General features: G+C 43.6%; 2 protein-coding genes, 2 long non-coding RNA genes and 1 pseudogene across 12 annotated transcripts; 3 read left to right on the forward strand and 2 right to left on the reverse strand.

Annotated features, from left to right (window-relative positions):
• Positions 1-4206: 4206 nt before the first annotated feature.
• Positions 4207-6459, reverse strand: LOC139563586 (uncharacterized). Of its 3 annotated transcripts, XR_011672592.1 has the most exons (5): positions 6176-6459; positions 5763-5905; positions 5535-5569; positions 4380-4418; positions 4207-4269 (listed from the first exon to the last, which is right to left on the reverse strand). It is a non-coding gene; the product is annotated as an uncharacterized lncRNA (long non-coding RNA). The 3 variants fall into 3 exon arrangements; XR_011672593.1 differs by lacking the exon at positions 4207-4269 and having other exon boundaries at positions 4549-5569; XR_011672591.1 differs by lacking the exon at positions 4207-4269 and having other exon boundaries at positions 4381-5569.
• Positions 6460-14488: 8029 nt separating this feature from the next.
• LOC139563759 (D-aminoacyl-tRNA deacylase 2-like) lies at positions 14489-17024 on the forward strand (annotated as a pseudogene).
• A 40601-nt stretch (positions 17025-57625) lies between these two features.
• LOC139563686 (E3 ubiquitin-protein ligase HECTD1-like) lies at positions 57626-97687 on the forward strand. 7 transcript variants are annotated; one of them, XM_071382541.1, is made up of 41 exons: positions 57626-57874; positions 61467-61750; positions 62002-62236; positions 65553-65780; positions 66018-66299; positions 66804-67074; positions 67328-67404; positions 69103-69201; positions 69458-69572; positions 69707-69878; positions 70810-70948; positions 71155-71325; positions 71488-71710; positions 71934-72197; positions 76218-76294; positions 77448-77582; positions 77913-78059; positions 78266-78360; positions 78462-78564; positions 82764-82898; positions 83025-83164; positions 83288-83611; positions 83736-83902; positions 84161-84337; positions 87735-88559; positions 89392-89613; positions 89859-90037; positions 90311-90467; positions 90626-90848; positions 90986-91040; positions 91736-91918; positions 92309-92525; positions 92690-92894; positions 93091-93292; positions 93641-93778; positions 93931-94562; positions 94808-94886; positions 94982-95075; positions 95191-95341; positions 95662-95806; positions 96641-97687. In XM_071382541.1, exons 2-41 carry the CDS (start codon positions 61611-61613, stop codon positions 96776-96778), a joined length of 7761 nt encoding a protein of 2586 aa, XP_071238642.1. In that variant the 5' UTR covers positions 57626-57874; positions 61467-61610; the 3' UTR covers positions 96779-97687. The 7 variants fall into 7 exon arrangements, with proteins under 7 accessions (XP_071238642.1, XP_071238641.1, XP_071238644.1 ...); XM_071382540.1 differs by having other exon boundaries at positions 57627-57874; positions 78459-78564; XM_071382543.1 differs by having other exon boundaries at positions 57627-57874; positions 78459-78564; positions 89859-89992.
• A 432-nt stretch (positions 97688-98119) lies between these two features.
• LOC139563688 (uncharacterized) lies at positions 98120-100117 on the reverse strand. The gene is made up of 5 exons (XR_011672618.1): positions 99778-100117; positions 99524-99600; positions 99207-99285; positions 99044-99090; positions 98120-98655 (listed from the first exon to the last, which is right to left on the reverse strand). It is a non-coding gene; the product is annotated as an uncharacterized lncRNA (long non-coding RNA).
• Positions 100118-100127: 10 nt separating this feature from the next.
• Positions 100128-120133, forward strand: LOC139563687 (striatin-3-like). Its single transcript, XM_071382548.1, has 16 exons — positions 100128-100612; positions 107494-107597; positions 107785-107858; positions 107967-108048; positions 108327-108503; positions 108783-108918; positions 109363-109504; positions 113956-114092; positions 116398-116573; positions 116707-116754; positions 116906-117027; positions 117249-117416; positions 117582-117722; positions 117994-118101; positions 118221-118307; positions 118451-120133. The coding sequence occupies exons 1-16, from the start codon at positions 100364-100366 to the stop codon at positions 118618-118620; spliced, it is 2121 nt and encodes a 706-aa protein (XP_071238649.1). The 5' UTR covers positions 100128-100363; the 3' UTR covers positions 118621-120133.
• Positions 120134-128908: the final 8775 nt, after the last annotated feature.

The raw sequence follows: 128908 nt of genomic DNA on the forward strand, positions 1-128908 counted from the left end.
GGGGACCATCTAAGCAGAAGTGCATCCTATCAACAACCAGTCTCAACCTCAGCCAGTGTCTCCAGACACAGGACAGGCCTCAGCAGTGGTGTAAAGTACTTAACAAAAAATACTTTAAAGTACTACTTAATACTGTATAAGACATTTGAAATGATTAATACTTTAACTTTTGATACTTAAGTATATTCTAGCAATTACATTTCCTTTTTAAACTTAAGCATATTTAAAACCAAATACTTTAAACTTTTACTCAAGTAGTATTTTACTACGTTAAATGCACTTTTACTTGTCATTTTGTCATCAAGAACTAGTCTGAAGGGGTTTGGTAGGACCTCTCAGGCTGCTTTCACGGGCAGCCCAATTCTGATATTTTCTTCCACTAATTGGTCTTTTGACCAATCACATCAGAGCTTTTTCAGAGTTGATCTGATTGGTAAAATGACCAATTAGTGAAACAAATATCAGAATGGGCTGCCTATATAAACGCAGTCATACTCTGTTCTTAAAATATAGAACAGCATGCAAATGAATAACCACAGCTACACAGGAACAGCAGTAAATGTTCAATGCTCATTGACCTGATAAGACACTGAGCTGTCTGGCTTGACTTTCATGGCGGTTGGTTTGGTTGAAAGTGAAACAGCTGCTGTAGTTAGATGAGTCTAGGGAGTGACAGAAATATGCGGGAAGTAGTCCTGTTGACGCACGTCACAGAGCGCTCATCCCACTCAGGCCGAGGAAATAAATATCACTATCACCATGGACTCATGGGTAGACATAACATAGTAAATGTAAATCCGAGAAAGTCCAATTAGTTTGATATGTTACGATTTGTATGGTATGTATACATTTGTGGATGTCCATAATCCATTTAGTATATTTAACAAATTGTAAATTCGTATATGTTACGAATTACAATTAATACAATATGTTTTTCCAAAAACCAATTCTTACAACATTTTTCAAATTTGCAAAACGAGATGTTATGAATTTCTATTTGTTGTCGCTAACATTTGCTAAGTGGCTAAGGTTAGCTAGGCTAGGGGTAGCTAACATGCTAATTACTTGCAAAGTAGCTAAACAGTAAGTAGTTGCAAAGTTGCTAAAATGCTGATGTCGTCCATGATGAGATTCGAACATGCAATCTTTGGGTTGCTAGATGTTCACGTTATACGCCTGACCAGCCACCCTACTTTAGTTTTTGCCTTAAGTAACCTTCTGTCATATGTAACCATACCAAATGTAACTTATCACACTAATTTCAGCGTTCCAGATTTACATTCAATATGTTACATCTAGTCTATGAGACCAGGCTGATATGACTGTTGGTTGGGGATGTTTGATTGGATATGCAGTGCCACAAGGTGTTTATAGAGAGTAACTGCAACTCTTGTTAGGCTTCCAAGTCAAGTGGTTAATAGTAGGTTGTTTATTTTCATCTCTGACTTAGTAACATGTTGCGTTTCATGAAGATGGAAGATTGTGTAAATATTATTAAAAAAGAAAAGCACAACTCACCAGCCATCAAGTAAAAAAACAACAACATACAACCAAAGCATTCCTTTATTTTCACCTTATGCTTTAGGACAAAAATAACAACCAATGAGTTTACTGTGGACTGTACATTGTGGTCTCAAGGTTTAAATTAAACTTGTTGTATTTGAACATCAGACTGAACACAATCTATAGATTTCAAAACGGTGAGTATTCAGAGACAGATTGAAACTGAACATAATGTTATCACTGTCACAACAATGAAAGCCCAATATACTGTACATCATTCAATAGAGTTAGCATGTAATATATACATGTAACCGGATCAGATAACATGGATTTCTGCAGACTCTGCGGCAACAGTGGGGGATAAGGAGAAGTGCAGTGTTGTGGTATATTTTCTGTAGATTACTAGTTGTCCAGTTGTCCTACACAGTAGATGGCAGTCACTCAACCAGAGAGTTCTTCTAGACGCTGGACCACGGCAGACGCCACTTTTCTGTAGGCCTCAGCCTAACACAATAGGCATTGGCAGATATATACACTGCTCAAAAAAATAAAGGGAACACTAAAATAACACATCCTAGATCTGAATGAATGAACTATTCTTATTAAATACTTTTTTCTTTACATAGTTGAATGTGCTGACAACAAAATCACACAAAAATTAATAATGGAAATCAAATTTATCAACCCATGGAGGTCTGGATTTGGAGTCACACTCAAAATTAAAGTGGAAAACCACACTACAGGCTGATCCAACTTTGATGTAATGTCCTTAAAACAAGTCAAAATGAGGCTCAGTAGTGTGTGTGGCCTCCACGTGCCTGTATGACCTCCCTACAACGCCTGGGCATGCTCCTGATGAGGTGGCGGACCTGGACTAAAGCATCCGCCAACTCCTGGACAGTCTGTGGTGCAACGTGGCGTTGGTGGATGGAGCGAGACATTTACATTTACATTTTTTGTCATTTAGCAGACGCTCTTATCCAGAGCGACTTACAGTAGAGTGCATACATTTTATTACATTTTTACATACTGAGACAAGGATATCCCTACCGGCCAAACCCTCCCTACCGGCCAAACCCTCCCTAACCCGGACGACGCTATGCCAATTGTGCGTCGCCCCACGGATCTCCCGGTTGCGGCCGGCTGCGACAGAGCCTGGGCGCGAACCCAGAGACTCTGGTGGCGCAGCTAGCACTGCGATGCAGTGCCCTAGACCACTGCGCCACCCGGGAGATCGACATGATGTCCCAGATGTGCTCAATTGGATTCAGGTCTGGGGAACGGGCGGGCCAGTCCATAGCATCAATGCCTTCCTCTTGCAGGAACTGCTGACACACTCCAGCCACATGAGGTCTGGCATTGTCTTGCATTAGGAGGAACCCAGTGCCAACTGCACCAGCATATGGTCTCACAAGGGGTCTGAGGATCTCATCTCGGTACCTAATGGCAGTCAGGCTACCTCTGGCGAGCCCATGGAGGGCTGTGCGGCCCCCCAAAGAAATGCCACCCCACACCATGACTGACCCACCGCCAAACTGGTCATGCTGGAGGATGTTGCAGGCAGCAGAACGTTCTCCACGGCGTCTCCAGACTGTCACGTCTGTCACGTGTGCTCAGTGTGAACCTGCTTTCATCTGTGAAGAGCACAGGGCACCAGTGGCGAATTTGCCAATCTTGGTGTTCTCTGGCAAATGCCAAACGTCCTGCACGGTGTTGGGCTGTAAGCACAACGTGTCTCCTTCTTGAGCGGTATGATGGCTGCGTGGTCCCATGGTGTTTATACTTGCGTACTATTGTTTGTACAGATGAATGTGGTACCTTCAGGCATTTGGAAATTGCTCCCAAGGATGAACCAGACTTGTGGAGGTCTACAATATTTTTCTGAGGTCTTGGCTGATTTCTTTAGATTTCCCATGATGTCAAGCAAAGAGGCACTGAGTTTGAAGGTAGGCCTTGAAATACATCCACAGGTACACCTCCAATTGACTCAAATTATGTCAATTAGCCTATCAGAAGCTTCTAAAGCCATGACATCATTTTCTGGAATTTTCCAAGCTGTTTAAAGGCACAGTCAACTTAGTGTATGTAAACTTCTGACCCACTGGAATTGTGATACACTGAATTATAAGTGAAATAATCTGTCTGTAAACAATTGTAAACAACGTGCTTCTACACCTGCATTGCTTGCTGTTTGGGGTTTTAGGCTGGGTTTCTGTACAGCACTTTGAGATATCAGCTGATGTAAGAAGGGCTATATAAATAAATTTGATTTGGAAAGATTACTTGTGTCATGCACAAGTAGATGTCCTAACCGACTTGCCTAAACTATAGTTTGTTAACAAGAATTTTGTGGAGTGGTTGAAAAACGAGTTTTAATGACTCCAACCTAAGTGTATGTAAACCTCCGACTTCAAATGTAGCTCAATCTCACAAATGTGTATTTTGTCCTTACCAAGGTCATTTGACAATAATTTAAGTAAGACCTTTTTCATAACTATGTGGAGTTGATACAAAGTGGCATTTAGCATCCAATGCTCTTACTGGTATATTGACTTTTCTGAACATTTCTGCTCCTCTGCGTGCATCCAGCAAGGCAATATCCTGAGGAGTGGAAACAATCACTGCTCCTGCTATTGGGATATTCTGAGTGATTGATAACTGAACATATCCAGTTCCAGGTGGCATGTCAATAGCCAGGTAGTCCAGCAGTCCCCAATCTACCAGACAATGGGTGCTACATCCTCTACCAGAAACTCCATGGACATACTGAGAACAGAAGGATGAGAGCCATGTAGAGGACAGTCAATGATTCAATTAATGATTTGGTTGCTCACTTCCCTCCCCTGTCACTTGCAATTATAGATAAATATACTCACCAAGGAATCCCAAAATTCACAAGTGGTCTCAGAGATTGTCTGAAAGCACAAATAAAGTAAACATCACAACTTTGTAGGTACTCTTTTCAATGTGATCTCTATAATGAATGTACAAAGCTAATACATCACTGTTATTCCTCAAGCTAGACTACATGCAGAAGTCTCCTACTGTCAGTTAGTTCTGGGTTCCCCTTCCGGTTCATCAGCTTAGGAACTGAGGGACCGTAAACATCAGCATCTAAGATGCCCACTGTTTTACTCTGAGTGCAGAAAAGATACATGAAGAGCAATTGAGTGGACAATGGGTAGTACAGCAGTAGTAAAATGGAGAGAGAGATATTGTCATGGTTCTGCACAACTATTTGGGCAGAAATTGGTATGTGTAACAGGGTTATATTGGTGATTCCCCTTGCCACTTTATTGTTAAGCCAATGGGTTTTTGGTTTTAGTCTTGTCTTGCCTTCACCTACTCAACATGGCATCTTATTGGCTGGTTTGCGTAGCTTGCTTACGAGGGAGGATGTTTCCGTTAGAATCGTCCCAGTAAACAAGCACCAAACCAGCGGTAAGTTGTTGGTTGCAAAGCACTGTACGTCAAAAGGGATTTTTATACTCCCAAGTGATGATTTAAATGTACAATTTATATCAATTTGTTTGTAAATGTTATTCGAAAATCACACATAAGATGCAGCGTTTTTTTGTGAATATTTGTTGTGCATTTTGTTATAGAGAATTCCAGCTAATACTAGCTAGCAACTTACTGTGTCTGGTGGGGGGGGGGGGGGTACGTATATTTTGTACAGTGCGTGAGTGCAGAGTTGGATGGTGAGCCGTGCATGACGTGCAATTTTGTGCTGTTCCTATCAGGTACATAGTTAAAGATATATGGTATATTGTAATTGTATTATTTTGGTAACTACATGCCCAGTGAACAAGCACCAAACCAGCGTGCGTGAGTGCAGAGTTGGATGGTGAGCCGTGCATTGCATGACGTGCAATTTTGTGCTGTTCCTATCAGAATAAAGCGCCATGACTGGTGCTACAGGTTGGAGTTCATGTCGATGATTGATTGTACACAACGCAAGAAGAGTACTGTTACATATGCAACAGTTATAACAAAATGTGCAAATGAATAATGATGCATGCATTCCTTACTGGATCATTAGCTGCGAATCCAACGGCCAAATTCACTGTTGAGGGGAAGAAATGCAAAAATAGTAGGTAAGCGAATGATTACACTATATATAAATATATAGTACATGCAGTACAAAAAGATAAGGCCAAACCACTGTCTGTTGAAATGTTTGCAAATTGTAGCCTACATATTTGTGTAAATGTTTCATGAATGAGCAGCGCAGAGAGCCCAATAAGAACCTGCTTAACCTGAAGTGGTTGATTTCCCAACACACCCCTTCCCTGAGGCCACCACTAACTTGTTTCACTCCAGCAATGGGCTTTTGTTTGGGAAAGCCGCGTGCCATGTGCTGCTTCTGTCTCTCCTGCAACGCCCTCTCAGGACCTGAGGTCTGGTAAATACAGAGACACCATCATGGAATGAGCAACTGAGTTTTACATGATGTAACTTGTAATGCAACTCTTATAGTGAAGAGGTGGTAGCAAGTAGTTACACAGATAAGTTTAAAAAAACATGCAACATTATTGGCCTCAATGGCTTGCTATGATTACTGACTAGCTAGCTTTGTAAACAGTAAACCAGAGTTAACTTGGTAGCATGTAGCAAGCTAGCCAGCTAACATTAGTTTTAAACAATTTGAGCAATAGAGCTGGAATCTTACCTTATGAAAACGTATGACATATTTGCAGCGTAGTGGTGGATGTTGAATATCCTGTCCGTAACAATGTAGGTTTATTTAGGATAGCGGTGGTTAACTTTAATAAATGTGAGAGTTTATTGTAGCTACAGTGAGCCATATTGTGTTATTTTCCAAGTGAATGTCGATGTTTGATGACGTTTTCATCGCGTCATGAGGAGCCTGCCTCACCTGGAAGCGAGTGTCAGAAAGAGTTAAGTTTTCCGATGCTTTCCGCGTCTTTCTTTTTCCCAAGGTAGTTAAGCCAAAACCACGCCCCGTTATTCAGAGGGGCGTTCTACAACGCTTTGAGCGCTCTCCAAGTCCGGAAGTGACGTGAGGCGACATTTCAGCCACTGATTATAACGTTTGCCCTTCAAGGTTGTCCTATCTCTCCGTACCTGTTTTTATTTATCACCCAACTTCTTGCAAATTCTTTAAATAATAGTCCTGTACAAGGGATTTCCATAGCTGGTAAAGAAATGATTATAAGCCAGCTGGCTGACGATACTACACTTTTTCTGAAAGATGCTAACCAAATTCCCATATGATCAATGTGATACAATCCTTTTCCAAAGCGTCTGGTCTATATCTTAACATTAATAAATGTGAACTCATGGCTGTCAAAGATTGTGTCACACCTTCATATTATGGTATTCTTGTAAAAGAAGAACTTACATATTGCATAACCATTACAAAGGATCAGAAGTCTAGAGGTTTACTAAATTTTAACCCTCTTATTAAAAAAAAACAGAAGAGGCTAAATCAATGGCTACAGAGGGACTTATCTTTAAAAAGGAAGAGTCCTAATCGCCAAGGCTGAAGGCATCTCTAGACTAACATATGGTGCTCTATCTTTATATCTTGACAGTAAAATAAGCAAGGAGATAGACCAGATGCCTTTCAACTTTCTGTGGAGAAACCGTACCCATTACATTAGGGAAACTGTTGTAATGAACACTTATGAGAATGGTGGGCTGAATTTTCTGGACTTTACTACCTTAAATAATACTTCTAAGATCAATTGGATAAAACAATTCCTAAGAAGACCCACTTCTATCTGGAATTTTATTCCTCATCATGTCTTCTCTACTTTTGGTGGCCTTAACTTCATGTTGTTTTGCAATTATAATATTGACAAAGTTCCAGTGAAACTTTCTGCTTTTCATCGGTAGGTTTTCTTGTCATGGTCCTTAATTTATAAACATAATTTTTCTCCACACAGATATTATATATGGAATAATTCTTTGTTTTTAGAATATTGGTTCCGAAATAATATCCTATTGGTGAGCCAACTGGTAAATGCAGAGGGTCTTTTACTCAGTTATAAGGAATTCTTATCACTTTACAAGGTCCCTGTAACACCTAAAGATTTTGCAATTGTTTTAGATGCCATTCCCTCTGGTGTTGCTTATTATTCAGGAACGTGTCAAGACCTGACCCTCAGAGCCTACCTTCTTTTGACCCTGTTGACTCATCAGTAGGTAAGATTTGTTTATCTTTTGGTCCATTCAACAACAGAGCGATACAAACCTTGTTCATGCCTTATTGGAATGGATTTATTGATAATGTCTTCTGGAAAAAAGTTTGGATGTTGCCACACACATACCTACTTGTTAACAAAATTAAGGAAGTTTCCTTTGAAATTATTCATAAGTATTATGCTGCCAACCACTTGATAGAAGAATTTGTATGTGTAAGATAATGACTAAAATATTCCACCATGAAACCTTATAACTGTGTGAAATGTGTTAGAATCTTAAGAATATAATCTGATGATATGTGTAGCTTGGTTAGAATTATAACTAGGGCATTGTTTTATTTTGTAGCTATGCAAGCAGGGTGCAACTGTGAGACGAGATAACTGTAATTAATGTAATTAATTTCATTATTCTTTTGGCCAAATTTCATATTCACAAAGTGTCCAAAGAAGGGCCAAATGTAAACAGAATGTTGTTGTCGGCTTCGAGGTGGATCAGGGAATCACCCGCAGCAAGAGCGACATCTTTGATATATACAGAGAAAAGAGTCAGCCCGAGAATTGAGCCCTGTGGTACACCCATAGAGACTGACAGAGGGCTGGACAACAGGCCCTCCGATTTGACACACTGAACTCTGAGAAGTAGTTGGTGAACCAGGCGAGGCAGTCATTTGAGAAACCAAGGCTGTTGAGTCTGCCGATAAGAAGACGGTGATTGACAGAGTCGAAAGCCTTGGCCAGTTCGATGAAGACGGCTGCACAGTATTGTCTTTTATCGATGGCGGTGGGATTCGAAATGGTCAGTGATCTGTTTATTAACTTGGCTTTCGAAAGACTTTAGAAAGGCAGGGCAGGATGGATATAGGTCTATAACAGTTTGGGTCTAGAGTGTCACCCCCTTTGAAGAAGGGGATGACCGCGGCAGCTGTCCAATCTTTAGGGATCTCGGACGATACGAAAGAGAGGTTGAACAGACTGGTAATAGGCGTTGCAACAGGTTCTTCTGGTCCTTCGAGCTGGATGATGACTGAACCAAAGACAGATGAAATGGAGGAGGAGAGGGAAGAATTGTCTCCACTGGAGGAAGAAGAGAGGAGGAGAGAGCAGCTGAGGGAAAGGTCTTGGAACAAAGGAAATATCCAGGAGCTAAGCCTAAAGCAACAAAGGCTTCATCCTCAACCACCAGCAGCACCAGAAGAACCAGGCAAGCACCTGGTTATCTTAAGGATTATGTGGTCGAGTTTCCGACATCAAAGGGCAAGCCCACCAGAGCTCAAAGTGGTGATGGATCAACTGTACGTTTCAGCAATCAACCATCCCCTCTGAGCCAAGGACCGGAAACTGCTTTGGAGCAGGAAAGTGGTCTACAGGAAGAACCCATGGAGGTGACTCCCACAGCACAGGTCGACCAGCTTCCTGAGGCAGGCTCCGCTCACCCCTTAACTAATGGGAAGTCGTCGAGGCACTCTAGATGGAGTGGGAGTTCGACCAGTGGATACCCCTTTGGAAGTGGCCATGGCAGCCGCCATTCACTAGCCCTCAGCGATTCACAAACCGCTGTCCTACAAGAGAGGATGAAACTATTGGCTCTGGAGGAAATTGAGCGTCAGATTGAGGAGGAACGACAGGCTGACGAACGATGTCACCTATTGGATGTGCAGGCCCGTAGTGCTCTACAGGAACGGGAATTCATTGCCAAGGACCTGGCACGGCACCGTCAAGCCAGAAGGGAATTGGAGGAGGCACGGATGGTCTCATCCTTCCTGGAGAGGAATGAACAGGGAGTTGACCTGACCACCCCTCCACATGTACCTGACCTGTCTGCCTTTCTTTCCCAATCTGCCCCTCTGGTACAGCATGGCACACAGTCCCCGGAGGCGCCGGGGTCAACAGCCAACATGGAGCACGGGGGACAGGCCGCTCCACCAACGCCCTCTATGCCAGTGACACAAGTTAGCATTCCTCCATCTGGACAAAGCATCACAACTTCGCCTTTCCGCCAATTACCAACCACGGCAAATCATTCCTCTCGTCCAGGGCCAGGCCAGTCCTCAAACATCAGGTGGGAGGGCTCTCACCCAATTCCGGCTGCCACCAATGGAGGGTCTGGGACAGTAGGGGAGCGGCCCAATGAGGCCACAGTGGGCTCATCAGAAGTCCCGGGTTTATCCTTCACGCAACCAGAAGAGGGAGCCAACATTATGAAACTTCTAGTAGCCTCAGCCTATGGAATTCCCAGACCCAAACTGCCATACTTTGAGAGCGGAAAGGAGAGTGAATTTGTCCTTTTGGAAATGGCATTGGAGAGCCTACTGGGTATTCACAGTCATCTGTCAGAATGCTACAAATACCAAGTGCTAATGGATCATTTGCGGTTTCCCAGTGCATACAGGCTGGCCCAATCCTTTATGCACTCCGCAACACCATACACTGCCGCTCTCCAGGCGAGCTATGGTGAGCCACGCCAGCTAGTCCAGAATGAACTAAACATCCTGAACACGTCTCCAATTAAAATGGGAGACCATGCTGCCTTCCAAGAGTTCTCCCTGGCTGTCCTATCCCTGACCTCGATGCTCCAATCCGTTGAAGGAGAAGATGGGAACCAGCTGAAATGTTGCTCCCACGTGGACAGGCTTCTTAGCAAGCTTCCAGTGTACCTCAGAGACAGTTTCATTGAACATTGTTTGAACAAGGGCATCCTGAAAGAGGGCTCGAGAAGCACCTATGCTCTCAGAGACCTGGCCGCATGGTTGGAGGTGAAGGCAAAGGCGAAGAGCATCGCTCACCAGGCCACAATCTCAGCCATAGCCACCGGGGGAAGGAAGGAGTTTGAACGCCAGGGGGGACAGAAAAGGCCAAATCCCACTACCATGTACTTAAATAGTGAAGCCGGGGAGGAACCCGGGAAGAAGACCCCTCTCAAGAGCAAGAACATCAAATTCCAGCCTTACTGCCCATATTGCAATAGTAAGGGGCACTTCCTTGGCTCATGCCCCAGGGTAAAAAAGCTCACTCAAACTCAATTGAAGGCCTGGATCACTTCAGGCGAGCGATGCTACAAGTGTGCCCGAAGCCATAAGGCGGAGACCTGCACATTGAGGAAACCCTGCAATCGCTGTAAGGAAATCCATCTCGCCGTGTTGCATGATGTAATTCCCCAAGCACAGAAGGAGCAGAGTATGCTCATGGTAGGAGCTGCAAAGGAGCTGTACCTCGACCAGCAGAACCGGTCTCCAAGGGTCATGTTGAAGGTGGTCAAGGTCACTCTGCAAAGTGAAGGGAGAAGCATTGATACATTCGCCGTTCTAGATGATGGGTCAGAAAAAAACGATCATTCTCACGGCGGCCACCCATCAGCTTAACCTGGAGGGGACCCCTGAGACCCTTAATCTCAGAACGGTGCGACATGTTGTTATCCAAATGAAAGGCTCTGCTGTGACCTTTAGCATTTCACCTTCAGGAAACAGGGACGTGACCTATAACATCACCAATGCCTTCACGGCAGATGGCTTGAATCTCGCGGAGCACTCCTGCCCGGTAAGTGTTCTACAGAAACAATATCCTCATCTATGAGGATTGCCTCTTCCTAACCTGGCCAGAGTAGCGCCACTTATCCTGATTGGGTCAGACCACCCACATCTCGTGACCCCGACTGAGCCTATACGACCTGGACCAGAAGGAGGGCCCATTGCTGTCCATACATCCTTGGGTTGGGCTGTGCAAGGTCCAGCCCATCTACTTCTCTCCACCCAAGCTGTACAGTCACAGCAAGTCCTCTTCACCAGAAGCAATCCAGCTCCATCCCCCTGTGCAGCCACTGACCTCCTTCGGAATGTAGAGATGCTCTGGAAGATGGACACCTTCTCCAACCGGAAGCTACAGGAGGTCACCCGCTCGAAACCTGACTCCTATGCATTAGACCTCCTGGAGAAGCGCACCACCACCACTGAACTGGATGGCGTTCAGAGGTACGCGACCCCACTGCTACGGGTACCCAACCATCCTCCTCTGGCAACCACAACACGGGCTGTTTTCCCACTACTGCGTGGAATGGAGCGACTCCTGGTGAAGAATCCTGAGCTTGCTGTAGTTCATAACCGGGAGATTCATAACCTTGTGAAGGCAGGCTATGTCACAAAAGTGACCGCTCATGAAGAGGGAAACCCACTCAGCGAATCCTGGTATCTCCCTCACCATGTTATCCAGCAACACGGTGGGAAGTACCGACTTGTCTTCAACTGTTCATTCCAAGCTGCTGGTCAAAGCCTGAATGACTGTCTACTCCCCGGACCAACCTTAGGTCATTCCTTGCTCGGTGTACTTCTCCGGTTCCGGCAGCACTCTACAGCCATCAGTGGAGACATCAAAACCATGTTTTATCAGATTCGTCTACTGCCTTCCCGACACCACACTGCTCCGGTTCATATGGCGAGATATGGAACGAGACGCAGAGCCCACCATCTATGAATGGCAAGTACTCCCATTTGGCACCACCTGCAGTCCTTGCTGTGCCATATACGCTCTGCAGAGACACGCACGGGAGCACCCAGACAGTGACCCAGAAGTATGGGATTCAGTGGAAAATGCCTTCTATGTGGATAACTGCTTACAGAGCATCCCATCCACGGCTGAAGCGAAAGCACTCCTTGATAAAGTACGGAATCTCCTGTCCAAAGGGGGATTTGAGGTCCGACAGTGGGCGAGTAACAGAGCGGAGGTTATCCAGCACCTCCCGCCACAAGCCAGGTCCAGTAGCAGTGAACTATGGCTATCGCAGTCTAGCGCTAACCCACAAGAGCCCACTCTAGGACTGAGATGGAGCTGCATACCGGATACCCTTGGGTACAAGCAACGCTTAGCCCTGAGTACCGAAACCCCCACTCTGCGCACCATCTATCAGACACTGGCCAGTCAATACGATCCCCTTGGGTATATCCTGCCATACACAACCCGGGCCAAAGTCTTAGTCCAGGACCTGTGGCAGACCAAGAGGGACTGGGATGAACCGATCCACCCGGCTGACCTAGTGGAACGATGGATCTGTTGGGAAACAGAGTTATCGGAGCTCTCTGAAGTCCAAATGCCAAGATGTTATGTACCACCCTGTGCTGGCCAACTGGGATCGTGCCTGGAACTGCATGTGTTCTGTGACGCTTCAGAGCGAGCTTATGGGGCGGTTTCCTATCTAAGAGTGGAGGATAAGGCAGGACACACCCATGTCTCCTTTGTCATGGCCAGGTCCAGGGTCGCACCCAAGAAGCAGTTGTCAATGCTCAGTGCTGCCCTTTCCGGAGCCCAGTTGGCCTCTACCTTGCGAGCCGAGCTCACCTTGCCAATCCAAAGGGTCATCTACTGGAATGATTCGACCACTGTATTGACCTGGCTCACATCGGAGTCCTGCAGGTATAATGTGTTCGTCGGAACTCGCATTGCGGAAATCCAAGACCTAACAGAAGTCCAGGACTGGAGGTATGTTGATAGCATAAACAATCCTGCTGATGACGTTACTCGCGGTAAACCCCTTAAGGAACTGGCTCAACCCCATCGCTGGAGCTTGGGACCACCATTCTTGTCCCAACCAGAGAACGAGTGGCCAACAGCCCCCAGGCGTGCGGCTCCTCCGCAACCAACTGAAGCTCATGAGTTAAGGAAGTCCGCCCAATGCTACAGCATCTCTACGGAACCAACAACAGCTCTCCCTGACCTAGCACAATCCTAAACACTGCCGGATCTGATCGCCGCCACAAACCAGACCTCAGATGGGGTGGCTTCTATACCCACCTCCCTCGCGGCAGAGACACTACTCCTCCAGCATGCATAAGCAGTTAGCTTCCACCCAATTATCCTTGACTCCAGACACCCTCTTACCAGGCTCCTCATCAAGAGTTATGATGAGAGGCTTCTCCACCCAGGGCCAGAGAGGGTCTATGGGGAGATGAGGCGGAAGTACTGGATACTTGGAGGACGAGGAGCCATTCGTAAGCACCAATACGCCTGCGTAGAATGTCAGAGATGGCGGGCCGGAGCCACTGTGCCCAAAATGGCAGATTTACCCCCTGCTTGCTTGCGCCTCCTCAAACCACCCTTCTGGTCAACAGGAGTAGATTGCTTTGGCCCCTTGACGATCAAGCTAGGTCGTCGAGTGGAAAAGCGCTGGGGCATTCTATTCAAGTGTTTGACGACTAGGTGTGTCCACCTGGACCTACTGGAGAGTTTGGATACTGAAGCCTTCCTCATGGCCCTACGGCGGTTTATCTCCCGACGGGGGAAACCCTACGAGATCCTGGCTGACAGATGCACAAACTTCAAGGCAGGAGAAGCCAGGTTGGAGGAAGCCTTCCAAGCCATGGAACCCAGCCTCCAGGATCAGCTGATGGACCAACAAATCTTATTCAAATTTAACCCTCCAGGAGCTCCTCATTTTGGAGGAACATGGGAGCGAGAGATCAAATCTGTAAAGACGGCCTTACGAGTCGTCCTGGGGGACCAAACTGTCACTGAAACTGTCTTGCGGACCGCCCTGATAGAGGTGGAAGGGATATTGAACTCCAAACCCTTGGGATATCTCTCTGCAGACATCGCTGACCCTGATCCAGTTACACAGAATATGCTCTTGATGGGACGCCGAGATGCGTCCCATCCCATCTGCGTCCTCGTATGCTGATACCAACCTCGTTGGCAGACGCCGGTGGCGACACAGCCAGATCTTGGCTGACCATTTCTGGGTCCGATTCATTCGGGATTACCTACCAAGACTACAGCACAGAGGGAAATGGCGGAGAGAAATGGCCAGCCTGGAAACTGGCCAAGTAGTAATGATGGTGGACCCTCAGCTGCCTCAAGCCTCCTGGCCGGTGGGACGTATCACTAAGACCATGCCTGGGACCGATGGTCGCGTTAGATCAGTGGAGATCCAGGTAAAGAACCGGACATATATCCGGCCAGTTGCTCGACTAATTCCTCTCCCTGAGATGACGGAGGACGGGGAGCAATGAGCCTTTTTGAGGAGTGTGGAATTTAATAAATGTCCAGGGTGGCTGTAGAAAAGGCCCATGGAGTTGTTGGAATAATCCTTTAATTCATGGCCACTTACTCAGCTGGGCCAGGGGCCCTTTAATTAGCTCAGGTGGCAATGACCGACAGATCTCATCCACATAAAAGGAGGAAAACGCCATCGCCTGATCTCGCTGCTTTCTCTTCCTTAACTCTGTCTGCTCCAGAAGTTCTGTGCGTCCATGAATCCACGTAAGTCCACCGACTCAGTTCAGATGAAAGGTAACAATCTGTTGCGATCGGGAGAGTGGGCCATCAGTTATTGTTTATAGTTATTACCGCGGAGCGCGGATTCGAGCGCACGCTTCAAACATATGGTGTAATGTGATTTGTCAATGATCGCGGCCCTACGGATCCTCATAGGCCAATTATGCAATCAATATGGTTAATATGTAATTAAATTAATTGGCCTATGAGGATCCATAGCGCCGCGATAATTTTAAAAAGAGGGTCCAGCTGATTTGTACGGGTTCAGGTTTTGCAGCTCTTTCAGAACATCTGCTATCTGGATTTGGGTGAAGGAGAAGCTGGGGTGGCTTGGGCAAGTAGCTGCGGGGGGTGCGGTGCTGTTGACCGGGGTTCGGGTAGCCAGGAGGAAAGCATGGCCAGCCGTAGAGAAATGCTTCTTGAAATTCTCGATTATCGTGGATTTATCAGTGGTGACAGTGTTTCCTAGCCTCAGTGCAGTGGGCAGCTGGGAGGAGGTGCTCTTGTTCTCCATGGACTTTACAGTGTCCCAAAACTTTTTGGAGTTAGAGCTACAGGATGCGAATTTCTGCTTGAAAAAGCTATCCTTTGCTTTCCTGACTGACTGCGTGTATTGGTTCCTGACTTCCCTGAAAAGTTGCATATCGCGGGGACTATTCGATGCTAGCGCAGTCCGCCACAGGATTTTTGTACTAGTCGAGGGCAGTCAGGTCTGGAGTGAACCAAGTGCTGTTCTTAGTTCTACATTTTTTGAAAGGGGCATGCTTATTTTAGATGGTGAGGAAATTACGGTGGCAGCTACTCGGTGGCAGCTAGCTAGCTGTGATGATCAGGAGTAATGGTCCAGGGCTTACGGCAGGAATCCGGTGTTGTAGTGGAGAAAACTGTCCGATACTGGCAGGCTGGCAGGTATTATACAGGCTAAAAGAGGCTGGTGTCTGTGCAAAAGGTAAAGGAGTGCAGTGGCTAACAATGACTAAATAGCTAGTAGCTAATTAGCTGGTTAGCTCCTGATGGCTAGCTTCTGATGGAGGTTCTGGCTATTGCCGGAAGGTATATTTAATTTAAAAATGTAAAAAGAGATTGAAAATAATTTGAAATATATACAAAAAAGATGAAAAATACAAAATGTACACGGGAGAATGACAAACAACGTCTGCACTGCTACGCCATCTTGGAACCAAAAAAGATGCAAGTTTTCCACGTTTATGTTTCTTCTCTGTAGTTTTGCCTGACTGTCACTTTTTCATGTTATGATTCCTTTTGTGCTTTATCATCTGAAACAGGCAGACATTGTTTGACATCGTTTTAGAGTGACTGAAAAGACAGGTTCTCCACAAGCAAGATCTGTTCTTCAGCAGTGTCTCTATGCAATGCTTCAAGTCAAACGTGCAGATGATCAGTCTGAGGCTGAATGGGTGGAAGTACTACTGAATTATGTTCTACTCCTTTTTCAAATGCAAATATGGTCTATACAGTGAGAGTGCATGCTAATAATAAGAATTGCACCTTGCCTAAGATAATAATTTGGAGTTTTCAGATTGACAGAGGGATGATGGTATATATCTGCTTTTTCAAAGAGGACAGAGGACATTATCCCCAAAATGGGTAGGTGTTCAGCTTTTCCAGTTTTGGACAATAATGCAATAATGCACCTACCTAGGCTTCGCAAGACTGTGAACAGTAAATGTTACTGTTCTTCAATGAATCGTAAAGCAGTATTGCTACTGAGTGGTTATTAATCACTTTGCTATACTATACTCTACAGCGAACACTCTGCTCAACTTGAAACTGTGTGAGGCTGACTCTGGGAATTATGTGTCAGTGCTGGACCTGCCTGGGAGCGTTCTCATCGTGCCTCAGGCTACACTGGGAGGCAAGGCCAAAGGGAAGGGCATGCAGTACTACAATAACATTGGGAAAGAAGAGGGCCTGCAGCTGTATTCTAACTTTGTCTCCTTCTTTGAGAAGGAACTGGCTTTGACCAGTAAGAGTAGTGAGACTGCAACCATCATCAAACATGGAACTTATGGGAACAGACAAGTGCTGAAGCTGGATACCAACGGACCATACACACACCTGATGGAGTTTTGAAACTTCCAATATTAATTACATTTCACATTGAATGACCAATTGCACTCTTGTACCTGAAATGGTGGTACTGTATGCGTAGATCTAATAGTTTTTATTATAAGGTGTGTGTTTGTATCAAGTTCTTTTGTTAAATTATAAAAATTTAATACGATAATGAAGTCAAAAGAAAGTCTGAACTCAACTGAAATATTTGTTTTGACATCCATGTTGCAATTTGTGAATTGGTTTATGAATGGAAACTTGGGACATCTAGTGGGAATTTATAAGCACTGCACCAGCAACACAAAAATATAAATGCAACAGTTACAGTTCATATAAGGAAATCAGTCAATTGAAATGAATTCACTAGGCCCTAATTTATGGATTTCACATGACTGGGAATACATATATGCATCTGTTGGTCACAGATCCCTTAAAAAAAGGGAAGGGGCGTGGATCAGAAACCAGTCAGTATCTGGTGTGACCACCATTTGCCTCATGCAGCGTGACACATCCCCTTCACATAGAGTTGATCAGGCTGTTGATTGTGGCCTGTGGAATGTTGTCCCACTCTTCTTCAATGGCTGTTGCTGGATATTGGCGGGAACTGGAACAATCTGTCGTACACGTCAATACAGAGCATCCCAAACATGCTCAATCGATGGTGACATGTCTGGTTACATTAAATTCTCTGGCAACAGCTCTGGTGGACATTGCTGCAGTCAGCATGCCCATTACAGCCTCCTTCAACTTGAGACATCTGTGGCATTGTGTTGTGTGACAGTGGACAAAGACACGGTGGTTGGAACCAAACATCGTAAATTTGGACTCGAAGACCAAAGGACAGATTTCCACTGGTCTGTCCATTGCTCGTGATTCTTGGCCCAAGCAAGTCTCTTATTATTATTAATGTCCTTTAGTAGGGTTTTTTTTGCAGAAATTTGAACATGAAGGTCTGATTCACGCAGTCTCCTCTGAACAGTTGATGTTGAGATGTGTCTGTTACTTGAACTCTGTGAAGCATTTATTTGGGCTGCAATCTGAGGTGCAGTTAATTGACGATTTCTGAGGCTGGTAACTCTAATGAACTTATTCTCTGCAGCAGAGGTACCTCTGGGTCTTCCTTTCCTGTGGCGGTCCTCATGAGAGCCAGTTTCATCATAGCGCATGATGGTTTTTGCGACTGCACTTGAAGAAACGTTCAAAGTTCTTGAAATTCTCCGTATTGACTGACCTTCATGTCTTAAAGTAATGATGGACTGTTGTTTCTCTTTGCTTATTTGAGCTGTTCTTGTCATAATATGGACTTGGTCTTTCACCAAATAGGGCTATCTGAATACCTACCCTACCTTGTCACAACACAACTGATTGTCTCAAACGCATTAAGAAGGAAAGAAATTCCACAAATTAACTTTTAACAAGGCACACCTGTTAATTGTTAAATAACACCTGTTAACACCTGTTAAATAATAATGTCCAGTTTCTTCTACTTCTTTGAGACTTGTGCTGTACAGTTTATAACTGTGGCAATGAACGCAACAAAATACACATTTTTAACACACAGGGTATCTTTTGTCTGGTAGCAAACATTTACTACAGGCTGTGGTGTATCCACTACCATCTCTTCACTAGCATCTCTTGTTTTCTAAATGATTTTAATCGCCTCCTAAAAAGAAAATTCAATTGTCCGCTCTTACTTTTGCCACCTCAATTTCCTTCACCCTTACAGGGCACTCCAGGAACTCAGGATCATGATCCCCACCACAATTACAACACCGTCATCCTTCTACACACCGTTCTTCAGTATACTCTGTTCGTCTGCACACACTTGAAACATGGCCAAATCCTTTACAATTCTTACAATGCAGTGGTTTGGGGAAGAAAGCTCTTACAGTGTATCTTACATAACCAAGCTTCACATGTGTAGGTATTTGCTCTTTATCAAAAAACAACAGGACCGACAGACTTTCTTCTTTTTCTCTATTCACCCAGCGAGTCAGACGCCAGGCACCAAACACACCAGGAATTATCTTCAGGTATTCAACCTGAACATCTGTCTTCACCCCTGAGATGACTCCTTTCACAGGTTTTCTACTCCGAAGTAAAAAACACAAAACTTCTGTTGTCCGGATTAGAGCTGTGGCGTTCACAACATTTCGTCAGCATATGATTGTCAAGCAAATAACAAACACATTTACACATGACTGGGAAGGCGCACTTGAGGGAGAGTGCGAGAAGCAGGCACAGGACGTACCTGACTGGGAAGGTGCACTTGAGGGAGAATGCGAGGAGCAGGCACAGGATGCTGTGCCTGGACTGGGCACCAACACAGAAGAAGGCTCTGGCCTAGGAGCTGGACTGGACGCCGTGCTCAGACTAGGCATTGGCGCAGGGAAAGGCTCCGGCCATGGAGCTGGAGGTTCCGGACCGTTGACCGTCTCAGGAGGTTCCGGACCGTTGACCGTCTCAGGAGGTTCCGGACCGTTGACCGTCTCAGGAGGTTCCGGACCGTTGACCGTCTCAGGAGGTTCCGGACTGTGAAACATTGCCGGAAGCTCTGGACTGGGAACTGTCGCCGGAAGCTCTGGACTGGGAACTGGCGCCGGAAGCTCTGGACTGGGAACTGTCGCAGGAAGCCTGGTGCGTGGGGCCGGCACTGGTGGTACCGGACTGGTGACATGCACCTCAGGGCGAGCGCGAGGAGCAGGCACAGGATGCACCGGACTGGGAAGGCGCACTGGAGGCCTAGTGCGTGGAGCCGGGACAGGTGGCGCCCGACTGGTGACACGCACTTCAGGGCGAGTGCGGGGAGCAGGCACAGGACGTACCTGACTGGGGACACGCACTTCAGGGAGAGTGCGAGGAGCAGGCACAGGACGTACCTGACTGGGGACACGCACTTCAGGGAGAGTGCGAGGAGCAGGCACAGGACGTACCTGACTGGGAACACGCACTTCAGGGAGAGTGTGAGGAGCAGGCACAGGACGTACCGGACTGGGGACACGCACTTCAGGGAGAGTGCGAGGAACAGGCACAGGACGCACCGGACTGGGGACGCGCACTTCAGGGAGAGTGCGAGGAGGAGACACATGACGTACCGGACTGGAGAGGCGCACTTGAGGCCAGAAGTGTGGAACCGTCACAGGTTGCACCAGACTGCTAACCAGATCCTCTGGTCAGATGTTGAGCAGAACACACTTGCACAACATCTCTCTCATCTCTCTCTCTCCCAACTTCACCATTGCCTCCCTGACAGTCTCTGGCTCTTCTCTCTTCTGCTCAGTCGCCAGCTCCATGTGCTCCCCCACCCAAAAAAACTTGGGGTTGTCCTTGGGCTTTCTGTAGCCTTGAACCCTGTCGTCGTCGCTGTCCTCCATTATCTCCTTCCGATGTCCAGAAATCCTTCACCTGGTGAACACGCTGCTTGGTCCTGGTTTGATGGGATATTCTGTCACGTTCGCTGGAATAAATGTTGGACCAAGGCGCAGCGGATGTTGAGTTCCACATTATTTATTAGAAAGTGAAACTAAGCAAAGACAAAAACAAATAAACAATAAACTAACAACGAACTGTGACTACAGCGATGCTACGTGCACTAACTCAAAACACAATATCCCCTCAACACAGGTAGGAAAAACAGCTACTTAAATATGATCCCCAATTAGAGACAAAGATTACCAGCTGCCTCTAATTTGGAATCATACAAATCACTAACATAGAAAATAAACTAGAACACCACATAGAAATAAATAAACTAGATCACCCCCAGTCACGCCCTGACCCACTTCACCATAGAGAAACAATGGTTCTCTATGGTCAGGGCGTGACAATTTGCTTAGAATTCTGTGGCATTATTTTCCATTATTTTATAGTATGAAGAATACTATTGAATAAAGCTGAATAAAATAAAAAAAATTCTCCAAATGATTTGAGGGAGAGCGCACATGTGGCTATTCTGTGTTGAGCGTTTAACAAAGAAATTAACGTTTCTTCTAAAAAGGTTGGGCTATATGTTATGATTTTGAATACATTGTAAGGTTGCATGATGCAACTCTAATGATGATTTGAAAAAGGTTGCTTGAAAGGCATGAGCTCTACTTTGTTTTTTCCCAGGCTGTACACACTTCATTAGTCTCTCATTCCCAATTTGACAAGCACTTGATCATGTTTAGAATTTCATGGCGAGCATCCCCTTTGTGGCCGTAATGCACCCTAAAAATATCCATGCCTTTTGCGGCCAGCGACATTTGTGCCCTTCCCCATCATGTGATCGGGTCTTTCTCACAGGTTACAAGTGAAGACAGACACATCTGGGACGCAACTGCGTCCTTATCCAATTCCGAGGTGCATATTGAAGATATTGGAAGAACTGTCAACAAATACTTTTTGTCAGCAAACATGATGAATAGGCCTAACGAACAGCAAAAGCACTAGCCTATGTCAATCTACCATCCCCCATAGTACAAAAGTAGACCTATTCTGTGCAAGAAATAAATATTCCAAACACAGTCTGGGACAGTTGTGGGATGCAATAGATCCCAAGTTAATACAACCACTAGCATCAAAAAACTATTTTTGCGCAACGTGGCTGATGCAACAGATCAGAACATTTAGCTTAAACTGTTGATAAACTATTAGGCTATTTCTTCACATTATAAGCTCAATAATACACACATGGCAGTAGGCTATAAGCGCGAATGTTCCATTAGCGTGAAAACACCATTACCAAAAGTGGCTGCAAATGCGATTATGCATGTAATGCATTTATTATAAAGGTACATTTTTATGGTGAAAACTTTCTTCCCTAAACTTGAAAATCACTCGCTGCTTATGTACAGTTGAAGTCGGAAGTTTACATACACCTTAGCCAAATACATTCATCTTAGTTATTCACAATTCCTGACATTTAATCTGAGTAAAAAATTCCTTGTCTTAGGTCAGTTAGGATCACCACTTTATTTTAAGACTGTGAAATGTCAGAATAATAGCAGAGACAATTATTTATTTCAGCTTTTATTTATTTCATCACATTCCCAGTGGGTCAGAAGTTTGCATACAGTCAATTATTATTTGGTAGCATTGCCTTTAAATTGTTTAACTTGGGTCAAACGTTTCGGGTAGCCTTCCACAAGCTTCCCACAATAAGTTTAATTTTGGCCTATTCCTCCTGACAGAGCTGGTGTAACTGATTCAGGTTTGTAGGCCTCCTTGCTTGCACACGATTTTTTAGTTCTGCCAACAAATTTTCTATAGGATTGAGGTCAGGGCTTTGTGATGGCCTCTCCAATACCTTGACTTTGTTGTCTTTAAGCCATTTTGCCACAACTTTGGAAGTATGCTTGGGGTCATTGTCGATTTGGAAGACCGATTTGCGACCAAGCTTTAACTTCCTGACTGATGTCTTGAGATGTTGCTTCAATATATCCACATAATTTCCCTGCCTCATGACGCCATCTATTTTGTGAAGTGCACCAGTCCCTCCTGCAGCAAAGCACCCCCACAACATGATGCTGCCACCCTGTGCTTCACGGTTGGGATGGTGTTCTTCGGGTTAAAAGCCTCCAACTTTTTCCTCCAAACGATGGTGATTATGGCCAAACAGTTCTATTTTTGTTTCAACAGACCAGAGGACATTTCTCCAAAAAGTACGATCTTTGTCCCCATGTGCAGTTGCAAACCGTAGTCTGGCTTTTCTATGGCGGTTTTGGAGCAGTGGCTTCTTCCTTGCTGAGCGGCCTTTCCGGTTATGTCGATATAGGACTCGTTTTACTGTGGATATAGATACTTTTGTACCTGTTTCCTCCAGCATCTTCACAAGGTCCTTTGTTGTTGTTCTGGGATTGATTTGCACTTTTCGCACCAAAGTACGTTCATCTCTAGGAGACAGAACGCGTCTCCTTCCTGAGTGGTATGACGGCTGCGTTGTCCCATGGTGTTTATACTTGCGTACTATTGTTTGTACAGATGAACGTGCTACCTTCAGGCGTTTGGAAATTGCTCCCAAGGATGAACCAGTCTTGTGGAGGTCTACAATTTTTTTTCTGGGGTCTTGGCTGATTTCTTTTGATTTTCCCATGATGTCAAGCAAAGAGGCACTGAGTTTGAAGGTAGGCCTTGAAATATATCCACAGGTACACCTCCAATTGTCTCAAATGATGTCAATTAGCCTATCAGAAGCTTCTAAAGCCATGACATCATTTTCTGGAATTTTCCAAGCTGTTTAAAGGCACAGTCAACTTAGTGTATGTAAACTTCTGACCCACTGGAATTATGATACAGTGAATTATAAGTGAAATAATCTGTCTGTAAACAATTGTTGGAAAAATGACTTCAGTAGATATAGTAGATGTCCTAACCGACTTGCCAAAACTATAGTTTGTTAACAAGAAATTTGTGGAGTGGTTGAAAAACAAGTTTTAATGACTCCAACCTAAGTGTATGTAAACTTCCGACTTCAACTCTATGTCAGTTAGTGTAATGATCTTCGTCTTCATCGGATGAGGAGTAGGAAGGATCGGACCAAAATGCAGCGTTGTAAGTGTCCATGATAATTTATTATATCAGAACACGAAAAATACAAAACAACAAAGTGAATGAAAGAAATGAAAATCTAAACAGTTCTGTCTGGTGAAAACACAGACACAGAAAACAACCACCCACAAACAAAAGTGGGAAAACAGGCTACCTAAGTATGGTTCTCAATCAGAGACAACGATTGACAGCTGCCTCTGATTGAGAACCACACCCGGCCAAACACATAGAAAAGGACAACATAGAACAAAACATAGAATGCCCACCCCAACTCACGCCCTGACCAAACCAAAATAGAGACATTAAAAAGGAACTAAGGTCAGGGCGTGACAGCATCCCAACAAGAAGCGATTCATTATCATTTACACACGTATCCTCCACTCCAATTTTAGACAATTTCCTTTTTGTTCCAGTTTTCAATACTATTGTTGTCCATTCAGAACATTCATCTTCACCATTTTACTCGACACGCTGCTTAATTCGAACTCAGCATCCACTTCCGCGATCTTTTCTTCAGGCTCGACCTTTCCGGATTGTGTTGTCAGTGTCTGTCTCCCTTTAAAAACAAATGAATTAAATGAAAAAACATGAATAAATAAAAAAGTGTCAGAGTCGTGTGTATAGGTGGCAGGGAAGTCAGGCGCAGGAGAGTCAAACGGAGTGTAAATGGAGTCTTTTAATATATGTCCACTTAACATGCTCCAAACACGAAAATGTACATACATAAAAATAAAAATGGGTACGAGGACCCGTCGCGCACCTATACAGCAAGAAACAATACTGACATAAAACAATCTCTGACAAAGACATGAGGGGAAACAGAGGGTTAAATACACAAGAGGTAATGGATGGGATTGAAAACAGGTGTGTGGGAAGACAAGACAAAACCAATGGAAAAATGAAAAATGGATCGATGATGGTGTAGTAGTAACATAAGACAGCTGAACATTAAAGTAGCGAGCCACATGTTTACGTTGATCATGAGACTGTGGTAATGGAGATATACTAGGGGACGTTCTGGCCCTCTTGTTTTCTCCATTGTGCTGACGGACTGACCAGACACATGGGCGCCTACAGGCAATTGGACACACTAAGGATAGGGGAGACTAGAACAAAGAGTGCATTGATTTAGTGGTGAAGGGAAGGGGCATGGGGTCTGTTGACACACTGGGATAGAGGGTCCGGCCACCATTATAAACTAATTGAAAGCAGATGGTGGTGAATGACTTCATAAGGGATGGACAATACTATGTGGATATAAATATAAAGGACTGGACTTCTGAGTGTGTGTGTTCTGCGGGAACATGCCAGTTGGCTATTACAATTGTAATAAAAAAGCATGTTTGATTTTACAAGTTCTGATAAGCGTTGTATTTGAAAATGATTTTCCACGACATATTTGGCGAGCTGAGCCAGGAGGGACAGGGACTGAGGAATGGCGTTCAGGGCTGGAGATAGTTTCTTTGGACAATCTGACAAACAAGGGTGGCCGCCCAACTAGAAGGTAAGCAAGTTCTTACAATAGTTGAAATGTTTGTGTAAGATTGCTTCAGAGATACTGTCTCAGCGAGAGGGGCGCCACGTAAGTCTCTCTTTCAAATTTCCTAAAATGAAACCAGTAAATACAAAAGAACTTTTAAATTCAATGAATTTGCATGTATGTGTAATTAGGGGAATTGTATTAAATATAAATGTATGCGCATGTATAGAGACTGAGTGAATAGGTGCTGTGAACTTTGCTTGTGTTAGATGTAGAGTGGGCATGCATGCGCTCGTTCAGATCAGACCGTTCGAATGTGTAGCTTAAATGATGCGGTTGTTTGCGCATCTGGCTGAGATGGCTGGTTATAATAAGGGACAGCTCATACGGTCAAAACAGATAATGTAGGTAGAAAATCCTGTGATACCTCTTCAATAAAATTAGTAGAAGGAATGCTTGGACAGGTTACTTATGAATAACGGCTCTAAAAGTAATAGAGAACTGCATAAATAAGTAGTTAGGAAGCCACGATACCGCTCTTTAAAAAAGGAACATTTTTAAAGAGGTCTGCTTGGGTGGGATATTCACGTCACGGCAGAAGGGTCTGTTGGTGAATATTTAGTAGTTAAATAAATATTTCATGGTTACCGCCCCAGAACGGGGGACTGAACGGATTAATATTTAGAAGGCAGGAAGAACGTTAGCCCGATTGTGCAGCGTTCAAATGCAAAAGAAATCCTGCGAATAAAAAACCGCTCTGTCTAGCTAACAGGGTTTTGTAATTCAGTAGGTCACGCCACAATACTACTCTAATAATAGAAGAAAAGATCAGTATTGGGGGGGTGAATAGGATATGAAGACAAGCTGATCCGATTAGACAGTAGTCTCGTCATATTGTAGAAATCTTAGCAGTCTAGGCTTATGTAGGAGGAAGTGAATTAAGTCAATAAAGAAAGACTAAGTTGTTTTGAGGTAAAAACAAAGGGATTGAATGAACAGGTGAAAAATAAAAAGGATGAATGAAAATGTTGTAAGAAATGAGTGGATCTGTGTAAAAATAGAACATTAGGAAGGAAAGACAAGTTGTGTGTGTGTAGGCAGAACGTCCAGAAAAGGGAGCGCGCAGCTCTCCTGTGACAGAGTAGAGTTGATGAAGGGTGCCGTTAACTGCTATTAGGCAGAGGGAAAGAAGTTAAGAAACATCGAAGTACAATAAGTTATAAGCAAGGATAAAAACACTGATGTGATAAAATGGTAAGAGACCGCGGTAAGAATAACAAAAAGGTGTCAAAACAAATAATAAATAAAAATACTTAAAAAGGCGTTAACCGAATAGTATAAATACGGATAGAAAAGTGTGAAACAAAACAGAAGGTAGGAGCGCCAATAAATTGAAATTATACTATAAAGTTAAAAATGAATCTAGGTTGGTTAAGATAAATAGTGGAATCCAGGACACATTAAGAATTCGCGTACGGTGAAACAAAGAAAGAGGAAAAAACAGGCCGTCAGACACTCTGTGTCTACAGAAGCTACGGTCTAAAAAATAGCCTGAAGGGTAGACAGCGGTGCAAAATCGAGTGGCCAGGATAAAAAGGAGAACAGGGGTGGCTTGACTCACTAGTAAATTGACCATAGGATCAAACAATAAGAATATGGAGAAGAGGTAAGAAAGTAGAGACAAAATAAATAAATAAAGGTAAAAGTAAGACGTTAGATAGAGATCTTAACGGAGCGGGCAGTGGACCTGTGTGGCTCAGTTGGTAGAGCATGGTGCTTGCAACGCCTGGGTTGAGGGTTCCATTCCCATGGGGGACCAGGATGAATATGTATGAACTTTCCAATTTATAAGTCGCTCTGGATAAGAGAGTCTGCTAAATGACTTAAATGTAATGTAAATGTAATCATAAAATTGATTAGAGCTATAAGAATAGAATAAACCAAACGGATAAAATGAATTAATAATGATATCTGTAAAGGGACAAACACAGTGAAATTTGAAGTACTGTACTAGAATAAGACATTAAGTCATCTGTAGTATTCAGAAATAATGTCTGTACTATAAAGAGTAGGCTTTGATAAGAGAAATTAAGTGATGTGACAAATGAATTATTAATTGGAAAGGAGATTAGCTCTACCTCGGAAAAATAATAAATAAAAGGTGTATAATACATGGGAGTTTTTAGGAAAAATAAATAAATAAATAGTGGCATGAAAACAAAAATGATTGTTTCTCCCTAGCATAGAGGGATTTTTAAAAAGCCATGGAGTCACTGAAAGACGCGCACATTAGTTCTACCGAATTCGGATTGCATATGAAAAAACTGGATAATGGGGGACGCCATTACCCGGTAACATTCTATCATCAGAAAATACATTACTATAAAAGACAAATGTGGTTCCACTCGTCCTCGCAGACGTGCGGGTGATTAGTAGAACTATTGACAATATCTAAAAACGAATAAGAAAATAGCTCCTGTTTTGAATATGGATATAGCGGGTTATGGGGAAAATTAGTGTAAGGTGACACTAGAACTTAGTGCGGTAGCAGGAAATGCCGATATACGAGAGTTTATTTCCTTGTCAAAATAACAAACAACTAATCGGTTTGAGGTTAGTGTGAATGGAATTTTTACTTGGCGGTGTATTGTCTCTGAGCGAACAATGAGTGGTTCATAGAGATTACAGTTTATATGTGGTCAAGAAGAAGTATTAGATCACGTTTGACTTGACATATAGTAGAGTACAGATGGAATTTTAATTGTTAGACATTCTATACCGTCATTCTCTGAAAAATGTTAAGACGGTTATGGAATAAAAACTATTTGCAGATTAAAAGCTGACGTTGTGAAATTAACGATATGTATACTTTCTTTTCCAGAAAAAAAAGGGTTTAATCTTCTCTGGTCAAAATATCATTGGAGACTGTATTACTGTGGAAAGCAGTTAATTAAAGTCAGCTGCTATAAAAATATCTGGATAAGGCTACAACATTGGAGTTCTGGATAAGTGAGTCCAGTCCCTGTGTGCTATTGGCTATGGTTTACTAGTAAGTGCACCATGTACTGGGAATGAATATACATTAGTAGATTTATTGGAAGGGCTTTTTCCACTTCAGTTTCAATTTGGGTATGCAGAATGATGGAATTGTTTTTTGAAAAATGTATTTAAGTTGTTCCTAAAGAAAGGGGAGTGGAAACATTTTAATGGTGTCAAAATGCCCTGATTCCTAAGAATTTCCTGTGAAAGACTGATCACCTTTTACTAGAAATTGTTGGAACAGGTGGGATTTAATTTTAAAATGATTAAAAGACACAAGACTCTATTCAAAATGTATAATTACTTTGAAAATCTATTATGTCCCTGGGAAAATTATGAAGAGTTGTACCCTTAAATTGAATAAGTTATTCGGAATAGGTTTATTTTTTATTTTTGTTTTTTGATATAACGTGTTCATAGGTAAAATTATCAGTTCCTTGGGGTTATGGTCTTTGGGTAAATACACAAATGTGCTTTGTTCATTCTGCATATAAAAAGTGATGTAAGTTACTCCACAGGGTTTATTGGAGTGTGGGTTTCTGTGAGGGTTTTGTTGATAAATACATCATCTGTAATTCATCTGAGAGATCACCAGTAGAATAAGGGAGTTGTCATAAAAGGTGACGTCAGAATGCTTTAAGGCATGGGAGAGAATATCACCACAAGTGGGTGTGGAGCTCATACCCACCCTAATCGACTGAATAGTGAGGGACAACTGTGTCTGATGACCTGTGAACTGTATCAAATAATAGACATGTTGAAATGATATGGGCCAGGGTGAATTATGAATTAAAGGAATTGGGGTATTGAACTTTTATTACCAGGCCACTCATGAGAGAAAAACTGAGACAAAAGGGCTATTGGGAAAATAGATAATACTGGTAATAAAAGTGTTTAGTATAAATGTTAATTATTAAAGGGATGATGTGTATTGAATTGATAAGGTCAAATTTGAGTTAAAGTAAACACTAAGGATTGTTATCCTGAATATTGGGTTGGAAAATGTATTAAAAAAAAATTAAAAAATAACTGTTTAGTTATTTAGATATAGCACTGTTTAAATTTAATAGGCCTAGGGCCGCTCTGGAATCTAATCCTGGGACAAGGAGGTTGACAAAACTTCCAGAATATTTGATTAAAGGTTTTTTGTTTCTTTTGTTTTATAATGTCATTGGAATTGTAATGATAAATTGTATTGTTTGATTGAATAAAAAGGTAGTCTGTTGTGCGATGATACCCAAGAATGAAGAAGAAAGAGACCAATAATAACATGGGCATAGAATGACACGGATGGACGTTTTCTCCAGGTTTAATTACAATACAAATAGTGGTAATTTATTGCAAATGTGTAATTATTATAAAAAAAAATTTCTCTTTTTCTCGTTTGGTCAATTTATTTTTGTTTTGAGGAACATAAGGTTGTGTATATGTTCCTGAGGAGGGACTGATACTGATATAAATGATATATAAATTGACTTAAGGATGTTTTAAGTATGTATCAAACAATGGCAGTTATGGGTTAGGGGACTCATAAAAGAAGGTAATGGTAGTGAAGGGGTGTTATTTCTAGAAACTATGTATAAAAATAGAGATAATTCACAGAAAAGGAAAGACAGCTGGCTGTGTAAAAAATAGGGACAATTCAAAAGTAAATAGAACAATTCACATATCTAAAGATATGGTAAAAAGAATAAGTGGTGGCATTTTGAACATTAGAGCAAAAGTTTAAGAAACGTATGACTTAGTTTTGTTAGGATTGGATATTAATCCAACTGGAAGACGCTTGAATGATTATATGTTATTTTACAGCAGTTGCTGTAGGGACAATCATTTGACTATCATTATGAATATTTCTGTGGCAGGAGGCCAGGTATTTGAGGCAGAATGGTTACATAGGGCTGTTATTAAAAATTAAGATTTAGTGATCTTGCTATAAGAAGGAAGTCTGTTGTCAGGGAATAACCCATGTGTTAGTGTGTATGTTCTCAGGAAGAAAAAAAACAGCCAGAAATGGAAGGGCTTGGGCTGCATTCTGGAGACTGAGTGTACATCAAGATACACCAGGCTGGTGGTATACTTCTTACAACACTGCAGTGGTAAAGTTCTTCATGTTTCTCTTTAGTGGGTACATAAGTCTCACGAGAAGTGAGGTCCAGCTGAATAAAGGGTGAGCTTGAAAACACCATGACAGAGGACGTGGAATCAGAGAGAGAGAGAGAGAGACTAGATTCCACTATAGACATACTGGGTTGAGTTTGGGGGCTACTTGTTTCATTTTTTTTTAATGCATCATGTGAAAAAGAATAGATGATAGGATATTATACTCTAAACAAACATGTTAAAGGAATTGATGTGAAAGCATATATAGTGTTGAATTACGTCAAGAAGAGATCATGTTGATTAAGGTTATGCACATGATTATCAGTTAAAATGGAGCAGATGGGAAACTAAGTAAAAATTGACATGATTTGGGAACACCTCTCAGAACCTGGGGCCGAAAGGGGAAGACTGGGTGGAAGCATGAGGAAGCTTTTTAGGGCTTTTATTTTTGTGGAGTCCAGCAGAAAAGTATCCTGGAGGCATAGAGTCAGGTAAAGAGAGAGTGGGAATTGTCATGGTCTCAGATTTCAGTTTGCATGAATATATTTATGCATAACACATAACATTGTCAATGCTGTTATGTTTTGTCTGTTGTTTTCCAAGTCTTATGTTTAGGAAAACAGAAGGAGAGGGGTTCGCCAGCTTCAGCTGGAATGTCAGTTTGTTGTGTGATGAGTGATGGAAGTAAGAGGATGTATGGTGCAATCATAGAACAGAGGCCATAAGTCTCTAAGTATGAATGCCTCACAGAAAGTAGGCAGAAACCTGAACCAGGACGAGAGGTTCTGCGTCTGATGATCCAAGGGGACCAGAAGGACCTCTTCCAGTGGTACCAGGAGATCTAGTCTACGTTCGAGTGTTCCGGAGGAAGTGGGATCAACCGAGGAGAGAAGGACCCTACGAGGTGGCAACAGCCACAAAAACAGCAGTCCAAGTGAAAGGAAGCAAGACGTGGTATCATCTAAACCACTGCACACGAGTCCCAACAGAGAGAATGATACAACCACATAGAGATGAGGACACAGAGGATGCTGATTCACCAGGAGGGAGCCCGGAGGGAGCAGGAGCAGCGGAAACGATTGAGACGCCAGGGAGGAGCCAAGAAAACAGCAAATCAAGTGAAAGCCAAAATACGACAAGTGCACCGACTAATGCACCCAGAAGAGGAGGAGAGGCCTCACAAGGCACAGAATGAGAACATCTTTTCCCTAAAAATTGAAACCTTCCAGATGGAAGTTAAGTCCGGCCTGAGGAGGGAGCCTCAGGTGAAGAAAGAGGAGGAAAAGTCCTGCAAGCTGAAGAAAATGGGGATTTCCCCACAATTGACTTTCAAACTTTTGAATGGTCTCCTTTACAGACAATTGATGTTAGAACAACAAAAGAATAATGACATTGACATAACAGAAGTAACAGTGAATGCTAGTATAGAAACAACAGACTAATGCACAATCAAGATGTATGGTGGAAGCTGGAAGAGAAGAAAGGAATCAGCCGAACAATCCAAAAAGACTGACAAGGTTTGAATCTCTGTTCCACCTCAACTTATAACAGAAGCTGGAGAACTGAAGTCTATCTCAATCATAAGGATCAAACCCTTACCGGAGATGGCACTCTGTGGATGGACACATCACCAAACAAAGGGACAAGTCGTTTGGGATCCGAAAGGATGTGACCTGACATTAATCAAAGAAAAAGACGAGAGGGTGCTCATCATGAATCAGATTGAACCAGTTGAAGGTGAAGAATTAATAGTTGAAATAACAAGAACAACAGTGACCGAAGGGAGTAGCACCATGGTCATTAAGATTGATCCTACCCCTGCACCTGAACAGGAAGAGCCTGTGACAACAACAAGGGTGGCGGCTGCTGTGACGACCACAGTAGCTACCACTAAGATGACATCGACCTCCCTTACCAAGCAGATCACTGTACCCACAAAGCAACCTGAGACATCAGAGTCAGGAGAGTTTTTTACTAACATTTGGAACTTTCTGATAAACTCTAATGATCTACCTCAAGATAAGAACATTGAAAAAGCGACAGAATTAGATATATTAGAACCACTCAAGGACAGCACACGAGAAGAAGTAGTGAAGAACGAGTGGTACAAATGGGCTAAGTATATGGCAAACAAACACAGAATGGACAATTGTATTTTGTGTAGAAAATCACATTTGTCTGATCTTTTAATAGTTTCTGAACTGTCATCATTTAAAAACTGTGTAAGTTGGAAAAAGGACCATTGTACCAATAGAAAGTATTCTATTCCCTTGTGTGACATAGAATATAGGATTGCTCTGGGTAAGCACTAGGGGTAAAACTATGTTGAATAAGACCATGTTGGGAGACAATGATTGTGATGCCTATAACATTAGGACTGAATTAACTGTACCTCAATTAGACAGAGGTACCGTGATTGAAGGAAAATATGAATGTTTTTACAGACACCACACCGAAGGAATTGATGTAGGAAACACCACAGTAGAAGTGATACTATTTGGGTGTTAGAGAATGTGGGAGTTCGTAAAAGTAATGATAAAGGGTTGATTATGAATAGAAAAGGGTTGTGTGGTCACATAACTCAGGTTGCACCGTCTCTCACTATGCTAAAGAATCAAGACAGAGGTATTGCGGATAATTTCTGGATGTGTGGAAAAAACAAATTGTTGAATGTATTGCCTAATGAATGGATTGGTCTTTGTGTCTTAGTAAGAGCAATTCAACAGGTTACCATTATTAAATCACCCCACGATGACTATGTTAATTCTAGAGTTAAAAGGAAGTATGAGGAAGACCCTGAGGTATACCTTGATGCAATTGGCCAGCCTAGAGGTGTACCTCGAGAGTTCAAGGCAAGAGATGAAGTTAAATCAGGATTTGAATCTATGTTTTTGTGGATAACACCAAATAAAAATTTAGAGTGGATTAATTATATATATTATAACCAACAGATGTTCATTAACTATACTGATTCGGCTCCAACGGCGTTGGGGGAACAGGTACAGGCTACCAGTAAAATGACTTGGCGAAATAGACAGGCTCTCCATTGGCTCTTAGCGGAGAAGGGTGGAGTTTGTGTCATGTTTGGGGATGACTGTTGCACCTTTATTCCCAATATTGCTATGGACAAACTCAAAGGATTATGAGCAGAAGTAAAGGCTAATGCTGGTTTAGACTCCCTTGTATGGGATTGGTTAGACCTAGCGTTAGGAAAGTGGGGAGCCATGTTTGCTAGGATGGCCATCGTGTTGGAAGGAGGGTTATTGACTCTGGGTATTGCAGTTTGTTGTGTTATACCCCTGGTAAAGTTAATTGTGGTTCAGACAACAGTTAAACAGATGTCTGTAATGAGAGATGACTCTCCTGTGGTGATTGATCTTGTACCGGGAAGCCCAGGCAATTATACCAATAAGTATGGAAAGCCTTGCAATGCTGTTGGAGGACCTCTTGACTGCCCCTTTGGTAACCCTAACTGTCTCTATGAAGTGATTGGGGGGTTGGTCATGCGTGTCACGATTTTCGTAAGGATGATTTCCATGTATATGTTCAATTACCCAGTTCAGATATATGTTTACTTATACATGTCCACAAAAAGTGTCATTTGCGTCACTATTGCAAGTGGTGTACAAAAATTCATGAGGATGGTCATAACCATCACCCAGAACCTTTTTTCTGTGCCAAGTGTTAAAGAGGAGATTGTCTTATTTGTAAGGATGAGGACTGTGCTCCTAGATAATGGGGTTTTAGCATTTTTATTTGGCCTGATGCTTTGTGTTCTTTGTATGTTTCTTTGAATTTTTTGATATATATCGATGAACATATATATATTTTCTTTTCCTTTCAATTAGTTTTGCCTTCTAAAATTAGGATCATTTTACAAACACATGTTAGGTAACAGAGGGTATTCCGGTTACAAGTGTCTATGGACCATGTCTTTAATCATTTCACAAAGGTTGGTAGGTGTCTGCTATTGTTGAAATGTTTGGTCTAGTTAGGTTTTCTTTAATGTTTCTGATTGGATCTTTTACTCTTATGAATATTGGAGATGTTTGGTCTAGTTGGTTTATATGCTTCACTTTGTTTTTATTTTTTGTATTTTCTTGTTTATCATAGGTCTTTTCATTTACTATCCCAAAGTCTTATTTGTATCATTTATGTCGCTTAATAGCCCCAGAGGGGGGATTGTAGTAGTAACATAAGACAGCTGAACATTAAAGTAGCGAGCCACATGTTTACGTTGATCATGAGACTGTGGTAATGGAGATATACTAGGGGACGTTCTGGCCCTCTTGTTTTCTCCATTGTGCTGACGGACTGACCAGACACATGGGCGCCTACAGGCAATTGGACACACTAAGGATAGGGGAGACTAGAACAAAGAGTGCATTGATTTAGTGTTTAGTGGTGAAGGGAAGGGGCATGGGGTCTGTTGACACACTGGGATAGAGGGTCCGGCCGCCATTATAAACTAATTGAAAGCAGATGGTGGTGAATGACTTCATAAGGGATGGACAATACTATGTGGATATAAATATAAAGGACTGGACTTCTGAGTGTGTGTGTTCTGCGGGGACATGCCAGTTGGCTATTACAATTGTAATAAAAAAGCATGTTTGATTTTACAAGTTCTGATAAGCGTTGTATTTGAAAATGATTTTCCACGACAATGGCTAGAAGACCGGTGACGTCGACCACCGAGCACCGCCCGAACAAGGAGAGGCAACGACTTCGAGAGAAGTCGTGACAAAAAGCCTGCTTTGGGGGAGGGACCGAACAGGGCCAGAGCAAGAAGCACAGCCCCATACGAGCTGTAGTGCTTCAGAGATTTGGAAAAAATTTCATATTTAAACTAAACAAAAATATAAACACAACATGCAACAATTTCAAAGATTTTACTGAGTTACAGTTTATATGAGGAAATCAGTCAATTGAAATAAATAAATTAGGCCAGAATCTATGGATTTCACATGACTGGGAATACAGATATGCATCTCTTGCTCACAGATACCTTAAAATAAATGGGCCTTAGGATCTTGTCACGGTATGTCTGTGCATTCAAATTGCCATCAATAAAATGCAATTGTGTTAGTTGTCAATATGCATGCTCATACCATAACCACACCAACACCATGGGGCGCTCTGTTTACAGCGTTGACATCAGCAAACCGCTCGCCCACATGACGCCATACATGTGGTCTGCGATTGTTAGGCCAATTGGAAGTACTGCCAAATTCTCTAAATCGATGTTGGAGGCGGTTTATTGTAGAGAAATTAACATTAAATTGTCTGGCAACAGCTCTGGTGGACATTCCTGCAGTCAGCATGCCAATTGAAAGTTCCCTCAAATTCTTGAGACATCTACGGCATTGTGTTATATGACAAAACTGCACATTTTAGAGTGCCATTTTATTGTCCCCAGCAAAAGCTGCAGCTGTGTAATAATCATGCTGTTTAATTAACTTTAATTAATTTTGATATGCCACACCTGTCAGGTAGATGGATTATTTTGGCAAAGGAGAAATGCTCACCAATAGGGATGTAAACAAATGTGTGCATATGGAACTTTTCTGGAATCTTTTATTTCAGCTCATAAAACATGGGACCAACACTTTACATGTTGCGTTTATATTTTTGTTCAGTGTAGGTAGGTCCAGCCAGGTAGGTAGGTCTGACTGACCGGCCAGGTAGCTAGGTCCGGCACAGTAGGCCGGCCAGGTAGGTAGGTCAGGTAGATAGATCCATCCCGCCGGCCAGGTAGGTCGGAATTTTGTTTTTTAAATCTGTTTCTACTGCTTGCATCAGTTACCTGATGTGGAATAGAGTTCCATGTAGCCATGGCTCTATGTAGTACTGTGCGCCTCCCATAGTCTATTCTTGACTTGGGGACTGAAAAGAGACCTTTGGTGGCATGTCTTGTGGGGTAGTCATGGGTGTCCGAGCTGTGTACTAGTAGTTTAAACAGACACCTTGATGCATTCAGCATGTCAACACTTCTTACAAAAACAAGTAGTGATGAATCTCTCCAGTTTGAGCCATGAGAGATTGACATGCATATTATTCATGTTAGCTCTCCATGTACTTTTAAGGGTCAGCCGTGCTGCCCTGTTCTGAGCCAATTGTAATTTTCCAGGGTCCCTCTTTGTGACACCTGACCACATGACTAAACAGTAGTCCAGGTGCGACAAAACTAGAGCCTGTAGGACCTTCCTTGTTGATAGTGTTGTTAAAATGGCAGAGCAGCGCTTTATTATGGACAGACGTCTCCTGATTTTTAGCTACTGTTGTATCAACATGTTTTGACCATGACAGTTTACAATCCAGGGTTAATCCAAGCAGTTTAGTCACCTCAACTTGCTCAGTTTCCACATAATTTATTACAAGATTTAGTTGAGATCTAGGGTTAAGTGAATGATTTATCCCAAATACAATGCTTTTAGTTTTTTTAATATTTTGGACTAAATTATTCCTTGCCACCCATTCTGAAACTAATTGCAGCTCTTTAAGTGTTGCTGTGATTTCAGTAGCTGTAGTAGCCGACGTGTATAGTGTTGAGGCCAGTGGCATGTCATTAGTAAAGACTGAAAAAACTAATGAGCCTAGACAGCTGCCCTGGGAAATTCCTGATTCGACCTGAATTATGTTGGAGAGGATTCCATTAAAGAACACCCTCTGTGTTCTGTTAGACAATTAACTCTTTATCCACAAGCAGGGGGTGTAAAGCCATAACACACAGACATATTCAATCTCTCCCTATCCCAGTCTGCTGTCCCCACATGCTTCAAGATGGCCACCAATGTTCCTGTTCCCAAGAAAGTGAAGGTAACTAAACTAAATGACTATCGCCCCATAGCACTCACTTCTGTCATCATGAAGTGCTTTGAGAGACTAGTCAAGGATCATATCACCTCCACCCTACCTGATACCCTAGACCCACTCCAATTTGCTTACCGCCCCAAAAGGTCCACAGACGACACAATCGCCATCACACTGCACTCTGCCCTATCCCATCTTTACAAGCAAGTTAAAGTGTACAAATATTTGGGTGTGTGGGTTGATGATAAGCTGAGCTTCACTGTGTATGTAGAGAACTTGATAAGGAAGCTCAAGCTGAAAATAGGATTTTATTACCGGCACAAGGCTTGTTTTTCTTTTGAGGCCAGGAAGGAGCTGGTACGATGTACATTACTGTCGGTTTTAGATTTTAGTGATGTTATATATATGCAGGCCTCAGCCACTACCCTGAGAGCACTTGATTCAGTGTATCATGCAGCCCTCAGGTTCATTACAAATCAGAAACGTCTAACACATCATTGTGATCTCTACAGCGCTGTTGGCTGGTCGTCATTGACCTTGCGTAGGCTTAAACACTGGTATACACTGATTTATAAGGCCATATTGGGTAAAATGCCATTTTATCTCTGTTCTTTTTTAGTCAGGTCAGTAAATAAATATCAATTACGGTCCCATTCTGATTTGCTTCTAACAGTACCAAAAATTAGAACAGGTCATGGTAGAAATAGTTTTAGTTACTTAGCACCGTGGTCCTGGAATTCTCTCCTGAACATTTTAAAATGTGATGATCTAGTTTCGTTGGTGGAGTTTAAACACTTGATCGATGTATATATTATAAAAGAGTGTAATTGTTTTTAGGCCAGCTGTTTTTAGTCAAGATGTTTGTGTTTTTAATGTAATATGTAATTGTTGTACTGTATGTGTGTTTATAGTTTTGTTGTGTTAGTGTATGTAAGTTGTTTTGTCTGAAACGTTGTTCCCCCTGCAGCTATTGGACCAGGTCTCTCTTGGAAAAGAGATATTATCTCAATGAAAAAAAACCTGTATAAATAAAGGTAAAATAAATGTAAAATAAAAAAAACAAGAGGAATACCTATGTAAGAATGCTGTTCATTGACTACAGCTCAGCATTTAACACCATAGTACCCTCCAAACTCGTCATTAATAGGCACCGGGTCTCCACCCCACCCTGTGCAATTGGGTCCTGGACTTTCTGACGGGCCACCCCCAGGTGGTGAAGGTAGAAAACAACTTCAAGAAACAGCAGAGGGAGCAACCCCCCATCCACGTTGACGGGACAGTAGTGGAGAAGGTGGACATTTTTAAGTTCCTCGGCGTACACATCACGGACAAACTGAAATGGTCCACCCACACAGATAGCATGGTGAAGAAGGCGCAACAGCGCCTCTTCAACCTCAGGAGGCTGAAGAAATTTGGCTTGTCACCTATGACACTCACAAACCTTTACAGATGCACAATTGAGAGCATCCTGTCGGGCTGTGTCACCGCCTGGTATGGAAACTGCACCGCCCTCAACCGCAAGGATTTCCAGAGGGTAGTGCGGTCTGCACAACGCATCACCGGTGGCAAACTACCTGCCCTCCATGACACCTACAGCACCCGACTTCACAGGAAGGCCAAAAAGATCATCAAGGACAACAACCACTGCCTGTTCACCCCACTTGTTTATTGTTTACTCCATGTGTAACTCTGTGTTGTTGTCTGTGTCACACTGCTTTGCTTTATCTTGGCCAGGTCGAGGTTGTAAATGAGAACTTGTTCTCAACTAGCCTACCTGGTTAAATAAAGATAAATAATGTCATAAATGATGCGTTAGCTAATGTCATTCCTAGCTAATGCTAAGCTATTGAGCTAATGATTCCATTAGGCTGGTGTCAGCAATCACTCAGACACACACACACACACACACACACACACACACACACACACACACACACACACACACACACACACACACACACACACACACACACACACACACACACACACACACACACACACACACACACACACACACACACACACACACACACACTCCAACACACTCCATAGAAATAGAACTACCTAGTTGAACACAGTTCTTTTTTTGAATGTTGATGACATTTAAATAAATAAAATTTTAAACCAGGCAGCCCCAGAGAGTGTTTGTGCACCTCTGTCGTGATGGAAGCATTCTCTCTCATACAGGAGATCTTGTTGGATTATTCTATGTTGGTAGGTTCCTTCTTGTAATTGGGAGAGGGGAATCCGATTTCCATGTCAATGCAACACATTTTCTTGCAGTGGCAAGGGCGATTTCTGTCAATTTGATTTTGAAGTTATTCCTCAAATTTACATTTGTGAAGTTACCCAGAAGGCATATTTCAGGGACAAGTGGGAAAGGGACCTCAATAATAAAGGCCAGGGTGTCACAAACATCACTCTCTCGATTTACGTACATCTGGTTTTGGGCATTGTTGCATTAGCAATGAGAACACTCTTAATAAAAATATGTGTGTGTTATTGTTAGGTTTGGTAAAGTCATATCTCCAAAAGTGCTTCTGAGAAAGTTTCTTAACTGTAAATAACAAAATAAATTATTATTGGATAACTGTTATTTCTCTTTAAGTTGCTCAAATGACATAAGTATCCCATCTATATAACAATGTTCTAAATGACACAAGTACCCCATCTATATAATAATGTTCTAAATGACATAAGGTCCCCATCTATATAACGATGTTGTACATGACATAAGGTCCCCATCTATATAACAATGTTCTAAATGACATAAGGTCCCCATCTATATAACAATGTTCTAAATGACACAAGTACCCCATCTATATAATAATGTTCTAAATGACATAAGGTCCCCATCTATATAACGATGTTGTACATGACATAAGGTCCCCATCTATATAACAATGTTCTAAATGACATAAGGTCCCCATCTATATAACAATGTTCTAAATGACATAAGTACCCCATCAAAATAACAATGTTCTAAATGTGTTATTCCCTTCTCATGCCAACAATGAAAAATGTTGCTATCCAAGATTATTGGCAGGAGTCTGTTTGCCACAGGGGTGTTTTGGGTGACAAGTCTTGTTTCAGACCAAATAACTTCAATAATTTCATACCAAGATTTTACTAAATTGATGGTACAGGGATTGCTTGTTTTTGTTGATATAGTCTTGGGGTTCCACTTGTAGATACTATTACTCCCAACCTCTTCATTAAGAGCAAACATTTCCATCTGAGTCCAATAAGGGGCTGGTTCAGTTTGAAATAGGAATGAAATGAATATCATTTGCGCTGGCCAGTAATACATCTTGAAATTTGGTAGCGGAGACTATAATCCCACGTTAATTTGTCCAGGCTCACCTTTGGGGTTTTACGGTTCCATACAAATTGTCTTATGGTCTTGTTAAAGGACTTAAAGAACCTCTCGGGTAGGGATATGGGTAAAGATATAAAATAGGTACATCATCTGAGGCAGAATGTTCATCTTAATACAGCTAATTCTCCCAAATACTGTGAGAGGCAGATATCTCCATCTATTCAAGTCATCCACCACCTTCTGAACCAAGGCAGAGTAGTTAAGCATGTACACATTTCTTAAGTCATTATCAGCTGTGATTCCTAGATATTTGAACCCCTATGGCGACCATCTGAACAGACCCGTTCGTTCACAGATTGTCAGGTTTTGGCCAAGACTGTTCGGGTTTTGGTCACTAGATGTCCCCATTGCACCTTTTTTGTACCTTTTGTTTTTTCTTGCTCTTATTATTGTTTGCACCTGTTGGTCATTCCCTTGTTAGTATTTAAACCCTGTGTGTTCCTCAGTTCCTTGCTCAGTGTTTGTAAGTTAGCACCCAGCCCCAGCCCAAGCCTTGTTTTATATAGATATTTCTCTTGTTGGATTTTCCAGAGGTTCTCTGGTTTAGTTCTTGTGTATTATTTGAGTAGTCTTTTGAGGTTTGTTTTTCCCTGCTGTTTTTTACCACTTTGTGGAGTTTCTTTTGTATTTTGGAGGATTTCCTTTTTGTGCCTCTTGGCTTTATTTTTGGACATTGTGGATTTAGTTTCTTTGCCTGAAGATTTTGTTCTTTAATTAAACCACCATCTCTAGTACTGCTGTGTCTGCCTCATCTTCTGGGTTCTGACGATTATTAGTGACTGTTTCTCGCACCGGGTCCTGACAGAAACACTGAGCCATTATAATGAACCCAGAGGCAGCCAGTACCCAGGATCTTTTTTCCATGCTGTCCCACCACGAGGGGACTGTTCAACGCCACGAAGCTGCTCTGGTTCAGCAAGAGGCCTTAATGGCTAGACATTCTCAACTTCTGTCAGAGATGCTGACTTCCATAAAGCAGATTTCGGATCGACTTTCCCCGGCAACCGCTTCTGCTCCAGTTCATCCGATTCAAGTTCCCCTGGCAGTTAACCCCCTGGCTGAACCTCGTCTGCCGCCTCCCCAACGGTTCTCAGGGGATCCGAGTGTTTGTAAGGGGTTTTTCACCCAATGTTCTCTCTCCTTTGAGCTGCAACCATCGTCGTTTCCCACCGACCGGTCCAAGATAGCATATATCATCACCCTGCTGTCGGAAAAAGCCCTAGCCTGGGCTACTGCTGTGTGGGATGCCCAAAGTCCCTGCTGTGCCAGCTACTCTACCTTTGCTGAAGAATTCAAGCGAGTGTTTCAAGGTCCTACCAACGGCCCTGACTCAGCCAAACAGCTCCTGACTCTCCGCCAAGGTCGGCGCAGCGTGACGGACTATGCCATCCAGTTCCGCACTGTGGCAGCAGCAAGTGGCTGGAACGACGAGGTGCTTACAGTGTGTTTTTTAAAGGGTCTTTCTGACACCATCCAAGATGAACTGGCCACTCGGGAACCACCGGACAACCTCGAGTCCCTTATCAAGTTGGCTTCACGCATAGACCAGCGTCTGAGAGAGAGAGAACTCAACCGTAGACCGCTCACCCTAGCTCCTATCGGTTCCAGCTCCGAGTCTCCACCTTTATCCTCGCTGGCTCCACCAGAACCCATGCAGGTTGGACGCATCTCCCAGGCTGAGAGAGACCGCCGGATGAGGGAGCGATGCTGTCTATATTGCGGCAAACCGGGCCATTTCCGCTCCACGTGTCCCGGGCTCCAGGGAAACGCACTCTCCCGTGCAGGCCTGGGAGGACTGTAACGGGAAACATAACCTCCTCCCATCTATCCAACTCCCGCCTGCTCATTCCAGTTACCCTTTCCTGGGACGACCACGAGTTTTCTCTTCAAGCCTTGGTAGACTCTGGAGCCGCAGGTAACTTCATGGATGGGGTCTGGGCGAAGGAGAATGGCGTTCCTTCTGAACCTCTAAGTGACCCCATAAGGGTTACTACGTTGGATAGAAGCCCTTTGGGATCTGGACTTGTCACTCGTGCCACTGCCCCCTTGCGACTTTCAGTTTCCCAACACCAGGAAGTGATGAACTTTCATCTGATCTCCTGTTCCGAGTTCCCTCTCGTCCTTGGTTATCCCTGGCTTCACAGCCATAACCCTCACATCGACTGGTCTGTGGGCACTATCAAGCAGTGGGGTCCTACGTGCCAAGCCACTTGTATCTTCCCGAGTTCCCAGAGTTCCCCTTCCGAGTCTCTAGAATCCATCGACCTGTCCCGAGTTCCCGAGTGTTACCATGACCTCAAACTGGTATTTAGCAAACAGAGGGCCACCAAACTACCACCCCATAGACCTTACGATTGCACCATCGACCTGTTGCCGGGGACCTGCCCTCCCAGGGGTCGGATCTTTTCCCTTTCTCCTCCCGAACGAGCTGCTATGGATACCTATATCAAGGACGCTCTGGCAGCAGGCCTCATGCGTCCATCTACCTCGCCGGCGGGAGCAGGGTTTTTCTTTGTGGCCAAGAAAGATGGTGGATTACGACCTTGCATCGACTACCGGGGACTCAATGCCATAACCGTCCGTAACCGCTACCCGCTACCCCTTATGGCCACAGCCTTTGAGCTGCTCCAGGAAGCAGTTGTCTTCACTAAGCTTGACCTGCGGAACGCATACCATCTTGTGCGGATCAAACCCGGGGACGAGTGGAAGACCGCTTTCAACACGCCTACTGGTCACTACGAATACTCGGTGATGCCCTTCGGCCTGACCAACGCTCCGGCTGTGTTCCAAGCGCTCATAAACGATGTGCTTAGGGATATGCTTAACATCTTTGTGTTTGTTTACTTGGATGACATCCTCATCTTTTCGAGCTCCCTTCAAGAACACACTAAGCATGTCAGACAAGTGCTCAAACGCCTCCTAGACAGCCATTTGTACGTTAAGCCGGAAAAGTGTGAATTCCATTCCTCTCGAGTACAATTCCTGGGATTTATAGTGGAACCCGGTCGAGTCCAGATGGACCCCAAGAAGGTAGGGGCGGTAGCGGATTGGCCCACCCCCAAGTCCGTTAAGGAAGTTCAGCGTTTCCTGGGCTTCACCAAATTTTACCGCAAGTTCATCAAGAACTTCAGCTCGGTGGCAGCCCCTCTCTCAGCTGTAACCAAGGGTGGCAACACAAGGTTTCTGTGGGGAAGAGAAGCTGAGACGGCCTTCCAAGGACTCAAGCAGCGCATCCTCTCTGCTCCCATCCTGACACTACCAACGGCGGATGAACCTTTTGTGGTGGAGGTAGACGCATCAGAGGTTGGGGTTGGAGCTGTCCTGTCTCAGAGGGGTGAAGACAAGAAGCTTCATCCTTGCGCCTTCTTCTCTCACCGGCTTACCCCGGCCGAGAGGAATTACGATGTGGGGGATCGTGAACTCCTAGCGGTTAAGATGGCATTGAAGGAATGGAGACACTGGCTCGAGGGGGCTTCTCAACCGTTTCAAGTGCTTACGGACCACAAAAATCTGGAGTATATCCAGCAGGCGAAGCGGTTGAACTCCAGACAAGCTCGATGGTCTCTTTTCTTCAGCCGATTTCAGTTTATCCTCACCTATAGACCCGGGTCGAAGAATCTCAAACCGGACGCCTTGTCACGAATCTACTCTCCTGCCATTCGAGAAGATACTGACATGACTGTCCTTCCGGCCGCTAAGATCGTGGCTCCGATCTCGTGGCAAGTGGAGGATACCGTGAAACAAGCTCAAGCCATCGAACCGGGCCCTGGAGGAGGTCCTGCTAATCGGTTGTTTGTTCCCAAGGCAGCAAGGTCCCAAGTCCTTCTGTGGGGGCACTCCTCTCGCCTCACCTGTCACCCGGGCGTAGGTCGCACCTTGGAGTTCATCCAGCGTAAGTTCTTGTGGCCCACCATAAAAGAAGACGTTGCCACTTTCGTCAAGGCCTGTTCCGTGTGCTGCCAGGGCAAATCTTCTCACCTCCGCCCTCAAGGACTCCTTCACCCTCTATCTATTCCCCACCGACCCTGGTCCCATATCTCGTTGGACTTTATTACTGGCCTTCCTCCGTCCCATGGTAATACTACGATCCTAGTCATCATCGACAGGTTTTCTAAGGCGGCCAGGTTTGTTCCCTTGACCAAATTACCTTCGGCCAAGGAAACAGCGGAGTTGGTGATTAACCATGTGTTCCGAGTCTTTGGGATTCCGCAAGATATGATTTCCGACAGAGGTCCCCAGTTCGCCTCAAGGTTTTGGAAGGCCTTCTGCCAACTCATAGGGGCCACGGCCAGTTTATCTTCAGGGTACCATTCGGAGTCCAATGGCCAAACTGAGAGGATGAATCAGGAGCTGGAAACCACCCTCAGATGCATGGTTTCCAACAACCCGTCCACATGGTCATCATTCATTGTTTGGGCCGAGTACGCGCACAACACCTTGTGCTCCTCCTCCACTGGTATATCCCCGCATGAGTGTCAGTTTGGCTATGCGCCTCTATTGTTCCCGGACCAGGAGGCAGAAGTCAGAGTGCCTTCAGCCTCGAGGTTCATCAGACGCTGTCGGCTTACGTGGAAGAAGGCACGTCTTAATCTTCTGCGTTCCTCTCAGCAGTACCAACGACAAGCCAACAGACGTCGCCGTCCCGGTCCTACCCTGTACCCCGGCCAGAGAGTATGGCTCTCAACTAAGAATTTACCACTACGGGTGGAGTCTCGCAAGCTGTCCCAGAGGTTCATCGGTCCCTTTAAGATTGCCAGGAGAGTCAATCCCGTTACTTTTCGCCTGCACTTACCCAGATCCCTTAAGATCAATCCAACATTTCACATTTCTTTATTAAAACCTGTTGTTTTTTCTCCCCTTATCCCGGCAGGCAGACCTCCCCCTCCGCCCCGTGTCATCGGGACAGACGGGCGGCTCTAATGGCTCGGGACAGACGGATGGCTCAGATGGCGCTGGGGAGACGGATGGCTCAGATGGCGCTGGGGAGACGGGCGGCTCAGATGGCGCTGGGGAGACGGGCGGTTCAGATGGCGCTGGGGAGACGGGCGGCTCAGATGGCGCTGGGGAGACGGATGGCTCAGATGGCGCTGGGGAGACGGATGGCTCAGATGGCGCTGGGGAGACGGATGGCTCTGGCCGGATGAGGCGCACTGTAGGCCTGGTGCGTGGTGCCGGAACTGGAGGCACCGGGCTAAGGACACGCACCTTCAGGCTAGTGCGGGGAGAAGGAACAGGGCATACAGGACCCTGGAGACGCACATTAGGCCTAGTGCGTGGTGCCGGAACTGGTGGTACCGGGCTGGGGACACGCATCTCAGGGCTAGTGCAGGGAGAAGGAACAGGGCATACTGGACCCTGGGGACGCACATTAGGCCTAGTGCGTGGTGCCGGAACTGGTGGTACCGGGCTGGGGACACGCATCTCAGGGCTAGTGCGGGGAGCAGCAACAGGACACACAGGACTCTGGAAACACACAGGAAGCTTGGTGCGTGGTACCGGACTGGAGACACGCACCATAGGGCTAGTACGTGGAGGAGGAACAGGGCACACTGGACTCTCGAGGCGCACTATAGGCCTGGTGCGTGGTACCGGTACTGGTGGTACCTGGCTGAGGGCACGCACCTCAGGAAGAGTGCGGGAAGAAGGAACAGTGCGTACAGGGCTCAGGAGACGCACAGGAGGCTTCCCAACCTTACCTGGTTGTATGCTCCCCCATATCAACATCTCTCTCTCTTCGCTCTCCTCCAATAACACCAACAACTCCTCAAATGTCTCATAATCTCCCATCCTTTCACTTTCCTCCAATCTGTCCAATAACTCCTCCACATTCTCCGACTCATACCTTCGTTTAGCCAACTGCTCCTGATGGTAAGCACGGGGAACCGGCTCAATTCTCCCACTTGACCCAGCCACACTCCCCGTGTGCCCTCCCCCAAGAAATTTTTGGGGTAGCCTCTCGGGCTTCCAGCCACTCTGCCTTGATTTACGCTGCTTGGTCCCATGTTGGTGGGGAATTCTGTCACGACCGTGTGGAGGAGAGACGGACCAAAACGCAGCATGTGGAAAATAAGCCATCTTCTTTTATTATAACGACGAAGATGAACATGAAACGAAACACCAAACTATACAAAAAACAACAAACGACCGTGAAGCTACAAACGCAAGTGCACACACAAACTACTTACGTTCAACATAGACAATTCCCCACCAACAGCTAAAGCCTATGGTTGCCTTAAATATGGCTCCCAATCAGAGACAACAATAACCAGCTGTCTCTAATTGAGACCCAATTCAGGCAACCATAGACTTTCCTAGATACCTACACTCAACCATAGACACAGCTAGACTACTATACTAAACATAAACCCAACTACTCTAATAAACCCCCTAAACCTTAAAAACCACCCTAGACACTACAAAAAAACACATACATTCCCCATGTCACACCCTGACCTAACTAAAATAATTAAGAAAACAAAGAATACTAAGGCCAGGGCGTGACACTCCTTCCTTCCTTCCTTCCTTCCTTCCCTCCCTGACAGCCCTCTATCAGGGGTAGTGCCAAGGATTTGTTTTGCGTCAGTGGATCGTTTCTCAAAGTCCTCTCTTCACAATGGATGGCTAATCAGATCACTAGTTTAGGTCAAGGGGCAAAAACAGTCACTAGTCTCTGTCAACTGCTTTTTGCTCTATTTATCAGAGCAGTGAGTTCTGAAAAATGATGACCATGACCAAATGACCATAAGTAGTAAAGATTGATTGATGACACTGGTCTAAACAACAAACAACATATCATGTGGTCACTGATGCAAGTACAACTATCATTCCCAGTATCTCAGCTGTCAGATTTTTCCCACACTCCTCTAGCTTGGTCCCAGATCTGTTGGCGCTGTCTTGCCAACTTGTTGACAATGACCTAACAATGATTATAGGGGTTGGCAAGACCGCAATAACTGATCTAGAACCAGGCTAATACTTCTCCCCTCTCCTCTAAAGGGGCTTCTGTTTGTTTGATATAACAGGATGATTAACAGCATCATGGCACCAGGGAGGACTCGTTTCTAGTCTCCACTCCCAGGGAGCTAATAACACTTTTCTGTTGCTTGTTGTTTGTCTTCTGCTGTGTAACTCACAGTCTGTTCTCTTTTCTGTCAACCCCTGGTTTGAAATAGGATTTTCCAGTTAGCAGGCAAAATCATTTGGGATTCAGTTGTTGACACAAACTTTGAAAGTAATTGCTTGTTGAAATATCCCTGATATTTTGGTTTCGCTAGCTGCTCACAACAATTATTATTTTGTATCCATTCCAGCATGATGTTGAGCTGAACATTTATTAATAATCTATGATAGTGTTTCTACTGGGGTTTTGAACAGAGGAGTAGTCACACTGTTAAGATGGATAGACTGGGTCCTGTAATGAAATGTGATCTGACTCACTCTTAGTTCACTTCTTCTATGCTATGAATTGTTATGTTTCAACCAAAGTGCTAATCGCTCCTTTATTATGAGACTCTCCATGTGCTACTATCACTTTAAAACACAGAGAGAATGGTCACCCTCTCTACAGGTGTTAGGGTCTCTATGTAGCCTTGATATGTTGTGTTGCTTAAGTGTGTGTTGATGTCTGTGTGCTTGTGTCTCTGTGCGTATTGTTTTCTCTCTGTGTGTGTGTGTGTGTGTGTATACTCTATGCATGCATGCGTGTCCCTGTGTGTGTCTGTGTGTCTGTGTGTGTGGTGTGTGTGTGTGTAGGTGTACCTGTGCAGCTCTTACCTCTCTCTGCGTCGTGCTGTGGTGGCCTGTTTGAGACAGCTGGCCCAGAAGGAAGCCCTGGAGGTGTCAGAGCACGCTGTGACCCTGATCAAGGCACTGCGGCGCAGGAACAACACACCCCAACCTGAGTACTCCATTCTGCCACCTCTGGTCTCTTGGCCCTCCCACCCCTACGGGAGGGCAGCTCCCTCTCAGCCCAGTCCAAGCTCTTCTCTGTCCTGGCACCCAAATGGTGGAATAAGATTCCCCCTGAAGCTAGGACAGCAGAGTCCATGGCCATCGTCCAAAAATGTCTGAAACCCTACCTCTTCAAAGAGTATCTTAAATAATCTCACAGCACCCCCAGCTCGCACCTCCTCCTCACCCTGACCTCCCCACCGCCAAAAAAAAGCACTCGCACTTCACACTCGCGCTTGACTTTTTCCCCCCTTACCAGCTCTGACTTTGTTGACAACTACTTAATTGAGGAAAAATGTACTTACTATGACTGTGGTATGTGGTTGTCCCACCTAGCTATCTTAAGATGCATGCACTTAAGTCGCTCTGTAAGTCGCTCTGGATAAGAGGGTCTGCTAAATTACTCAAATGTAAAAATACTAACCCTGACTGTATTGCCGTTTTGTAATGTCTGCCTCTTCACTGTGTTTTCTGGCTCTTCTCCTAGGTGTACATTGTGGTGGTACAGAGCAGCAGCAGACAGAGGGAGAACCCCATCCCAGGCCCAGGGAGGCAGGGGTAGCAGGCTGGTTTCCCCCTGCTAGAGGAGGGCTGTGGGGGTGCTGGAGAAGCAGCAGACAGAGGGAGAACCCCATCCCAGGCCCAGGGAGGCAGGGGGAGCGGGCTGGTTCCCCCCTGCTAGAGGAGGGCTGTGGGGGTGCTGGAGGAGCAGGGCTGTTGAAGCTAGTCCAGACTGACCTGGCTACTCTGAGCCGTCTATGTCTGGCTGCCCTGCAGGACTACACTCTCCTCACCCTTCCCCAGGACTACTCAGCACAGCTACCTGTTACAGGTGAGGACACTAGCAGGACATGACTACAGCACTACAGGTGAGGACACTAGCAGGACATGACTACAGCACTACAGGTGAGGACACTAGCAGGACATGACTACAGCACTACAGGTGAGGACACTAGCAGGACATGACTACAGCACTACAGGTGAGGACACTAGCAGGACATGACTACAGCGCTACAGGTGAGGACACTAGCAGGACATGACTACAGCGCTACAGGTGAGGACACTAGCAGGACATGACTACAGCGCTACAGGTGAGGACACTAGCAGGACATGACTGCAGCACTACAGGCTACAGGTGAGGACACAAGCAGGACATGACTACAGCACTACAGGCTGCAGGTGAGGACACTAGCAGGACATGACTACAGCACTACAGGCTGCAGGTGAGGACGCTAGCAGGACATGACTACAGCACTACAGGCTACAGGTGAGGACACAAGCAGGACATGACTACAGCACTACAGGCTACAGGTGAGGACACTAGCAGGACATGACTACAGCACTACAGGTGAGGACACTAGCAGGACATGACCACAGCACTACAGGTGAGGACACTAGCAGGACATGACTACAGCACTACAGGTGAGGACACTAGCAGGACATGACCACAGCACTACAGGTGAGGACACTAGCAGGACATGACCACAGCACTACAGGTGAGGACACTAGCAGGACATGACTACAGCACTACAGGTGAGGACACAAGCAGGACATGACTACAGCACTACAGGTGAGGACACTAGCAGGACATGACTGCAGCACTACAGGTGAAGACACTAGCAGGACATGACTGCAGCACTACAGGTGAGGACACTAGCAGGACATGACTGCAGCACTACAGGTGAAGACACAAGCAGGACATGACTGCAGCACTACAGGTGAGGACACTAGCAGGACATGACTGCAGCACTACAGGTGAAGACACTAGCAGGACATGACTGCAGCACTACAGGTGAAGACACAAGCAGGACATGACTACAGCACTACAGGTGAGGACACTAGCAGGACATGACTGCAGCACTACAGGTGAAGACACTAGCAGGACATGACTGCAGCACTACAGGCTGCAGGTGAGGACACTAGCAGGACATGACTACAGCACTACAGGCTACAGGTGAGGACACTAGCAGGACATGACTACAGCACTACAGGCTGCAGGTGAGGACACTAGCAGGACATGACTACAGCACTACAGGCTACAGGTGAGGACACTAGCAGAACATGACTGCAGCACTACAGACTACAGGTGAGGACACTAGCAGGACATGACTGCAGCACTACAGGCTACAGGTGAGGACACTAGCAGGACATGACTGCAGCACTACAGGCTACAGGTGAGGACACTAGCAGGACATGACTACAGCACTACAGGTGAGGACACTAGCAGGACATGACCACAGCACTACAGGTGAGGACACTAGCAGGACATGACCACAGCACTACAGGTGAGGACACTAGCAGGACATGACTACAGCACTACAGGTGAGGACACAAGCAGGACATGACTACAGCACTACAAGTGAGGACACTAGCAGGACATGACTGCAGCACTACAGGTGAAGACACTAGCAGGACATGACTGCAGCACTACAGGTGAGGACACTAGCAGGACATGACTGCAGCACTACAGGTGAAGACACAAGCAGGACATGACTGCAGCACTACAGGTGAGGACACAAGCAGGACATGACCACAGCACTACAGGTGAGGACACTAGCAGGACATGACTACAGCACTACAGGTGAGGACACAAGCAGGACATGACCACAGCACTACAGGTGAAGACACTAGCAGGACATGACTGCAGCACTACAGGTGAGGACACAAGCAGGACATGACCACAGCACTACAGGCTACAGGTGAGGACACTAGCAGGACATGACTACAGCGCTACAGGTGAGGACACTAGCAGGACATGACTACAGTACTACAGGTGAGGACACAAGCAGGACATGACTACAGCACTACAGGCTACAGGTGAGGACACTAGCAGGACATGACTGCAGCACTACAGGCTACAGGTGAGGACACTAGCAGGACATGACTGCAGCACTACAGGCTACAGGTGAGGACACTAGCAGGACATGACTGCAGCACTACAGGCTACAGGTGAGGACACTAGCAGGACATAACTACAGCACTACAAGCTACAGGTGAGGACATTAGCAGGACATTACTAAAGGCTACAGGTGAGGGCACTAGCAGGACATTACTACAGCGCTACAGGTGAGGAGACTAGCAGGACATGACTACAGCACTACAGGCTACAGGTCATGTTCTGGGCCTGGTGGGGTTGTCTGTGTCACTGGGTAGATGGTAGTTCATGTGGGTAGATGGCAGTTAATCTGGGTAGAGAGTAGTTCATGTCGGTAGATGCTCTGAGTTATTAATCAATGTGTGCCTGTAGTTGGGATGGGATATTGCATTGGTTTAACCATTTTGTGTGTGTTTGTCAGGAGGGACGTTCTGCACAGCAGAGACAGTGGAGCAGGCCAGACACCACTACTGCAGTTCCTGGGCTCCTATCTTCCAGACCACGGCCCTGTGGCTCAACAGCACTGACTTCATCATGGTGGACGACATCCCTGCCAACCGTCACGGCCCGTCACCCCCAGCTTTCTCCCAGTGGATGACGGGGCAGCAGAGAAGGAGATGGTTCGGGGAGGGGCGGGACACAGGCGGCCTGATTCGGGGCCCTGGAGCTGTGCATGTCTGTGCTGGTGCGTAAACTTCCCTAGCTCGGCCCCAAGCTGGCCTGTCGGGGCCAGGGAGGACCGGCCTGGAGTCTGTGACAGTGATTGCATACTGGTAGTGGATGCTCTGGCCATCCTGTCTGACCTCATTGGACAGGAAAAGGCACAACGCTCGCTCACCATAAAATAATTATTAAAAGTTTAAAAGATTGACATTTTGGCCTTCAATGGCCAATGAGGGTAAGCCAAGCTGGGCCTGCTTGCTATACTAACCAGGACTGTGGTTAATTAATTCCATCTAAACTCAACCAAGTCAGGAAGTAAACAGCACAGAGAATAGGTCAAGACCATTATTAATTGTTAGATTGATTCATGGAGAATGATTGATTATTTGATCATTAATGGTCAATACATGACTCACAAATGGACAAATACTCATTTGCAAATGAATGTGTTAAAGCCCTTTAAAAACAACTTTATCTTGTTTTAAAGAATGATCACTCAAATGATAGGCTGATTAAACATTCTCCTCCTCACCTCTCTCTTGTCTTTTCTATGGTGCTGTGGTTAACCTGTGGTTAATAGTTAAACCCTCTCTCTTCTCCCCTCAGAAGTAGTGTATCCATCCTGCCTACACTACCATACCTGTTGATGGGGGTGCTAAGCGAATTAGTCCAGCAGTCCTGTGGTGTTGGGGCTCTGGGCCAGGTGGTGCCTCCTCCCCCATGAGTCGCTCAGAGAAGAGCTGCGAGGCCTGAGCCCATATGCTGCACTGTGCCCTCAACACCCTGTTGGACTTCTGGGACTCAGGTACGGAGTCAGGGACGAAGCGGAATGGGACGGCACATCACATAGAAAACAGAATCACGCACATGCACACACACACACAACCACACACACACAACCAATCACCCCCCGCTCCCCTCCACACACACATACAGTCAGTTACGACATGGGAGGCCACATCACAAGGAAAACTTGATCAAACAAACCAGCCTACATCAAATGTCATGGCCTTTGGTTTGAAAGTCTACATGTGCGCAATTCCATTTTAAGTTCCTTAATTGCATTCCAAGTTTGGTCTTGGGTTTACAAGTAAAAATACGGTTCAGAATGCACAATTCCATTATAAATTGTATTAAGTTCAGTCAGATTCTAACTGGATGAATTATTATCTTTGTGTCCCTGTCTCTGTTAACAGATAAGCCCAACCCTGCGGTGGCTGAGATCAGTCTGTTGACAGCTCTCACCATCTTCCTGCTGTCTGCCAGTTCTGAAGTCACCACAGCCCAGCCACTGCAGACACGCTGCATAGACATGTTTTAAGCCATCCTGGATTCTAAAGACCCTGTAGAAACTCAGCACTAAATGGTTCAGCAGTAATACAAAACTAAAGCACAAGACAGCTTTTTAGGACTCCTTGGTGACACACTGTCTTATGATGACTATAAAAGTATTTTAAGAGTCAACTTTTCTACTATTCTAAGGTCCTCTTTATTACATTCTCTTCAAGCGTTCAATGCAAAGATATTCTCCCTACTGATTCTCATATGTAAAGCATATGTAAAGGCGTTATCCACAGCTGACTCTATACCAGCTCTCTACTCTTCCTCAGGTGCTCAGCAGGAGTTACCAGCTGCTGATGTCAGTGTACCAGAGCCAGACGGGGGTGGTGCCCTTCATCCAGGCCCTGGAGGGCTGTGTGGTGGAACACCTCCAGGGTGTGGAGAGGAGGATGCCCCAGAGCCCCGAGGAGCTCCAGGCCATCCAGGATGGAGTCAGGACCCTGGAGGGCTGTGTGGTGGGACACCTCCAGGGTGTGGAGAGGAGGATGCCCCAGAGCCCCGAGGAGCTCCAGGCCATCCAGGATGGAGTCAGGACCCTGGAGGCTCTGGTATTTGCTGCAGACGAGACACACCGTGAGTAGGCTAAGTTACCTCAGACTCCTGAATGCTGTGGTCATTAGTGGTCAATATTATTCGTCAGCTTTTCTAGATGCTGAAGTGGAAAACAATAATACGTTCCCAGGTTGGATAATGGGTGTCAAATATGGATTGGTTGATATTTTTTCCTTTCCAATTGTTCTGTCTTTCTGTCCCATGATGCATAGTCTTATTTTGGTTGTGTTTTGATCTTTGACCTCCAGGTTCCTAGTTGGTGGCCATTCTCCTTCCCAGCCTAATTTATTGTCTGCTGGATGAGAACACCCTGCTCTCTGCCCCTGCGACCTGCATGAGTCGGGCCTGCAGGACCTGATGCGCATTGGCCCCCAGCACTCGTCCGTCTTCAAGGCCCTGATGGCATCCTCACCCCACATGAAGGCAAGGCTGGAGGCTGCTGTCAAGGGCAACCAAGATAGTGTCAATACCAAGGCCACACAGCCCCAAGTACCCAGCAAGACCTTACCCAGCATTCAATTCAAGACCAATTTCTTGTGAGCCTATATTTACCGAAATTAATGCTTAGTTATCATGAGCAGACATGAAACAGAAACACCCACATGTTGTCATTATTAGTGCGTACCGTCACTTTATCTTAGTATGATTCTTATCCGAATGGTAGTTACAGTCTGGTTCCATTGCTGCAACTCAAAATCAAATCAAATGTATTTATATAGTCCTTCGTACATCAGCTGATATCTCAAAGTGCTGTACAGAAACCCAGCCTAAAACCCCAAACAGCAAGCAATGCAGGTGTAGAAGCACGGTGGCTAGGAAAAACTCCCAAGAAAGGCCAAAACCTAGGAAGAAACCTAGAGAGGTACCAGGCTATGAGGGGTGGCCAGTCCTCTTCTGGCTGTGCCGGGTGGAGATTATAACAGAACATGGCCAAGATGTTCAAATGTTCATAAATGACCAGCATGGTCAAATAATAATAATCACAGTAGTTATCGAGGGTGCAGCAAGTCAGCACCTCAGGAGTAAATGTCAGTTGGCTTTTCATAGCCGATCATTAAGAGTATCTCTACCGCTCCTGCGGTCTCTAGAGAGTTGAAAACAGCAGGTCTGGGACAGGTAGCACGTCCGGTGAACAGGTCAGGGTTCCATAGCCACAGGCAGAATAGTTGAAACTGGAGCAGCAGCACAGCCAGGTGGACTGGGGACAGCAAGGAGTCATCATGCCAGGTATTCCTGAGGCATGGTCCTAGGGCTCAGGTCCTCCGAGAGAGAGAGAGAAGGAGAGAATTAGAGAGAGCATACTTAAATTCACACAGGACACCGGATAAGACAGGAGAAGTACTCCAGATATAACAAACTGACCCTAGCCCCCCAACACATAAACTACTGCAGCATAAATACTGGAGGCTGAGACAGGAGGGGTCAGGAGACACTGTGGCACCATCCGATGATACCCCCGGACAGGGCAAAACAGGCAGGATATAACTGCCGTATGGACTCGGGAGAGGCGAAGGTTGAGAGTCATACGTCCTCCAAAACACGACCCTGCCAAGCCACACTGCTTCTTGACACACTGCTCGCTTAACCTGGAAGAAAGCTGCACCAATGTGTCGGAAGAAACACCGTCCAGTTGACAACCAAAGTCAGCTTGCATGCGACCGGCCTGCCACAAGGAGTCACTAGAGCGTGATGGGACAAGGCCATCCAAACCCTCTCCTAACCCGGACGACGCTTGCCCAATTGTGTGCCGCCTCATGGGTCTCCCATTCGCGGCCGGCTCCGACACAGCCGGGTCTGTATTGACGCCTCACCACTGCAATGCAGTGCCTTAGACCGTTGCACCACTCGGGAGGCCATAGTAGGATTCTTACCGCATTAATATTTTTAATAGTCACTAAAGCCAGACACAGATCAAGGACAGTGCCGTAAAAATAATTGTATGACTTTGTATAGTTTAATTTCATGGTAGAATAGGTGTTCATTTTAATTGTTTAATCTCTGTCTTTACTCTGTTGTCATTCCTTCAATGTCATCATCGGACACAGATCCCTAACCAGGGAGCTCAAATGCTGCTGCTAGGTAGACACAGGGAAAAGGTCTGTGGTTAGTCATATCCTATGTGGGGAGTATTCATTAGTGCAAAGTGTAGCAAAACATTTTGGACTGTAGCAAAACGGAAAAGGAAAACAAGTATTTCTTATGGACAAATTCAGGTAGGTCCCTCTCCGTTTCGGCCTGTTTGCTTCCTAGTGAATACACACACCCCTGTTCAATCAGTGAGGGAAACATTAGTTCACCTCTAACCACAGCATTTTCATTCACATCTAAACTTTGCTTGGCATCCATGATTGGATGTCTACAGTATTTGTTTTGTCATATCATTTGAATGGCTGTCATCATATTATGTAGAGAGGCAGTCTATACATATATTATACAGACATTTTCAAAGCTGAAAGAGATACAGCATACATACATACACACTACTGTCATAATTGTAGACTGTTGAAGAAAAACACTTATCTGTGTTAACTTCATTCTCCAACACAACTTAGGTTTGAATTGCCATAGCAATACAGGTCAATCAATGTAAACCATCATGTACTGAAATGTTTTATTTTTATTTTTTTTAAGACTAATTGAACTGTACAGAGCAGTGTGTCCACAGAACAATAGAACCACTGCACTGATGTTCTTGAAATGGCATTGCAGTTATCATACTGTTTAATGTTGTAACTACATGTCCAGCCAGTAATCAAAACTTTGTTATTAAGTTAACATTATAATGGTCATAATCTTAGCACTGTATTATGGTCACTGACTACATTAAAAGGGCTGCATAGAGATCCACATAGCCAGCAGTCAGTTAGCAGCATCACTTTATCGTTACTACCATAATCCTCTGTGTTCATGTTAAGTTACCCTACATAAATATCCTGGGTTGCTGAGTGTGATAGAATGTATGTCAAAATAAGTTCTGCTCCAAAGAGACACTCATCAGAATAGTGGTTTATGAAATGGATGCATGCATCGAATTTCAATCAAATGCAATTAAAATTGAATTGACAGTATAATATTGGATCAGTCAATCATGGGAAGGTGGTTCAGAAAGTTCAGAAAGTTAACACAACAAATGAAAAAATGTATGCAAAAAAATAAAATCTGGTATGGAGGACATTGTCCTGCTTTCAGCTTGGCTTTTGCTCGGGCTGTTTAGCACTTTCATACTGCATTTGTGCCTGTGAGGATACTGTAAAATGTTAGCCTGGCCATTTATTTTGTAAACTGTACAAATAGAAATATTGGGTGCAATTAACACATTCTTTTCTAATGGCAGTGGGTGAATAAAACCAAAATGTGTTGTATTCATTGCTTCATTTGTCGTTGTCTATAACATATGTGAGGGTATGGTAGCATACTGTATGCATGTATTCTGCATTTAGCATGTTCTGTCTGACTGACTGCAATATTCATGAATGATACCAATTGAGTATGTACAGTACCAGTCAAAAGTTTGGACACACCTACTCATTCCAGGGTTTTTCTTTTTTTTTACTATTTTCTACATTGTAGAATAATAGTGAAGACATCAAAACTATGAAATAACACATATGGAATCATGTAGTAAGCAAAAAAGTGTTAAACAAATCAAAATATATTTTAGATTCTTCAAAGTAGCCACCCTTTGCCTTGATGACAAAGGTTACCACATGATTCCATATGTGTTATTTAATCGTTTTGATGTCTTCACTATAATTATACATGAGTAGGCGTGTCCAAACTTTTGACTGGAACTGTAGGTCCATCCTTTACATAAATAAAGTTATTCTTGAAATGGGGTCTCTGTGCTTTTCCACGTATTGTAGCTAGCGCCCCCTGGCATATAGCCGCAATGCTGTCAGCCCGTGAATAGAGAATACAGTAGGACGCTGCGTAGCCTCGTGATGCATACGACGGAGAGCCAACTCGTTTACCTCGACTGCTCTCCATTTCGCCTGAATTCATGTATTGCATTACTGTCCACTTTGACCTTTATGGCTCGGTAAAAATAACGGTGAATTACGTATTTTATTCCCCCTAGGTTGGATTGTACCTTTACGCACTATTGTATTTAATCGGCCGTCATTTTATTTTTCGTCATCTGAAAGACGGTGAGTGTGTATCTACTATGTTTGTGTTGTAAACCGAGCAACCTAGTTTTTCCTACGTGTTATGACTGACAGAAGTGTTGCGGCCTTGGGCTCTCTTGGAACTGAATCCTCGCGGATTATGTGTTGATGGTCAGGCCATGCATTGTAACATTGTATTACGACCATGTTTTGAACTCTTCTGTATTATTCAATCCGCAGAATATACATGTTAGTAATTATTGTAGCAGTTTCATTGTTTGATTTTAGGCGACTAACTACTGTTAATCTGACTCGGTAGGATGAACTAGGTACGCTAACGTTAATTTAGCTGTCTAGTGATGTACAGATTAACCAAAATAACACGCAAATGTTGGCGTCCTCCTATACAGTCTGCTGTGTTTGATATATTATGTCGTTGAGCATGAAGTAGTAGTTATTGAATTAATTGACTTGTATTAGCTAACAAGTAACCGGTTAAATGCTAACGTTAGTCATCTAACAGTAAGCTAACTACAACAGGTTATACGTTATTTGTCTTCGTGGACAGATGGCTAACGTTATGTTGATAGAACTGGGCTAGTTAGCCAGTACCTAGCTAAGTGTAGCCAAGCCTTATAGCAAACGTTAGGTTGTTTACGCTAGCTAGCTATGCAGTATAAATTGTTATGCTGCCACTTAACGTTAACTAGCAGTTCTTTCACAACTGTAATGTCAGTAAATTACGTTTGCTAAACTTCTCTGCAGTAAAAGCGAACCAAGTCATGATGGAATTAACTAGCAACTGTAGCTAGCTAGTTAGGTCTATATAAAGACCTGTTTGCTGTACTTTCTGGTGTTACTAATAATAATGGATTTGTGACTTGTTTTTGTGACATTAGCTAGGTACTTGAATAATGATAATGTCAAAAGTAAGGAGATGGGCTGTCTGCACATTATTAGTGTGTCTCTATTGTCAGTTAGACTGTAGATGTAAGATAGATACAAGTGACCTAGTTCTGGGCTATCCTTTCTGGACATTCAGTTGGTGGCTCAAGAAATGGAACCTAGGCCTAATTCCTACACAAGTACTAGAAACTTCTGGGAGACAATTCGGTGGGAGTCAGTAGTTGCCAGTTGTAGAAACCGCAAATGTTCTCTGTCAATTTGTGATTAATCTGTTGATAAGAGGATCTACCCCAAGCATCTTATCCTATAGCCATCCAGGCTCAAACAAAGGACACTGTTTTACTGTTTCAAGTCCTAATGAACATAGTCCAACCCCCAACCACAAATAGTTGAACTCAGTAGTGTGGAGATGATACCTCCAGTCTGCAGCCTGACTCCTGACCCACACTAAATCCTGGCAGCACTTCACCCCTGTCCTCTGTGGACTCCAATAACTCCCTGTCTCCCAATGCATTGATGATACAATCCTCCTTCTGACCTACAAAGCCCTCACCATCTTGCCTTGCTCCTAGGCTCAAACTCCCTCCCTCCAGCCATTTGTAACTCTTGAGTCCATAATTATCTTTCAGTCCCTCCTAAAGCGCCCCCCCACCCACATACAAGCAAAGAAATACACTACAAAGACACTCCTCTCTTCACCATACTGAGCAGCACCTACCCCTTACCCTAAACCTGGTTCGTATCCCAACCCCAATCCTACCCCTTACCCAAAACCTGGTTCGTATCTCAACCCCAATCCCGCCCCTAAACCGGTTAATATCCCAATCCCGCCCCTAAACCGGGTTTGTATCCCAATCCTGCCCCTTACCCTAAACCGGGTTCGTATCCTAATCCCACCCCTTACCCTAAACCGGGTTCGTATCCCAACCCAAATCCCGCCCCTTACCCTAAACCGGGTTTGTATCCTAATCCCGCCACTTACCCTAAACTGGGTTCGTATCCCAACCCCAATCCCGCCCCTTACCCTAAACCAGGTTTGTATCCCAACTCCATTCCCATCCCTTACCCTAAACCGGGTTCGTATCCCATCCCAATCCCGCCACTTACCCTAAACCGGGTTCGTATCCCAACCCAAATCCTACCCCTTAACCTAAACCTGGTTCGTATCCCAACCCCAATCCTACCCCTTACCCAAAACCTGGTTCGTGTCTCAACCCCAATCCCGCCCCTAAACCGGTTCATATCCCAATCCCGCCCCTAAACCGGGTTCGTATCCCAATCCTGCCCCTTACCCTAAACTGGGTTCGTATCCCAATCCTGCCCCTTACCCTAAACCGGGTTCGTATCCCAATCCTGCCCCTTACCCTAAACCGGGTTCGTATCCCAATCCTTACCCTAAACCGGGTTCGTATCCCAATCCTTACCCTAAACCGGGTTCGTATCCCAATCCTGCCCCTTACCCTAAACCGGGTTCGTATCCCAATCCTGCCCCTTACCCTAAACCGGGTTCGTATCCCAACCCAAATCCCGCCCCTTACAAACCCGGTTTAGGGTATCCTAATCCCGCCACTTACCCTAAACCGGGTTCGTATCCCAACCCAAATCCCGCCCCTTACAAACCCGGTTTAGGGTATCCTAATCCCGCCACTTACCCTAAACTGGGTTCGTATCCCAACCCCAATCCCGCCCCTTACCCTAAACCAGGTTTGTATCCCAACTCCAACTCCATTCCCATCCCTTACCCTAAACCGGGTTCGTATCCCATCCCAATCCCGCCACTTACCCAAAACCGGGTTCTTATCCCGCCACTTACCCTAAACCGGGTTCGTATCCCAACCCAAATCCCGCCCCTTACAAACCCGGTTTAGGGTATCCTAATCCCGCCACTTACCCTAAACTGGGTTCGTATCCCAACCCCAATCCCGCCCCTTACCCTAAACCAGGTTTGTATCCCAACTCCAACTCCATTCCCATCCCTTACCCTAAACCGGGTTCGTATCCCATCCCAATCCCGCCACTTACCCAAAACCGGGTTCTTATCCCGCCACTTACCCTAAACCGGGTTCGTATCCCAACCCAAATCCCGCCCCTTACCCTAAACCGGGTTCTTATCCCAACCCAAATCCCGCCCCTTACCCTAAACCGGGTTCGTATCCCAACCCAAATCCCGCCCCTTACCCTAAACCGGGTTCGTATCCCAACCCAAATCCCGCCTCTTATTAACCTAAACCGGGTTCTTATCCCAACCCTACCCTCCCCATACACTGATACATCATACTCTTTCCCTTCTTTGAGCCCACCCCTCTTTTTATTCATGTTTTTGTTTAATCTGATGTTTATTTTGACTCCTGTTTTATTTTTTAAATTCTTGATTTCTATGTTGTAAAGTGACTTTGGGTTCTTGAAGTCACATTTTTTTTATTGTTACATACAGTACCCAGAGAAGTGAGGCCCAAAACCTGTTATTTTCCTGTGAGGAAAAGTTACTGTTGCTTAGTTCTTTATAGCAATTACCATGTTTCAGATGTCACGTGAACTAGCTACAAACCTTTGTTGCTCTGATTTGCCCTACTTAATCCCATTGGCAACTGCAAGTTGAGCCAGTCATGATTAAACTAAACGCCAGCTTTCGCTCTCTCTCTCTCCCCTCCTCTCTCTCTTTCTCTCTCTCTCTCTCTCTCTCTCTGCTCCTCTCTCTCTCTCCCCCCCATCTACCTCTCCACCCCAGGTGAAGGAAGACTACATGACACACAGGAGGGAGCAGTGATTGGACCTGTCTGTGTTTTCTCCATCCGGCGGATGAGTCCCCAGCTCAGCCCACAGCAGTGATTGGGCTAGGTGCCAGATAGGGAGCTGTAGCAGGGGGGTAATCATGGCGGACGTGGACCCAGACACCTTGCTGGAGTGGCTCCAGATGGGCCAGGGAGATGAGAGGGACATGCAGCTGATCGCCCTGGAGCAGCTCTGCATGTTATTGCTCATGTCTGACAACGTGGACCGCTGCTTCGAGACGTGAGTCACCAACACACACTGTCAACTGTATCTCACAAACATCTCAAGCATTAGTCATACTGTTGAGAGGACAATGTCGCGCTTTTACAAACTGCCTATAATGACGGCACAAGCCTTTTTATTTGGTTACTGTTGAGTTGTTCGTGGATGCTTATGTTTATATAGCTAGTCCTCTCTTGCGAAATAGATTTTATCTCATTGAGAATAACCTGTATAAATAAAGGTTATATATGCCCTCCTCTGTCCCCCAGGTGTCCCCCACGCACCTTCCTCCCCGCCCTGTGTAAGATCTTCTTGGACGAAAGCGCCCCGGACAACGTGCTGGAGGTGACGGCCCGCGCCATCACATACTACCTGGACGTGTCGGCTGAGTGCACCCGCAGGATCGTGGGCGTGGACGGGGCCATCAAGGCTCTGTGTAACCGCCTGGTGGTGGTGGAGCTCAACAACAGGACCAGCAGAGACCTGGCCGAGCAGTGTGTCAAGGTACGCTTTTATTTAGAATTTGGGCTTGAAACATTATCCTATTAAACACTGTGTGAGCATTACACCAGCGTGGAGAATTCGTTTTTGTTCTACTTTATAAAAACAATTCCCTTGCTTTGTTTATTTTTATGTGATCGACTGTTTGCTTCAGGGCATAACCAGGGCATAAAATGAACACCTGTCAAATGCGGGTCGATTTAGGTATTGGTGGGTAAGAATTAGAGGTCGACCGATTTTATGATTTTTCGACACCGATACCGATTATTGGAGGACCAAAAAAAGCCGATACCGATTAATCAGCCAATTTTTTTTTTCTTCATATTTTTTTTATATATATATATATATATATATATATGTGTGTAATAATGACAATTACAACAATACTGAATGAACAATGAACACTTTTATTTTAACTTAATATAGTACATCAATAAAATCAATTTAGTCTCAAATAAATAATGAAACATGTTCAATTTGGTTGAAATAAGGCAAAAAACTAAGTTTTGGAGAAGGAAGTAAAAGTGCAATATGTTCCATGTAAAAAAAGCTAACGTTTAAGTTCCTTGCTCAGAACATGAGGACATATGAAAGCTGGTGGTTCCTTTTAACATGAGTCTTCAATATTCCCAGGTAAGAAGTTTTAGGTTGTAGTTGTTATAGGAATTATAGGACTATTTCTCTCTATACCATTTGTATTTCATATACCTTTGACTATTGGATTTTCTAACAGGCACTTTAGGCAACACAGTAAAGTGCTGTTTGAATGAACGCTTACGAGCCTGCTGCTGCCTACCACCGCTCAGTCAGATTGCTCTATCAAATCATAGACTTAATTATAATATAATAACACACAGAAATACGAGCCTTAGCTCATTAATATGGTCAAATCCGGAAACGATAATTTCTAAAACAAAACATTTATTCTTTCAGTGAAATACGGAACCGTTCTGTATTTTATCTAACGGGTGGCATCCATAAGTCTAAATATCCCTGTTACATTGCACAACCTTCAATGTTATGTTATAATTACGTAAAATTCTGGCAAATTATTTCGCAACAAGCCAGGTGGACCAAACTGTTGCATATACCCTGACTCTGCGTGCAATGAACGCAAGAGAAGTGACACAATTTCCCTAGTTTAGTATTGCCTTCTAACCTGGATTTCTTTTAACTAAATATGCAGGTTTAAAAAAAAATATACTTCTGTGTATTGATTTTAAGAAAGGCATTGATGTTTATGGTTAGGTACATTCGTGCAACGATTGTGCTTTTTTCGCAAATGCGCTTTTGATAAATCATCCCCCGTTTGGCGAAGTTGGCTGTCTTTGTTAGGACGAAATAGTCTTCATACAGTTCGCAATGAGCCAGGTGGCCCAAACTGCTGCATATACCCTGACTCTGTTGCACAGAACGCAAGAGAAGTGACACAATTCCCCTAGTTTAAAAGAAATGCATGTTAACAGGCAATATTAACTAAATATATTTAAAAATATATACTTGTGTATTGAATTTAAGAAAGGCGTTGATGTTTATGGTTAGGTACACATTGGTGCAACGACAGTGCTTTTTTCGCGAATGAGCTTGTTAATCACCTGTTTGGCGAAGTAGGCTATGAATTCAATGATAAATTAACAGGCACCGCATTGATTATATGCAACGCAGGACAAGCTAGATAAACTAGTAATATCATCAACCATGTGTAGTTAACTAGTGGTTAACTAGTTTAACTATGTTAAGATTGATTGTTTTTTTACAAGATACGTTTAATGCTAGTGTCCAAAAATGCTGATTACCGATTGTTATGAAAACTTGAAATCGGCCCTAATTAATCGGCCATTCCGATTAATCGGTCGACCTCTAGTAAGAATGTCTACTTCACCAGTCACGTTGGCGTGTGTTCAATTTTCAGGGCTCTACAGTGCGAGCATTACATTTGCATTTGTGAATAAAAAATGGTCAAAAGTCAAGTATGAGCATATGTGCGATTTCTAGCATAAAAATGCTGAAGTAGCTGTTTTCAAAGTATTTCTGCTGTTTTGTTTCATAGCCGCTAATCGCACCAAGAAATACGAATACTACATCCCACCTCGCGCAGCAACAGTTTTGCGCACTGTGAGTGAAGTGCTGATAGATCATTCTTTGGAGGCACAGGCAGCAATGTTGGTCTAATTTACTCATGACCCACAATTCAATGCAAACTATAGTCACATGTCAAACTCCGGTGGCACGGTGTCATTTAATCAACATGGCTGTATTTTCGGCATGTGAGATAAAATGATGATGCTGGCTTGCAAAACAAATATGTATAGATGACATTGATTTTAGTGTTGGCATATTGGCTTAGTCTCATAGTGAGGAGCCTATAAAACGTTGTTAGCTTTATAAACAGATTTTTGGGAATTCTGAAATTTATTGGAATAAATGACCAAACTATAAAACTAGCTAGCCAGCTATAAGTAACTGTAGCTAGCTAGCAACCTGACAGGAGTGCTAACTAGCTACGTTAGCTTGCTAGGCACAATAATAGCTTTAGATTGGTTGTTTTTTAAGCTCAATTTCAAGATTTCCACCAAGGACGTTGCCTCTCCGATCATCACTCTCCCTCGCTTGGGCAAGGGACATTTAAGGTACACTCGGATGTGACGATGTAATACGTCATTCAAGGGCTGAGGGTTTAGGGCCGAGGGCTGTCTACTTTTAATTTGGACTGCAGCCACTGTCTACTACTAGTCACATCCCAAATCTCACAGACACGCGTGACATGACTCCAGTGGCCCTGTTACCACAGTAATCTCCCACCCTTAAAGGGGAAGCAGAAAGTTTTGTTTAATCTGATATTTTTGTTAAAAGAAAATATGAAATTTAAATTTAGCAATATACCACATTACTTAATACATTTATTGTTTTAGAAACATTACAAAACATGGTCTTTAATTTTTTTTAATAATATTATGGCCAAAATATATTTTGGCTGGTAGATTTCTTTTTTGGCTGGTGGAAGAAAAATAAAATGTTACGCCCTGCAAGAAAACATTCTCTTTCTTTACCTGGAACCTTTTATTCAAATCACAAGATGCGTATGAGGAGTTTATTCAAATTAGGTCTTGAATATGTAGGTCATATTTCACAACAAATATATCTGGTTTAGGAAGGGCTCATGTATGTGGTAGAATATTACAGAACATGCTCCTACTCAAAAGTAGTCAGGTGCAGAGTCCTCGTTGTGAAATCCATAGTAAAATAGATGGGCTGCGCATCATAAATAATAAATTCTGAATATATTCTTCTGCTGTCTATTTGTTGTGTCATTTGTCAGGTGCTGGAGCTGATCTGTACCAGGGAGTCTGGTGCAGTGTTTGAGGCTGGTGGTCTGAACTGTGTGCTTAGCTTCATCCGGGATAGCGGTCATCTGGTCCATAAGGACACCCTGCACTCTGCCATGTCTGTGGTGTCTCGCCTGTGCAGCAAGATGGAGCCCCAGGACTCCTCTCTGGAGACCTGCGTGGAGTCCCTCTCCAGTCTGCTCAAACACGAAGACCACCAGGTGAATGGGACACCCACTCAGGGGTCATCGGTTGGGGGGGGGGTCATCCATGCACATTGTTGGTGGATGAATGAGTTTTCCCCATTTCTATATAAAGTGCTTTGAGCTACTGGAAAAGTGGTATATAAATCCAATCAGTTATATAAATTGAGTCAATTATCACTGGAAAGAAGCTTGAAGGTCTAGTTGCAAATGGTTGCATTGTTATTAATGAAAATGCAACCCATTGATTGACAGGTGTCTGACGGTGCTCTGCGCTGCTTTGCCTCCCTGGCGGACCGGTTCACCCGTCGAGGGGTGGACCCCGCGCCACTGGCCAAGCACGGTCTGACAGAGGAGCTGCTGTCCCGGATGGCGGCGGCAGGGGGCACGGTCTCCGGCCCCTCCTCCACCTGTAAGCCAGGCCGGACTTCCACTGGGGCCCAACCCACCGCCGCTGACTCCAAACTCTCCAACCAGGTGTCCACCATCGTTAGCCTGCTGTCCACGCTGTGCAGAGGCTCTCCCCTCGTCACTCATGTAAGAACATTTTACATTTAGTCTTGTTAAAAAAAAACATTTACAAATCAAATTGCCCATTGTTGGGACAAAATACTTTTCTCAATGTAAGTCTTTAAGTACCAGCTCATATCTCAGAGACTACTTACTTTCTGAGAAGAGTTTTATTAGATGGCTTTTATTTTAAGTCCTCAGCCTTGTCAAATTATTACAGTTTGATTTGTGGTAGCTGTATTTGGTGTTATGAGCACTCTGGGACACATTTCTGTATTAGTAAGAATTCATCATGTATTTCATAGCAATTTTATTGGCACAGAATGTTTAATATATGAACTGCAATATCTTGAAAGCTAACAGTAATAAAAATAAAATAAAACGTTGAAAGGATCTAATTTCAGAATATATTAGTGAAGAGAACTGTATTGTAATGAGAGCTATTCTGAAGTGAAACTGACTAGTATAAGAGAATAATGGGATAATAATAGAAGTGGTGTTTTTGTTTTGTCTCTCTGTGTGTGTGTATAGGATCTGCTACGCTCTGCGCTGCCTGACTCCATGGAGAGTGCCATGCAGGGGGACGAGCGTTGTGTTCTGGACACCATGCGTCTAGTGGACCTGCTGCTGGTGCTGCTGTTCGAGGGCCGCAAGGCTCTGCCCAAATCCACCGCTGGCTCAACAGGACGCATCCCGGGCCTGCGGCGGCTGGACAGCTCCGGGGAGCGCTCCCACCGACAGCTCATCGACTGTATCCGCAGCAAAGACACAGACGCTCTCATTGATGCCATCGACACCGGAGGTGGGTGGGTGGATAGTATTGGCTCAAAAGTAATGCACTGTAAAGGGAATAGGGCACCATTTGGGACCCAGATATATCCTGTATGTTGGTCTGTCAGGAGGCTAGGGCACATGATGTGGCAGAGGAAGTTTGTCCAATCTGGTGTAATGGTGCCATTTTTCCTAATTCATTTAAATGTGTCATGTTTATGAAAAAGTGTCAGCTGTTATTGCGCACGCATAGTCAATTGCTTAAAATGGTTCCTATGTTGCAGCTTTTGAAGTGAATTTCATGGATGACGTCGGGCAGACTCTTTTGAACTGGGCCTCTGCGTTTGGTACACAGGAAATGGTAAGCTATTTTAGACTGAGTCTCGTATCCCTCCATCTCTTTACAGAGATTACCCAATACATTATGGTGACCATTACGCATGCGAACAGAATGGCTCATTGTGTCAGGGGGATTAAAGATATATTTTGGAAATGAGGCACTGTATCTAGTTCCCCAGAGTCAGATGAGCTCATGGATACCATTTTTATGTCTCTGCGCGCAGTTGAAGGAAGTTGTTAACTAGCGCTAGAACAATTGCTTACTAGCGTTAGCGCAATGCAGAATCCCATATACAGTGCCTTCGGAAAGTATTCAGACCCCTTGACTTATTCCACATTTTGTTACGTTACAGCTTTATTCTAAAATGTATTAAATCGTTTTTCCCCCCTCATCAATCTACACACAATACCCCACAATGACATCATAATAACAAAGAAAAAACGCTTTTTAGACATTTTAGCAAATGTATAAAAAACAAAAACAACGGAAATGTCACATTTCCATAAGTATTCAGACCCTTTACTAAGTACTTTGTTGAAGCACCTTTGGCAGTGATTACAGCATCGAGTCTTCTTGGGTATGACTTTACAAGCTTGGCACACCTGTATTTGGGGAATTTCTCCAATTCGTCTCTGCAGATGCTCTCAAGCTCTCAGGTTGGATGGGGAGCGACGCTGCACAGCTAATTTCAGGTCTCCAGAGTTGTTTGATCGGGTTCAAGTCCGGGCTCTGGCTGTTGTCTTGGCTGTGTGCTTAGGGTGTTGTCCTGTTGGAAGAAGAACCTTCACCCCAATCTGTGGTCCTGAGCGCTCTGGAGCAGGTTTTCATCAAGGATCTCTCTGTACTTTGCTGTGTTCATCTTTGCCTCGATCCTGACTAGTCTCCCAGTTCCTGCCCCTGAAAAAACATCCTCACAGCATGATGCTGCCACCACCATTCTACACCATAGGGATGGTGCAAGGTTTCCTCCAGATGTGATGCTTGGCATTCAGGCCAAAGCGTTCAATCTTGGTTTCATCAGACCAGAGAATCTTGTTTCTTTAGGTGCCTTTTGGCAAACTCAAAGTGGGCTGTCATGTGCCTTTTACTGAGGAGTGTCTTCCGTCTGGCCACTCTAGCATAAAGACTTGATTGGTGGAGTGCTGCAGAGAAGGTTGTCCTTTGGGAAGGTTCTCCCATCTCCACAGAGGAACTCTGGGTCAGAGTGACAGGGTCCGAATACTTTCCGATGGTACTTTGTCATTGCAATAATGCTAGTTAGCATTGGCTCAGTAAACTACCTCTAACTTCCTTTATACAGGGACACAGAGACACAAAAATTGTATCCATGACTTCATCTGACTCCGGGGAAGTAGATAAAGGGCCTCATTGACAAAATCCCAAAGTATCCTTTTAAGGACAGCATCTCTTCCCTGTTGTGCTGCAAGAATGGGCTCAGTTCTCTAGGTTCTGTCAATAGGTGTCCATAGCAACAAGCTGTGTATGCATGGCCTAATGCAGACGGATTACTATGGTTTGGTTAAATAATGGCTTGTTTGTCACCCCGAAACCAGACCACGACACCGTTGTATTCATTTGGCACCAAACAGAAGAAAATGGACTGAAACAAGGAGAGTCCAATAATAAACGTCTGTTCCAAAATGTTGTAAAAAGTTGTTATTTGCGTGCCTTCATTATCAAGACCCTGTTGAATAACCCCTGTTGTGGTTGATGTCCCAGGTTGAGTTCCTGTGTGAGAGAGGTGCTGATGTCAACAGAGGTCAGAGGTCCTCCTCCCTCCACTACGCTGCCTGTTTTGGACGGCCTCAAGTAGCAAAGGTAGCTATGGTCTCTTTAACCTTGAGAGGAAGTCTCTTGTAACGTTCGAACTGCTGTTTTTTTCACCAACATCCCTTGATAAAGGCCCAGCAGCTGGACTGTTGGCTGCTGGTGTATATTGAATTCAATGAACGTAAAGAAAACATAGGATAAAGTTTTTGCGTGTGCACCCTATCCTCCTCTATATGTTGTTTGGAAATACAGGCAGACCTATCTAAGTTCCCCTAGTAAGCATCATTTTTCTATGTGTCTATAGACTCTACTGCGACATGGAGCCAACCCTGACCTCCGAGATGAAGATGGGAAAACTCCCCTGGACAAAGCAAGAGAGCGTGGCCACAGTGAGGTGGTAGCCATTCTCCAGTCTCCTGGTGAGTTCTAACAATATATTAACAGCTGTGCTGCCGACTGACTTCCATGAAAATCCTTGGTTGTCAGTGGCTCATGCCCATCCGAGAATAAAGGACTGGTTATTTCACAATTTGTGTTCTCTTTTGTTCTGAAGGAGACTGGATGTGCCCCGTGAACAAAGGAGAGGACAAGAAGAAGAAAGACTTGAACGAGGAGGAGGAGGGCAGTGAACCCAAAGGAGACCCTGAGATGGCCCCCATCTACCTGAAGAGGCTGCTACCAGTATTTGCACAAACCTTTCAGCAAACCATGCTACCTTCTATTAGGTAAGCACAACTTTGAGAGTAACTTGACCAAAGGAGCTTTGTCCAAACTCACAGAGATGTATATATTACTGAGGTCCTGAATGCAATTTTATTTGAATAGGGACATATACAAATCCATTAACACAGGGTTTCCCAAACTATGGGTCGCGTGATTTGAAAATGGGGTTGCGAGAGAAGTTTTGCGGTTGGTTCATAGAACCGTAACCTCTGGTAGCCGCTACATACTGTTGTAATAAACAGAGTGTGTTATTTTTTCTTCCTACACATGTGTCTCTATCTTTTGAATGGTTTAAGCTACAAAATATTATGACCCCATCACTGAAAGATACTGTAAGACTCTCAGGAACACGTACGTACTGTTTCTCTCTACTATGCCCACAAGCTGTTAGCACCGAGTGGACAAGACCAGGCTCTAAATCAGACTGGGGGGGAAAGAACATCATCAACGATAAGGTTATTTTCTACATAGAAGATCATACAACATTATTGCCTGATGCTCTTCTGAACTTCCCAATCCCTTTTCTAAAGCATTTCAGTCACTTCAAACCATAATGTCTGCAGATTGAAATACTGTCAGACTGAAAAAGTTTGGAAACCCCTGCATTAAAGGTGCAATATGCCGAAATCGTGCCTCCATTTCCTGGTTGCTAAAATTCTAATAGTTTGCCTAATTTCAGTTTCTCGTTCAGAGAATCATTGTACCATCTAAACCGCTGTGAAATATATTTTCAATAATCAAAAATATTGTAGTTTCAGCTGTTTTGAAGCTGGTGTGCAAAAGACGCAAAAACGACATCTGTTCTATCGCATCTTATACTTGCTTTCAATGATCATGACAGATCTATAACTCACATTTCTATGGGCATTTGGTCAGGTTGCCCAAAAAGTGACATATTGGTGCTTTAACATGTCGTCCCTCTGTCCCTTACAGGAAAGCTAGCCTGGCTCTGATCAGGAAGATGATCCACTACAGCTGTGAAGTGCTGCTGAAGGAGGTGTGTGACTCTGACGCCGGTCACAACTTGCCCACCGTGCTAGTGGAGATCACCGCCACCGTGCTGGATCAGGAGGTACTGCACTACACAACATCCATCTCTTTGTGTATGTGTGTGTTCAAGATGCTTGATTAGGAGGTGTCCGTGCGTTCTCGTGTGGGTGATCCTCCACTGTTAACAATGTCCACCAATAACCTAATGCCTGTTAAAAAGCAATTTAGTTGCACCAGCTCTCTAGTAATCCACAGGCTAAGTTAAATGTGGTGTCTCTTCCCGTACAGGACGATGATGACGGTCACTTGCTGGCACTGCAGATCATCAGAGACCTGGTGGACAAAGGAGGAGATGTCTTCCTGGACCAGTTGGCTAGACTGGGTGTCATCAACAAGGTGTCCACTCTGGCTGGACCCACCTCAGACGATGAGAACGAGGAGGTGTCCAAACCAGAGAAGGTGCAATAAGAACACCATAATGCAGTCCAAATATACACTGATAGAGCTTTGTGATTTCTGTGTAATAAAAAGCGTTCTGCAAAGAAAATGTATTTAAAATCTCTGGATAAGAGCGTCTGCTACATGACTAAAATGTAAAGTAAATGTCTCTGGTTCCACCAGGAGGACGAACCACAGGAGGATGCCAAAGAGGTGCAGCAGGGGAAGCCCTACCACTGGCGTGACTGGTCCATTATCAGGGGGAGGGACTGCCTGTACATCTGGAGTGATGCTGCAGCACTGGAGCTCTCCAACGGCTCCAACGGATGGTTCCGCTTCATCCTGGACGGCAAGCTGGCCACCATGTACTCCAGCGGCAGCCCAGAGGGAGGCTCCGACAGCTCAGGTAGACCTAGCTACATACCTTCTCAATTGACCTGGTATGTTATGACTTGAACTTTCCTCAACTAGTTACTTATTCCTCTCCATCTCTTATTTGGAATTGAGGCCAGAATGAGCTCCCTCCACTCACATACATGCAGTTGTAACAAGTGAATAAACTTATTATAATGGTGATATCATAACCAACATCAAACTGTTCCAATTCCTCTAATGTACTACCCACCCAGAAAGTCGTAGTGAGTTTTTGGAGAAGCTGCAGCGTGCCCGGAGCCAGGTGAAGCCTGTGACAGCCAGCCAGCCCATCCTGTCTGCCCTGGGTCCCACCAAGCTGACGGTGGGGAACTGGTCCCTGATCTGCCTGAAGGAGGGAGAGATCGCCATCCACAACTCTGACGGACAGCAGGCCACCATCCTCAAGGAGGACCTGCCCGGCTTCGTGTTCGAGTCCAACAGGGGCACGAAGCACTCCTTCACCGCTGAAACATCACTAGGTCTGTTAGTTTGAACTTCAGTGCATATAGATCATATAATTTTGTTGTATTTAATTCTGTAGTTAAATGTGCCTAAATCGTTTATAGATCTCTCATTTTATTATTTATTTATCTCATCTCAGGGTTTCCGTTATGAAAATGTGGCCCTGGACATTTGACTGGCAGAATTTTAATTTTCCGGATGTTTTGAGAAATTTACCATAACCTGATTCTGACCCACGGTGCTCAGAATGACAAAAAACACAATTTATATTATGGTAATTAATCTTAACAGAACATGCAAATCGAGGATGCGATGATGTGTCCTTACTGCACACATTTACTTTTCCTCAGTAATGAACATCAAAATCACTAGCCTAGACTTTCATGTTTCGGGAAGCACATTTTCACCGTAAAAATGCACCTTTTATAATAAATCATTCCATGCATCATCACATTTGCAGACTTATGTAAGAGCCTACTAATCGTAATGTGATTAGATTGGATAGTCATAATTTAGGCTAATATAACTCAATCACTGTTGCATGGCTGAGCGTGTAGTGTAGAGGCCTGGACTATAAGCTATATCAGATATGTTTTTCCTGTGCAAAGAAAGAAACCTACGTTATGCAATTCTACTGAACTTTATATGACTGGAGACAGCAGAATCTTTTTTTAGGCCTCTGAGAAGGGGAGATAAATAGAATATGACGTTCATCTAAACTGGAGGAGAAAGTTATTGTCCTAAAACAAACTTTTATGTGTCACTGACCCAACAATGATAGAGTGAATATGCGCAGTGCACACTCACTGGGGATCTGGCCGATGTTCTCTGCTGGTGCCAATAAGATAGACTACAGGCCTACTCTTGTTCACTCAATTAAGTTGATCATTTTCATAACTTAAAGACATTAGTATTTTTCTCATTGTCTTCTCTTCACAGCAATAGCCATTTGCTTTCCAAACTGTTTTTATTTCTTTCTGTAAAGACAGAAGTATGCTGATTAGGCTATATCATTTTGGCAATTTAATTCAATTTACTTAGGGAAAGCTTATATTCCCCTAGCCTTTTGATGTGCCGCTTATGTCAATCTACTACCCCAATAGTAAAAAAGTTTACCTGGTCTATTGGTCAGCTTGTCAAGAAAGAAATATCCCAAACGTACAGTTGTGGGACGATAGATCCCAAATTCATACAACTTTTAAAAAGCAATGAATCTGATGAAATAAATCAACGTTTCGCTTAAAATGTTGATAAACTATTTCTTAACTTTATTAGTGCTGCAATGCACACAAAGCACTAGGATATGGACGATGAAATAAAATAATTGCCTCCACGGCAGTGATTCTCAAATCATATCGTCAGGTCAGCAAGGAGGAAACTAGTTTGCTAATGAGGAACCTTTGAGTTTAGGAGGCTCTTTTGTGATCAACCTTGACAGCCAAACTGTCCATTTTGGTGAATACTGATTTTGAATAATGTGTATAGTTGTAGTAGCAGGTCTAGAGAGAAATTAGGTGAGACAGTGACACATGGACAGACAGTGACACATTCAATTCCGCCTTTCACACTCCTGCCTGCATCTAGCTGATCTAGGGTGTAATTATTAGTCCAACAGTTGCAAATGAGAGTTTTTATTGGACAAATTCAGGTATGTTTATCACTGTTTCGTTCCGTTTGCTTCCATTTTTAAGAAATGTTTTTCAACAGAATAGGCGGAATGAATACACCCCTGATCACACACAAACACAGTTCACTTTCATAGCAGCCACGTTGTATTCCTTCTCATCTCTACACGCTCTCCTCTCAGCTTTTCCCTTCGCTTGTGGACGTCAAACCATATAACCTACACACAGCCTACATTGTTGTCACCATATTAGCTAAAGTAATGTGATAGACAACATAGCTAATAGTACTAACACATTAGTAAACCCACTACAAGCATGCAGTACAGTGTAAAATCAGTAAGCAGTTTAGCAGTTGCACCGGTGGGTCTCGGTGGCAATAAATGAGTAAAACCAAAAGCTTACCATGACTTGGAAGAGAAATTAGTTGTTTTCAAACTGTTCAACTATTGTCTTTCTCTCTCTTTGGGTCAACTACTCACCACATTTTCTGCAGTGCTAGCTGTAGCTTATACTTTCACTAATAGATTAATTGGATGGATAACATGTTAGTTCATGCTGCAAGAGCTCTGATAGGTTGGAGGACATCCTCCAGAAGTTGTCATAATTACTATGTAAGTCTATGGAAGGGGGTGAGAACCATGAGCCTACTAGGTTTTGTATTGAACACAATGTACCCAGAGGAGGACGGAAGCTAGCTGTCCTCCGGCTGCACCATGGTGCTACCCTACAGAGTGCTGTTGAGGCTACTGTAGACCTTAATTGCAAAACAATGTGTTCTAATAAATTATTTGGTGACGTGAACATGTTTATAGTATCGTTTTATCTAAAAATGACAATGTTTCACTATAAAAAAAAAAAATAGAAATAATAATTCACTGAGGAATTGTCCTCACCTTCCTCCTCTGAGGAGCCTCCACTGCTCTACAGATATGGTTGGGTTTTGCCTAGGCTACTTTGAAACAAGGTAATGTCTCATATGTAGTGCCACATTCTGGTTTCAACAATTAGGTAGCCATATGTTTTTTAAATGCATACTGCCTCCAGCTCATTGCCAAGTGTTGTGTGGCGCGCTGAAGCCTCCCTACTGTTGCCTAAGCATTTGAATAGCGAATGAGAAGTGCACTGAAATTGCCAGTTGATAAATCGAGTAGCTTATTTTAATCATGGCCCAAAAATGTATAAGATCCATAATGAATGTACACCCTCCAATTTAATTATGCAAATTAACTCATAGACCAATAAGTATGACCAGTCAAATGTATTTCCATCAATTAATAGGCTATAAAGCATTATCTCAATAGGATTTGTTTTCTATTCCCGGACAATTTGCCTTTAAAAAAGAATTACGGTCAAAAGCCGGCTAATACCGGCTAACGGAAACCCTGAGACTATATAAAAAATTATGTGGACACCACTTCAAATTCGTGGATTTGACTATTTCAGCCACACTTGTTGCTGACGGGTGTATAAAATCCAGCACACAGCCATGCAATCTACAAAGAAAAACATTGGCAGTAGATTGGCCTTACCGACGAGCTCAGTGACTTTCAACGTGGCACTGTCATAGGCACATTTCCAGTTTGTCAAATTTCTGCCGTGCTAGTGCTGCCCCGGTCAACTGTAAGTACTGCTCTTGTGAAGTGGAAACATCTAGGAGCTACAATGGCTTAGCCGTAAAGTGGTAGGCCACTCCCCCTGCCCGAATGCATAATGCCAACTGTAAAGTTTGGTCGATGATGAATATTCTCTGGTGCTGTTTTTCATGGTTTGAAGGGGGCTAGGCGCCTTAGTCCCAGTGAAGGGTAATCTTAACCCTACAGCATACAATGACGTTCTAGGTGATTCTGTGCTTCCAACTTTGTGGCCACAGTTTGGGCAAGGCCCTTTCCTGTTTCAGCATGACAATGCCCTGGTGGACAAAGTGTGAGGTGCATAGAGAAATGGTTTGTTGAGATCTGTGTGGAAGAACTTGACTGGCCTGTAAAGTTCCCTGACCTCAACCCCATCGAAAGCCTTTGGGATTAATTGGAAGGCTGACTGCGAGCCAGGCCTAATCGCCCAACATCAGTGCCATACCTTACTAATGCTCTTGTGGCTGAATGGAATCAAGTCCCCACAGCAATGTTCCAACATCTAGTGGAAAGCCTTCCCAGAAGAGTGGAGGCTGTTATAGCAGCAAAGGGGGCATTAACTCCATATTAAGGCCCATGATATTGGAATGAGATGTTCGACGAGCAGGTGTCCACATACTTTTGGTCATGTAGTGTGTATGTGTGTATAAAGAAAAATGTGACGTTATCATCTACTAGAATGATGTGGTGATGGCTAGTGGAAAGCCATCAAGTGCATTTCCCAGTCCCCCCTGCATTTGATGGTGATTGTCTTAAAGTTTTCCTTCTCTGTGTTGTACAGGGTCAGAATTTGTGACTGGCTGGACTGGAAAGAGGGGAAGAAAGCTCAAATCCAAATTGGAGAAAACAAAACAAAAGGTGGTTGAGTCTGTCTGCTGTTCAGTATTTTTTTTTTGTTTAAAGCCAGCTTCCTTCTTCCTGAATTGAGAAGATTACTTTGTCTATTGTCACAGGGACACTGTTTTTTGTTGTTGTTGCTTTAGAGCACATTACATATTATCCATCTAGTTTAGTTGTCATATCATTCTTCTGTTTAATATAACAGCAGGTAGGCTTGGGCAGTATCCAGATTGTCATACCTTCATACCAGCCTTGTTCCATACTGGGATCTTAGGTAATACCGGCACTAAACACAGGGGGCACTGTTTTCAAACTCCACTGAGCCTTTGTAACACGAAGGTTAGCAATGCTAACAAGTACATATAAAATCCCATAGAGAATGCTAACGATCACATTGCAAACATTTTATACAGTCTCTGACCTAAACTATTTTCAGGACAGACGTCCCAGCTCATGATGTTATTACAAGTAACTAAAAAATGATACTCCCAGTTTACTGCACGCACAAAATTAATATTAGACAAATATTGGAAGAAGCTAACCTCTTTGCTAGATAGCTAAGTAGCTACTACATTAGCGAACCAAATGTACAACTGCAGAGCATTTGGCACATTTTAGACAGTTAACTTAATAGTTCTAAGATATCTAGCTGGCGAACATTTAGTTGTGAATTCCATATTGTAACTAGATCACCTGGCAGGTGCTGCACAGCATTGAGCGACTCATAAGGCTCTGGTCTCTCGTCATTGTGTGCTTGTAAACAAACACTAGGTGACTGGGTACTACTACCTGTAAGCTTCATAATGAAAAATGATCTGACAGGTGAAACGAAGAACACAATCTTCTTCATCTCCTAACATATTTGACAAGTTGACTATGTATTTTACTTAAAAAGTAGCTGCAAATATTCCAATGTATAAAAAAACTTCATAGTTTCAACAGTATTGGAAAAAACATCCTGTGTCTATTTCCAAAAAACCCCGGTATACAGCCCAAGCCTAACAGCAGTTTTATGCTAGTTATCACTCACTTTTTCCTTAACACCCAGCGAGCCTAGAGCCCCTCTGTCTGTTCCTATGATGTGTGGTTGTGTTACCTTAGTTGAATGCACTGATTTGTAAGTGGCTCTGGATACGAGTGTCTGCTAAATGGCTAGAAATGTGAAACGCAGGTGAAGACCACGGCCAGAGACCTGTATGATGACCACTTCAAGGCGGTAGAGAGCATGCCCAGAGGGGTGGTGGTCACCCTGAGGAACATCGCCACCCAGCTGGAGTCTGCTTGGGAGCTGCATACCAACAGACAGGTAGGGGGGAAAAGCACATCACCTCTAACCTAAATGTATATCAGAGTCGGATAACATTATGATTACCTACAGACAGGTAGGTGGGGGAATCGCCCTGGTCCACTCACACAACACACATTGACATCAATTCACGTCTACTTCCACTTTATGGAAAGTGCGTCTTAATGCAATTTACAGTAAAATTGTTATTTTAATTTAAAAAACGAAGTAGATATTTTGATTGACTCACTCTGATATGTAGTTGTTTTCTTGGTTGTTCTGTCTGAAGCTGTAGGCTACAGGTTTGATGACTCAGTGAAAGTTAAATGTGCTGTTTTGTTTCTGTGGCAGTGTATCGAGGGAGAGAACACATGGAGAGACTTGATGAAAACGGCTCTGGAAAACTTGATTGTGGTTCTCAAGGATGAGAACACCATCTCCCCCTATGAAATGTGCAGCAGTGGCCTAGTGCAAGCACTTTTTACAGTCCTTAATAATGTAAGTAAGATGGGATGGATGAGGTGTACAGGGACAATTTGCCCAAAGTAGTACTCTATACAGTGAATATGGTTCCATCTGGGCTGCAGATTTCTCTTCCTTTCATACTTTTTCTCAACATTGTCTGGGTAACCAACTTCCGCAATGTTCCTCAACTTCCTCGTTAGTCCAACTCCAGCTCAATTTAATGTTTTTCTCTTTTTCAGAGTGTGGAACTTGACATGAAACATGATTGTAAACCATTAATGGAAAGAATAAATGTATTTAAAACCGCATTCAGTGAAAACGAAGATGATGAAAGGTAATAATATAAAATTATATAATTAATTTGTATAAATGTATTTTTAAATAATAAAAACCTGTCAGTGGCTCACTTCCTGGTTTGTCCTATTCATTCAGCAGACCCGCAGTTGCCTTAATCCGCAAACTACTAGCAGTCCTGGAGTCCATTGAGAGGTTACCTCTGCACCTGTATGACACCCCAGGCTCCACCTATAACCTGCAGGTGAGTCTCCTCCACCACACCTCTCAGTAGTATAGTGGTGATGGTCAGTTTGTTTGTTCCAGCATGTTTAGAGCTTAGGTTCTGTAAAACTCTTTCTAGGGATGGGCATAAGTACTCGAACTAACGTCAACTCGATCTTTAACCAGAGATCCCATTTTTTTCCAAATACAGTGCATTCAGAAAGTATTCAGACCCCTTCCCCTTTTCCATATTTTGTTATCTTACAGCCTTATTCTAAAATTGCTTAAATTGTTTTTTCCGCCTCAATCTACACACAATACCCCATAATGACAAAGCAAAAACAGGTTTTTAGAAACTGAAATGACATTTACATAAGTATTCAGACTCAGTACTTTGTTGACGCACCTTTGGCAGCGATTACATTTACATTTAAGTCATTTAGCAGACGCTCTTATCCAGAGCGACTTACAAATTGGAAAGTTCATACATATTCATCCTGGTCCCCCCGTGGGGAATGCCCACACGTTATAAACACATAGAAATATGTGAAACAAAGTTGAAAACACACGAGAAAAAGTAAAGGCCATAAATAAAACAAATCACACGACTAACAGGCTATTACATAGACTACAAACTAGTCAGCCTGTTCCAAACTGCGTCGAAGATAAATATCCACTCCTAAATCCTCTTACAACTGTCCGCATCCAGTGTGTTAGAGACGCTAAAGGAAGTCGCCAACACAACAGCAGTCTCTTCAGCGCTTCTCTAGCTCTGGTCCCACCCATCTCGCAACAACAAGTTGACTATGTTAGTAGGTCTAGAGGGTAGCGCAGTAACGGCCTGGACCAGAGCTAGCGCTTCTATCACTTGACATAGACCGACCTGTAGGTGGTTTCCACCCGGGGACAGAAGCGCTTGGTGTGGGCTTGAGCCCCGGTGGCCCCGCAGAGAGAACAGTCTATGATTTGGATGACTGAAGGCTTCAACCATTTGTTGGGCCTTCCTCTCCAATCTAAGTAGTATACACGTTGGAAAGTCAACAAAAACAAACAAAACAAGAAACCAACCTTCTAGATGTATTAAAATACAAGTATAACACTAAAATAGTAGCTAGCATGGTAAATTACAATTATACAAAAGTAGCTCTGCACACCACGTCATAAAACAGAAGTTGTGTTGTTGTCAATAGTAATGTTCTGATAATAGTTATTTTAGGACCGTAGACTTGCAGCTCTACAGTTAGATTAGAGCATGTCGTTTTAAAATAAGAGTCAGGAAAACAAGTCTCAAAACAAGACAACACTTACGTTTTTTCCTCCCCAAAGTAGCAGGGAGAAACGTGGATATATACGTCTAATTCTGCAGTGAGAGTTTGTTGATAAGGGCGGTTCAGTAGGCGACACAGTAAGAGGTTGGGAGGTTTTACAAAATCTCACAGCAACTTGTAAAGACGCAGTTAGTTTGGTCACAGACAGACAGAGACATTTACACTCAAAGCCACAATGTGTTGTAAAGAACAAGTGAACGGGCATGCAAATAATGAAAAACCACACGTTATAAACAAATAGAAATAAGTGAAACAAAGTTGAAAACACACGAGAAAAAGTAAAGGCAATAAATAAAACAAATCACACGACTAACAGGCTATTACATAGTCTACAAACTAGTCAGCCTGTTCCAAACGACTTCTAAGCTAAATATCCACTCGTAAATCCTCTTACAACTGTCCGCATCCAGTGTGTTAGAGACGCTAAAGGAAGTCGCCAACACAACAGCAGTCTCTTCAGCGCTTCTCTAGCTCTGGTCCCACCCATCTCGCAACAACAAGTTGACTATGTTAGTAGGTCTAGAGGGTAGCGCAGTAACGGCCTGGACCAGAGCTAGCGCTTCTATCACTTGACATAGACCGACCTGTAGGTGGTTTCCACCCGGGGACAGAAGCGCTTGGTGTGGGCTTGGGCCCCGGTGGCCCCGCAGAGAGGGCAGATATACTGCCGCAGGTACGGGCACACCACGTCCCCATCCTGGTTCTTGAGACTGTGGGACTCAAACACAGACTCTCGATTACAGCATCGAGTCTTCTTGGGTATCACGCTACAAGCTTGGCACACCTGTATTTGGAGGGTTTCTCCCGTTCTCTGTGGATCCTCTCAAGCTCTGTCAGGTTGGATGGGGAGCGTTGCGGCACAGCAATTTTGGGTCTCTCCAGAGATGTTCGATTGTGTTCAAGTCCGGGCTCTGGCTGGGCCACTCAAGGACATTCAGAGATTTGTCCTGAAGCCACTCCTGTGTTGTCTTGGCTGTGTGCTTAGGGTCGTTGTCCTGTTGGAAAGTGAATCTTCGCCCCAGTCTGAGGTCCCCAGCGCTCTGGAGCAGGTTTTCATCAAGGATCTCTCTGTACTTTGCTCCGTTCATCTTTGCCTCGGACCTGACTAGGCTCCGTCTCTGTCGCTGAAAAACATCCCCACAGCATGATGCTGCCACCACCATGCTTCACCGTAGGGATGGTGCAATGTTTCTTCCAGCCATGATGCTTGGCATTCAGGATGAAGCGTTCAATCTTGGTTTCATCACACCAGAGAATCATGTTTCTTTAGGTGCCTTTTGGCAAACTCCAAGCGGGCTGTCATGTGCCTTTTTACTGAGGAGTGTCTTCAGTCTGGCCACTCTACCATAAAGGCCTGATTGGTGGAGTGCTGCAGAGATGGTTGTCCTTCTGGAAGGTTCTCTTTCCCCCCTGGAAAAAGGGAAGGGGTTTGAATACTTTCCGAATGCACTGTACTGTGAAACTATTTTCTTTTGACTCTCGTGTTCATTTGTGCATTTGCGGGACACAACAACAACAAACAAACCAAGCCAAGCATCACACAGTTATGTTCTTTAAATTCCCTTTTCCTTCTGTGTCTCACTCAATTAAGTTCTGATCGCTCCCTCTACACGTGTGTGCTTACAGAAATAAATGCCTATAAAAACGTATCTAACTGATTGGATACACAAGCTACATTCCTTGCCAAATGACGACAGTTTTATCACAAATTCTAAATGGAACGGTTGACTGAAGTAGGGAAATATGTGTTCCAGCAATGACATGCAGTTTTGGAATAAATGCGTACTTTTCCGCTTAGGCTACTTTGCGGTGCCACAGTCAAAATTTAAAAACAATTATGAAAACAAAAATACGCTTTTCAATCTTAATTTAAGGTTACAGTTAAAATACAATTTTGTAGAAACGGGCAGGGTTTATGACTTTGGCAACTAACAGTAGTGACAACCCTACTTTTTAAACTGCTAGTGGCATTTAGAATTGGTTAGCCTAGGCTATAACCCCCCCAACATAGACAGGCTCTACACTGAACATCTGCAAAAACATTAGTTTGATGAAGACGGTGTATTTTCATCAGAATCATTAAGCTAACCAGTTGTTTTGGCCATAATTCAAATCCATGCGGTGTTCAATGTAGAATTGTTAATCCTTTTAGAAAATAACAAGGAACAGGTATAATAAACTAAATTGTAACAGAAGACATAGTTTGGTTTGTAACTCTGAAAAATGTAGTTCAACTTGCCAAATTGAGCTCTGTTTCAAATGATCTCTTTGAGAATAGCTGTTCTAGACGCGAGATGCGATTCACATTCTGTTCTATTTTATTCTGTTTTATTACATCATGGTTATTTTTACTATAAAATAGGTGTCTTGACAGTGATAAGGGCTCGGGAAATTAGTGTTTTGTCTGCTAAATAAACAAAACAATGCTATGCCATAGCAGAGCTATAGGCTTCTACAAGCAAGCGCCACTGCTGGAGTTACTACCTTTTTTAAGTTTGTGTTCCACAATATATAACCAGTTGATATTACGGTTTCAATAAATGAATCTTAAATGGCCCTTTATTTATTATATATATATCGGTATATCAAGTTTGGACACACCTACTCATTCAAGGGGTTTTCTTTATTTTTACTATTTTCTACATTGTAGAATAATAGTGAAGACATCAAAACTATGAAATAACACACATGGAATCATATAGTAACCAAAAAAGGGTTAAACAAATCAAAATGTATTTTATACTATGGATTCTTCAAAGTAGCCACCCTTTGCTTTGATGACAGCTTTGCACACTCTTGGCATTCTCTCAACCAACTTCATGAGGAATGCAAGTACTCCTGCAAGTACTCAAACAGTCAAAGGTCAAATGCCATCATTCGTCCTTCCTGTGTGTGTGTGTGTGTGTGTTAGATCCTAACGAGGAGGTTGCGTTTCCGTCTGGAGCGTGCGCCTGGGGAGACGGCGCTGATCGACCGTACAGGGCGTATGCTGAAGATGGAGCCCCTGGCCACCGTGGAGTCTCTGGAGCAGTACCTCCTCAAGATGGTACCACCCCCTTTTCCTTAACCATGTTTCATCTTCTCTCACAATCTGTCCATTCAGCATATTTGAGGGGATCAGTTTGAGCAAACACTCACGCGGTCTCAGAGTAATCTCTTTTCTCTCCCCCAGGTGGCCAAGCAGTGGTATGACTTTGATAGATCCTCCTTCATCTTCGTCAGGAAGCTAAGAGAGGGACAGACCTTCACATTCAGACACCAGCATGACTTTGACGAGAACGGAATAGTCTACTGGATTGGTACCAATGCAAAGTACGTCTCCTCCCATCGTCGTTGTGTTAAGACCTGATGATCAGCTAAATGCTTATTATACAATACAAGAAAGTATTTAGAAAATAACCTTGTATTAATCTTGTGTGTTTCCTCTGTCTCCAGGACTGCCTATGAGTGGGTGAACCCAGCAGCTTACGGCCTGGTGGTAGTGACCTCCTCTGAGGGTCGTAACCTCCCATATGGCCGACTGGAGGACATCCTGAGTCGGGACAGCTCTGCCCTCAACTGCCACACCAACGATGATAAGAACGCCTGGTTTGCCATCGACCTGGGCCTGTGGGTCATCCCCTCTGCCTACACCCTGCGCCACGCCCGTGGCTACGGCCGCTCCGCCCTCAGGAACTGGGTGTTCCAGGTGTCCAAAGACGGCCAAACCTGGATGAGTCTCTACAACCACGTGGAGGACTGCAGCCTCAACGAGCCGGGGTAAGTAAGCCTTGTCCCAGTCAGAAGGGCCCATATCCAGGAGCCTATGGTCAGGAAGAACTCAGGATCCAAAACCTATAAGTCTGATTCTGACAGTGAGTTTGTGTCCTGTCCTGTTGTGAAGGTCCACAGCCACTTGGCCTCTGGACCCGTCCAAAGAGGAGAAACAGGGCTGGAGACACATCCGCATCAAGCAGATGGGGAAGAATGCCAGCGGGCAGACCCACTACCTGTCTCTGTCAGGCCTGGAGATCTACGGCACCGTCAGTGGTGTGTGTGAGGACCAGCTAGGTAAGAGTCTGCTCCTGGGTTCTCTTGAGGTTTCTTCTCTCTGGGGGATTTGTCCGTGCCACTTCTGCTTGCTCTTTGGGGGTCTAAGCTCATACCACTGCTGCCAAGAAACAGTCAAAATGCATAAGTATTTTAGTAAGGTATGTGCGAGGAGCACTCTTTTTACTGAGACACTAGTTGGAGTATGTTTATGAATCATTATTCATTAGATTTGAATGATGCAAAGCAATCTGACCAACCTCCTTCTACCTTCTACAGGTAAAGCAGTGAAGGAAGCGGAGGCCAACCTGCGCAGGCAGAGGCGTCTGTTCCGCTCCCAGGTGATGAAGTACATAGTGCCCGGGGCGCGCGTGGTGCGGGGCATCGACTGGAAGTGGAGAGACCAGGATGGCAACCCAGCAGGAGAGGGTACGGTGACGGGGGAGGCCCATAACGGTAAGACACTAGTACATCCTGAGCCCCACCATCTAATAAAACATCCCTCTGTGTGGAACTGAAGACACACACACGGCTTGCATAGAAAGCTTTTGTTTTATATGATAAAGTGTTTGTTAAGATATGTTCTGCGGGACTTAGTCGGCTGACATGATGATGCATGTTTAAACTGCTAAAGCAGGACCTAATGCTGAGCTTTATCCCAGAATAATCCCATACGTCACCCCATCATCATCATCACGGGGGCAGTGTTATAATAGTAGTTCAGAGACATCGGGCTAAGTAACTATGACGATTGAACATAAGATGTGCAAAAACTAGTGACAAGGGAGTCATTGATAAATATGGTAGACCAACCACAAAACAAATTGTGAACATCAAGTGCATTTATATAATTTGAGGAGCCTTTAGTGCATCTTAACCCAAAGCACCTATTACTAACGCTCTTAGAAAGTCTCACTTTTGTATGTTAAATACTGTGGGGGCAGCCAGGAAATATCAACCAGCAGTTGTTCATTGTCCTTTCATAACATTATTAGTAACTTGAAAAACAATGTCTGTATCAGACATTGTACAGGTAGTTTGTGGGTGACGCTACTCAACATTTCTAAACGGTCCAGCCTTTGTTCCTGGTTTTCCAACTGAAGGCTTTCTCCTCTGCTTCTGACCTCACACTATAGGCCTATTACTTAACCTACTGCTTCTGACCTCACACTACAGGCCTATTACTTAACCTACTGCTTCTGACCTCACACTATAGGCCTATTACTTAACCTACTGCTTCTGACCTCACACTATAGGCCTATTACTTAACCTACTGCTTCTGACCTCACACTACAGGCCTATTACTTAACCTACTGCTTCTGACCTCACACTATAGGCCTATTACTTAACCTAATGCTTCTGACCTCCCTAGAGGTCGACAGATTATGATTTTTCAACACCGATACCGATTATTGGAAGACCAAAAAAAAGCTGATACCGCAATTTTTTTTTAAATGTAATTGTTTAAATTTGTATTATTTTTAATAATTTAAAAATATTTATTTTTTTATTTTTTTATAAATGATGACAATTACAACAATACTGAATGAGCACTTTTTTTTATTTTAACTTAATATAATGCATAAATAAAATCAATTTAGTCTCAAATAAATAATGAAACAGAAGTGCAATATGTGCCATGTAAAAAAGCTCATGTTTAAGTTCCTTGCCCAGAACATATGAACGCTGGTGGTTCCTTTTAACATAAGTCTTCAATATTCCCAGTTAAGAAGTTTTTTAGGTTGTAGTTATTATAGGAATTATAGGACTATTTCTCTCTCTACCATTTGTATTTCATATACCTTTGACTGTTGGATGTTCTTATAGGCACTATAGTATTGCCAGCCTAATCTTGGGAGTTGATAGGCTTGAAGTCATAAACAGCGCAATGCTTGAAGCACAGAGAAGAACTGCTGGCAAACGCTGGAAAGTGCTGTTTGAATGAATGCTTACGAGCCTGCTGCTGCCTACCACCGCTCAGTCAGATTGCTATATCAAATCATAGACTTAATTATAATATAATAAACACACAGAAATATGAGCCTTAGGTCATTAATATGGTCAAATCCGGAAACTATCATTTCGAAAATAAAACGTTTATTCTTTCAGTGAAATACGGAACCGTTCCGTATTTTATCGAACGGCGGCAAGCCTAAGTCTAAATATTGCTGTTACTTCATAATTATGTAAAATTCTGGCAAATGAATTACGGTGTTTGTTAGGAAGAAATGGTCTTCACACAGTTCACAACGAGCCAGGTGGCCCAAACCGCTGCATATACCCTGACTCTGCTTGTACAGAACGCAAGAGAAGTGACACAATTTCACTAGTTTAAAAGAAATGCATGTTAGCAGGCAATATTAACTAAATACGCAGGTTTAAAAATATATACTTGTGTATTGATTTTAAACAAAGGCGTTGATGTTTATGGTTAGGTACACATTGGTGCAACGAATGTGCTTTTTTTTTGCGAATGAGCTTGTTAAATCATCACCCGTTTGGCGAAGTAGGCTGTGATTCAATGATAAATTAACAGGCACCGCATTGATTATATGCAACGCAGGACAAGCTAGGTAAACTAGTAATATCATCAACCATGTGTAGTTGACTAGTGATTGTTAAAATGTTTTTTATGAGATACGTTTAATGGTAGCTAGCAACTTACCTTGCTGCACTCGCGTAACAGGTGGTCAGCCTGCCACGCAGTCTCCTCGTGGAGTGCAATGTAATCGGCGTCGAAAATGCTGGTTACCGATTGTTATGAGAACTTCTAGTCGGCCATGCTGAATTAATCGGTCGACCTCTAGGCCTCACACTATAGGCCTATTAGTTAAACTACTGCTTCTGACCTCACACTATAGGCCTACTTCCTCTTTGTCCCCATTGGCAAATAAGGCCATGCTTTATGTTAATGAAGGATAAATAATTACCTTGAAATGCACTAACTGTAGAGGCTGACTACAGAGCAGCGTAGTTGTTGATCTGAGTCAGTGCTACTGCTGTGTGACTAGACTGCATTACGTGACGCTCATCCTCCTATTGCTCTCCTACCGCATTATTTTACTTATTTTTAACATTTTATTTTTTATTATACAAGGGGCGTGTAAAGGATTACATGTCTATCTCTGTATGCCAAAAGTATTAAAACCGATCCCATTATCATTTACGTATTTGACTAAACTTGCAAACTGTCACTACCATTATACCCTTTTTGTTATTAGTTTGATATTTTGAAGTGCAACCCTCCCCCTCTCCCCCAACTTACCAGGTAACCTTTTCATACTTGTACAATCATTTCCTCCGTCGCTATCTGTTAAATCTCTGGGCAGCCATGTTTCCAGTGTGTTTTTAAATACTTTTTGACTAATTGTCTCCATCAATCAGCTGAGTGCATGTTGATGTCACAATTTGCAGGCTCTGAATGGGCTCCATTGCAATTTTATTATATTTACATTGACAACGATATTATTCAGTTCCTTTTTCTCAAGTGGCTTTCAGCTTTGCATTTGCTAAATTCTACCTTGCTTTGTCATTTTCTGTAACTCATGATTTCTATCTGACTGCTTCACCTGGACCAGAGTACTAGACCATACAGTTTCATCAGGACATCCAGTATCTCAATTTGACTTGCTATTGGTTTTACTATTCAGCACAATGCTAACATACTGACTATCAGCTTCAGTATAGCTGTATAGAATGGTCTACTGACGGTGAGTAATGGATCTAGTCTGAATCTGTATTCAGCCCACCTGTAAACAATGTCACAAACATGGTTATCTGGTCCAGTGTTGAGCAGAACTGCTGTCTTGACTTGCTCTCTGCTGGGTCTCACTACATTCATATCCTTTTCCAGGCTGGATTGATGTCACCTGGGATGCTGGTGGCTCAAACTCTTATCGTATGGGTGCTGAAGGAAAATTTGACCTCAAGCTTGCGCCAGGGTACGACCCTGAGTCTGCGCCGTCACCCAAACCTGTCTCATCCACTGTTTCAGGCACAGCGCAGTCCTGGAGCAGCCTGGTGAAAAATAACTGTCCGGACAAGGGCGGCTCCTCCTCGGCTGCAGGGGCCAGCTCCTCCAGCCGGAAGGGCAGTAGCAGCTCGGTGTGTAGCGTGGCCAGCAGCAGTGATATCAGTCTCAGCTCCACCAAGTTAGAGCGTCGGGCTGATAGCCTGCTGGAGCAGGGAGGGGTACTAGGGGCTGGTGGTGGCATCCCTGGGGCAGAGGGCCAAGAACCCATTGTGGTGCTGTCCTCCGCCGAGGCCGGATCCGCCTCCAGCACGATAACCGCGGAGGAGGGTGGCGAGCGGAAAGCGGGCGCGGACAGGCAAGCAGCGGCAGAAGCCACGGCCATCTCCATGGGACTAGTCAGCGTCAGCTCGCCTGACGTCAGCTCCGTGTCTGAGTCCTCCAGTAAGGAGGCTGCTTCCCAGAGGCCTCTATGTTCCGTGGCCAGCGCCCGTCTGTCCGTCAGCTCTCTGCTGGCGGCCGGCGCTCCCATGAGCTCCAGCGCCAGCGTGCCAAACCTGTCGTCACGAGAGGCTAGCCTCATGGAGTCGTTTGTGCGGCGAGCTCCTAACATGTCCCGCACCAATGCCACCAACAACATGAACCTGAGCCGCAGCAGCAGCGACAACAACACCAACACACTGGGACGAAACGTCATGAGCGCTGCCAGTGAGTATTCAGCCTCTACTGTCTGCAGGCCAGGGATACATGCAGCCTTCAGTCCTCCTCAACCTTCAGTCCTCCTCAGCCTTCAGTCCTCCTCAGCCTTCAGTGCATATAAAGGGACCACTGTCCTGCCAGCTCACTCGACATTATTGGCATGACTTGTAGAAGGAGCCTTGTAGCTTTGGTTTAGAGTTTAGCTTCATAGAGTTTAGCTTTAGCTTGTACAGTAATAAGTTATCACATTTTTACATTAACCTAGAGTAGTAGTCAACAAAATTTGTTCTGGCAATGTAAAAATTGTAGATTGTGTTGAATATTGATATGATTGCTAATCCGACTCTTGATCACCACACAAAGGGAAGGAACAGGACAGACACTCATCTAGCCAAGAAGAAGAATTACTGACTTCACATATCTGAATGGTGTTCCTGCTTTTGTGCTGCAGTTTTTTTCTTTTTCTTTTTTTCTCTAATATTAGGCTATTTCAATAAACCAAGGAGAATCAAATGCCTCACCAATAAATCATATTATTGCATTGCTGACAGAGTATTACTGACATGTTCTAATTACATTTTTGCGTCATCCTTGTGTAAAGCGAGCGGTGATCAGTGCATTATTTTCTAATGTTAACCTTCAAAAGTAAGATGCGCAGTTTAAAAAAAAACTCAAAACATGACTTCCAGTGGTCAGAAGGTGCTGACTGAGGCTTGAATGTGACAAGCATGTGTAGTGGTAGAAGAGCAACCAGCATTCAGTTTTAACTGGAACCAGTCAAAATAATACCTGCTTCTTTTTCTGTTTGGGAACTAATCGCATTTTGGGTTTTTGTTTGCAGCTTCTCCTCTCATGGGTGCACAGAGCTTTCCTAACCTCACCACCACTGGTACCACCTCATCTGTTACAATGTCCACATCCATAGTAACCAGCAGCAATAATGTAGCCACGGCAACCACAGGTTTGTCGGTTGGCCAGTTGCTCAGTAACACTCTGACGACCAGCCTGACCTCTACGTCTAGTGAGAGCGACACTGGTCAGGATGCTGAGTTTTCCCTTTATGGTAGGCTATACTAGACTTACTATTATTCCTATATTATACATCTCTCCTATCCTCCTCCACTACTCCTCTGCTTCTTCATCATTTAACACATACGTGTTTCTACTGCCTAACTTCCATCTTGTCATTTCACACTTCTTGACTCATCAGTGTCCTCCTCGTACATTTGGCTAGTGCTTTCTGACTCTATATGAAGTGCATTATGATCAGAGTTGTTTCTAGTGAGATTTCACCACCTCTCCCTGCAGACTTCCTGGACAGCTGTCGTGCTAACACGCTATTGGCTGAGTTAGATGATGAGGAGGATCTACCTGAGCCTGATGATGATGATGATGAGAACGAGGATGACAATCAGGAAGACCAAGAGTATGAGGAAGTTTTGGTACGGTCCAGGGTAAACCTTGGTTTCCACATTCATTTTAATAGGGTAAAATCTGTTGCAGTTTCTATTCATATAAAGTGTACTTGTCGATTGCATGCTTGCACCCTCGTAAAAAAAGAATTGCCTGAAAACCTCCCTGTTTAAGTTCTTGTCAATTTCGAATGTGACGTGTGTGACTAAATGTATGTGACCTTGTTTTTATGAAAGTTTTGTTTCTCCTGTAAATGTCGATCTGTGTTGCATGTTGTTTGTGTTGTGTGTAATACCTTGCCTGCCACTCCCAGAGAACTAAGGGCTGTTCATGTCCTGTTTTATCAGGAAGAGGAAGAGTATGAAACCAAAGGGGGTCGGCGTAGAACCTGGGACGATGACTTTGTCCTCAAACGGCAGTTCTCTGCTTTAGTCCCGGCGTTTGACCCCAGGCCAGGCCGGACCAATGTCCAGCAGACCACTGACCTGGAGATCCCTCCCCCAGGTACACAAACACGACACAGTTCAGTTCAATATCCATCTGTGGATGGACTTGGATTGTACATGATTACTAGACAAATGGCAAGTCTTTCACACCTACTTAAATTGCACCCTAGGGCATAGTGGTGAGCTCTTTCCTCATATTTTTCCTTGTCCTTGCAGGTACACCTCGCTCTGAAGTCCAGGAGGAGGTTGAGTGTGCCCCCTCCCCCCACCTCGCTCTCATCCTCAAAGTGGCAGGGCTTGGAACCACCCGAGAAGTTGAACTACCCCTCTCCAACTACAAGGGTACTATCTTTTACTATGTCCAGAAGCTTCTACAGGTCTCCTGCAACGGGAGCATCAAATCAGATAAACTACGCCGGATCTGGGAACCCACATACACGTAAGTCTGCCTGGCAGGATGCTAGTTTATTTGGGTGTTTAGTTTTTCCCCAGGATTCTAACTTGACGCTATGATGAAACCTAAACTGAAAGTAGCTGGAATTAATGGCAGATCTCCATTTTTACTTTGTTTTGCAGGATAATGTACAGAGAATTGAAGGATTCGGACAAAGAGAAGGAAGGCAGAAAAATGGTAATTAACAAGTTTCACACCTCCCACCGTCTTTCTCCTGCCCATTTTTTAAATCTGTGAATTTTTTGTGGCTGTTTTCAATGTGTAGCGAAATGCTCCTCCTGGATAATTAAACAGACCTAGTCTCGAAAACCCGACCTAGGCAACAGTGACTCTTTATGGCGTAGAGGAACTACGTCCCTTCCCACATCACTACCTTATCCGCTTGAATAAAATACTAAACAGTAGCTGGCAAGATTGAGATCACTGAGGTTATTTTTAGTGAGTGCATTTCGCAAGTGGCTATCTTCAATAAACCACTGCAAAGATTTTGCCTGAACTTTGGTTTCCAATTGCAACATTCTGGAATGTCTGCATCGTGATTTGTTGGGAGAGTTGTCTATCTGAAGAGGACCCACTCCGGAACAAGGACACTTTTTTTTTTTTCTCATCAAAGTTGCCAAAAAAGTCTGTTATTGAAACCGGACCCTAGTCATTGTTGCCTAGGGTTGGGTTTTCGAGACTAAGACAGACCTATCTCACTAACCTTTAAAGCAGCAAGGATACTGTGACTTAAAACGCTATTAGTTATAATGTACCTAGAGTAACTGCACGGGTCTCTTTTTAGTGGTTAAACCAACCTACTGTAATGCATGTCTATTTTCCTTGAGACTTTACAATCAGGAAAGACCAACATTTGGTTCTTCCTGTTGTAGGGTTGCTGGTCTGTAGAGCATGTGGAGCAATACCTTGGCACTGATGAATTACCAAAGAATGACTTGATAACCTACATGCAGAAGAATGCAGACTCCTCTTTCCTGCGCCACTGGAAATTAACCGGCACTAATAAAAGTATTAGGAAAAACAGAAATTGTTCTCAGCTCATAGCTGCATACAAGGTATAGACCGGCATCAAGATGTTGCTTATCTGTCTATGTATCTATTTATTTTCCCTTCTCTGTTTTGGTATATTGTTTTCCTTCTTGCTTGACTGTCATTTGTCTAGCCACTTGTTAGACAGTATTTGCTGTTCTCTTAACTTTATCCAAATGGCTTGTGGCTGTTCTGTAAATTATGCATTACCATGATTTACATAGTGAATCTGTTCCCTTTCATTATTTTGTTGTACGAACATAATGATTGTGAGAATGCAGTAACTGGATGTATGTGCAGCAAAATAGCCATGTCCAGTTTTATGCTACTGTCTTCGCTGTTAATCAGAGAGTTTGTAGAGTCAGGTAGCTGCGGAAACATCAGGTTTAAACCACGGTCCATATGATTGCTTGCAGGACTTTTGTGAGCATGGGTGCAGGTCGGGGGGCCTGAGCCCTGGGTCTCTGGGTGCCATGCAGACCTGTGACATCCTGAGTGTGGCTAGTGAGCAGGCCCAGGCCAAGGCTGGCTCCAGCCAGAGCGCCTGCGGTGTGGAAGATGTGCTCCAGCTGCTCCGCATCCTCTTCATCATCGGAGGAGACCCCCACGCCCACACACGCACCTTCCAGGAAGGTACAGATACACACCTAATACCACCTCAGACCGCCCTCCCCATCACATATCACCTGAAGATAATATGCTACCTTATTTTATTATCCTCTTGCAGTGAAAATGTTACTTGTTAGTGTTCTTAATAACACACGTTGTTGATCAACTGTGTTTTTTACAATATGTAGAGGATCTCCAATTCAATGCATCGCCCGAGGAATTCACCAGCAAGAAAGTCACAACGAAGATTCTCCAGCAGATCGAGGAGCCTCTGGCCCTGGCCAGCGGGGCCCTCCCAGAATGGTGTGAGCAGCTTACCAGCAAGTGTCCTTTCCTCATCCCCTTTGAGACACGGCAGCTCTACTTCACCTGCACTGCGTTTGGAGCCTCCAGGTTAGAGCTGCTTGACGTTTAAACAAAAGGGGTGTGTACTCCTGAAACTGGTGCAACGTCTTCTCACATCCACACCCATTTCATGTCTTTGTTTATATAGCATTGAATAACAAACTAATACAGCTCTCGCATATTACAGGGCCAATTATTGCTGTTAATTTCATTGACTTCGTACTGTATTGTCGGTGTACCTCAGGGCGGTAGTGTGGCTGCAGAACCGGCGGGAGGCGACCATGGAGCGCTCGCGGCCCTCCACCACGGTGCGGAGAGACGACCCTGGGGAGTTCAGGGTGGGCCGGCTCAAACATGAGAGAGTCAAGGTCCCCCGCGGAGACCAGATGATGGAGTGGGCTGAGAGCGTCATGCAGATCCACGCTGACAGGAAATCTGTTTTGGAAGTAAAACACCACGCCTGATTTAAACCAGATTAATTGTACTCCTGGACTAACATGTATGCTCATTGGAGAGTCTGTGTGAAGGGATTATTGATTGTCATTGGTACCCATGAATAAGTGGTCCATGTCATGCTAAATGGTGTGAAATATGTACTCATTCATCCAATTCATAGGCATACATTTTGTAATCTTACTGTACACCTGTTTTTTCCAGCTTGGTAATGTATTCCCCTATTTCTTTGAATGGTATTGCCACAAGAGGTCATAGTGACTGGTTATGAGATAGCTATGAGAGGTCATAGTGACTTGTTATGAGAGGTCGTAGCGAATGACCAGTCTCTCTCTCCCCAGGTTGAATTCCAGGGGGAGGAGGGTACAGGCCTGGGTCCAACACTGGAGTTCTATGCTCTGGTGGCAGCTGAGTTCCAGAGGACATCCCTGGGTATCTGGCTCTGTGATGATGACTTCCCAGACGATGAGTCTCGCCAGGTAAGTGTTGCTTCACTGTCACATCATTCAAATGTAGTTCTAAACGGTAATATTTGAACCATGTCAGTGTCACCTTTAATTAATATTTTTGGGGTTAAGGTCATGTCAATGAAAATGCCCTGCTTCTTATTGACTGTGTTGTGTACTATCAGGTGGATCTGGGTGGGGGTCTGAAACCTCCAGGCTACTACGTCCAGCGCTCCTGCGGCCTGTTCCCAGCCCCATTCCCCCAGGACAGTGACGAGCTGGATCGCCTCAGCAAACTCTTCCTCTTCTTGGGGGTCTTCCTGGCCAAGTGCATTCAGGACAACCGCCTGGTGGACCTTCCCATCTCACGACCCTTCTTCAAGTTGCTCTGTATGGGTGACATCAAGAGCAACATGTCCAAGCTGCTGTACGCCTCCCGTGGGGGCCCTCTCCTCCTCGATCCCACCGAGCAGCACCACCACTTCTCAGAGATCCAGTCGGAGGCGTCTACCGAGGAGAGCCTGGACACCTATTCTGTCGGAAGCTTTGACGAGGACTCCAAGTCCGAGTTCATACTGGACCCCCCTAAACCCAAGCCCCCGGCCTGGTACCACGGCATCCTGACCTGGGAGGACTTTGAGCGGGTCAACTCCCACCGGGCCAAGTTCCTGAAAGAGATGAAGGAGCTAGCGGTGAAGAGGAGGCTGATCTTGGGGAACAACAGTCAGTCTGAGGATGAAAAGAACACTAGGCTGCAGGACCTCATGCTGAAGAACCCATTGGGCTCCGGACCCCCACTTAGTGTAGAGGACCTGGGGTGAGCACAGCTACTACCACCACTCTTACTGAGCTTCTTAAATTAGTCAGGCATTCAGTGGATAATATCCTGAACTGGAATTACATTTTTGCTAATTACATTGTTTTGTAGGCAATGATTAATCGCTTTTGAATTTGTTCACTTTTCTTTTGGTTTCCCATAATGCTGATATAGTATTTGATCTTGACAGCTGTAAAGTTATGTCATCATTCAACATGGTTAATTTTGAGTCCCTTTTCCCTCAGATTGAATTTCCAGTTCTGCCCCTCATCCAAAGTGCATGGGTTCTCAGCAGTGGACCTGAAGCCCAATGCGGATGACGAGGTAGGTAGAGCACCACTGTTGGCTCTGACCTGAGTTGTATTAGTTAGATGAGTTGTCTGAAACTGTCCTGTTTCCCTCTCTGTTCATCCATCCAGATGGTGACCATGGATAATGCTGAGGAGTATGTGGAGCTCATGTTTGACTTCTGCATGCACACTGGCATCCAGAAACAAATGGAGGCATTCAGAGGTATGCCTATTGATATGACTCGCCAACTGGATCTCTTTAGCATTAGTTATCACAAATAAGTTTGTTTTCCTACACTACATTTTGGATGTAATGAAATTAACGGTTCCTTTCTCAGAGGGCTTTAACCGAGTGTTCCCCATGGAGAAGCTGAGCTCCTTCAGTCACAAGGAGGTGCAGATGATTCTGTGTGGAAACCAGTCTCCATCCTGGACAACTGAGGATGTCATGAACTACACAGAGCCCAAGCTGGGCTACACTAGGGACAGGTATGATGATCCTCCATCTACTGCAGCTTGTAGAATAGAACTTCCTTTGGCCAACTTGGAAATAATTTCTTTGTTGTTAGATCTCCTTGTATTGACTGTTAGTCATGCTTTAAAAGGGACTCAAATGACAAGAACTGAAATGGCAAGGTCACTGACATAACCAGAACATGACTTACTTAATGACCTTTGTTTCTGGAGGAACATGAGGCTTGTACTAAAGTACCAGTTCATCAACTGGCGTTATCTAACAGCTGGTTGTTTTCATATTTCGCTGGAGAGTCCTTTTAATGGTTTCATCGGTTATCTTGTCCTCTCCACAGTCCTGGGTTCCTGCGTTTTGTGCGGGTGCTTTGTGGAATGTCGTCTGACGAGAGGAAAGCCTTCCTCCAGTTCACCACAGGATGCTCCACTCTGCCCCCTGGCGGTCTGGCCAACCTGCACCCACGCCTCACCATCGTTCGAAAGGTAAGGAAAGGGCTCTCTATGATGCAAATCACTACTGAGTTTAGGAAACTATGTCAACCTTGCAGTAAGCCATCCTAATGAGGCTGATGTTGACATGTTTCAGAAATGCTGACAGTAGGAATTTGGGGAATGTTTGATATTAAATGTATTCTATTTAGCTTTAAAACAGTACAATATTATAATCCAAGAATGACACTACCTCCATCACTAATATCTGCCACTCCATACCTCTGGGATTATAGACAGGGTTCAAACTACACTGAACAAAAATATTAACGCAACTAGTGGTCAGAGTGTTGAGCCAGTAACCGAAAGGCTACTGGATCGAATCCCCGAGCTGACAAGGTAAAAATCTGTTGTTCTGCCCATGAGCAAGGCAGTTAACCCACTTTTCCCGGGCGCCGAAGACGTGGATGTCGATTTAAGGCAGCCCCCTGCAACTCTCTGATTGAGGGGTTGGGTTAAATGCGTTAGACACATTTCAGTTTAAGGCATTCAGTTGTACAACTGACTAAAGTGTTGTTCCCATGTTTCATGAGCTGAAATAAACATTTGCACAAATTTGTTTATACCCCTGTTAGTGAGCATTTCTACTTTGCCAAGATAATCCATCAACCTGACAGGATTGGCATATCAAGAAGCTGAATAAACAGCATGATCATTACACAGGTGTACCTTGTGCTGGGGACAATAAAAGGCTGCTAAAAAGTTTTGAGGGAGTGTCAATTGGCATGCTGACTGCAGGAATGTCCACCAGAGCTGTTGCCAGAGATTTAGATTTAGTTTACCGCAAGGTGACTGCAATGCAATTAAACTAATTGTTCCTTTCCATAGGTGGACGCGACAGACTCCAGCTATCCCTCTGTTAACACTTGTGTACACTATCTGAAGCTGCCAGAGTATTCCTCTGAAGACATCATGAGAGAGCGTCTCCTAGCTGCCACCATGGAGAAGGGCTTCCACCTCAACTGAGCATGCCCTGTCTGCCCCATTATGACTGACAAACCCCCCCTGCTGGTGAAGCCTATTGTGTTTTGTTGCAGAAAAATAGATCTCTCTCTCCCCCCTCCTCCCAACCCCACCAACCACCCTCCCTTAAATCTCCCCTGTTCCGTCCTTTCCCCCTGAGAACTCTAGGAAAACAGTCCCATGTTGGCTCAACTAGCTACTGATACAGATAAGGTCCGGGGCACCCCCAACTTCCTCCACTCCACCCACTACAGCTCACTCCCTCCCCAGGGCACACTGCTGCTTGAAGGACTTGAGCGACTGGAAGACAGTTTCCTCATGGTCTACAGTGTTTACTCTCTCTCATACTCTGGCTGTGAGCATCTGTACATTCTCTGTGGATTTAAGGGTTTTTAGATTGCCACCATCTCTCCACCACCCGGCTGTCAACCCCCTTCCTTTCCCTGCGTGACGTGAGGGGAGAAGGGTATCTGCTTCTGTAGCGCTAACTGTAGTGTGTTTGGGCATTTCCTTACCAGGTTAAGTTTTACTAGTGCCTGCATTGTTTGAATATTAGGATTACATTTTTCCCTCATTTTACTTAATCTTACGGCATACAATCATGATGCACATGCTTATTATTTTTGCTCTTCATTTTTCTTTCGTTATGTATGTTTTGATTGTTTGTTATCCTGCTATAAGGATCGAAGTCCCTGAGTGCATTTCTTGTGTAATTTTACAATAAAGCTATAGAGACAAAAACACTGGTTCTGTGTGCAAGGCACATTTAAAAAAAGAAAAAAGCAAGCTATGCTTTCCCTTGTATTTTCTTTGTATATTATAAACATTTATTTAACTCAAGTTGCAATTTGAAGTACAGATATTTTCAAATGTGTATGCTCCAAAAAATTAAAATGTTTGCAAAGTATGAAACATCTTGTTTATTTACTTAATAAAAGACCTGAATTACATATTCCAGGCACATTCAAGAACCAAACACAATACAGGGTTTGTGTGATACCTTAGTCAATCTATCACTACAGCTGTCTAAAACCTTCCTATTCTATATTAATAACAATGGGTTGTTGATAAATTCAAGTATGAAGTCCATGCCATCCAAATGATTCAATGTGTTCCCCTTTTCAAAGACCGATAGTCATCTTGTTCAAACAACTGCTCAATGTGCCTCAGACATCTGGTCCAGCGCTAGTAGAGGTGCCAGGATGTGGTTCTTGTTGGTCTCCACTAACATTGAATACATTAATACACATTTAATGTGTATTAATACACATATTAATACACATTACTACTTTACACCCTATCCCAGTGTAAAGTAGGGCATTTAACCCCCCCCCCCCCCCCATGAGCCCTTTCCATTAGTAAGATTTTTTTTTATTGTTAACCCTGGCTACTCAACAGAGGGGTCAAAGTTCACTGTGACATTGTTTCAGTCATGGATTCTTTGAAAAATAATTAAACATTGAAAATGTCAAACTCACAGTTTAATACATGTACAAAGTGATTGTCTTTCTGTAAAAGGATGAATTGACTTTAAGTTTCAGTCATAGAATTTAACCTCTGCATTAACATGTCTCACCAGGTTGAACAACTTTTTAAAAAAACAACCGACTGTAGTTGCATTACACTCCTTATGACTGGTCTGACCCTGGCAAGTCTGACTGCCCACTGAGAAAAAGACTCAGACAATGACAGTTGTCTTCATCAGTCTGTGCAGTGCCGCAATAAATGCCAGGCCTGGAATGGCACAGTCGGCTAGCCACATGACAAGCCCCTAATGTGAGGGGTGGACACGCAGACAACCCCAGCATCTGTTTCAATGAATTTCCTCAAACTGGTTAATAACAAAACGTATCATTTGTAAAGGATACATCCAATTCACTCTGTTAGGAGAGAAAAACAAAGCAGTTACATGGTTATTTTTATTGTATTTATTTAACCTTTATTTTGACAGGGAGTCATGCTGAGACCAAGGACTCTTTTGCGGATGAGCCCTGTAATTACGAGAATATTCACATCAATACAGAAGGCAAAATAGAGATACATTAGGCAAACCAAGGATACACCTGCCAATGGAAAACAACTTAAATGTGTAGTATTGGCTTCTCTGATGGGGAATGCTCAGTTTAGAGTCATGTGTTTTTGTCCCAGAAAAAGCTGACCTTTGAAATGCTTAGCTATGCACAGGTGGTTGGATAGTTGACATGCAGTAAATCTAGCATACAGCCAGAATGTGCTGAAGTAGTGAATAAAAAGACACTCTGAACTCACCACATGACTGAAGTACTTGTCAAGAACCTCAAAGTTGTGAGCTCATTCTGTGGGAAAGAAAGACATCCCACACCATGAATCATGAATACTCTCAATAATATAATCTCAACCTTAATCTGATAACACTATTTTTACACATAACAGTGAAATTATGAACTCTCACCTCAGTGTCACTGATACCAACAACTATGAAGAGAGCAGCATACTGTCGATATACTAGTTTGAAGTCCATAAAAGGGGCACTAGATAGAAAATAATAGTTACTTGGATGTTTGAATAGCAGAATGAGTTCTGTGTCACCTGTATAAAATGCATGTGGACTGGCAGTGGCAAACTAACTCAGCATGAAGAATGGCATAACCAAAATTATAAATTAAAAGGATGGATGTAGGTTATTGAACTGGATTTCTTTCTGTTCTGTATTGTCTCGTCCATGCCCCTGTCACCAGTTATGTACATCTTCTCACTGTTGTGTCCTACCCCTGAAAGGCAGGTCTGGCCCTGCTTGTTCACCATCAGGAGGAACTTGATCCTGGTGACCTCCTAGTCCAGTGTATCTGCAAAAAAGGAAGGAATAATATAAATAGCAAATCATGTATAAAGTCTTTACGTAATACTATTTTGTGTTAATGCATCTGTAACCGAACAGTTATATCCAATTCAGCAAAGTCAGGACGACTATGGCCAAGCTTTGAATGCATTCAGTCAAGCTTGAATACTATTAGGCTACTCACCCTAAACCAACAACGTTTCAGATGCAAGTCAGACCTTGATGAGTCTGACAAGATACATATAAACAATATACTCAGGAACACTCAACAATGAGCAGAGAGAGGTCCATGGTGCTGGAAAGAAGGCTCCCTGAGAGTCCCAGGCCTGCCATGCAAACACCTGATTGTTCGTTTTGTATCAAGATATATTTTTCTAATCATTTTTATATTATTTCCCTGGTTCACATTATTTGTCTGTGGTGTAACTGTACTAACGGCAGACATGGCCATGCTCCTGTATTTGGGTCATTGAGCTGCTTTGGATGACAGGAAAAAATAAAAAGGTGAGCATGTCCCATCATGCAGTGCGGGCAAATTCTTCCTCACCCCCGCAGTAAGTAGAATAGACTCTCATATCCAAGGATCGGACTAATGGCGGTCGTTAAATCAGTACACTGAGAGCAAGTTCAAAACATAGCCCTGTCTCACTACAGTCCCCGAGGAATTTCAGTGAAAGGTATCGTCAAATCCATACGGGAATAGTGAACTGAAAGGGGGAGGGGGGCGAATTCAAGCAGCAAATTGTGCTGGGACTTTCCTCTTCTTAAAAATGGATGAACACCCCGGCGGAGGAGGAGTTGGAATGGCCGCCCCAAGACCTCAGCAACAACCGCAGGGGAATAATAACGCTAATCCCCAAATCGGTGGTGGAGGTGGCTCAGGGATGGGGCAGCAGCATGACGAGATGCCACGGCCACAGCAGTATACCATCCCCGGTATTCTACATTATATCCAGCACGAATGGGCCAGATTCGAAATGGAGAGAGCTCATTGGGAAGTGGAAAGGGCCGAACTTCAGGTAGCAAGCTAACTTGGTTAACGTTACCTTAGCTAGCTAAATAAACATTATATTGAGCAACAATGCATTTTGGCTGGATAGTGTGCAACATTTGTTTTACAACCTTTGCATACAGTGGCCATGCTTCGATAGATAAACGTCTACTGTAGTTTATCCGCCCAACTTGATTATGTTAGTTATCAAATACCACCACCAGCTAGCTAGTCACGGATAACAGGTAACGTTAAATAGCTAACGTTAGCTTAGCACACAGCAGGATGGCAAGCTATGTCACTCTTTTTTTTTTACAGTGGAACATCATCAGGTTGATGTGTTTGCAATGTCTTACACGTGATTTTATTAATAATGTTAACTCTTGTTGTTGTGGTATTCCAATTTAGAGTCGTTGAACTACAGAATGATCTAATCAAACCACTGACAGTCAACTAATCTCCGAGACTAGGAGCCATTTTGGTTTGGTCATTATGGCGACGACTTGGCTGGGTCCTCTTGAATCACGTTAAGTAACCATAGATCTTGAATAGGAATAAATCCCACTTTATTGATCATATCAGTTGTGCAATATTTTTAACAAATATATTTTCTAAAGTTTATTTCAAACAAATCGAAAATCCCATAGTCTGATGCCAGTCAGATGGCTCGTGCCTGTTGTTAGCAAGCTAACGTCAACAAAGCTAGCTAGCTGTCAAGGCCCCACACAGTCTGACAGTGGCTATGCACTTTACGAACGAACGGTAAAAAAACAAACATCTGTGGCTTTAGACTTAGCTAGTTTGCTATCTAGCTACATTACTTTTATAGTTGTTTGTTTCACGGATACCAACTTGGCTAGGAAATATTTCTTATTTTTGTGCGTATTTTTTACATTTTGCACGGTTTTGTTATAACAAGTTTATGACATCAGCTAAGTGATAATTCTGTCTTGCAGTGATTAAAGGGAATGTTGGTTCAGTTTTATGATTGTAATAATAATGAATGTGGAAGTGTTGAAATGCCTGGGACAGAGTAGAGTACTGCTTTGTTTGAACACAACCCATACCAGGCCAGGTGAGGTGGAGGCAGACTTTACTGACTTGCTCAGTGACACATGCCTTCAGCATGACTCACCAGTCAAGAGACTGAAATGGATAGAAAGCAGCACAGTCTTCCGCATCCCTGTAGTGCTCTGTGTATTTCCCCTCAGGACTAGTGAAGTGACAAAACTACATGTTATGACCCTGTAATTGGGTGCCTCACTAGATGGCCAAAAAATGAGCCCGATTTAGGGCACTGCATGTGCTTCTACATCTGCATTGCTTGCTGTTTGGGGTTTTAGGCTGGGTTTCTGTACAGCACTTTGAGATATCAGCTGATGTAAGAAGGGCTATAATAAATAAATTTGATTTGATTAAGGGTTTATGTCTTAGGTCTTTTTATATATTTTTTTACATTTCACATAGTCCGTATTTGAAGTGCAATATGAGTGCAATATTGTCTTGTCAACATAAAGTAGTAGCCTATGACCTGCCTAATTTGGCAGAACCATATGCTGTTATATTGTTAAACTTTTTATTGATAAAACAATATGAATCAGTGTATGCTTTCTGAACTTCTGTCTTGGTCACATTATTTAAATTTTAAATTATTGAAGCAAGCTCACTGCCTAGATTATTTTGGTCAGCTGCACCTTTCCTATTGTTTGAGTTGCTTTGCGGTCCAGCCACAAGCAGTTAGCTTTGTTAGCCCAAATCACTTCAATGTCCACAGCAGTCGCATCAGGCCTGGAAGTATCTGGGTTAAATCAGGCTTTATAGGTCACTGAGACATCCAGGGCATATTATGAACCATTCTTATGTGCTCTGTTCTTCCTTTGCCCTGGCTGTAGAAGACAGGCAGGCAGACAGACAGAGAAATGGTACACTGACAGGGCCCTTTCTATTCAGAATCTGTCTTGGAAATAAAATGTTTATTAACACACAGACGCAGTGATTGTTCTATCTGGGTTTTATTTTTGATATGTTGATGCTGAGTATTTAAACACCACAATGAAGGTTTGACAGGATTATGTTATCCAACTGATAACATGCTGTTCTCTCTTGATGAAATTGAAATCACTAACTCAATGTAGGCCTATATTCATACCTTAGTACACTGACTGCACACACAGAAATAATTTATTATTCACGCCATTCTTTCATTGTGCTTGATTTGGTGGGTGATGTATTTTTCCACTGGGCGCAGGTGTTTCCTCAGGATGTGTATGGTGGTGCACAACTATGTCAGCACTCTATCCTTAAAGCATCAGTGTTAATTAGTAGTACACTGCCATTTACTTCCACAGTTCTTTCTTGGTTATACATAACATCTATAAGTAGACACGCTGAAAATAGCTGTTCTACTTAATGGACTATCTCGGCTCCTAAAAACGGTGCAAACTGTGTGTATGCATTTGACAGTTTCAGTCTTGTCTGATAATAAGGTATTATTTTTAGGCCAGCGTTGTGAAACCTAGATAGTTGAAAATATGAGTTCACTGACTTATGTTTATTCGTTGTTTATTGAAGCAAGATGGCTTTTATACACAAAAACACAAACAAGTAGACAGACAGGCGAATCCAAAATACAGCCCTAAATGTATCCAAATGTGTGAATAGGCCTAAGCGGTGTTCCTTTGCAGTGAAGTGGTAGGTATATGATACGTTGGGGACAACAAAGCTTCAAAAGGCGGCAATGTCTATTCCTGTTCCAATACAGCCCATTCCTTTGTCAGTATGTTAACTTGGGTCTGTGAGCTCACGCTGTGTCCCCAGTCTGACCATTACACATCTCAACGCTGTGACCTCACACATACATAGCAGCTAGGCCTATACTGGCTTTGCTAGCTGCACTGGGATTGGTTTGAGGTGGTATCTGAAGTGTGGTCCTTCGGGCAGGGGGGATTCCCAAAGTGGTTTTAGCAGTAGTGCTGTAACATTTAAACTATGATTATAGTTAAGATTTGATCTCTGATTAGTGTACTGTATTTGTAACTATGCCTGCCATGCTCCTATCAGGGATATTGAAAAGTGAGGTTAACAAATAGACTAATTAGTATGCCCTCTTGGATTTTAGCTGTATATTAAATCTACACATACAGTGATATTTATTTGAAGAACGTTGTAGCCAGCTGTATCTGCAGAGCTAGTAGCATGCTTGTGTAACAGACTACTCTGTCCCCTGGCTGTTGAGTTGGTTCCAGTGTGTACACAGCTGTTCGTTCAGCTGAAACCTTCCTTCTCCCTCTAGCTAACATTGACTGGCCAGACCTCCCATGCTTTTGGTAATAGCAAGACGTTAATTTGGCCCTTGGACTTGCTTACCAAGAAAGCAGGCAAAAGGAAGAGAATATCGTACACAAAATATTACTGTTCTGTTTAAGAGACCTGATCTCAGTCGACTGAAGTGAATCCTATTGTTAAAATTGACCCCAGTTCTCCCATGTTTTCCTGTAGAGAGTTACATCTCTTACTCCTTCTCTCCTTGAATGTGGACTTATGTCTTATCTTATTACTGTGAGGGAGTGACTAGACCAGGTGAGTCAATGGTTCAGAACCGCCATAGTGTTTTCTTTGCTGGTATGGTCTAATACCAGAGCAAAGGAACTGTTATGTAAGCTAGCCGGTGGCCCAAGATGTGGAGTCACTATGTCAGAGCCAGGGCACCACACTTTCTCAGTCTCCATGACTACGGAATGGAAATCGGTCTCCGGTTTACCTGTCAATTTACAACTGGGTCGCTATGGGCACCATGACACCCAAACAGTCAAGAGAGGGGTTTTTAGGGGCAGCTGTCTAATATTCTATATAGGTGCAGGAGCTCAAGCAGTAGAACATTCGAAGTGCTGGTACTCTGCTTCCAAGAGCTCCTGCCCAAGTCGAGCACTGCCCCTACAGTCAAGGGGCGGCTGACTAAAAATACCCCATGCCTGCTACCCTTTAAATGGCATTGGGTTTCACAGCTGCTCAGTACTCCCTAGCAGTACAGAGTTGAGCAGGAGAAGAGGGCCAGCTAAATAGTTCTGTATGAACTGAACACCCCTACAGGGGTGATGGTGCTAGAGAGGCCTGTGTTACAACCTGGGCCTGCTGATCTGAGGATAGTCAGACACACTGCTAATTGCAGTCCTACCCTGACCCGCCAGGTCTATACCAAGGTTCCCCCAATTCATCTGTGCCTTATAGCTTTTTGTTAGTTTAGCTCTATTTTTGCATCCACAGTGACTCTTAGAGAGAAATTTAAAATGTCTAGGGTCAATGTTGTACAGCCGTGGTCACCAACCGGTTGATCACATACAACTGGTTGATCTCTAAATCAAATTTCAATAGTCAAATGCACCAAATACAACAGGTGTAGACCTTAAAGTGAAATGCTTACTTACGAGCCCCTAACCAAAAATGCAGTTTAAAAAAATATATACGAATAAGAAATAAAAGTAACAAGAACTTAAAGAACAGCAGTAAAATAACAATAGCGAGACTATATACAGGGGGGGTACAGAGTCAATGTGCGGTGGCACTGGTTAGTCGAGGTAACATGTACATGTAGGTAGAGTTATTAAAGTTGATAACAATAGAGAGTAGCAGCGGTGTTAAAGGGGTGGGGCAATGCAAAGAGTCTGGGTAGGCATTTGATTAGATGTTCAGGAGTCTTATGGCTTTGGGGTAGAAGCTGTTTAGAAGCCTCTTGGACCTAGACTTGGCACTCTGGTACCGCTTGCCGTGCGGTAGCAGAGAGAACAGTCTGACTAGGGTGGCTGGAGTCTTTGAAAATGTTTAGGGCCTTCCTGTGACACCGCCTGGTAAAGAGATCCTGGATGGCAGGAGGCTTGGCCCCAGTGATGTACTGTGCCGTTCGCACTACCCTCTGTAGCGCCTTGCGGTCGGAGGCTGAGCAGTTGCCATACCAGGCAGTGACGCAACCAATCAGGATGCTCTCGATGGTGCAGCTGTCGAACCTTTTGAGGATCTGAGGACCTATGCCAAATCTTTTGTCTCCTAAGGGGGAATAGGTTTTGTTGTGCCATCTTCACAACAGTCCACAATCATCTCCTTTGTCTTGAACACGTTGAGGGAGAGACAAAGGAGATGATTGTGGACTACAGGAAAAAGACGACAGAGCACGCCCCCATTCTCATCGGCGGGGCTGTAGTGGAGCAGGTTGAGAGCTTCAAGTTCCTTGGTGTCCACTTCACCAATAAACTAACATGGTTCAAGGCATTCCTAGTCCATCACCAAACATTTCTGTTGAAAAGCCACTGATAAAAGCATAAAGGCTTGCTCTTCTTTTTTCTTTGTTTTGTGTGGTTGGTGGTAGATGCACTTAATTCAGAAGCCCTGTGCACCGGGTAAGCAAAGTGTTCCTGTTTTTAACCATTTTAATTTGTCTCCGCCTACCCGGTGGACCAGGAGATCTGTGGCTAAGTCCAGTGCACTTACTGCGCTGGCCAATCGGATAGCACAAATCACTGTGCCTACCTTCAGCTTCCATGACCCCGGCCACAGCAAAGTTTGTTAGTAGCCTACGTGAGATTTCATAACATTTAAAACCATGACCAGTGAGAGACTGTCAAAGAATGCAGCAAAGAGCTGCTGTTTGTATGAGTGAGTTTATGTTTTGTTTTATTCAGCACTGTCAATAGTTCTTATTAAACACAATTACAAAACATTAAATGCACTTCTCTACTTCCACTCGCGCTGCAGCTGCAATGAGTGAGTAGCCAAGTGTATCGATAGCCCTGCGTTTTTGTTATTAGCTATTTTAATATCGAGGAGTATTTCACTTTCTCTAGTCATAGAAACAACATGAATTTGTGCTGAGGCAGATGCTGTGCCACTTGAGGTTCGCCATCAGGTGGAAGACTGTCTCTCCTCTCTCTGGTCAATCACCGGTGGAAATGAAGGAGAGCGCAGGGACTGAGGCGGACCCTTTGCTACTCTCCATCTGCTGCGACTATTGCCATGTTAAAAACAACTGGGAACTCAAATATCCGACTTCAGTGTGTTCAAGACAACTGGGAACTCGGAAAAAACTAGATCCGACTGGGAATTTTTTGGGAAACTAATCCAACTTGAAGCCTCTGGCATCTTTCGAGAGCTCTGACTTTCGACCTGAAGTTCACTGAAGTCATGATTTGACCTCGATCTTTCCCAGAGTTCCCTGTTGGCTTGAACGCACCATGACCATCAGATGCAGATACCATCAGTCCAGTAAATTTAAAAAAAAAAGTGAGTTATTTCAAATTATGCTAAGCTGTGCCTCACAAGTGCTTCACCAACTGATCTATTTTGTTATCAAAGCTCGAGTTTTGATATATAATGTGGTCTGAGAAGAACAATATTTGCAGGCCAGGCATATAGCCAATATGCTGTGATAATGTATTAGGCCTACTGCACAAACCTCATTCCTACAGAACTGTTATTAGGTTAGTGTCATATATTTTTAAAGTCATGTTTAAAAATAAAAAAAAATAATCTGAGCCGTAGATCTCTGCTTGCTTTTTTGACTGCGAAAGTGATCTTGACTCAGAAAAGGTTAGTGACCACTGTTGTACAGGGTCCCTAGCTGGAATAGTAAGCCCCTACATGTGGGTTGTTTGTGTGAATAATTCAAGTTGAATTTGATACAAAGATTTGATGGAGTAATTTTTTGAATGGAATATGAGGACAAGAGGAAGAGTGGTAGTACTAGGTGATGAAGTTGTTGCTGCCTCAAACAGATCTGATGTTAAATAATTCAGTAGTGTTTGATACACCACAAAATATTACTTTTAATGTGTAGTGCTATCAAAGTTGAGAATATAATGTTGACTTTATCGGCAGACGCTAAACGTATTTCTTATTTTTTTCTTCTCTTGTTTCTTTCAGGCTCGAATAGCATTCCTACAAGGAGAAAGGAAGGGTCAAGAAAATTTAAAGAATGATCTAGTTCGAAGAATAAAGATGTTAGAATATGCATTAAAGCAAGAAAGGTGAGTCTATACCTACTACCTAATCACTTTTTACATGAGTCCATGTAAGGCCCATTTCAATCTTCGTCTCATTTACCTCAATGCCTGACATTTATACATTGCCTGTAAATGTTGTGCATAACTGCAAAGTATGCTTTATTATCTCGCCACATGTACTAATCTCTTTACTTTGTCTTTACACTACTAGAGCAAAATACCATAAATTAAAATATGGAACAGAATTAAATCAAGGTGAAGTTAAGATGCCCAGCTTTGAATCAGGTACGGACCTCCTCTGAACTGCAATAAAACATAATGATGACAAATATAATATGTTGACATACAGCTAGCTATACAGCAGTTTCATTAACGTTTCTATTGTGTTTACAGAAGATACCAAAGACACAGAGGTCCCTGCTGTACCTCAGAATAGTCAGCTGACGTGGAAACAGGGCAGACAACTCCTCAGACAGTGAGTACTCTACAGACAGCACACACGGTTTACAGGGCCTCTCATACAGCTAACACGCTTACTTATTGATCAAGATGAATTCCCATCCGGGCCTGCATCTCAGAATAGGAGTGCTGATCTAGGATAAGGTCCAACTTGTCTGTCATCTTATTCCTTATGATCTAAAAGGTCAAACTGATCCTACAGCAGCACTCCAACTCTGAGACGCTTTAGGAATACGTGCCCAGGTTTACTTAGTTAGCTAAGTCATTTTTATGTGTAATTTTCTGTCCCAACAGATATCTTCAGGAAGTAGGTTACACGGACACAATACTAGATGTGCGGTCTCAGAGAGTGCGTTCGTTACTGGGCCTGTCCAGCTCAGAGCAGAATGGCTCCGTGGAAAACAGGAACCTGGATCAGATCCTCAATGGAGGGGAGTCTCCAGCCAAACGAAAGGGACACGATATGAAAAGGTAGGTAGGTAGGCCTCATCTGATCATGCATACTGCCACTGACTTCAGTGACTGTCTGAAGGAATTGGTGTTATCCAACTGACACAATGTTGTTCACTTTTCCTGGCGACTTCCCAGATAGCAGATTTCTGATTGATTCTGTACATTCTGCCTCTGTGCTCAGAACCGTCTGCTCTGAATAGCATTAGATGCATCATCCAGACCTGTGCCATGTATGTGAATAATCAAATCATCCACAGTGATGAATTGCTCTAAATAGTTTTCTACCTGTTTTACTAGGAATCCAGGAGATGTTCTGGAAACATTTAACTTCTTAGAAAACGCAGAGGACAGTGATGAAGATGATGATGAGGAAGGAGACCTGATGGAGGATATAGACAGTGGCAAACACACAATAAAAAAGCATAAGATAAAGGTGAAAACCTCTTTGCTACAGATGATTACATCTGGTCATAAGTGAAAAGACCATTCCTAATGCTGTTCTAAATGTACTACCGCTGTCATCACTGTGTAAATGGTTGTAATAATGGCTTACTAAGACCAAAGCGGTGTTCTTGACACTAGACTAGTTTCTTCAGACCTGATTCTAAATGTTGATATTCATCAAGAGAGAACCTTTAAATGCCTGCTGTGTTAAAGAAGTCAACACAATTACATTGGTACAAGAGCATATGGAACGAACATACCAAGCACTAGTCTCCTAAAATCGAATATGGAAAATAGAAGTATTGTAAAATATACTTTTATTTTACAAGTATTGTAAGTTAAAAAAAAACTTTTAATACAATTATTGTATTAACTCTCTATATCTTATAATCCCACTGTGCCAGACCTGACTGTATGTTTGTCCTCTGTCCAGGTTGGGAACGAGGGCCTGGCCTCTGACCTTCCAGATGACCCCGACACAGAGGAGGCTCTGAAGGAGTTTGACTTCCTGGTGAATTCTGAGGATGGAGAGGGAGCAGGGGAGGCCCGGAGTTCAGGGGACGGGACCGAATGGGGTAAGAGGATATCAGATACCTATCTCACTAGCTGCTGAGAGCTAACTTATAAATGTAAAGTCCTCTGTTTAGGGGACCTGCATGGTTCTGGTACCGGTTCTGACAGTCATTTTCGATAATAAAATATGTGGACACTGTAGATCGAAATGCCTTGCATTGAGCGATAGCCCTTGTTCCCACTGACAGAGTATGTTTTCTGAGCCTGTGTGGAATAGGATGTGAAATCTGAAACCACTTGAAGCTGGGATGTCCCTCCTACCATTTCATTTGCTCTTCTGACCGTCCATCAAGTCCTGGCTGAAGACAGCCACTGACATATCTGCAATCATTACATTGTTGCACAGCAGGAGAGAGTGGTTTCATCATGGTTGCACATTCAGGGATCAATTTATAGCCATTCATCTACAATAATTAATCGATTTAAAAAATATACAGTGGGGAGAACAAGTATTTGATACACTGCCGATTTTGCAGGTTTTCCTACTTACAAAGCATGTAGAGGTCTGTAATTTTTATCATAGGTACACTTTAACTGTGAGAGACGGAATCTAAAACAAAAATCCAGAAAATCACATTGTATGATTTTTAAGTAATTAATTTGCATTTTATTGCATGACATAAGTATTTGATCACCTACCAACCAGTAAGAATTCCGGCTCTCACAGACCTGTTAGTTTTTCTTTAAGAAGCCCTCCTGTTCTCCACTCATTACCTGTATTAACTGCAACTGTTTGAACTCGTTACCTGTATAAAAGACACCTGTCCACACACTCAATCAAACAGACTCCAACCTCTCCACAATGGCCAAGACCAGAGAGCTGTGTAAGGACATCAGGGATAAAATTGTAGACCTACACAAGGCTGGGATGGGCTACAGGACAATAGGCAAGCAGCTTGGTGAGAAGGCAACAACTGTTGGTGCAATTATTAGAAAATGGAAGAAGTTCAAGATGACGGTCAATCACCCTCGGTCTGGGGCTCCATGCAAGATCTCACCTCGTGGGGCATCAATGATCATGAGGAAGGTAAGGGATCAGCCCAGAACTACACGGCAGGACCTGGTCAATGACCGGAAGAGAGCTGGGACCACAGTCTCAAAGAAAACCATTAGTAACACACTACGCCGTCATGGATTAAAATCCTGCAGCGCACGCAAGGTCCCCCTGCTCAAGCCAGCGCATGTCCAGGCCCGTCTGAAGTTTGCCAATGACCATCTGGATGATCCAGAGGAGGAATGGGAGAAGGTCATGTGGTCTGATGAGACAAAAATAGAGCTTTTTGGTCTAAACTCCACTCGCCGTGTTTGGAGGAAGAAGAAGGATGAGTACAACCCCAAGAACACCATCCCAACCGTGAAGCATGGAGGTGGAAACATCATTCTTTGGGGATGCTTTTCTGCAAAGGGGACAGGACGACTCTACCGTATTGAGGGGAGGATGGATGGGGCCATGTATCGCGAGATCTTGGCCAACAACCTCCTTCCCTCAGTAAGAGCATTGAAGATGGGTCGTGGCTGGGTCTTCCAGCATGACAACGACTCGAAACAGACAGCCAGGGCAACTAAGGAGTGCCTCCGTAAGAAGCATCTCAAGGTCCTGGAGTGGCCTAGCCAGTCTCCAGACCTGAACCCAATAGAAAATCTTTGGAGGGAGCTGAAAGTCCGTATTGCCCAGCGACAGCTCCGAAACCTGAAAGATCTGGAGAAGGTCTGTATGGAGGAGTGGGCCAAAATCCCTGCTGCAGTGTGTGCAAACCTGGTCAAGAACTACAGGAAACGTATGATCTCTGTAATTGCAAACAAAGGTTTCTGTACCAAATATTAAGTTCTGCTTTTCTGATGTATCAAATACTTATGTCATGCAATAAAATGCAAATTAATTACTTAAAAATCATACAATGTGATTTTCTGGATTTTTGTTTTAGATTCCGACTCTCACAGTAGAAGTGTACCTATGATAAAAATGACAGACCTCTACGTGCTTTGTAAGTAGGAAAACCTGCAAAATCGGCAGTGTATCAAATACTTGTTCTCCCCACTGTATATATAACACTTTGTTTGTCATAGATGGATAATATTAATATGAGATGAAAGGCAAGTTCCTAAGAAGTTCAGGAAGCTAGAGCTCGGTGAGATTTTCACAGCAATAGCGGCAGACGTTTTGATCAAGTGAGACCTTCAGAAAGTATGCCCATTTTCTCTAACACTAAACATACAAATATGTATTTTACAGTTATACGGAAGGTTAGTCGTTTTATCATTTGATAATGCTATATTTTGAAAGCATATCATTTCAAGTCTTATTCATACAGTTTAGTTGAATAGGAAATACATCAATACTGTATTTCATATTTCTATAATTTGTACTGTGTACATGAGCTTGTGTCCTCAGAAGTGACTACACCTCAGCAATTTATAACAATTTTTACAGGACAGGTGAGATTGTAACCTTTCTTGGAGTATGCAGCATTACTAATTATTGTTTATGGCCCTCATGATAAATAATAACTTTTGGGGATTATGTAGATGACATTTAGTTACATTAAACTCCCTGGAGTCGTTTGCTGCACCGGTGCGTCAGTCTAAATTACATAACAAAAATAACCCCATCAAAATCTGTCCGTTTAAACTAGAGATCTCAGATATTTTTGCAGCGGATGTGTCTCAATCCACCGCATCCGGCGGTGTTGCACTTCTGCATCTGTTGTAAAAGGTGGCAGAGCCAAAGAGGTGTTTGTCACACCATGAGATATCCCAGAAATCGCTATTCTTAAGAAAATGTCTGTAGCGTAAGTACGGTTTGACGTACAAGCTAATGGGAACCCACTGTGGAAGAGGAGATTCTCACGAACACATGTTTTGCTCTCCGACCTCCACAAGTGTCACAGAACTTGTCTGAAGGTAACCAGTACAAGTTTTAAAAAACGAATGGAAGTATGAAGGTAGTTTTGTGCATACCCCAAAAAAGGGTTAAATGTCTGTTTAAAAAAAAGTTAAACCAATTTTTTAAATCCTAGATGTTTCTTATGAAGTATTTTTTGATTGTCCTTTTTGCCATGTATGAATGTGTTATTAAATCCCTTTCTATGGGCTTTATTAGTAAAGGCCAAAATGTAAATATATTTTTTTATATACCTAAAGGGGTCCTAAAATTCCAAATCAAATAGCCTAATCATACATAGTATGGACATTTTTTTTAAACAATTCCATATGTCAGCTTAGCACCCCCCTCCCCCAACTTCTCAGACTCTAAAGAATTTACTGGTTATACCCCATTTTGCACCATGTCCATTTGGCATAAATGCGCCAAGTCCAATTTGTTAGCCAATATGGGTGTTTGGTAGAAGATCTGTGGACTGTGTGTGTGAGTGTTAGGTAGAGGATACATGTCTATGTGTGGGCCAGTGGTAGATAATAATTGAACTGGGGTGGGGGGTTATTCTGATCTGCATCAAGAAAGGCCCACCCTGTGGAATCTCAATTGCGCCAATGCTGCGTCAGCATTCCTCCTCACTTGTGCACAGGATATTCTGAGCCCTCCCCTGGCCCTGCCACACACACCTCACTGCTGCTGCATGCCCTGTTCTAATCACAGACTCTAGGGTCAGTCACAGTACCCTCAGGCAGCACTACTCTCAACATTACTCTCAGCACAACGCTTCACAGTGGCTGAGAGAAAGGGTTGCGTACAGAGCACCAGTCAGGCTCATTAGTCATGAAATGAACCCTGTTCTATACAGTGCTGGTCTATTTGTTTTAGTTTTGTGCAGGAGGCCTAACCCGTGTCATTGCTTCTCCTCGTTAAAGCTGAAATATGTAACTTTTTGGGCGACCTGACCAAATTCACATAGAATTGTATGTTATAGATCTGTCATGCTCATTGATAGCAAGTCTAAAAAGCAGTAGGTCTGTTCTATGTGCGCTAGTTCTATGCTTCCGTTTTTTAGACGGGGTTAAGTTTAATTTTTGCACCTTTTCGGTTTTGTACATCAGCTGAAAATATCATATTTTGGGGTTATGGAAAATATATTTCATAGCGTTTTAGATGGTACAATAATTTCCTACACTATACTTGCTTGTTTTGTCACAAATTGAAATTAAGCAAACTATTAGAAGTTTAGCAATCAGGAAATGCACTATGCAGAAATTGTTCCGCCATCTTTAGTGTTAGTCTGTTTAGGAAATTGTTTGTTTCATTGCACGCATCAACATTTTTTACTCAGGCTTTGACGTCTACCCAGGGGAATACTTAACTTTCTACTAGTGTTTAACATGGCAAGATAATATTTTCTGTCTAGCAGCTTAGTGTGCTGCAGTCTTTCCCATTTAGGTGAATGTTTTAGCACCCTGCTGAGAGGAGCTGAGCTCTTTGGTTACCAAGCATCTCTGTCTCTGTCTAGGTGTGGCCTGTATGGTGTTTAATAAAACCTCCTCCTCTCCGTCCTGTTCTTAGCCGAGCCCTTACCGTTTCCCTCAGGTGGGGGCAAGTCCTTTATCATGGGCTCTGATGATGTGTTGGAGAGTGTCCTGGGACTGGGAGACCTAGCTGACCTCACTGTCTCCAATGACGCCGCCGACTACAGCTATGATGTAAGCACCACGATTCCCACCTGCCATCCTTGAACCCTGAACACCCCCCTGCCCCTCCCCACCCTCTCCTGAACACCCCCCTGCCCCTCCCCACCCTCTTCTGAACACCCCCCTGCCACTCCCCACCCTCTTCTGAATACTTCCCTGCCCTTCTATCTCCTCAATCACCCTTGAACCCCTCCCTTCTCGCTCTCTCTTTCTCATTTAATTCAATTCAATTTGCTTTATTGGCATGACGTAACAATGTACGTATTGCCAAAGCTTACTTTGGATATTTACAATATTAAGATAATAAGAATCAAAATTGTCAACAGGACAACAGTAACAACAATAATCTAGGGTCAAAATAACCATACGTTGAACAATAACAATAAGCATACAGTAGAGGACATGTGCAGGTTGATTGGTCTGTCAGACACTGTCCCTCATCTTATGGCAGGCAGCAATGTAGTGCGCTGCCAACCCACAGCTCTCTGCGTCCTCCCCCAACAGGACGGGTAGCCTATTCTCATCAGAGAGGTCTTTGAAACCTTGAATCATTCCCTGAGATCTGGATTTTCTCTGAAAAATCCAATTTTAATGCTGCACGTATTGCCAGTATACATTTGATTTAATTATGTCATATGTTTTACCTCCTACACCACTTTCAATAACTTTGTAGAACAGTCCTGTATGCCAAATAGAATCAAATGCTTTTTGGAAGTCGATAAAACAAGCGTATATTTTGGTATTTTCTTGGTGGACATGTTTATCTATCAGGGTGTGTAGGGTGTGAATATGATCAGTGCGATGTTTTGGTATAAATCCAATTTGGCTTTTACTCAAGACATTGTACTTATTAAGGAAGTTTAGAACTCTTACATTTATAATACTACAGAAAACCTTCCCCAGGTTACTGTTCACACAAATGCCTCAGTAATTGTTAGGGTCGAATTTGTCTTTGTTCTTAAAGATTGGGGTTATGAGTCCTTGATTCCAGATGTCAGGGAAATAACCTACACTCAGGATCAAATTAAACAGTTTTAATATAGCCAATTGAAATTTTGCACTAGTGAGTTTGAGCATCTCATTTAGGATGCCATCAGGGCCTGCATGCTTTTTTTTTTTTTTTGAGGGCCTGAAGTTTCTTATAGAGCTAGTCCGATTTTGATTGTCCTTTATAGCTTTTTCTAATCCATTCAACTTCTCATGACTTTGGCATTGCTCTGCGTTTGTGTCAATTTGAACGGTGTTGTAGAGTGTTTTAAAATGTGTTGTCCATATGTCACCATTTTGTATCGCTAATTCCTCTTGTTTTGATTATTATTTTTTCAATTTTGCCATAAGTTTGTTTGGACTCCTCAATTAGTGTCAGCTGCTTGCTGTTGTACTGTGCCTTTTTGGTTCTGAGGTTACGTTTATTGAGTTTAAGTCTCACAGTAATGAAGGCGTAATTCACCATTATTTGGGTCTCTGTGCTTTTGGTTGCATAGTGTTCTAAGTTTTTTCCTTATACTTTTACAATCTGCATCGAACCAGTTTGTCATCTGTGGTCTTTTTTGTTTTGTTTTTATCAATTTCAGTTGTGCTTCTTTTGCCGTTTGTGTGTGTGTATGTATGTGTATATACATATATGTATGTATGTTAGTTAATGTTTTTTACTGCTATATTGATGCCTTCTTTACTGTGAATGAATGTGGTATCCAGAAAGTTATCTAAGAGTGTTTGGATATTTTGGTTACAGGTTGCTTTCTGGTATTCTTCTGTGCTGTTTTGGCCCCATCTGTATGAGTTTCTGATGTTGTATAGCTTACTGGGCTGTGAATGTGTGGTTGTTTCCATGTCTGTTCTTTTGAGGAACATCGTAATTTGGCTGTGATCAGACAGAGGTGTTAGTGGCTTGACAGTGAATGAGCTGAGAGAGAAAGGGTCAATGTCTGTGCTGTGGCCAATAGGTGAATCTCCCCAAAGAGTCCCCCGTAACCTACCATTGACACAGTACAGACCCAGGCTTCTACAGAGCTGCAACTTTTTCTGTCTTTTTCTCTCTCTCTCTCTTTCTTTCTCTTTCTTTCACTCTCCTTTCTCTAATTTCTCTATCTCTCTCTATAACAATGCATTGAGAGGGGGAATGTTCTTGCTTTGACAGTTGGTCAGAATCATCACAAGTCATTAGGAAGTGGAGGGGCATACCGCCCTCCAGTAGTTCTAGTGCAGTCTATTCCCCCCTTGCTAACTCACTACCAAGCTGTCTCCATTTTTCACTCCACACTTGTTTAAAGTTGCCCTTCTCTTCTCCTCCCCTGTGCGGTCGATCTATTTTTAGCTGCCAGCCAATAAGGACACGTTCAGGAAAACGTGGAATCCCAAGTACACCCTGCGCAGCCACTTTGACGGGGTCAGGGCTCTGGCCTTCCATCCTGTAGAGCCTGTCCTGGTCACCGTGTCTGAGGACCACACCCTCAAACTGTGGAACCTGCAGAAGACTGTGCCTGCCAAAAAGTAAACACACACACACACACACACTTGTTTACATGGTTGGATTATCTTGTCATTATGGAATTATAGAATGTATCATTAGATTAAATGGGTCTGAAAACCCTTTTTAAGGAATTGTTTGTTTCCTCTTCTTTAGAAGTGCCTCTTTTGATGTGGAGCCTATTTACACGTTCAGAGCTCATGTGTAAGTATCTAATTACCAGAAGGTGCAGTGGTAAAGAAGACAACCTAATAGGATAAAGCTGTAATTAATCAATACAACTGTTTTGCATTTGGCTTTCTCTCACTGTATAATAATGATGTAAATTATTAAAAGTCCCCTTTCCTCTTCTCAGGGGGCCTGTGCTGTCCCTGGCTATGAGTTCCAGTGGAGAGCAGTGTTACAGTGGAGGGATTGACCACACAATACAGTGCTGGAACATCCCCAGCTCCAACGTGGACCCTTATGACACCTACGGTAAGGTTGGCACGTTTAGCATGGCCACTATTCTGTCTCTCCTCTGTGCCTTCACACATTGACCACAGTAACACAAGTCAGGAATACTTTCATTCATCTGTCATATTATTGGAATTGACTAGTAGACTTTCTCTTCACTTTATTCCAATCACGTCATTGAGTAATCACGGAGCTGTTTTTCCACCCTTATTGAATGGGTATGACTGACCCTGTCCCCTCAGACCCCAGCGTCCTGGCTGGAACCTGGCTGGGCCACACAGACGCCGTGTGGGGGCTGGCCTACAGCGGGATCAAGAACCGCCTGCTGTCCTGCTCTGCAGACGGAACCGTCAAGCTGTGGAACCCCCAGGAGAAGAACCCATGCATCAGCACTTACAATGTAGAGAAAGGTAGGAACACTGTGCACTTGAACTTCCCCAGTAGTGTGATGGAGAGCTTGTTATCCACACTGACATGACATTGGCACTTGTCTGTGTGTCAAGTGGCCAAGGTCAGAGAGTACTGGTGTAAAACCCTCTTTAACTGACAGGTGTCTCTGTCTGTGTGTACGACAGAGCACGGCATCCCCACTGCGGTGGACTTCAACGGCTGTGACCCCGCCCACATGGTGGCGTCCTTCAACACGGGCAACGCTGTGATCTATGACCTGGAGACGTCACAGACCGCCGTGGTGTTCGCTGGTCAGGGGGAGAGCAGTAAGTCTACAATTTAGACTAGAACCCTAATCCTAACCTAGTCGAAACCCTAGCCTGGAGCCTTATTTAACATACTAGCGATGCTAACCCTACGCTCTGTGGTAGGACTGGGGAACTTTTAAATACTGCATTCTGCTATTTGTTGTTGTTCTCCTGTGACCGTGCTAGATATATGATATATCCTCCCAGAGAAGAAGTAAACAGTTTTAACTGTCTTCATTCCAGATGGTGTATTAATAGTGAGTTGTGTTGACCCATCCTCTGTTTTCAGCTCTGTCTGCAGCCAACCACATCAACAAGGTAGTGAGTCACCCCACCCTGCCGGTCACCATCACAGCCCACGAGGACAGGAACATCAAGTTCTTTGACAATAAATCGGGTAAGTGGGCAGTAGGGGACACTGTTTAGCTAGTTACTCTCACTGTTACGTCTCTGTCTGCCATATCTCTTTATGGACTGTTGTCTGTCTGCCTGCCATATCTCTGTACTGTCGTGTAGGTAAAGTGATCCATGCGATGGTGGCCCACCTGGATGCCGTTACCAGCCTGGCTGTGGACCCCAACGGGATCTACCTGATGTCAGGAAGTAAGTACAAGCAACAATACTGCTCACTCGCACTGTAGCAAAATGTTTTGTATGGACAAGAAAAGTCTTATTTTTGAGTTCAGGTAGCTAGTACCTCTGTTTCGAAATGTTTTCTCCCTATTGAACACATTCCTCCTCCGTAGGCCACGACTGCTCTATCCGTCTGTGGAACCTGGACAGTAAGACCTGTGTGCAGGAGATCACTGCCCACCGCAAGAAGTCTGACGAGTCCATCTATGACGTTGCCTTCCACCCGTCTAAGGCATACATAGCAAGTGCCGGGGCCGACGCCCTGGCCAAAGTGTTTGTGTAGTTGACCTGTGCTGCTCTGCCAGGTTGAGTGGGTAGACACTGAGAGAGAGAATGGACTGCTTCACTGCCTTGTTTAACAAGAGTAGCATTTTATGACACTACATTGAAGCTGCCTCCCTCCACCCCCATCCATGTTGAACTCAACACTTGACAGAAACCAGGTGCCAAGGGGACTTATGCCAGGCGTGGTGGAGGAGAAGCGCCCAATCAGTTTTATCCTGTTTTCAAACTAAAACAACAACATTTACCTGTAATTTACTGTAAGTTTAAAAAGCTGGAGTAAAACAAACTAGTGTATGTAGTCTTTTTGACTGGGTTTGAGCTGAGCTAATATCGCTTCTGTCGGTATAGTTCAGTGGCCGAGGGACAATTGAGATTTCACCTGATTCATACTACAGGGCTGACCCCTCACCATACAGGGCTGACCCCTCACCATACAGGGCTGACCCCTCACCATACAGGGCTGGCTCTGATATTTTATTTTCATCACGGTTCCAGTAACTATGGTGGATTTGTAACCAGTTCAGCTCGGTTTTGTTTGGCTTGCTAGTGTGAAAAGGGTATTTAACAGGACATGGCCACAGCCCCTGGTGGGCCGACTGGGAGACCCTGTGGCGTCAGTTCAGTTCACACTAAACATGAGTCAAGCGTGAAATATAGAGTCAGTCAACTTCACACTTTAGCATTAGTTTCATGACATTTTTGTGTAAAAAAAAAAAAAAATCTAGTTTTTATAATCCTTTTTATATAAATAAAGTCTGTCATAACAGCACTGAAAATTATGTATAAAAAAAAAAAGGGAATATTTATTCCCGGTCTGAACCCTCCGTCACAACTCATTATGTCCCCAACAACCATCATCTTACTGTTCCCCCGTCACTGAAAACACTCAGTGATCTCGCCCTTCCTAACCCAAGGATGTGATCTCTGACATTGCTTTTACCTGGCTTTGTCACATGAGTAAAGACTGTAGGACTAAAAGAAGCACAGTTCATGGCTTCCTGAGAGAGCGCTCTCTTTTCAAATAAACTGCATCATCCTATCACTATGTGATATTTTGTACACCTTACTGTATTTGAGTTTATTTATCACAGGTTATTAGACATCTTTATGCTATAAATCAGTGCTTTGAAGCAAGCATGGGGTGTAACCGGTTTATTTTTTTAAATTTTGTTTTAAGTGATTGGAATAGCAAACAAGATTAATCACGACTCAGTCTTTTGTTTGATTGTACTTTTCTATTTTATCCTGCAAAACTATTTTATGTTCAAACATGCTACAATTTCTGGTGTAACTAAATGCTTTTGTTTGTGTAATGCATGATAAATACAATAAAGTATTTTTTCTAGTCTTCCAAAAAAAGGTTCTGGTCAGTTTGCGAGTTTTGATGAGTTTTGTAAGGTTTTTGATTTACAAACTATGAATCAGCAGATTTTAAAGATTGTACCACATAGCAAAATGAAACTGTTGAAAAATAATGTATATAAAATGTCTATAATAAATATTAAATGGTGTACCTGTACATAAAGTCTGTTTTTGTTTGTAATGCATGCAACCTTGTTTTGTTGGATTAATTGTGTTTGCAAGATAAACAAAAATCTATTGAAAAGATGCATGAAAAATGGCTTTATTGAAAGAAATTATAGTAATAAATATAGAATCATTCCATTCTCAATTTAAAAAAATCCCAAACCCCTTTACTTAAAGTACAGGTCAACATGCAAATGTACTGTAGGTATGATGTACAGTATACAAAATAAACTGGAAGCCATATCAAGCTGAGAAGTGATACCGGTTTATATTAGTGTATTGTTGACGAGGCTGAAAGAGAAAGAATACCTTGCTCATCACTAACCGATCTATAGGTATATACACGCAAAAGAATGTAGACACCCCTTCAAATAGTGGATTCGGCTATTTCAGCCACACCAGTTGCTGACTGGTGTATAAAATCAAGCAAACAGCCATGCAATCTGCATAGACAAACATTGGCAGTAGAATGACCTTACTGAAGAGCTGATTGACTTTCAGCATGGCACTGTAATAGGATGCCACCTTTCCAACAAGTCGGTTTGTAAAATTGCTGCCCTGGTCTACTGTAAGTGACGTTATTGTGAAGTGGAAGTGTCTAAGAGCAACAACGGCTCAGCCGCGAAGTGGTAGGCCACACAAGCTCACAGAACGGGACCGCCGAGTGCTGTAGCGTGTAAAAATCGTCTGTCCTCGGTTGCAACACTTACTACTGAGTTCCAAACTGCCTCTGGAAGCAACGTCAGCACAAGACCTGTTCGTCGTGAGCTTCATGAAATGGGTTTCCATGGCCGAGCAAGATCACCATGCGCAATGGAGTGGTGTAAAGCTCACCGCCATTGGACTCTGGAGCAGTGGAAACGCGTTCTCTGGAGTGACATCACGCTTCACCATCTGGCAGTCTGACTTACTAATCTGGGTTTGGAGGATGCCAGGAGAACACTACCTGCCCCAAAGAATGCACATATTCCTCTCATTCCTCTAGAATCCATTTCTTTTTTGAATGGGAAATACTATTGTACACTGGTTGTATAGTATCCACATCCATCATGTGGTACTATGTGTGTACTAACAATACAAGGCAGAAAGGACCTGTGTTAGTGCAGCATCCCAGGCACGCCATCTCTTTGATGGCTTACATCACATCTTTGGGTTGAGTGAAGTTAGTCAGGAAGAATTCTGTCCGAGGGGTGTCACTGGAAAGACGAGAGCACTGTACACAGTCAGGAAGAATTCTGTCCGAGGGGTGTCACTGGAAAGACGAGAGCACTGTACATAGTCAGGAAGAATTCTGTCCGAGGGGTGTCACTGGAAAGACGAGAGCACTGTACATAGTCAGGAAGAATTCTGTCCGAGGGGTGTCACTGGAAAGACGAGAGCACTGTACATAGTCAGGAAGAATTCTGTCCGAGGGGTGTCACTGGAAAGACGAGAGCACTGTACATAGTCAGGAAGAATTCTGTCCGAGGGGTGTCACTGGAAAGACGAGAGCACTGTACATAGTCAGGAAGAATTCTGTCCGAGGGGTGTCACTGGAAAGACGAGAGCACTGTACATAGTCAGGAAGAATTCTGTCCGAGGGGTGTCACTGGAAAGACGAGAGCACTGTTCAGTCGTGGCTAAAAGTTTTGAGAATGACACAAATATTAATTTCCACAAAGTTTGCTGCTTCAGTGTCTTTAGATATTTTTGTCAGATGTTACTATGGAATTCTGAAGTATAATTACAAGCATTTCTTAAGTGTCAAAGGCTTTTATTGACAATTACATGAAGTTGATGCAAAGAGTCAATATTTGCAGTGTTGACCCTTCTTTTTCAAGACCTTTGCAATCCACCCTGGCATGCTGTCAATTAACTTCTGGGCCATATCCTGACTGATGGCAGCCCATTCTTGCATAATCAATGCTTGGCGTTTGTCAGAATTTGTGGAGTTTTGTTTGTCCACCCGCCTCTTGAGGATTGACCACAAGTTCTCAATGGGATTAAGGTCTGGGGAGTTTCCTGGCCATGGACCCAAAATATCGATGTTTTGTTCCCCGAGCCACTTAGCTATCATTTTTGCCTTATGGCAAGGTGCTCCATCATGCTTTTGATTGGGGGAGAAGGGCCTTGGTCAGGGAGGTGACCAATAACCCGATGGTCACTCTGACAGAGCTCCAGAGTTCCTCTGTGGAGATGGGAGAACCTTCCAGAAGGACAACCATCTCTGCAGCACTTCACCAATCAGGCCTTTATGGTAGAATGGCTGGACGGAAGCCACTACTCAGTAAAAGGCACATGACAGCCGGCTTGGAGTTTGCCAAAAGGCACCTAAAGGACTCTCAGACCATGAGAAACAAGATTCTCTGGTCTGATGAGACTAAGATTGAACTAGTTGGCCTTAATGTCAAGAGTCACGTCTGGAGGAAACCTGGCACCATCCCTACGGTGAAGCATGGTGGCACCATCATGGCACCCGAGGTGCCTTATGTTGAGGTTGAAGAGGTGAAACTCTATAGCAGTGCCAAACATTATCCCTCTCCGGGCCTACACAGCCTCTTAGTCTTTGCACTGCTATCGAACTCCTCCAGCCTCACCGGTGCACGGCTGCTCCACACACGCTGGACACAGCTACGTAAAACCCCAGAACCGAACACAGACACCCTCCAAAGAGAGAGAGAGAGAATAAATAGGGAATACTGTCTGAGCTCCTGGTGTTTTCTAGAATGTAGCCTATTACTCTTAGTTTTGTATGTCTTTCCCTTCTTCAGTCTCCACAAATCTTCAGTCTCCACAACTCGCTACCAAATCCTGCAGGCTATAATTAATCAATAAGGCACCTCGGGGGTTTGTGGTTTATGGCCAATATACTACGGCTAAGAACTGTTTTTAAGCACGACACAATGCAGAGTGCCTGGAGACAGCCCTTAGCCGTGGTATATTAGCCATTTACCACAAACCCCGAGGTGCCTTATTGCTATTATAAATGGGTTACCAATGTAATTAGCAGTAAAAATAAATGTTTTGTCATACCCGTGGTATACATCAGCCAATCAGCATTCAGGGCTCGAACTACCCAGTTAATAATAAAGAACAACTCTGGTGAAAAACGACCCTCAGTCAAACCTCTACGTTAATTACATTTTGAAGAGAAATAATAAACATCACCTTTTGCTTTGAGGAATTGCTTTCATCCAAGTAAAACAGAGAGTGTCTGGTGTAAAGCTAAGCACAGACAAAATCCTAGAGGAAAACCTGTTTGTCTGCTTTGCACCTGACGCTGGGAGATGAATTCACCTTTCAGCAGGACAATACATTGAAACACAAGGTCAATCTACACTGAGTTGGTTACCAAGAAGACAGTGAATGTCCCTGAGTGGCGCGTTACAGTTTTAACTTAAATCTACGGCAAGACCTGAAAATGGTTGTCTAGCAATTATCAACAACCAATTTGACAGAGCTTGAAGAATTTAAAAAAGAATAATGGGAAAATGTTGCACAATCCAGGTGTGGAAAGCAATTTGACACTTACCCAGAAAGACGCACAGCTGTAATCACTGCCAAATGTGCTTCTACAAAGTATTGACTCAGGGGTGTGAATACTTATGTAAATGAGATATTTCTGTATTTATTTTTCAATACATTTGCAAAAATGTACAAAAACATGTTTTCACTTTGTCATTATGGGGTATTGTGTGTAGATGGGTGAGATCTTTTAAAATATTTAATTAATTTTGAATTCAGGCTGTAACACAACAAAATGTGGAATAAGTCAAGGGGTGTGAATACTTTCTGAAGGCACTGTAGATGATGTGGCACAAGTGCGTTTATCCCCCAAAAAGGAGATAAATTCCACCTTACAGATATTTTGTAGAATACGGTGTTCTTGAGATCTAAGATTCCAAATTCTTGCAGGGGGAAGGAAAAAGGTGGTATTCCTTGGAAGTTTGTAGTATTACTGGGATCACATCTGAGCTCCTTAAATAATGTCCTCAGATTCCCCAGGCATCTCCCTGCAGTGACATCAGAGGAGGAGGGGTCTACTAGAGACCTGTGTTCAGACTGAAAAGAGGGGACATCTGAACTAATAAGCCAGGACAATAAGGTGGCCTCAAACTTGGAATTAAATATGAGTCAAATAAAGTGAGATGTTGATGCTATTATTCCAGGGAAGCTTACGTTATAGGTCAGATTACTTAATCTATAAGCAATTAAACACATTTAAATATACAGTAGAAGACTGTTCACTAGGTAATCATATTTTACTAGAACTATATTGCATGTGAGGATTGTTGTGATTTTAGTAACCAGTGCAAGAATAGGTTCTCCACACACAGCAACATGACTAGGCCTACGATCAAATCAAATCAAATTTTATTTGTCACATATTTATCATAAACAAGAGGTTTAGACTAACAGTGAAATGCTTACTTACAGGCCCTTCCCAACAATGCAGAGAGAAAACTAGAAAAATAATAGAAAGATAATAACACAAGGAATAAGTACACAATGAGTAACGATAACTTGTCTATATACAAGGGCTACCAGTACCAAGTAGATGTGCAGGGGTACGAGGTAATTGAGGTAGATATGTTCATATAAAGTGACTAGGTTGCCTAGTCACTTTACTAGGGGTAAAGTGACTAGGCAACAGGATAGATAATAAACAGTAGCAGCAGCATATGTGATGAGTCAAAATAGTTAGTGCAAAGAGGGTCAATGCAGTCCAGGTAGCTATTTGATTCACTATTTAGCAATCTTTTGGCTTGGGGGTAGAAGCTGTACTGGAGCCTGTTGGTTCCAGACCTCGGTACTGCTTGCCGTGCAGTAGCAGAGAGAATAGTCTATGACTTGTGTGGCTGGAGTACATTTTTAGGGCCTTCCTCTGACACCGCCATGTTTAGAGGTCCTGGATGGCAGGTAGCTCAGCCCCAGTGATGTAATGGGTCATACGCATTACTCTGTAGCAATACTCTGTAGCATCTTGCGGTCAAATCCCAAGCAGTTGCCAAGCAGTGATGCAGCCAGTCAAGATGCTTTCAATGGTGCAGCTGTAGAACTTTTGAGGATCTGAAGGCCCATGCCAAATCTTTTCTACTTCCTTTTCTGAGGGGGCAGGGGTGTTGTCGTACCTTCTTCATGAGTGTGTTGGTGTGTGGACCATGTTAATTCCTTAGTGATGTGGACACCAAGGAACTTGAAGCTCTCGACCCGCTGTACTACAGCCCCATTGATGTGGATGGGGACCTGCTCGGCCCTCCGTTTCCTGTAGTCCACGATCAGCTCCTTTGTTTTGCTGATGTTGAGCAAAACCCTACCAGGTCACTGACCTCCTTGCTATAGCCTGTCTCATCGTCGTTGGTAATCAAGCATACCACAGTCGTGTCATCAGCAATCGTAATGAGGGTGTTGAAGTCGTGGGTGAACAAGGAGCACAGGAGGGTACTAATCACGCACCCCTGAGGGGCCCCAGTGTTGAGGATCAGCGTGACAAATGTGTTGTTACCTACACTTACCACCTGGGGGTGGCCCGTCAGGAAGTCCAGGATCCAGTTGCAAAGGGAAGTGTTCAGTCCCAGGGTCCTGAGCTTAGTGATGAGCTTGGAGGGACTATGGTGTTGAACACTGAGCTGTAGACAGTGAACAATTTTTTTAACCTTTATTTAACTAGGTAGGCTAGTTGAGAACAAGTTCTCATTTGCAACTGCGACCTGGCCAAGATAAAGCATAGCAATTCGACACATACAACAACACAGAGTTACACATGAATAAACAAAACATACAGTCAATAATACAGTAGAAAAATAAGTCTATATACAATGTGAGCAAATGAGGTGAGATAAGGGAGGTAAAGGCAAAAAAAAGTCCATGGTGGCGAGGTAAATACAATATAGCAAGTAAAACACTGGAATGGTAGATTTGCAGTGGAAGAATGTGCAAAGTAGAAATATAAATAATGGGGTGCAAAGGAGCAAAATAAATACAGTAGGGGATGAGGTAGTTGTTTGGGCTAAATTATAGATAGGCTATGTACAGGTGCAGTAATCTGTGAGCTGCTCTGACAGCTGGTGCTTAAAGCTAGTGAGGGAGATAAGTGTTTCCAGCTTCAGAGAGTTTTGCAGTTCGTTCCAGTCATTGGCAGCAGAGAACTGGAAGGAAAGACGACCAAAGGAGGAATTGGCTTTGGGGGTGACCAGTGAGATATACCTGCTGGAGCACGTGCTACGAGTGGGTGTTGCTATGGTGACCAGTGAGCTGAGATAAGGCGGGGCTTTACCTAGCAGAGACTTGTAGATAACCTGTAGCCAGTGGGTTTGGCGACGAGTATGAAGCGAGGGCCAACCAATGAGAGCGTACAGGTCGCAATGGTGGGTAGTGTATGGGGCTTTGGTGACAAAACGGATGGCACTGTGATAGACTGCATCCAGTTTGTTGAGTAGAGTGTTGGAGGCTATTTTATAGATGACATCACCGAAGTCGAAGAGCGGTAGGATGGTCAGTTTTACGAGGGTATGTTTGGCAGCATGAGTGAAGTATTCTTTGTTGCGATATAGGAAGCCGATTCTAGATTTAATTTTGGATTGGAGATGCTTAATGTGAGTCTGGAAGGAGAGTTTACAGAGTTTACGTTCTCATAATGATGTTCCTCTTATCCAGGTGGGAGAGGAAAGTGTGGAGTAAAATATAGATTGCGTCATCTGTAGATCTGTTAGGGCGATATGCAAATTGGAGAGGGTCCAGGGTGTCTGGGATGATGGTGTTGATGTGAGCCATGACCAGCCTTTCAAAGCAATTCATGGCTACAGATGTGACTGCTACGGGGCGATAGTCATTTAGGCAGGTTACTTAGCGTTCTTGGGCACAGGGACGATTAGTGTCCCACTCCTTGAAAGCGGCAGCTATAGCCTTTAGCTCAGTATGGATGTTGCCTTTAATCCATGGCTTCTGGTTTGGATATGTATTTACGTCACAATGAGGAAGACATGATCGATGCACTTATCAAACCGCTTAAGGTCGATGTCCGCGCCCCCGCGGAAATCTATTTAGCATAACAACAAAATCCCCATAAAAATCTGTCAGTTTAAACTAGAGATATCTGATTTTGATTCGTCTCAATCCACCGCATCCGTCTAAGTCACACTTTATCATCTGCGGTGAAAGGTGGCAGAACTACAGCGATGTTTGAGACATCCCGAAAATCGGTCTTCTCACAAAATCGTCTGTAGCGTCCAAACCGTTTTGGCTACACACTAATATAACCCATCTGTACAAAGGTGAGACTCTCACGAACATGTACAAGACTTGAAGGTCCCCTGGTACCAGTTGAAAAAATGAGTGGAAGTATATATGGAGACTGTTGAATGCCAAAAATATGGGGTTAAATATAGAATTAATAACACGTTTCCTGATCTTTCTTAAATCTCTCAGATATACTGTAGCAGAGACACTTCAGAATCAACTTCTTTTTTATATTTTTGGTGACTATCTGCTGAGCTACAGAGAACTACACTAGACCCAAATCAAAGGGTTTTAAAATTCAAGATCAAATAGCTAAGTGATTCTTGGTATGATCTTCTTAAAACAATTCCCTATAGCTTAGTAGCAGGTTTCAGGAGGATATGCTCCTCTTTCAGCCCAGCTGCCAAACTAACCCTTATTCAGATGACCATCCTACAAATGCTAGATTACGAAGACATAATTTATAGATCAGCAGGTAAGGGTGCTCTCGAGCAGCTAGATGTTCTTTACCATTCGGTCATCAGATTTGCCACACATCACTGCACTCTATACTCGTCTGTAAACTGGTCATCCCTGTTCACCCGTTGCAAGACCCACTGGCTGATGCTTATATATAAAACCCTCTTAGGCCTCACTCCCCCCTATCTGAGATATCTGCCGCAGCCCTCATCCTCCACATACAACACCCGTTCTGCCAGTCACATTCTGTTAAAGGTTACCAGAGCACACTCATCACTGGGTCGCTTGTCTTTTCAGTTTGCTGCAGCTAGCGACTAGAACGAGATACAACAAACACTCAAACTGGACAGTTTTATCTCAATCTCTTCATTCAAAGACTCAATCATGAACACTCTTACTGACAGTTCTGGCTGCTTTGCGCGATGTATTGTTGTCTCCACCTTCTTTATCTTTGTGCTGCTGTCTGTGCCCAATAATGTTTGTACCATGTTTTGTGCTGCTACCATGCTGTGCTGCTACCATGTTGTTGTCATGTTGTGTTGCTACCATGCTGTTGTCATGTGCTGCTGCCATGCTATGATGTTGTCTTAGGTCTCTCTTTATGTAGTGTTGTGTTGTCTCTCTTGTCGTGATGTGTGTTTTGTCCTATATTTTAATGACTTTTTTTATTTTAATCCCAGCCCCCGTCCCCACAGGAGGCCTTTTGCCTTTTGGTAGGCCGTCATTGTAAATAAGAATTTGTTCTTAACTGACTTGTCTAGTTAAATAAAGGTTAAATAAAAAAATTAAATAGAGTTATGGTTTTCCTGCGTTAAAATCACCTGCCACTAGGAGCATCGCCTCTGGATGTGCATTTTCTTGTTTGCTTATGTCCCACAGTACAGTACACTCCACAGAATAACAGTAATCCTACTTACCATGACTTTACAACTTTCATTTATATTTATTGCAGTTAGACTTTCACAGTCATTTAGTTATGTTACCTATGTCTATGTGAGGTTTTATTCCAAAACGCTATTTATCAATTTTCAGAATTGTTGGTAAATTTGCTTTTATTGTTGAAAGAAATGTAGAACGAGATA

This window comes from Salvelinus alpinus, chromosome 34 (assembly GCF_045679555.1).
Source record: "Salvelinus alpinus chromosome 34, SLU_Salpinus.1, whole genome shotgun sequence".
In the NCBI taxonomy this organism is placed as follows: domain Eukaryota; kingdom Metazoa; phylum Chordata; class Actinopteri; order Salmoniformes; family Salmonidae; genus Salvelinus; species Salvelinus alpinus.

Excerpts from the sequence above, each read along its gene's own strand:
- LOC139563686 (XM_071382540.1), top strand. The coding sequence starts at position 61,611 with ATGGCGGACGTGGACCCAGACACCTTGCTGGAGTGGCTCCAGATGGGC. Across the intron at positions 67,405-69,102 it reads CGTTTGGTACACAGGAAATG|GTTGAGTTCCTGTGTGAGAG; the intron begins GTAAGCTATTTT and ends TTGATGTCCCAG. Across the intron at positions 88,560-89,391 it reads AAACGTCATGAGCGCTGCCA|CTTCTCCTCTCATGGGTGCA; the intron begins GTGAGTATTCAG and ends TTTTGTTTGCAG.
- LOC139563687 (XM_071382548.1), top strand. The coding sequence starts at position 100,364 with ATGGATGAACACCCCGGCGGAGGAGGAGTTGGAATGGCCGCCCCAAGA. Across the intron at positions 108,919-109,362 it reads TAAAAAAGCATAAGATAAAG|GTTGGGAACGAGGGCCTGGC; the intron begins GTGAAAACCTCT and ends TCCTCTGTCCAG. Across the intron at positions 109,505-113,955 it reads AGGGGACGGGACCGAATGGG|CCGAGCCCTTACCGTTTCCC; the intron begins GTAAGAGGATAT and ends TCCTGTTCTTAG.